Genomic DNA, 128,775 nt, shown 5'->3' on the forward strand with positions numbered 1-128,775 from the left:
CTGTTCGGCCCATAAGCCGAGACAACAGAGAGAGTCCTATCCCTGACCCGAAGGTGCAGGGAAGCAACCCTCTCGTTCACTGGGGTAAACCCTGACACATGGCGGCTGAGCTGGGGAGCTATAAGCAAGCCCACCCCAGCTTGCCGCCTCTCACTGCGGGCAACTCCAGAATAGAAGAGAGTCCAGCCTCTCTCAAGGAGTTGGGTTTCAGAGCCCAGACTGTGCGTGGAGGTGAGCCCGACTATCTCTAGCCGGTACCGCTCAGCCTCCAGCACTAGCTCAGGCTCCCCCCCCCCCAGTGAGGTGACATTCCATGTCCCCATGGCTAGAGTCACCGCCCGAGGATTGGATAGCTGGGGCCCACGACTACCACCCAAACCACACTGCACCGGCCCCTTCTGAACCCTCCTGCGGGTGGTGAACCTACTGGAGGGCGGGCCCACGTTGCTCGTTCGGGCTGCGCCCCAGACGCTCGCCTGCGAGCCCCAACCCCAGGCCTGGCTCTAGAGTGGTGCCCCGGTGACGCCAATCCGGGTGACGTACACTTCCTCATTGTTAATTTCTTCATTAGGGGCTTTAGAACCGATCTTAGTCTGACCCGTCACCTAGGACCTGTTTGCCTTGGGAGACCCTACAAGGGGCATTAAGCCCCGGACAACATAGCTCCTAGGATCATTCAGGTGCTCAAACCCCTCCACCACGATAAGGTGCCGGTTCAAGGAGGAGACGACAACAGTTCATTGCAGTAAATGGGTATAAAACTGCCATCAAAAAGCCACAAATAATGCTCAGAACAGCACCAAACTTCAGCAACATTAGAAATAGGGTCCCAGCACATATTTCGAGGCATCAAAAATGTGATATTGTTGCCGGATTTGTTGGAAAAAAGCCTTCCTTGTTGTGGGGAAAGCCCTGTGAGTCGATTACCGAGTGCAGTAGAGTCCTGCAGTAATGATCATCATTGAGCTGTAGAACTCTACTGCACTCGTGATGCCAGTTTTATACTTGGACCCATTTACTGCAATGAATTGTTGTCGGGCGGCCGTTTCTGAAGATGCTAAAACTATGTAAGCTAGCGGTCTGCAAACTTTATCTCTCGAGGAGGGGTCCTCTTCGGTGTCACAGTGTGTTAAAACATGGATTAAACTTACACCGGAATATCCCTTTAACTGTAATAATTGATGAATCATGTGAGACCTCAGATTCTTTGGATCATTTAAAATGTGTTTATAGGCTCAAAAAGACTGAGACAACCCAACAATTCTATTTTGCAAATGATAAAACCAGCTTAACAGTTTGAGTTAAAAGTTGATTCTTTGCAGAATTCTGGTACTTCTTAACCCACCTCCAGTCTTTCGTCTTGTTTACCAACTAAGAAGTGTTTTAGGAATGGCTGATCCTCCTCGAGACGACTACAAGACAGCTTTCCTTTGTCACACTTCATCTGATTGCATTCTTGTGTGTATGTTTGTCAAATTCTATTCAGGGAGCGAAGCTTATTTATTGATCTTCTGATGGTGTGGTCACTTTGTGTCTGTCTTTGGATACAACTGATCCAGTTTCTGTCAAGTGTTTCACAGTTTCTATTGTTACATGCACTGACCATTTAGAAACCCTGAGTCTGGATTTGATTTGAGGCTTAGACTCACACTTGCTGAACATTTTCTGATTATTTCCAGATTCACATGACAATATTAGAGATTTTCAATGGTCTCAGATTTTTGAACCCGACTGTATAAGTATATAAGATTAGATTTATAATATTAGTTTAACTGCTTACCGTGGAGAAGAGCGGAATAATGATCATTCTCGTAATCCACACGATCTGCACTCTCAGACTGGACTGGTCTACTGCACGTATCAGATACAGTTCATTTAAACAAGATCATAAAAATGTGTTGATGTTACGTTCAGCATGAAGAGCGAGGGTTGCACCTACCTGACATAGCCTGAATCTGTGAAAGAGACACTTGTTGTTAGATGTGTAACTCAGTCTAAGAAATGTAATTTCAGACAATTAAATATGCTCAAGGATCATCAATAAGCCATTTACAGTAAACTAAATTGTCTTATTCTAGTATTTCTAACAGCTCCATGGTGAATAAAAGCTATAAACTGTACCATGTTCAGCTTCTTGACGGCCTCTGATTGTGTCATAGAGACAAACATCACCTACAGAGAAATAAATATAAAGCCAAGGTGAGTTTACAATACTTATTAAACAAACCAAGATTGTATTAGATAACTTAAAATACATTCATGTAACAAATAAAGATTAGTGTAACTGCTTACCATGGCGAAGAGCGGAGTAATGATCATTCTCGTAGTCCACACGATCTGCGTTGGTGCTCTCAGACTGGACTGGTCTACAACACATATCAGATACAGAACATTACAGAACAACAAATAGGAACATAAAAATGTGTTGATGTTACGTTCAACATGAGATGAGAGAGTGTTGCACCTACCTGAGGAAGCCTGAATCTGTGAAAGAGACGCTTGTCGTTAGGTGGTTGTTATACTACTGTTCTCTCTCATAAGGTCAGAGTATGTGTGTGTATTTGAATAATTAAAGAACATGTAATAATAGAAGAAGAACATCTTACTCTTGGACGCTCTGTAGCAAAACAAAACTAGCAGAGGAATAACAAGAACGATTCCACAAACCAGCCCAACAATCAACAGTACAGGAAATGAAGAGCTGTCAGGTCTGGACACTGCTGGATCAACTAGGAAAACAATATTCATCTGAATTTATTTCCCAGTCAACAACAAACAGTTTACAAGAAAATGCAGCAATAGTTTTAATCCTACTCACCCTGAACTGACATCCAGCTCTGTGCTGACTCTCGTCCTGAGTGTTGACACTTGTAGAATCCTTCATCTGACTTTGACACTGCAGAGATCTTTAACTCCCATCTGCTGTCATTTTGAATGACTTTCTCATTGTGATAGAAAAACACAATGGAGTCAAATGTTTGACCTCTTGATTTGCAGCTCAGACTAACAGAATGTCCTTCAGTCACAGGACGGGCAGGGCTCAGCAGGATCATATCTCCATCTGTTAAACAGTCAAAGAATAAAAGGTTTCAGTCAGAGATCAGCTGGTTGAGGAACTTGAGAATGAGCTGATGTAGAGAGATGAGAAAAGACATACTGGGTTTTTTTCTTTTACATTGTTGTCACTGATTTAACAGTGATCATAAAATCTGATGTTTCATCTTCATACATCTTGTGTGTCTAATGTTCAAGAACCCTTTCAGTTGGCTGAATCTGTAAACTCACAGCTAAATATCACTAAATCCTTCACACTGGACTTTAAATGGTGATCATGGACCTAAAAACTGAAGAACACATCAGCCACAAATCTATATTCCATATTTATACATGGTTAAAATCACAGTGTGATTAAATTCTCAACTACGTTTATTAAGTGAAAACCATTAATTAGTGGAGAGATGATGAAGCAGAGTGTTGGGCTGAGCTCTTAACATGTCAGTGTGCTGTCCTCCTCAACACACAACGGGATGTTTGAAGTAATAAGTCAAAGAAAAACATAATGTAATGAAATCATACCCTGTACAGTGATGTTGACTGCGTTGATGAGCTCTCCTGATTCAGACTCACACCAGTACACTGCATCACTGGTGCTGTCAGTGTCGATGTTGCATGTTGATCCAGTGATTGTCCCCCAAGTGGAGCAGGGTGCCCAGTATCTGTCCCCAGGTGATGACCTCCACACTCTCAACTCAGTAGAGTTTGCCTCACAGCTCAGTGAGACAGAGTCAGAGGTGAAGTGTTGAGCTCTGTCAGGACTCACTGTGAGAGATGCTGATGAGTGAATATCTGAAAAACAACATGTGATAAGAGGTCAAACAGAGCACAGAGATCTTCAGATAGAAAAAGCCTCCATTCAAATAGTCCTTAGCTTTGTTTTTATTGTAACAAAGTTCAGTATTTTGGTAAAATTATCGTTCTACTTTGACCTCTTGCTACGATTTTGAGTACATTTTAAAATGATAGACAACCAAGTGACTCCAGCTGCTGTAAGCAGAAGAAGAGCTGAAGTATCCAGACTAAAAGTACTATTGTAAATGAGAGCAGAGTTTTAGCCAAGACATCATATCTGTCTTTGTGTGTGTTGTGTTAAAGAGTAAGGACAGAAGGAAACAAGTTAATTCCACCCAGTAAGGTGGAAAACATGAAGTTAGAGAGACTAGACACTAGGGAGAGAAACAAAATCATAAGACCACAGTGAATTAAATTTCTTTTTTTTTTCAAGATACTGTTTGTTTCTCATCATTTAGAAACAAGATGAACAGAGCTGATATAACATCTGTTACTTAAGAGGTAGAAACAAACTGACCTGCAGACCAGACAAACTTAGAGACACTGTAATAAGTCAAATACTCTGGATCTCCTCTTCCAGCTCTGCAATTATATCGTGCTGTGTGTGTTTGTCCATGAACAATGTAGGAATCCTGTTCAGTCCCATTGCTGCTGCCAGGTAGAAGCTTGTAGGATTTGTCTGATGACTCTGGAACCATCTTATACCAGTAGAACTTCCATCCTGCAGATGGATCTTTAACTCTGCAGTTTAGAGTTACTGAGGCTCCAGCACTCAGCCATGATGGAGACACAGTGAGGACAGGATCAGGTCCTGTTGGAAAATGATTTTTTTTTCTAAAAATAACCTGTATTTACAGTGGATCAGATACATTCTGCACAATCAGTACATACTGAAGATTTACTTTAAACATATATATGAACAAAAACAGGCTTTTAATGAGCTGTATAATCTTCACTTTGAAAGAAATGTGATGTGACTTACTGTCTGATACTGTCAGTTTGATGGGATCACTCCAATCTGTTGAAGAATGCTGCGTATGTTTCTTTCTGCCCTTACACCTGTAGTCTCCACTGTGGGATCCAGTCACATAAAAACTGTGTTCATTTTGATCTGAAGGTTTTTCTGAGCTGGTTGTTCTCCATTCATACTCCCACTCAGTGTCTCCTCCATCTGTGATCTCACATCTGAGAGTGATCCTCTCTCCTCTGTATACTTCAGTCCAGTTTGGCTGCAGAGTCACAACAGCCTTGTTTGGACCTGTTCATGTTCAAGAATTCACAGGAAGGAAACAAAAATGTACAGAAGCCCAGAGAGACAAATTAGATTTCATTGTCTAAGTTATACTTTCGTTCTTTTTATTTCATGTGCGTGTAAGACTGCAGAAATATTCATGATGGAAATAAAGCGTCTCTTTCTGTAATACTCATTTTGACCACCAGAGGCAGAAGTGCACCACTACTCATGTCCTGAATCACACATCATACATACACAGTGCAAAACATGATTATATCAACATGGCTTATAAATAAGTTACATTGCTGCTGAACTCGGTGACAGTAACAATAACTTTGCAGAGCTGCTGGATACAGTTAAGAGTGATTTTATTACTCATACATTGAGAATATAGAGAAATAAAGTTTAAAAACTTTATGCCACGTTCAAAAAATTATGCCAAAGAGCAGCGAAACCGTTCTGGATGTTTGTAGTTTAAGATAACTTGGATTATATTTTACACTAGTTTGGTTAATAATTTGTCATCATCTGTTTGTGAAGCATTTGACAACTTGTGACTGTTGCAGCTCCCAGAGGTCATAACGAGAAACACAGCATGTGGCAGCAAACACACCACGTCACCGCTCACAATGACTCAGTGAGCGACAGACTGTTGTTAGTGACTGTATCACACAAATATACACAGTGTTGGGTCATAATAATAATGATAATACAAATAATAATAATAATAATATTTCAAAAACAACTAAACACTAATCCAGTCATTTCATCATGTACACTGAGTAAAATGACACATACATGGAAAAACATAGCTGCTAAAACAAGTGATCAAGAGTGATATAGCAGGTGACATATAGGACAAACATAATCAGTAACTATAGAAAAGATAACTTGTCACCTTCAGCATGTCCATACAGGAGTGTATTCAGCACTATAATAAAGATGAAAAATTCATTAGACCAGATTCAAATACAAAATCCAGCTGGAGTTTCATAGTGACAACTATTGTTTATCAATCAACAGTATCACACAGTTCTGTGCTGATACAGAGCTACAGAGGTGGGAAACACATTTATAAACCTCTTCAATATATATATATATATAAAGGCCTGGTAAATAAGAAACACATGTAATTTCACAGCTATTTACATAATACCAGTGATCATATACTGTACATGCATTGTCCAGGTACGTGTGCACAAACTAGTGGGTAAGTAACCAGCTGAGTAATAAACTTAACATAATCCTCCAATCTGAACCAAGACAAACAGCAACAAAGTTCATGTCTACACAACTACTACACTGATATAAATACTGACAATCACATAGAAAGTCACAGATGTACTCACAGAATAACCCGAGCACACCGAGCAGAGCGTGACCCATCTTCACATCCAGCACCGACACACCGTCACTCTGCTTCTGATCCAACTTCCTACTTTGTATTGACTAATATGCAGCAGATAGAAAAGAGAAGTTACATTCCTTAGAAATGTAGACATGAGTATTTCATCAGCTTCTTCATCATTCATCATCTGTTGTTGCTTCACTTCAACACGAAGCCCAAACAACTCAGTGGTTCTGACCGCAGCAGATTTTGACACACTAGACAAGATTGTGTTTCCTGTCAACTGTGAATAAATGATAAATTCATCTCCCTCATAAAAGGTTTGTTCCTCATCTTTATCTCACACAGTGCCGGTCCTGAGTAATTTGGTGCCCAAGGCAAGATCTTAGCCAGCACCCTCTTGCATCGCAGTCAGTTTCATAATCAATGTTCATACACTCACACAGAAACTGCATTTATGTATTCAAGACTGTATTTTTTTTTTAAATATCACACCAAATAAAAACTGAAGAAAGAAACAAGTGATGAAAATACAATATAAATAAGACACTGTGCATTAACCTCATTTTATCTCTCAGCCTCAGAGTGCCGTCTCTCTCTTATCTATTGTCAGCCGCTTTGCAAAACGACCTCCAACTCCTTCCATGTTGTCATGTGGGTATTGTGCTCCTGGCTATCCTCATGAACCTCAGAGCCGGCCCAAGCCTCCATGGGGCCCTAAGCAAAATTTGATTTTGGGGCCCTCTATTACTGCCAATAATAATGATTATTGTCATTATTATCATTACGAATACACTTGTAAAACTAAATGTGAGAACTTTCTGTTGTAGTTAGATTGTAATCCACAGTGATTAATGCCATGGAAGCAGACACCAGATTTGCAAATTTACAGAAAAACCTTTCAATTAATATTTGGCAAAGTCAGCAACTCCCCCTACTGGCGACACATTAGTAGTCAATACATAAAACCTTAAAGCGCAGCCAAACATGTTTTACCCATCTGTGGTTTTTAATCTGAAATGGTAGCAAACTTAGCTACAAGAGCAGCCTGGGGTTGATTAACACTTGATATTCAAAGTGATATAGTACTAAGTGGGATACCAAATGTCATCTAGGCCAATTAAAAGTAACAAAATAAACTAATCATTTACTGCAAACACAATCTGCTTTATTATTATTATTTTTAAATAAACTGTAACTCAAAATGTACGAAAACAGACAGTATTAAATAAAATATTTTTTTAAAAATCAGACAAATACTAGGTACAAGGTAACACAAATGGTTTATAAATAAAATATTAAGATGAATTGGGTCTGAAAACTATGTAAAAATGTGCAAAATCTTTGGTAAAATGGGTCGGGGGGGGGGGGGGGGGGCTTCGGCCATCGTGTCTTTTTGGGAATATGAATGTGTCCTCTATAGGCAGTGGCCCTCTTAGTACCTGTTCAGTCCTTTCTGAGTCTGACAGGAAAGAGAGACACTCAGCGGGGTCAACTGGCAGAGCTGCTGATCCCTGCTCCAGACTGGATGCTGATGACAACAAATTAATCTCAATGACCAAAGATGAAGGACCTACAGGGAAATTACAATAATATTTTTGGACAAAATTATTCATCTCAGAATATTCTGCAGTACACTGAGCAATTATAAAGGCTGTTTTGTTAACTTACCAGGTACAGCTGAGGTTGCAGAAGACACAAAAGGGACAGTGGGCACAGAGGATAGAGATGGACCTAAGATGAAAAACAAGCTAGCATGTTATAGTCATACTACACTTGAAAATGATGCAGCTTATTTTCTAAATAAAAAAAGTACAGCTATAGCCTCCAAAATATTTCAACAGTGCTCCTGGGGAAGTTTCATATAAGGTATGAGCATATTAGGGAGATGATGTAAAAGGAATATGTTTATTTACTCACATAATTTACTGTGCTCTGCAGCAAACAATTGCAAACAACATACCTCAAACTAGTCAGTTAACTAAATTAATTAATTAATGCAGAACCATATTGCTAGCAAACGTCACCGCGTTTGTAATTAACGTTAGTTATTAAACATTTGCTATCAAACACTGTTATCAAAAACGTTGTTCTGATGCCAAAAAGCGACCCGGAATAATGTATATACACTGAAAATCAACTTATTCAAAGTATTACACAAACACAAAAACGTTAGCTTGAATAGTAAGCTATCTAACCTAGTCAGACGTTTTGAATTAATGTTCGCTGGCAAATTTGCTATTATAGGCTAACGTATTTGGAACAAAATATCAACAAATGTTACATTACTAAGACATACCTTTATCTTGCTGTTTTTATCTTTTTTCCTTTTTCTTTATCTGCCCCTGAAGGGTAAGTCCTTTTTTGCGTCATCTTTCACCTCCTCCAAGCTCCTGGATGCTGCGTGCGCACTGCACGGTTGGCTGCACTGCACACGTCACTAGCGGAGCTCTGACATTTGGAGCAGAGGAAACTACACTCTTTGGTGTTGCTGTTTTGTTTGTTTGTTTGTTTTTTGTACAAGTATGTACATTTGATAATATAATCAGAATCATCATTGCTCACACATGGAAGAAAGAAAATTAATTACTTTTTTCTTTTTAAGTTAATTGCTCTTGGGGGCCCTCTAGTGGTCACGGGGCCCTAAGCAGCTGCTTCGTACGCTTATGCCTTGGGCCGGCCCTGGTTCCAGTCCTTTAGTCCTTCCTTATTAAGTCTGTAATCTTTTGGAGAAAACATTTAGCAGCAGAAGCAGTGCAAGCTTTATTTCTGTTTGAGTACATCAGCCAGCTTCTTCTGATTTGTTCAGCATTGTTACAAAAGTCATGTTGACACACTCCCATCTTTGTTTTTGGAAAATGTGTAACTGCTTTTTTATTTGAACTGGTCCTCTGTGAACTAGTCAGAAGAGATGTCCAGTCAGCAGGTCTGTTGGTGCCTTTAGTCCTGATGCTGTGTCTCTCTGCTGTGCTGAGGTAGAGGACAGGAGCACCTGATGCTGTGTCTCTCTGCTGTGCTGAGGTAGAGGACAGGAGCACCTGATGCTGTGTCACTCTGCTGTGCTGAGGTAGAGGACAGGAGCACCTGATGCTGTGTCACTCTGCTGTGCTGAGGTAGAGGACAGGAGCACCTGATGCTGTGTCTCTCTGCTGTGCTGAGGTAGAGGACAGGAGCGCCTGATGATGTGTCTCTCTGCTGTACTGAGGTAGAGGACAGGAGCACCTGATGCTGTGTCACTCTGCTGTGCTGAGGTAGAGGACAGGAGCACCTGATGCTGTGTCACTCTGCTGTGCTGAGGTAGAGGACAGGAGCACCTGATGCTGTGTCTCACTGCTGTGCTGAGGTAGAGGACAGGAGCACCTGATGCTGTGTCACTGTGCTGTGCTGAGGTAGAGGACAGGAGCACCTGATGCTGTGTCTCTCTGTGCTGAGGTAGAGGACAGGAGCACCTGATGCTGTGTCTCTCTGCTGTGTTGAGGTAGAGGACAGGAGCACCTGATGCTGTGTCTCTCTGCTGTGCTGAGGTAGAGGACAGGAGCACCTGATGCTGTGTCACTCTGCTGTGATGAGGTAGAGGACAGGAGCACCTGATGCTGTGTCACTCTGCTGTGCTGAGGTAGAGGACAGGAGCACCTGATGCTGTGTCTCTCTGCTGTGCTGAGGTAGAGGACAGGAGCACCTGATGCTGTGTCACTCTGCTGTGCTGAGGTAGAGGACAGGAGCACCTGATGCTGTGTCTCTCTGCTGTGCTGAGGTAGAGGACAGGAGCACCTGATGCTGTGTCACTCTGCTGTGATGAGGTAGAGGACAGGAGCACCTGATGCTGTGTCACTCTGCTGTGCTGAGGTAGAGGACAGGAGCACCTGATGCTGTGTCTCTCTGCTGTGCTGAGGTAGAGGACAGGAGCACCTGATGCTGTGTCTCTCTGCTGTGCTGAGGTAGAGGACAGGAGCACCTGATGCTGTGTCACTCTGCTGTGCTGAGGTAGAGGACAGGAGCACCTGATGCTGTGTCACTCTGCTGTGCTGAGGTAGAGGACAGGAGCACCTGATGCTGTGTCACTCTGCTGTGCTGAGGTAGAGGACAGGAGCACCTGATGCTGTGTCTCTCTGCTGTGCTGAGGTAGAGGACAGGAGCACCTGATGCTGTGTCTCTCTGCTGTGCTGAGGTAGAGGACAGGAGCACCTGATGCTGTGTCTACTCTGCTGTGTTGAGGTAGAGGACAGGAGCACCTGATGCTGTGTCTCTCTGCTGTGCTGAGGTAGAGGACAGGAGCACCTGATGCTGTGTCACTCTGCTGTGCTGAGGTAGAGGACAGGAGCACCTGATGCTGTGTCTCTCTGCTGTACTGAGGTAGAGGACAGGAGCACCTGATGCTGTGTCTCTCTGCTGTACTGAGGTAGAGGACAGGAGCACCTGATGCTGTGTCTCTCTGCTGTGCTGAGGTAGAGGACAGGAGCACCTGATGCTGTGTCACTCTGCTGTGCTGAGGTAGAGGACAGGAGCACCTGATGCTGTGTCTCTCTGCTGTGCTGAGGTAGAGGACAGGAGCACCTGATGCTGTGTCTCTCTGCTGTGCTGAGGTAGAGGACAGGAGCACCTGATGCTGTGTCTCTCTGCTGTGCTGAGGTAGAGGACAGGAGCACCTGACGCTGTGTCTCTCTGCTGTGCTGAGGTAGAGGACAGGAGCACCTGATGCTGTGTCACTCTGCTGTGCTGAGGTAGAGGACAGGAGCACCTGATGCTGTGTCTCTCTGCTGTGCTGAGGTAGAGGACAGGAGCACCTGATGCTGTGTCACTCTGCTGTACTGAGGTAGAGGACAGGAGCACCTGATGCTGTGTCTCTCTGCTGTGCTGAGGTAGAGGACAGGAGCACCTGATGCTGTGTCTCTCTGCTGTGCTGAGGTAGAGGACAGGAGCACCTGATGCTGTGTCTCTCTGCTGTACTGAGGTAGAGGACAGGAGCACCTGATGCTGTGTCTCTCTGCTGTGCTGAGGTAGAGGACAGGAGCACCTGATGCTGTGTCACTCTGCTGTGCTGAGGTAGAGGACAGGAGCACCTGATGCTGTGTCTCTCTGCTGTGCTGAGGTAGAGGACAGGAGCACCTGATGCTGTGTCACTCTGCTGTGCTGAGGTAGAGGACAGGAGCACCTGATGCTGTGTCTCTCTGCTGTGCTGAGGTAGAGGACAGGAGCACCTGATGCTGTGTCTCTCTGCTGTGCTGAGGTAGAGGACAGGAGCACCTGATGCTGTGTCACTGTGCTGTACTGAGGTAGAGGACAGGAGCACCTGATGCTGTGTCACTGTGCTGTACTGAGGTAGAGGACAGGAGCACCTGATGCTGTGTCTCTCTGCTGTGCTGAGGTAGAGGACAGGAGCACCTGATGCTGTGTCTCTCTGCTGTGCTGAGGTAGAGGACAGGAGCACCTGATGCTGTGTCTCTCTGCTGTACTGAGGTAGAGGACAGGAGCACCTGATGCTGTGTCTCTCTGCTGTGCTGAGGTAGAAGACAGGAGCACCTGATGCTGTGTCACTCTGCTGTGCTGAGGTAGAGGACAGGAGCACCTGATGCTGTGTCTCTCTGCTGTGCTGAGGTAGAGGACAGGAGCACCTGATGCTGTGTCTCTCTGCTGTGCTGAGGTAGAGGACAGGAGCACCTGATGCTGTGTCTCTCTGCTGTGCTGAGGTAGAGGACAGGAGCACCTGATGCTGTGTCACTGGGCTGTGCTGAGGTAGAGGACAGGAGCACCTGATGCTGTGTCTCTCTGCTGTGCTGAGGTAGAGGACAGGAGCACCTGATGCTGTGTCTCTCTGCTGTGCTGAGGTAGAGGACAGGAGCACCTGATGCTGTGTCTCTCTGCTGTGTTGAGGTAGAGGACAGGAGCACCTGATGCTGTGTCACTGGGCTGCTAGTGAAATATGTTAAAAGTGCATCTAAAGAGAGAAGAGAAGTATATGTGACCCCTGGATGTTAGATTTTAATAGAAAAACAAAAAACAGATGCATGATATGTGCTATACAAAAGATTAATATAGACTAATAATGAACATGTGATGAGATTCATTTAACTTTTTCGTCACTGCAATGCAATTCAGTCTAACCAGAGTGCAAGTTATATTAAGCCCTTGGTGTTTTAATTTCTGAAAGCTCAACATTGTGCAACTTTTACATATTAACCCTCATCCATTTAAAAAATAAAAAAACTGAAGCAACAACTATCTTTTTTCATTTTTGTCTATATTGTTTTCACATTTTACTGATCTCAGAATGCGCGTGTGTGTTTTTTGGAAAGCGAGGCTGAGTGTGCGTCGGCTATAAATGTTCAGTGTTTTTTTTATTACTGTGTCGGGATGAACAAGCAAATGAGGCTACTGTCCCTGTACAATGACAATAAAGAGCTTTTTGACAGTGAAAATAGCTCAAGCCTTTAAGATTTGTGTTTGGGCGTAAAACATTGATCAGTTCATCAGTTTATTCATGGCCACATCAAAGAAATAATTAACTTTACTCATTATCTGTGACAAATAAATACTAGGTTGGCCTAATTAATATTTCATATTGCATTTTATTAAGATGTGGGAGCAGCAGTCGGACATGGCAGCAAGTTAGAGCCAAATACAAAAAACATCATTCAAAGTGGTATGTAGCCAAGCTGCCCCATCTTTTTGTCAGTGTGTGTTCTTACTCAGATTTTCTGCATCACCAACTGAATGTAAGTAGGTTCCAGTGGCAAAAAAATGAAGGGCTACACAGTTCTCAACTAAACAGTTTGCCCGACAGTGAGCGCACAGCTTCTTCCAGTGGCATTCCTGACACTCGGCTCAATAAGTGAGCAAATGTACCGTATTCCATCGGCTGAAAATCTATATCGCTCATAAAGAATTTCATCAGGAAATGCCAGCGGATCAGCGCGATCTCGAAGATGCTGCTCACGTCGTCGTGCTGCCCGAATTATTCTTGCTCCCAGGTCCACCGGGTTCTCAATGAATGGTGTTACACAGTGAAACAGCGGCGCTTTTATAGCTGATTTTAAGCTGAAACTCTGAACATAACCTGGTCGGGACCAGGTTATGAGCTAAGCATAAGTTACCATGGTGATCTAGCCGGGTTAAAAGAGAGCCACCTTTGTAGTTCAGGGAAGCCTGGCTTTAGACTCAACATACCTCGCTAACCCACTAAACTGGCTTCGCAGTACAGCCCTCTGGTGTGGCGTAAAGCAGCCCTTCCCACCTGTTAAAAAGACGGACGTGCTTTCGTCCAATCAGCATTGATCCGTGTCATAGAAAGTACCTACCTTTTCCGGTAGAAGTAAATGTTGTTGTGTTTTTGTTAATGTAATTGTGTTTTTGTTAATGTTGTTGTGTTTTTGTTTTTGTAATTGTGTTTTTGTTAATGTAATTGTGTTTTTGTTAATGTTGTTGTGTTTTTGTTTTTGTAATTGTGTTTTTGTTAATGTAATTGTGTTTTTGTTTTTGTTGTTGTGTTTTTGTTAATGTTGTTGTGTTTTTGTTTTTGTGATTGTGTTTTTGTTAATGTTGTTGTGTTTTTGTTAATGTTGTTGTGTTTTTGTTTTTGTGAATGTGTTTTTGTAAATGTTGTTGTGTTTTTGTTAATATTGTTGTGTTTTTCTTTTTGTCGTTGTCGTTTGCCCTTCAGGGCCACCGTACATTCATTAATAAGAGCAAAAAACTAAATTAAATAATAAAAAATCACAAAATCAGCGGGGGGACACAGTCAAAGTTATTCTTCTTCTCATACACACTCCTTCAAGAATCACATGTGGTAAAACAATAAAGCTGAACATTTGTCAGACATTGCATAGCAAACTTAAGAGACTTTAGAAATAAAGAGACTTTGTGTGTGTGTATTATTATCAGTTCCTTTGCTGATATACACATAATTGTGTTTGTAAAACATGAACAGGACACATGCAGAAGCACAATTTCTCACTCAGAACTGAGATTCATTTTCTCTCCCAACTCTTAGAGGAACAAATTTGTGTATGAAAGCTCACCAGCCACGTTGCTGCAATGTCTATTATGCCATAATAGAATTCAGTGCAGGCAAATCTGATGCCTGCAGTGATCTGATCTGACATGCCAACACCACAGAACAAGCAGTAAAAGGTTGCTATTTGTGCAAAATCTGGATATTACAGATATCCCCATTCATTTGCTCGGCCTATACATATCTCTTTGAGTAGCCTATGAACTAACAGAAGGCAGGAGGGCAGCTGTTGGGTGCGTGATGTTACTTTCCTCAGTAGAATACCAGTAAAGCCACAGCGGACCAGCCATCTCATTTCATCTTTTATTTTGTCCAGCTGGGTTAAAGTCACATAAAGCACAGCTAATCATAACTCTACACTATGTTAATTAATCACTGTTGTTAGGTTTATATAGCAGGCTCCATGATTCGGACACCGACTCACGGAGCAGCTCCCGGTCAGTCAGAGTGCAGCCGAGTCGGCCATGGCGGCGGTGACGGCAGCAGCAGTCACACCGGGGACCAACAGCTGAGGAGCTTAGGCGGAGCTGAGGCGGAGGCTTCGATCCTCCCTGCTGGACTTTAAAGTGAAACTCTCGCCAAAAAGCAACCAAGGCTTTATTTGTGATTGAATATGAGTCAAAACCTTCGTGTAAACACAAAATTATGATGAAAGAGGCACTTTTAAGATTTACGTAATGTCGTTTTGGGGCAAGCTAATTTTCAATGGGAGTGCTACGGGCACTTTTACGATAGCAACAAATCTCTATTTTTTAAAACAGTAAGAAGTCTCGACACAACATGAAACTTTGCTGGTAGTATCACCAGGGTCTCTACACATGAACACGAGCATTGAGAACATTGTTTGTGTATGCAGAGTTTACTAAAGAGAAAGTTTTTGGACAACTCACATTAGCAGTAGAATCTCCAGCGCGTCACCAGCATGGCAGACAAAAAGTGTCGATCCCTGAGTGCGACCTAACAGGTATGCTTGAGGAGCGTCCACCATTACTCACCTGCCTGTTAGGTCACACTCGGGGATCGATGAACACATACGAAGTCATATTCTCATATTCTAATATAACATATATACAACTCATATTCAATCACAAATAAAGCCTCTGTTGCTTTTTGGCAAGAGTGTCACTTCAACGGTTTTTGACCCACTTTCATCTCCGCATCATAACGCTTTTGGTGCATCAGACGCTGTCAGTGTGTTTAGTGTTTTAGAGCTCCCCCTAAATGTCTCAAAGTAGACTTTCAGGGGAGCTCAGGTCCTTTTCAGCTCCCCCCGTAATTTGAACCATGTCTATAAGTACACATAATCATGAAGTTGCAGCTATGTATTTGCGGGGACATGAACAATTCGTCCTGACGAACTGAACAACAGGAAGTGAATCTCAACATTGAACGATGAAATCCACCTCTACAGGTTTATCTTTGAGAGAAGGGTGTTTGGTTTCCCTGCTGAAAAAAACAACATAGACCAGCACCAAAACACAACACATGCTGGTCTTGATGGTGAAACGCCACTAGTTGTGTGTTGGTGCTGGTCTCTGCTGTTTTTTTCAAATGCCGCTTCAGTTTTGAAGGCTTCATGCTGTCTTGTGCCAACAGCCCGCTGCAAAAAACACACTGAGGTTGTGGTCCTCTGTTGTCCTCAGTGTAGGAGAATCCATATTTTATATATTCTGTGTCGTATTAACGTTTCACTCAATAAAAACAAATGTTTGGAGTCTTCTTCTATGCTGTGAAATGGCGAGTGTCTATTAGTATTACAAGGCATGATCACCACCTACTGCTAAGGAGGAAATATTTGGCACTCCGCTGCATAAAAAAAATCCTCTTCAAAATAAAAGCACAGGATTTTTTTCTTAACATTTTTTTTTTGGAATGGGCAAAGGCCTGCGACCCACTTTTGGGTTGCAACCCACCAGTTGAGAACCACTGTTTTAAACCATCTTGAGACTGATCATTCAACATATTCTTCCAGCAGGTGGTGCTGTTGCTGCATTCTCCTCAGTAATCTCCAGCTCACACCTGAACTCTGGACCCACCTGAGTGATCGGGGAAGAACTGTGTCAGCGGTCCGCTCCTCACAAGTTTGGTATGATTGACGGAAGTGACTCACAGTGATGTGTTAATGTTCTGTTCTTAGAGAACATCTGATGAAATCATGGGTTAACATTTCAATTTTAATGTTGGATTCTATTCACATTAAAGTGGTAGAGATTAATTTAAAATGAAGTTTAAGTTTAATAAACACCACTGAAATGTCTTCATGGTAATAATCCTGTAGAAAAGTACATGTCTGTCTTCACCTGACGGAGTAATATAACATCTCTATGTTGTATGTCTGCAAACATCATCAGCACTCAAACAAGAAGTTCAAGGTCTTTAATAATCATTTTTTACTGTTAAAATATACTTACAAAGTGTGTTTTTCAGCTCAGATGTTCATATCTAAAAAGATCTTTGTCACTTGTAAAGCTGTAAAGCTTCATTAATGAAACACAAATTTGGGTCAATAAAGTGAAAACTAGCAAAGATGTTAATGTTGAAGATGAATGAGTATCTCAGATATTGTAAATATCAACCCAATTTGGGTCGCTTGGTATTGAATGATGGTCATACAAAGAATCTCAACAATTAAGACTTTATCCCAAATTTCCAAAAATCACAAAGAAGTTGAGGAAATCATGATGACATCACCAAAGCAATTACAAAAAACATAGAAAGCGAGAAATAAAATTGAGGTAAAACATTTTTATGTATTATTAAGATTAAAGACAAAAAACTCTTCCACAGAATATTCAGACAACTAAACAGACTTCAGTGACTCACAGTCTTGCTGTTATTTTTTTGTCTTTATTTTCTTTAACTCATCACTTAGTCATAATTGTGTCAGTCAGTTCTGTTTGTCACTGTTTGCTGTGAGAAAACATTCTGGATCAGATGCCGGGAAGTCGAGTACTGACTGAACTGAGCTGTGTTTGTGTTCAGTGTGTCGACAAACAAGCCTCCACATCGATCAGCTGAGGTTGCTCAACTCTGATCCGTCGTGTCCTGATGAGTCACTGCTTCTTCAGGAGGCCTCAAATAATCCGACGGCCCGACGGAGCAGCATTCAGCGACTCGTTTTCACACGGAGGAAGAAGCACAGAAACAAAGATGCAGCGACTGGGTTTACTCGTCTGTTTTATCATCGGTGTGACCCAATCGGTGAGTATCACGACACTGACAATCTTTAATACGTTAAGAGAAAAACGTTCAAACTGATTCACAGAAATCAGACGTGTGTTGTTGAAATTATGCAGCTTTTTTCTGTCATTTCTTATATTTTTTAAGTTTTATATTATAACTTTCTTTGTGCTACTTCAATTAAATTAATCAAACACATCTGTACTTTTTGTTACTGTGATTTCATTCTGGTCATTCTGACTTTTTATTATTTTCTAATTTAGGCAGTCACTGTTCCCGTTTTAAGTTATTGAACTTGTATTGTTTAGTAACTCAGGGCTTAAAGTCCTTTCTTTCTTTTTTACTGTACTTTTCACTCCACTACATTTATTTGAGAACTTGTGTTTCTAGTTACTTTGTAGATTACGCTCTGCATCGGAGCAGCAAACAGCAAACTTTTGAATTGTTTAAAGTTTTACCAAGTTAATATTTGAACATGATATCTTCACTTTTAGTCAGTGAGTTTTGTTCACGACACTGCCAGAAGTGAATAAGTTTTTTTTTGTTAGAGAGTTCACATCACTCCATCACATTAAAATTGTAACTAAATGTAACAGTTTCAATGCAGTTATCAACATTTACAGTGATCGTACATCAGAAATATTTGGTGTGATGTGTTTATTTGGCTCATGAAATTCTAAACAACATAAGAGACGAATACTTGAATAAAAAAGTTCAGTATTTTTCCTGCTGGTCCATTACTTCTGCACTCTCTGTCTGTTTTAAGGCTGTGCAGGTCGACCCGAGAGGAGCTCGTCCGGTGGAGCACGGCACCAGAAGCGAGAAATGTGCCAGTGAGAAGGAGTGGCCTTTCTGCACAACTGACGAATGGGTACGAGTCTGTCTTTACTATTTCACATTGACTACGTACATTTCCTGAGCTCAGATTTCATCTTCATGCTCATCTCTCTTGTGGAAAAACGAATTATTTCTAAGTTTTCTGGTGCACTGTACGTAATCTCCCTCCCACTGTCCTTCATCAGGGCCCTAAATGTCCGTCGGGCTGCAGGATCGAGGGTCTGATGAACAAATACGACCACAGCCTGCTGAAGAGGATCGAGAAGATCCGAAGCCTCCTGGATGAGAACACGGTCAAGCAACGCTCCACCGACTCAGCTACCAAACAGACCTACGACTACCTGAAGGATAAACTCACCACCGATGCTGGTGAGAGTTTCCACACTTCCCTCTCGAGTTCAACTTTAGCTTAACAAGGAGACATTTTTATATTAATGTTTACAGGCATGTAGAAACATAAACGAGGAGGTTGGTGTGCATCACCAAAAACTTAAATGTGCTCTGTGGAGTTTTCCTCCAGATTCCCTCATTTTTTTCAGGGACCCACACATGAAAATAATCTTCTATTGAGATGACAGTGATCAAAAACCCAATCTAACTTTAAAAATGTGCATCTGGGCATATATTTTATGCACCTTTAACTTGTGTGAGGTGAATTGTTAAGATCATTTTGGTCAATAAAACAATTCAAACTTTGAACTTTGATTTTTTTATTGTTAATTTTAAAAGTTTACGCAGAATTTAACACAGGGTCTTCCACCAGGTCACAACAACAACTACTACGACTTGGCCCAGAATCTGCGTCAGAGGATCACAGACATGAAGATCAAGATCGACCGCCAGCTGAGGATCCTGGCCGCCCTGAAGGATCGAGTAAAAGACCAGGTGGTGGAGATGCAGAGACTGGAGGTACATAGATATGACGATGACAAAGACACGTTTACATGTATTTATACTCGCTGAACATCACAGAAACTGAGAATGACGCTACAAAGGCAGAAGGAAGAAACTACAGGAAGAAACTTTCAGCGTCGTAACTGGATGGCTTGTTTAGATTTAATCATAAACTTACATGGTTTATATTTAACAACATGAATATGTAGTTTAATGCTAGTTTGTCACCAGGTTGTAGGTTGTAGCTGACATCTGCTAAACTAGTTAGCCTTAGCAAGGTGTTATCGTTCAAAGTGGGGTTTACAAATTGAATTTTACACAGTCCTTCAGCTAAAGTTAGCTTTCAACTTAGCGTTACTTGATGCAGCTGTCTGTCTTTAATCTGCAAGAAATGATTTGTTTTAATAAAACGCTACTTTGTATCCAGTAAAACAGACTTCAGAATGTCAGAGTGAGGTCATATTGCAGCTAATATACATTTAGAATCAATGGAAATAATAAACTACTTCTTTTAAATATGTTATAATTCAATAATTACCACCATTTTGTGTTTTCCTTGGCTGGCAACTAAGATCTGCTGAGCTATTTAGCTTTAGCAGGAGTTCAGATGGGTTTTCTTCGTTATTGTCCCATGTAGTTATGAAGAGTAACTGAAACTGGATTACAGCCTTACAGAGGTTGACTCATTAAAATAATATTAGACAGAAGTGTAGTTTTAGCAGTCTTCACACATTCAATGTTCAGTTACCAGATTTGAGTTTTTTCAGCTCTGTTATATATATATTTCTAATAATGTCATATTTTTTAACTTTAATTTTGTTAACACAGATTTTTGACACAGTTGTTGTCTGTTTACTTTGAGAATTTAAACTCGATGAAGCTCATCTCCAACTCTTTTTCTCCTCGGTCAGGTTGATGTTGATATTAAGCTCCGTTCCTGCAAAGGATCCTGCCAAGGCTACGCCGAGTTCCAGGTGGACCATGAGGACTACGTGGTGCTGGACAAACAGGTAAGGTATATTTACAAAATGCTAACACGATGAGGTTTCTGATCAATAATCATCAGTAATGTGGATATAATGACTGAGCAGATACTGTGATGAGCCATTAAAACCAGGAAGAGACAACACTTATGACGTATCACCATATAGTCTCATTTCGTACCAGCAAAAGTGAGACTGAAAACACCTAATGAGATAGCAAATAATGCAGTTTTGATAGACCTAGCGCCCAAAATCTGGCTTTGTTTTGTCTTTTATTGAGAAGCCACTCTCTGTTTCTGACTGTTTCCCAGATTAACCAGCTGGACTCCCAGTCGGCTCAGAGAATCGATTCTGTGAAGACACTGTACGTGATGAAGAGCCGGCCGCTTAAGGAATCAAACGTGGACAGCATCTACAAGTCCAGTGACACAACCGGAGCCGTGGCAGCACAGCGGAGAGAAGACGTGTTCACTGATGTGAGTGAAACATTATGTTGGTTTGTGAAGTTAAAGTGAAGGTCAGACATTAGCAAACGACACAGTATCGTCCTGGAACCTTTGCAAAAATCAGTTGTACTCGAAATCAAAGTGTTGTATCCTTCTGTTTGTTATTATTGGATCTTAGTCCGTCTTTGTATCCTACCACCATTTTCAATTTATGACGCCATATCTCAAAACCACCAAGAGATTCAAAGATCACAATCTACTAGCATTGTGCTGGAAGCTTTAGGGCTCCACTGCCTGGTGTTTATGATAATCATCACAGGTTCACTTCGACTCAAAATCCCACATAGCAGCTTTACTTAGCTAATGGTTTGCTACTGAGGCTACTTCTCCTGGTCATCCTGCCACCCCTTGCTAGTAGAAGGCAAAGATATGATATCACATTATACGCTTATGGTATGACAGGTTTCACTCCAGCATAATTTATTTTGCAAACAACTGTCCATAATCCATAATTCGCACAAAAATACACCGTCTTTTCTAGAACTATGACCACTCTGGCTCAATCATCCTTTCTGTCCTCAGGTGCCGATGGTCCAGTTGCTCCTTGGAGAGGAAGGCTCCAGTTCATCCCCAGCCACCATCTCCAAGGACCAAGGTACTTCCTACTCTTCACCTACATTCTCATCATCATCGTCATCCTCCTCGTCCTCGTCCTCGTCCTCCTCCTCCTCCTCCTCCTCTACGCCATCTAAATCCATCACTGAGCTCGGAGGCAGCAGCCATTTGTTCGGTACGGATGGCGGGATTCAAGGTCTCGGCGGCTCTGCTACAACCCACATGTCGACACAAACCATCAGTTGCACCAAGAGCACCAGGAGGACCATCGTCCACACCAAGGATGGGCCGGTGGAGAAAGTGGAGGAGGTGTATGAGGGGGGCCCTGAGTGCCAGGCCCTGGGAGACAGCTCTAAGGGAGGGATGGGTGCCTTCTTCCCCACCCTAACCCACACTGGTGGTGCCAAGGGAAGCCTCTTAGGAAACACCAAAACTGGGTTTGAAAACCCTTTTGGCGCTGAAGGGCTTGACCTTGGCGGGTTTATGAAGGACAATACAGAAGATGACATTCCAGATTTCCACGCCCGCAGTGTGAAGAGCAGTCGTGTCGAGCGGCAGGCCGATTATGTAGGAAAAGGTACCGAAACATCCGACGTGGAGTAAAATCTGTAGGGACCACTACAGCGCAGTCAGCTAGACAGCATGCTTTAGCATCAGCTAGCTTGCTAGCTAGCCCTATGTACCAAAAAAATGAAGTGAACATAGTAATTTTATGCTAAAGATGTCCACATTCAGTGTGATGTATTAGATTGTTACTAAGGAATTTGCTGTCATTACATAATCCCTGAAATGAATGGAATTAAAGGTTATGGGAAGTTCTTTTGCACCCATAAAATGTTAAATGCAGATCGATGTTCCTTCACAGCCATGTTTGATAAAGCTAACTGAACCCCACCGACATTAAAATGTTTTTGAGGAGTTACCAGCCTAAATTAATTTCATTTAAAGTGTAAATTCAACCAATGAATGAGTAGAAATGTAGTTTCTCTTCAGTTCACTGCCAGGCTTTGAATAGAAAACACGAACTCCTTTATTTAAATAAAGATATTTACTCTTAATTTCGGTTCACCCTTCGGATACCCACATGACGTTTTTGGTAGCTCTTGTCATATTTGTATATGCCCAAAAGTTGTGCTGATAGTCCAGATGCAGATTGACAGCAGTTCATTGGGGAAAGAGACGTTAGCACTCAATTTAAGTTAGTCGAGTGAAGGCGGTCCAAGCTAACTCGCGGTTTGCGGTGTGCCCCTCTCTGTTCGCAGATTGCGTCGAAGCCTACCAGAACCACCTGAAAGGGGAAACAAACGGCCTGTTTAACATCAGACCCGGCGGCACCGACTCCACACAGGTAGTGGAGGTTTACTGCCAGCAGGAGGGGCTTATGGGTGGGTGGATGTTAGTCCAGCAAAGAGAGAATGGCGCGCTTAGCTTTAACCGCACCTGGGCCGAATATCGCACCGGGTTCGGCTCAGTTGACGCGAAGGGCAAGGGGGAGCTCTGGTTAGGCAACCAGAACCTCCACCTGTTGACAAATCAGGGTGAGACCATGCTAAAGGTGGAGCTGGAGGATTGGGAAGGGGGTGTTGCTATTGCGGAGTACATAATCAGGGTCGGCTCAGAGGAGGAGGGGTACCCACTGCATGTGTCGGGGTACACCGGGGATGCCGGTGACGCTCTGGTTATGCCTAAGTCTGATATGGCATCTTACCTGTCACACAACGGGATGAAATTCAGCACCTTTGACAAAGACAACGACAGGTGGGAGGAGAATTGTGCCGAGATGTACGGGGGTGGGTGGTGGTACAACAACTGCCAGTCGGCTAACTTGAATGGGATGTATTATCAAGGCACGTACGACCCGGAGAAAAATAAACCATATGAGATTGAAAACGGAGTTGTTTGGGTGACATATAAAACGGCTAATTACAGCCTGAAAACTGTCAGGATGTTTATCCGTTCCTCCGCTTTTTAATAGGAAATACGAAGAATTTACCAATACACGCTTTTAGATACAAAATCAATTTAAACCCCAATAAATTGTGGTTACAAAACAGGCAACAGGAGCAAAAAACAGGATGTGTTAAAGGTGGCTTTAGACCCTCAGGCTGTTGATCTGTTTGTTAATCATTCTGAGATTTCAAAACCATGTCAAACAGTGTCAGTTTGTCCCCGTGGGTGTTTGTGTTGATTCTTGCTTATGTAAGTGTCACTGACCTCTTTGTGGGGATTATCTGATCAGTGTTCTTGGAACTACCTGATGTTTCAACAGTGTTTAACTGTGTATGGAGAAATGACTGACCTCTACTCGATGAATAAAGATTCAATGTTCACTTCAGCTACTCTGGTTTGTGGTGTTATTTTAGTTCAAACTCTTTGATGTATTGCAGAGGGCAGATATTTGGAAGCATTTTTTTGTATCATTTAAGTTGAAGTCTCAATCACCAGGTGCCAGACCCCTAAAGCCTTGTGTGTAATTCGGATTTTAGTATTTTAATTATAAAATGGTGGAGGGTAGAGATGCATATTTTCAATTCTCAGAAAACCAGACAGTAAAAATCAAGATTAGAAACGCCTTACTGTTCTTATTGTCAGGCCCGTCGCGAGAAGGCAAGCAAACCAAGCAATTGCTTGGGGCCCCGAGCTGGCCTGGGGCCCCAAGACAACTACTGGTTATGAATAAAATGCAACGACAAACTGTGTGAGCGCCCCTTTGATAGTCAATGCAGTAAAGTGCAATGACACTGTTATCGGGATCCCCCTCAAGGGGGCCCCTCTCAGTAGTCGCTGACAGCAGCCAGCCAGCCAGGTACGGACCTCTGCTGCCGGCAAAATACAAAACCTCTGCAGTCATCACATGAAGCGTAATTATGCATCAGGAAGCCAGAAAAGAAAAAAGAGAAAGTAAGAGGAGGATAAGAATAAACAAGATAGTGGTAAGTGATACATTATACTGGATAAAATAGCTCTACTTGTCTTGTACAATCACTGTAATTTCGCAGCAGGTAGGCTAGCAAAAAATGTTTATGTTAGCTACCTTCATGTCCATTTTGCTTGGGGCCCCCAAATTCCTTGAAACGGCCCTGCTTATTGTCATTTTTTCTGTGACAGAAAATGCATTTGTCCAGTCCTTATTTTGTGCCTTTTTATTTAAAAACGTTGATATAATTTACACTGGAACCATTTCATTAAATAGTGTACACATTTTATTGTATGTAAAATATAGGCCCATTTTTTCTAAATATACACCCTTTGGTCCATAACATCCACTGCAGGTGTATAGATAAAAAAGGTTTGGTTCAATGTAAGGCTCAAATGCATTAAAGGGCTGTAAAACAAAGCGCACAAAACAGTTACGATCATGCTTTCTTGTCAATGCTTTTGTCGAATTAAAAACTATTTATTTCCAAGATAACATAAGATAAATAAAATACAAAAAAAAAATATAAACCCATATTGTTAAAAAGAAATAAACCTGTTCCTTCAGAACAATACTAGTTAATGATACATAGGTCCAAAAATGTTACCTCCTTATTATGGTGAAAAAAGTTTTAACAGTCAGTTTATCTGACAGTTCACTATTTTCACCATTGATCCATGGTGTCCATTATTGTCAGTATATTTCACATGTTTAGTAATACTGTAAAAAGTTATTGTAGTGATATTTTAAGTATTAATCGATAATGAAATATAATATTTTTTCATGCTTACTTATCTATGGTGATATGTTGTGGTTTCTTTCTTGTGACAAATGTACTTATTGTGAGTTGCTTTGGACAAAAGTGTCTGCTAAATACCCTAAATGTAAAACGTTAATGAAAAAAAGTTATTGTCATTATTATATTTTACATGTTTAACAATATTGAAAAAGTTAGTCATATTTTAAGTGTTAAACAACAATTAAAGACGCTACTGTCATTATATGTTGCATGTTTAACAATAATTGAAAAAGCTATTATCATATTTTAAGTGTTAAACAATATTGAAAACAGTTATTGTAATTAGATGTGATGTGTTTAACAATATTGAAAAGAGTTATTGTAGTCATATTTCAAGTGTTAAACAATATTGGAAAACGTTATTGATATGATATTTTACTTGTTTAACAATATTGAGAAAGGCTGTCCAGATGTTGTTTTAAAGTCAAAACAAACATGAAAGAATGAAATACTGTGTGATTGAGTAATTCCTGCATTAAAAGATTATGTAACACAGCAAGACACTATGTGATGTCTACAAAGTGATCTCAATCTAAATCACCTGTGTAGAATTATTGTAGTATAAATATACCTTCAGACTCTCACAAAAAACTAATCTGCTTAGAAAAGTGACTTATTTACATATTTTGATTACATGTTAATCACATTATATAACATAAGTTTAATGCAAAGTGTAACATTTAATGCAATTGCTGAATAAATTAATAAATAAAAAGCCTGATTAAATTATATTTATGCAGATGTTCAATTCTAATTTTCTATTCAATTATGTTTTTTAATTGAATCGAAAAGATTTTTCTTTGTCAAACATAAGAAGTGAGGTAAAAACTGTTGATACTTGACAAGAAATAACATTTGTTTCTATGATGTTGATTCTTTTGATTTATACATGAAGGTCCTCATTTATCAGAATGTCCTCATTATGCAGGTACGGTTTCACTATCACAAACAAAAAATCAATTCTTAACTTTTCAGACATGTTCTTGCATTTCTCAAACGTCCTAACGATTCACAAAGCTGCTCATTTTCTTAAAATCTGCCACTTATTCAGAAAAGTCCTCAGTGTATTTTCAACACTTGTCTAATGTTGTTACACAAGTGTCTCAGTAAACGTTTTTTTTATCATGTTGAGTTGTTGTAAATAAACTGGATGACTTAGTCTGATTAGATTTGATTAATATGGACAATTTCTATATAAAGTGTTCTTTCAGTTTGCCCTGTAGGTAATAAAGCTTTGATTAAAGGTAGTTTTAACACAAACGTAGGAGATCATTTCATGAGATGAAATCATTGAAAACAATCCAAACTTCAGAGCTGTGACAGAATACAAACACTTTTTATCTTTGCAGCACAGTGTTTGAACTGGAGCTCAGTTGAAGGTGAACTGACCGACAGTCCTGTCTGTGTTTGTGTTTGTCTGCAGTGTGTGTGAGGCTGAAGCAGCAGAATCAAGATGGCCGACAGCCCCGCAGAAAAAAATACAAAAGGCAACAATGTCGAGCAAGAAAAGACGTCCCTCTGTGTTCAGATGATGACTGGGTGAGAACACATACATATGAAACTCTGCAGGGGAACATGGCATTTAAATGATAACTGGTACAATTTATTTATTTGTAATGTTTGTTTTTCTTCAGACCACAGTCTGATTTTAAATCCACTCAAGGGCATTTTAATCACATGAAACAATATGAGACAATTTTTGTGTCAGACATCATTTGATTCAGGAGAACCTGAAGTTTCAGACCGGCTCATTTTTAACTTCAATTTTAGATTTGATTTACTGAAGATCAATTTAGCAGAATGTTTTAAAAACATCATTCTTTTTTGTCTTTTACTTTTAAAAATCTCAGTAAGTTATTTTTTTTTATTTACAAAAGATGAACTTGAATGATTTTGAGTTGAACACTTATCTTTGGAGACAGTTTTTCATTTTTCAAGAGAACTTCCTGTCAAGAATATTTTTTTCTGAAAACACGGGAAAATAAATTCCTGGGGAATTTCTTTACATTTTGGAAGAAATTTCTTTCAAGAAAGTTTTTTCTGACAAAATTTCAGGAGAAATTATTTTTCAGGAGAAATTTCTTTCATGAGATTTTAAACAAAATAAAAATAACCTGAAAAGAAAAAAGAAAAGAAAATTCAACATTAATTTTTTTTCATGTGTTTTTACAGATTTGTATTTACTTTCAGAAACTTTGAAAGATTATTCTGGCAAACTTCTTTGTTTAAGTTATAAACAGAACAGGAGCGAGCACAACACAGTTTCATCTGATGCAGTATATTTATGATCATTGTCTCTAAAACTGCTGGTAAATCCTCTCAGACGTTCTCGTTAACCGTCATGTTCTCCACAGGTCTCTAAATGCCCCTCTGGCTGCAGACTCCAGGGTTTGATCTCACAGGTGGAGAGCGATGTGGAGAGAAAGTTGAGGACGGTGTGTGAGACAGGAAAGACGTACGAAGACATGGCTGAGAAGTCCATGAAGGCGATGACGCACATCTACAACTACAACCGACGAGTCATAGTCAACATCTACAGTAAGACTGACTGTGACTGGCTGACTGTTTGATTTGATACGCTGAAAACAATGAGGAATAATTTAATATTTGTCTGCAGCTTCAGAGCTGAAGTTCGTGGAACAAGCGGAGAGATTGGCCGGGAATCTCACATCACTACGGAAGCGGTCATTCAGGCTGTCGCGGGAACTCGACGAGCTGCGCCGCAACGCCCAGATACAATTGGAGGACTTATATCGAACTGAGGTGAGGCTGCAAGAGGTTCATTTCAAAGTCAATTTCCTTCTCCACCTGATTTTGTTTAACTCTGTGTCACACAGGAGAAAACTAATTTTTTCATGTGTGATTTTTTTCCTCCCTCAATAAAACTTTTTTTAGTCATGAAAAAAAAATCCATCCTGAAAAAAAAGTTTTCACAAATTTTTTCCCCCTTTGGAAACTTTTAAAAACGAATCTTTTTAAACATTGAAAAAAAAACTTTCACTTTCACAATATTTTTTTTTCACAGATTTTTTTTTTATTGATTTTTTCTTAGTGCAACGCATGGAAAAATAGACCAAAATTATTTCCACTCTGTTTCACACACAATTGTTGTTTCCCCTTCTGGAAAGATTTTTTTGTTAAATCTCCAATTTCCTTCAGTCTTCTCTCTGTGTCACACATGAATAAAAAAATTACCTTTTCTCCTGAAAAAAGAAAAATCCTTCAAAATGTTTTGCACTTGATTTTAATTGCAATTCTTTTTTAAATCTGTGTCACACATGAAAAAGATAACCAACATTTCTCCTGACTCACTTGGTTTCACACATTTTTTTCTTTCTCAGTTTTACACATTAAACATTAAACAACAATTTTTTTTATAAAAAGATATTTTTCCACTTGGTGTCAGACTTATTTTTCTTTTACCCCTGCTCAACCTTTTTTTTTTTCCTTTCTTTTCTTATTTAATGTCACAAAATTCTCCTGAAACCTTTTTTTTCCCCTGCTACACACATGGGGGAAAAAAATTAAATACTTATGCAATTGAATTGAAAAAGGAACTTGTATTCGCCCTAAATTCACTTCCACTGTGGACCATGTTTAAAAAGAGCATTGCATGCTAACTTTGTGTTGACTGCTCGTTTCTGACGTCTTGTTTACGTCACCAGGTGGACGTTGACAGGAAGCTGCGATCCTGCTCCGGGTCCTGCCGGTCGGCGTTACCGTTCAGCGTAGATCATCAGAGTCATCAAGCGCTTCGAACTGACATGGACCAGATGGACAAGACTCTCAACCAGAGAATGAAGGCAGGAACACCTAGAGACATCCCACATATCAAGCTGCAGCCTCTAGACTCAGACCTGGCACCGTCCTCCGAGTATAAAACCATCCCGACGGTCCGGAGAGAACTGTTGACCCAGTTTGAGGACGTTGGGCAGAATGAGGTGGTTCTGGAGGAGCTGCTGGCAGAGGCTGCAGATGTGGAGGCTCTTGATCCTCTGGAGCTGGAGTGAAAGGGTTCTGGTGTCCTTTTCTTTTCAAAAGCACTCTGTAATTACGCTTTGAAAGGACATTTCTAATGAACGTAATTGTTTTTCTTTCTGATTGAAGATGTAAAACACATCGTGCTCTTGGGTTGTGCAAACTGAGGCCGATGGCACTGAGATGTCTGCATCTGGTGCGCCATCCTCTCATGCACCAAGTGTCACGTTTATCTAGCGGTTTTTAGACATTGATAAATTCGAATTTTTAGAGAAAGTCAATCCCCTGTTGCGTACTCAGCCCTGCTGTGCAGGCACACGATGCTGTTTGCAGTCACTTTTCCGAGGTGTCAGTTTCATGAATTCACTGTCATTCATTCAGTGTTTGGACAATATTTCTCCACCCCCTCATTCTTTTTCACCAGTTTCAGAAGCGGAGCGTCATGCCTATCTAATCTTGCAGAGATGCATTCATTTTGTGATATTTGTGCCGTTTGAATTGACGTTGTCTGACTTCCTGTAATCTTCGGGCCGGAGCGGATAGCTGCTTCCGGGTTACTTTTGAAAGGTGGAATGGCAAAGCTGGGCCGGTGGGAACACACACATTGTCCCGAATGGCTGCAATGAGACAGGCCCGTTGGAACCTGCGGGTTAGGGGCTGATCACATCTAGATTACATTTTTTCTCACAGTTTGTAGAAGTTTTGATTTTTCAACATGAAAGAATTTCACCTTCGTAGCTCTCGTAAGGGCTCAGATGCTCTGTGAATCTTTACCATGAGTGGGTCTTAACTTTTAGAATTTCACCACTGCAACTCCTACTTGTAGGAGTTTATGGGGCTATGGAATCGTCTGGTTCTGCAAGCCACCAAAATCTCCTTTTACCTCCGTCCTCGAGAGCACACTCCTCTCTTTTTCCTGTTTAGTTATTTATCGGTATTTATTTCCTTAAAGATGATATTTGTAAGATAAGTTGACTCTCTGGCATGGTGGCCAACCCGTCCTACAATCCCAGACAGTCATTTGTTTGACAAGTTCAGAATGAGACTCAAAAATCATCATTTCTTACAAATAGCACCTTTAAGGCACAGAAACAATTGTTCATGCTATACAGTGAATTTCTGGATGCATTTAAGGTGCTGCCTGTTTTTTCTGTAATCTTGTGGTTCACAGATCAGTTAATAAAGAACTGTTTTGCACAAGTTTGAAGCCTCTCAGAGACTTTATTCTGTTTTACTTTTGTTTCTTATAGAGTTGCACGATACCCACGGTACCCACGCTACGCCGGTTCCTACTATACTAGAAATTCTACACGACGGTACTACCGTGGATTACTATACTACCGGTGCCAGTTTCCGCTACATAGCAGCCGCCTCTACTCTCCTCCCGGCTTCTCACTGTATGCTACTCCCTTGTAAACAAACCCACATGCTAACTACTGCAACCGAACTACACAGCTGCTGAATGATTGGCTGTTTGCCTGTTACTGGTGATTTCCGGGATCCGCCCGTCTGTTAGCCGATTGGCTGTTCGTGTGTTTCTGCCAGCAAGAACGAACTCCATGAAGACAGCTCCGCTTCAATAGAAATTCGCTTCAAAACAAACAGCAAGCTAAAGTTCTGTCTCGCCCAAACGCGCGCACAGCTTACAGTCACTAACACGAGACAACACACTCACCATGCCAGAAGCACCAGGCCCGAGCAGCGAGTCTGCCGTGGCGTCGCTGTCAGTGGCACCACTAATTTTGCTCAAAAACCAAACTCCAAAAGTCACATTTGGAACTATTTTAGCTTTAAACAAGGCACAGACGGTAAAGCAATAGATGATGGCCGTCCACAGTGCAGGCGCTGCCACCAAGCTATAGAAGCCAAAGCAGGGAACACATCCAACCTCATAAACACCTGCAGTGTCGTCACCCAGATTTATATGTCGAATAACAGGTTAGTATGCCCTGTTTATTTTCTCATTGGCTGATATTAGGCCATATGCTCCGTGTACAGGCTGAGGAATGAAGAGTTAAAGGATGTCAAAGTATAAAGCGCCTAGAAAATGTATAAAAATATAGTTTTCACTGGGAATAAGTTCCTGTTTATTGTATTTTGTCCTCTATGGTTTATTATGTTGGAGAGGAAGCATTGTCAGATTTTTTTTAAAAGACAGTGGATTTGTTATCCTAAGTTGATTATTTATATTAGTTAAACATAAATTAATGTGCAAAGGAAACTGAATGATTATTTAATTTCAACCAAATAAATTAGAAGTATTTAAATAATTCATAAAATAAGTATTTATAACTTGTACAAATACATTGCAGTTCATAAAAATAATAATAATCAAAAAAGGCTGCAGTATTGCGATAATACCCGGAACCGTGATACTTTGTCTGGTATAGTATCGTGGTTACTCATTTTGGTATCGTGACAACTCTAGTTTCTTATCAGGAAGTTTTCCAAGTTAATGAATAGAAATCAAATCTGTTTGATCATTTAAACATTATGTACTGATCAGCACTACTTGTTTTTTTGCAGATGACGGTACTTTATACATTGACACAGTGAAAGAACAATGAGACCAGACAGGAAGTAGGTTCCTCAATGTGTTTATTGAGTAGCGGAGGACAGTTGTCATCAACTCATCCTGTCGTTGCACACTGAATACGTCACACGTAACAAGAAAGGACGGATCGCAACTCATTCACTCACAACCAGTAAGATTTTTTTCTTCATCAGTAGACATGACAAGTTTATCTGACGTTAAAACATCTGATATTATCTTCATTTTGTTAGCGTTGCTCACTTTTTAAACAGATTCGGCTCTTTTTCACTCTTACAGCACATGTCCAAACCCTTTTATAATCATGTGTAAATGTCCATCAATATAAATTCTTTTATTCTGGTGGTTTCCTGACTGTGTTACGTATGCGTCGACTTGCTCAGACATTATTTACTGGGGGGAAAGTAAGGCCTGATCTTCATGCTGATGGCCTTGAGGGAATACCAGCTGCCCTTCCAGTTCATCCACACCACACCGTCATCTGTGCCGTGCTTGGCCATCTGTCTGGTGTAGGCTCCGCCCATGTAGTATCGACCGTTGGGATTGGCCGAGTGGCAGCGGTTGTACCACCAGCCACCTCCGTCCTCCTTGGAGCACTGTTTGGATGGATCACCGGGGGTCCTGGTTCAGGGAACAGGGACAGAGAAAAACTTAGCAACATTGTTACGTAGTGTGTATTTAGATAATTTAAGTAACTCAAAGTCGTCTTAAAAGAGGGAGAAGTTCTCTCACCAGTTGTCGTTGTCTCTGTCGTAGGTGCTGAACATCATGCCATTGTGAATCGTCATGGTGCGGTTTTCACCGTAGAGCTCCAGAGATCCGTCCAGGAAACAGTTACCAGCAGTACCGGAGTAGCCGTCCACCGCTAGCACGTAGTTGGACGTCTCTGATTGGATGGTGAATTGGTTGTACTGGGCATGGACCTAAACAATCGCAGAAAAAATTTAGTTTCATCTCGAACTAAGACAGCGGTAAAATATTTCAAGTGACAGTTTGTATCTTAGCAATGTTTAAGAGCTGGAAATCTGCACAATGCTAACTGCCGACAGAAAGTCAGGTAAAGTTCATACAGCTCTAAAGCCCTGAAATCCCAAATTGATTTGAATTTTATTTTATTTACGCCCTTTTTTTAAGCATAAATCTTCACTGTAGCTACTAAGCTAAGAGCACTAGCGAACGCCCCATTTAAAGTGGGTGCACGAGGTCCACTGTGAATGTCTTTTGAAATCAAACTGAGTTTTTATTTTTGGTTTCACGTGATTAACAAAACAGTAATTTTCTCTTGATCAAATAAAAGTTTCTGCAGTAAACAGAATCCTCACCTTGGCTCCGGTCCAGTCCTCCATCTCAATGAGAACCTCAGTGGGGCCCATCTTAGTCAGCAGACTAATGCGGTCATTACCCAGCCAGTATTCACCTGTCACATGACAAGGGTACAGAAGTCAACCACAAGTCATAGTAACTTCACCACTTAACTCTTGTTTCATATGTTGAAAGTCTTACCTGGAGTCTCGCAGTGACCTTTGCCGGTATCGAAGCCGATGTTGCCAAAACCACGTCGGTATTCGTCCCAGCGTCGGCCGAAGTCGACACTGCCGTCAAGCCTGCTCTGGATGAGAAGCCATCCTGGGAAAATAGAAGAAGTTCTCTTGAAAACACTGAGACCTCCATCATTTATGTCATTTATAATAAAAACTAATTCAGTAACCCTAATTCTCTGTTTTATCCTCACCTCCGTTCTGGCTGGTCTGATCACAGAAGACCTTGTATGGAGGGTAGAAGGTGTCGGGCTGGACCACGTACATCTGGGAGTCTCTTCCTCCACGACGGTAGATCTCCTCACACTCCTTACCTGAATCACACAGGAGAACAATTCAACAGAGGAAAACTATCGTACATACAGATTTGTATGAAAGATACATCTATACATACTATATGGACCAAAAATAAGACATTTTTCCTCCAGATGCGATCAATTCAAGGGAATCCCTAGAACTGGACTTGTTTTTTTGTTGGTGTTGATAAAAGAAGCATGAAGCTTGAATCTCGCTATAGCTATCATTATAACAAGTTATTTGGCGTCTATTCTATAATCTTAAACAGATAATTATGCCAAAGTACAGCCACTAGGGGGCGACATACTCACCAGACACGACTGGTATGGGACATTTGGTCTTGCAGGGTTCCTTGCACTCCTCCCTCTGGGCCTGGATGGCCTTCTCCAGCCTCTGGATCTTCTGTCTGACCTTTTCCAGGACGCCCTGCAGCCGGGACACATAGTACGTCACATTTAAGGCCGGATGTACTGGTGCCATTTGTTATTTATGATGCTTGATGCTCCTCTTATGAATAAGGAAATGTTTTCATATTATTGAATGTGTTTTAAAAAGGAAGTTAAGTTTCCACGTGGCTGATTAGGGAAAACATTTTTAATTCAACATGACAAGGTTTTCCCGTGACTCGTGTCAGCTCTGATTTACCTGCAGCACTCTGATGTTGGAGGGGAAGACGGTGTCGACGGTCTCCTTGATGTAGACGTGCTGCTCCTCCACCTGATCGGTGTACTGACTGACCGCCCTGCCGTTGTCTGAGAGGAGGAGGAGATGCAGAGAGAGAAGGAAGTTACAGGATGTCCGAAAGGGAAGAGTAGAAGTCTCTCTGTTTGTTTCCACTGTAAAGTAACTCTTTTATATCGTACGGAAGCCCTGAGGGGCAAGGGCAGACGTTTTGGTGATACATGTTTTTAATTGTGATCTTAAGTGTTTTCTTTTCTGGGTTTTATTTACTTGAGAAGGATGGAAAACAAAAAGCTTTGCCAGGATCATTTTTGTCTACCTGTATTTTTCTGTCTTATCTTCAGAAGAATTTCTTTTTTTGTTGTTTTTTTTTTTGTTTAATGTATGGAGCAGTTAAAAAACAAATGGGAAAAGTTTTTTCAGGATGATTTTTTCTTGATTTGTATGAAATTTTGTTCTGAATTTTTCCTGAAAATTGATTCACAGGTGAAAAACTATAGATATATTTTTTCTTTTACACAAAAATATTGAACATTTCATTTTTTTATGTGTAAAACTGAGTGAAAATTTTTCAGGAGAATTTATCTTGAGGTGAAAAAACAAATAAAACAATTTTTAGAATGTTTTTTTTTTTAAGATTTTATATAAATTTTATATAATAAAGTATTTATGAAGACCAGAGAGAAAGTGAGATTTTTTTGTCCCTATGATCTGTTGTTTTTTAATTCTTGATTGTTTTCTCTTCTGTGTTTTTGACTCGAGAACAGGTGAAAAACAAAAAGGTTAAAATAAATATCCTTTTTTTTTCGTGTCTTAAAATGAATGAAAATGTATCTTTTTTTAGGAATTTTTTTTTTTCATGTGAAAAACACATTTTCAGGAGAATTTATTTTCAGATAAAAATAATAAAAGGTTTTTGTGTTTTTTTTTTTGTCTTTAAGATAAGTGAAAGAAAAGTCTTCTCACCGTCGAAGAGCCGCTGCCTCTCTCGCAGAGAGTTGGAAATGCTGTTGACGTAGTTGAAGATGTGGTTTGTGGATCTGGACAGTTCATCCACCCTCGGCTTCAGGTCATTGATGCTCTGTGAGGAATGAGGAATAAAAGAAATAGATTAAGGATCAGTCAATTCCAATGTTTTCTCAATAATCTGACAAAGATGCAATTTTTAGCAGTTTTCACATAAATTTCTGCTTACCGTCTTGACGTTCCTCTCTTGCTTCAGCAGGGCAGTCTTCAGTTCACAGCCGTTAGGACATAAAACACCCTGTTGGACGGGAAAAACTCTGATCAGTATGTAATGTAAGAAAAAGAAGGAAAGAAAGCGGAAAATATTTGTACGTCAGAAACGACAAGAACCTCTACTAAAAATAACAATGGCCCTGAAATGTACTCAACCCAACTGGATAAAATGGTCGACGAACTTCTGCTCTAACGAAACATCTGGAGTTTATAATCACTGTTCTGAAACATGCTAAACGGAGCTGGGCTCCTCTGGCGGCCTCCTACCATCTCCTCAGAGGCGTGGGTGCATCCTCCGGACTCCGGCTGCTCCTGCTTCTCCTGCACCTGTGGTTGTCCGACTGGAGCGGGGGTGGGGCGGCCGCGATACCTAAACAAGCAGCAAGAGACGATTCACCGACATGTAACTCTGTTTTCTGTCGACTGTTGTTTTATGGATATGGTCATAACATCTTGTTTGGTTGTTCGTGGTGCTCAGGGGATAAAGGCTGGCCGCTTTGGTCGTTGGCTTACTTTTATGATTTTGAGTAAAATATCCCAGAGGATGGATTTGGAAAATGTTTAATGTGTTCAATCAGGTGTGTCGCAATATTCACTCTAACTGTGATATTTCAAAAAATAACTATTAATATGACATTGTTGTATTATGAGTTATTTATTGGACAAAAAAAATGGAGAAACACATCCAGTAACAAAGTTAAAGATAAATTCGATTGCTAGCATTTCTTTAGATATCTATAAATATAATCTTGTTATCGTGGATTATTTCAGTTTGATGATTTTTTACTTCTTTCACAAATGTGTTAGTGTACCTGCCGCGGCCACCGATAGGAGGCGGGGAATAGCGGTTGTTGGTGTAGACGTCTCGGCCCCTCGTCGATGGACGATGACCTCGAGCATTTACGGTCCCCTGTGGGGAAACAAAGTCAAACAAAACGTTACGAAGGAAATACGTGACAAATTATGAAAATACATGAAACACATGAAACAATGGCTTAAGCAAACTGTACATACCGTGCCGTTACTTGCAGGTTGACTGTTGGTGTCCTGTTGGAGACAATGTTTGTGAATAAATGTGAATATTGAAATCCTTTTTTTTCCTCTCAGGCTTGTAACTGTCGTGTGAAAGCTTAATTATTGACTCGCACAAATCAAAAACTCTGATATCTGAACTTGAAGAAACTAGAATGTTATGTTAAGCAACAAACTGTTGCGTATCTGATAGTATAAAATCACAATCATAATGTGTGAAAATTTCCATTGGTCTGATATTAGTGAAGAAATCTTTAGAAGCTTGACCAACACACTCACGTCATAGTCGTCATATTCCAGATCATCTTGGGCCCGGGCTGCGTACACACACAGATACAGCAACAGCAGCGTCCTCATCTTCCACCGTCGATCAAGTTCCACTTCTCAAATTGTCGTTGGTCTTCAGTGTGCCTTCACTCCTCTGTCTGTGCCTGAAATCTGACTGGACCAGGTATTTATCCCCTCTCTGTCTGTGAGTCGACGTCCTCCCACACTTTTATTGATCCTCAAAAACTGGTCAATAACTCTGGGGACAGTTTACCCAACCTGAGTCACTGCTGCACACGGTCAGTCTGGACTTTATGAAGGAACAAAAGGGCACAAGGAGGTTCCAAAAGAGGTTCCAGTCGTTGCAAAACAGCTTTAAACATTTAGCTGGTCTGAGTCAGTCGTCCTTGTTGAAAAAGTGTCTTTCCAGGACATTTTGATCTGATTCTTATTCACACTGCTACAGCTACGACGGAGGATGCTGACGTTGTGTCATGTATGTTTTGAGGAAATATGGGGTTTGTTTTGCAATCATGTGGTGATGAAATGGATACATGGATGCTGTACATCTCACTGAACTTTATTGCTGGCAATGGAAAGAGCTGTATTGTTATGTTTGGAATTGACCTTGACTTCCTTTTTCCTCATCCCATTTCAAAATGTTAGTTCACATGTGAAATTATGGAAGTCCCGAGGGCCAAGCAAAGATTATTTTCTCACTATTTAAGTCTCCTTTTCACTCGGTTTCAAACTTGAATAAACATTTCCTGACAAGTGTTTTTGAAAAAAATATCAGACAAAATTTCTTTTTGTTTTTTCACACATCGATAAAAGCCAAGTGGAAAAAAAACAACAAAAAACATCTGGAGATTTTTTTTTCAGACTTCAGGTTTTGTTTGTTTGTTTTTCATGTAAAATCAATTCAATGATTTATTTTTTTTAAATATTCAGGCGAAAACAAAATCTTTTTTTAAGAGAAACTATTTTCATGTACGAAGCCAAGTGAAAAATAAAAATATTAACTAGAGAAAAGATAAATTCAAATGGGAAACTGAGCAAAAAATAAATAAATAAAAGAACAGGGAAAATATGTGTGAAACATGTAGGGGAAAAAATTCAGGAAGACACATTTTTACAGTAATTTTTTTTCCACATTTGAAAAAAAAAAAAATTCTTGAGTTAAGACAAAATGTAGCAAAAAAAAATGTTTTCATGTGTGATTCCAAGCAACAGTAAAAAAATATTCAAAAATGTTTTTTTGATTTGACGTGTGTAAAAGATGTAAAAGAAAGATCATTATTTTCTTTTCAGATTATTAAAAATCTACCAGTTATACAATGTATAACTTGTTATCCTGAGGTCATCACCTACGTTATATTTTTATTTGTCATTTTAAATGCTGTTTATCATCTTTCCCTTTGATATTGTCACAGTAACATTTCCTGCATTAACGTTACAGTCATTGTTTGTTTTGTTTTTTTGTGAACATGCAGTGAGTCCAACACTGTCGGGAAATGAGGTCGATTGAGTAAATGCTGTTTGTTTGAGCTGAATGTACAAAGTGCAGCAATATGAACTCACAGGCCTTAATAAGTAAACAACACTTACTTGCTGCCTGGCTACAATCTTTAGATTGGAACTCAACTTTAATTCCATTTGGGGCAAAGTAAGCTTGTTAGTTCAACACACGTAGAAATGAATGATGTATTATGTAGTGACACAAACCTTCACTGTTTCACAGTCAGTGGTGTGAACTTATTTTTATTAATATAATTTCTACAAGCTCTAACGTGTTTATTTATAGTGTTACTGATGTAAGAGCTACAGTTCTCACAGCAGATGAGACGCATGCAACATGATTTAGAGTTAGTAGCCCAGAATCAGCTCTGCAGGTGGATTAGCAAGACTCGCTGTAGACTCATCAAGACAAAGACAACTAAACTTGCACGCTTATATCTGTCAGTAATGTCTACCGAAACGAAGGAAAGAAAGCAGTGTGAGGAGCTGATCGTGACTCCAGCTGTTGGATCTAGTAATAGATCATCTTGGAACAAACGAATGGGAGAGTCTCATTGCAAGAAGCGTAGTGCCACTTCAGGTTATCTGCAACACAAAGACAGACAGAAACAAGCATTTCACAAGTTTTAGTCATATTCTAATATTCTGACGGCTGGTCAGTGGTTTCAGGCTTCAAACTAAGACACTCTTCCTTCCTCTCTATTGTCAGTTTGGCATGTAAAGGTCAGGAAAACAATAAAATTTAATATTCTAAGTATGGTAGACTTTCAAAGTAAAGCTTGAGGACAAACAGTTCACATCCAGGATTATGACATAATATGACTTTTGGACTGTTACTTACATTGAGGAAAAGATGTTATTTTGGGTTAAAGTAACTCACATTAAATGAAATCAGTTACCAGAGTGCATCACATACTATGACTTTCAGAATGTTTCGGTTAGGTTTGGTTATGTTTAGGCCCAAAATTTTACTTTGTTTAGGAAAAGGTTTTACTTGGTGTTAAAATAAATGTGTTCAGTGTCATGTCACATGATGTGAAATCAATGACAAAAGTACATCACTGTCACGACTTTCTGACTATTACTTATGTCAAATTGTTAGGTGTTTGTGTGGTTTTATGCACAAAAAACTTCTTGGCAAGGTTTAGGAAAAAATCATGTCTTGGGTTAAAATAACTGCATTCAGTTATGTAAGGGATCTAACTCCCATGACAAAGTCAATGACACAAAAACATGGCATATAATGACTTTTGGACTGTTATTAACTTTGTCAAATGGTCGCAGGTTTGGTTAGGTTTAGGCACAAAATGTTACATGAGTCAGGTTAAGGAAAATACTTTGCTTGGGGTTATAATAAATATGTTCAGTGTTGTGTCACATGACAAAGTTAATGACAAATGTACATCACATATTACAACTTCTGAACTGTTGTTAACATTGTCAAACAGCTATACTCAGTCTCATTATGGAAGCCAGGTAAGTGACATGATCAGATGTGTTTTAGACTGTTTACACTGTCAAAAGTCATGGTTTGGTTTGGTTTAGTTTGGTTTCGGACATAATCAAACTTTGGGTCAAAACAACTACATTCAGTTTCACAACATAAGTGATTTACGCTTCAGAGATATTTTCTGAGTGATGAAATATTGAAAAAGGTTGAATATTAAAAGTTTGTGTTTGTGTGTGTGTGTTATATTACATCCATAGTTAATCTTCAGGCAGCATTCAGTTTTCTCCATTTCGTCGTCCATGTTCATTTTCTTGTGCCAGTTGTCGAAGTCAAACTTGGTGCCATCATTCCACATCCAAAAACAAGACTGTGTACAGATGGACACGAACATTCATGATCTAGAATTTAAATGTGCCTAATTGTTTTTGTTATATCGCTTATAGCATCTCCAGATCCTAATAAGTTTATATTAAGTTTTGATGTTTATAACAACTTTATTTTTCTGGTCACCCATTTCCATGACTTGGAACAGTTGGGGAAAAAAAACTTATGCCATGATAACCTTTATAAGTTAGTTATTTTATCATTCTGTGAAAAATACATGAAAAAATAGTAGAATTTGGTGAAACAGTAAAAAATTGCATACATTTTTTTTTATATGTTTTTCCCCATCATTGTGCTATATGAGCCTTTTCATGTTTGTCAGTTAACGTATGAGCTTATAAAGATGTTTTTCTCTCCTGCCAAAACTTTCTTCATTCCGTCTTTCCTTAGTTTTACATACTTTTTCACACATGAATATTTTTTTGAAGTAAATGATAAAAAAAATCATCTGAAGAAAATGTTTTCACTAAGTTTAACACATCAAAAAAATCTATATTGTTTGTTTGTTTTCACAAATAGGTATACAAAAAAAAACCTTGACTTTTTTTCACTTGGTTCCACACATAAAAAGACAACAATATACTTTTTTCCTAAAACGATAAAATAATAAATAAATTAAAAAAATCAAATCGGAAACTCAATTTCACCTATTGACCTCTAGATAATTTTACACATTAACCCTTGAAAGAAAAAAGTTTACCTGAAATTTGAAAAAAAAAAACATTCGAGGGAAAACTTTTTTTTTTCCCCCTTTTTGTGTGAAACAGAGTTAAGAAAAAGTTTGGTAGGAGAATGTTTTGTGTAAGAAAATGTTTCCTGATTTAAAAAGAAAACAACAACCTCAGAATTATTTTTTCACTACATTTCCCCCCTAAAAAAAGTGTTTTCACAGATGGACATCTGTAAAGATTATCCTGGCAAAATGCTCCCCATCGACTCTTAAGTCATAAACACGGGAGAGAAAAATTAATTTGTTCAAATATAGAAAATGGATCGCCCCCCCCAAAAAAATGGATACAAAACATGTATTGAATGTTGCCATTGATATCAGACTAGCCTGTATTCGTCAGAAAAAAAATGTGTGTATATTAAACACTGAATGGGAAAATCTCAAGGTGTACAAGGTTATGCAACATTATCAACTAAACCGAAGGATTTACATACGTGTACGGCATTGTGGCCACCGAGCCAGGTTAGGGGAAAGTCGTGGCTGTGTGCTTTGGTCAAAGACTGGATGAAGTGACACTCCTCTTCGCTGTGGATCGACGCCAGGTTTGCTCCTTCGAACAGACAGTAACTCTGTAGGTGACGAGAGAAGAAACACATTTTATTCATTACATCAAGCTATTCGTCAGGATATTAATGACTCTGTCATGACACTTTCATTTTGTGGGATGAACATTGCCGTCTCAGGGGGGCGCTCTCTCAATCCTCCTCACCTCAGCTTCAACCCAAGTCTTTGGGCTGTCGACGAAGTAGTAACAGCGTTTGCCAAAGTGGGACCAGTCGTAGGGGCAGTGGTATTCCATGTCTACAACAAATATAAATAATACAAATTAACCAAATAACTACAGTAACTTTCAGAGTAGCAGAAAACATAAACAGTGACATAAAAGGGAAGTCCGGCCCTTTTCAGACCTGGTATTAACATCTGCTCCAAGGATTACGATTACTTATTAAGTGTACAGCTTGAAAAGGACACATTTTTTAAAATCACAAATAAAGAAATGTATGCTGAATTTAAAAATGTCCCACATAATGCAGAATGAGTCAGAGACAGAGTTTCACAGAGTTTATAAAGTGTCTCCAACTCAACAACTCACTAAACTGACACATTTGTTAAGGGAGTCTGGGGACTTTCTCCACAGGGACAAAGAAGTAGCCTATATTGTTCCTATTTAGTGTCTTTGTAACATGTGACATGTTTAGATCAATAACATGTTTCTTCTTTCATTAATGTTGGCAGGTAAGACTTTAGCACTTTAGACACAGAAGCAGACAGGCTGGTACAGACATGCTGCCACAAACTGACACTTTTTACAAGGAGACAAACAACTTCAGCTGAAAGATTTAATGCTCAATTTACAACAAGGACACAATGACTTAGAACCTGTCAGAGACACAATTTCACTTTATTATTAAGTATTTTTTCTTTTAACTCAACAACTCTTAAAATCACCACATTTGTTAAGGGAGTCTGGTGATGTTGTGTTACTGCGGACAGATCTCAATCGGTCCTCAGTGCATCTTGGCGGTGTTCACATCTGTACTCAGAGCTGTCCACCTGTGACCGGATCACCCAGGATGGATGTTGATACCAGGTCTGAACAGGGCCTGTATATAACTCCAAATTGTAGGTCATCACTTACCACAGCTCACAGGTATGACCCCTGGTGGAGTCTCAGTGCCTGGTATCTTCTCTCCGGTGAGGACGTCGACACACCAGCAGTAACCGGTCGACCCCGAGCACTGCTGCGGGAGGAAGTTCCCACTGGCGTCACACTGCGGGACGAACATACCGATGGGTACGGGGACAGGTAAATCGTGCACAATGTACGCGCAGTGGCCCATTTGTCTGGGGGTGTCGTGGACGGGGGAGGTGGAGTTGGGGTGGAACGGGACAGCTCGGCTCAGGGCCAGGAGGGAGCACAGTGCGAGAGACACACTGAGCCACTTCATGTTGATGGTGATGATGATGTCAGAGTGTTGCCTGTCAACAAAGATCATTGATCATTTTTGTACCTTGCAACAAGTCTGAAAGTTATTTGGTTCTAGAGAGGTGGTGATCACTGAAGTTTGCCAATGGCCCCTAATCACTGAGTCCACCACCTAAATAGCAGTTTCTCCTGTTAAATTTGAAAACACTTCCTTCCATTCCTGGAGAAAACCCCAGCCAGTGAACATAATGCAGGCACCAACAACAATTCTTCTAAACTTATGAAACAAATAAATGGTATATAAATCTGATTCTGTATTAGACACTGTTGTTTTTGTTGTTATTTCATATGATTTTCTTAAGACGTGCAACTGCTCATTGTTATTGTATTAATGAAAATTGTAGTTACTGTTGTTACTATTATTTGTAGAATTACTTTGTTGGGAAATGTTGAGCACAAAAAAAAGTTTTTTGCACAACATAAAGTATAAATCTAAAGTTTATCATTTGTATGGACGTTAGAGAAAAGTGCAAATAAATAATAATAAGGAGCACACAATATGTTTCGTCATGATTTATATCTTTGCATACAATCTATGTGCTTGAGAATAAAGTGCTCTCACAATGACACAAAACTATGTACTGCAATCCCAAGGTAACAATTTCTATCATTCATAACAACTGTCATGAACAATCCAAAGTTAAACTCACCTGTTTCAGGATCAGCGTGTGTGCCAAGCCAAATGCTGTCCTCTGCTGCTTCGCTGCCTTTTATCCTGATGCATCTCCTGTGTGGTGAATTCATTTTCCCATGAACACACAGCAGCTCTCAGATCAGATGTTGCACTAACAATGACCCTTTTTTTTAATTATTGCATATCAGCAGATGAACCCTTGTGAATGCAGTTATTCTTTTTAGACATCAGCACACGTTTTGGGTTTCATCGTTTTTACATTGACCTTTAAAGTTATTGTTCAGTGTCTCTGCTTCCCAGACTCTTTGTTTCGGCTCTCTAAAGCTGCTCTTTTTTTACCGCCTTGTATTGTGCAAATCTGGGTTACAGACTGTTTCTGCAAGTAAACACTGAGACCATTTGAGACTGGCTGGATTCAAGGTTCAAGGATCAGGTTTATTGTCATTTACACTTAAAAAGTGTCATGTCATTTCACACTGACATGAGCCATTTATAATATATGGCTTGAATATTAGTTTAAAACATTAAACAAAAAATAAGCTAAGATTATCAACAGAATGTAAAGGAAACAGTGTTGACATATGTGTTAGCGTGCTAACCAACTAGCCGGTCCTGGGAGATGCAAAAATGGAGAGTTTGCTGTTTTGATCTTATACATTTCACAAAATAAACTCACAAAATGTCAAGAAAGGAAATATTTTCACAGCTATTTTCCCTACTAAACAGAAAAATACAACCGTTTAAATTCAAGTTTTTCTCTTTAACCAAACTAAGACCAACTTAATCACCTTGCGAACGCGCACATGAAACACTTACTCGAACTGGGAGTCAGCTAAATCAAACTCAGCACAACTTTTAACAGTAGCTCTGGTCTGGTCCCAACAGAGCAAGGTGTGTAAATACCTGCTGCTGATGTGCAACTCTCTCTACTCTTCTAATGGCTACAACATGTTTTGCAGAACATTATGATGTCATGGTGATGACAACAACACATTAGACATTTGTGTAAAATGTTGTTATATTTATCGTTTGAATTCTGGAGTAACAGACAAAATTGTCACACTGACCTTTGAATGCTGACCAACAAATTCCAATCAGCTCATCCTTGAGTCAAAGTGGACATTTGTGTCAAATTTGAAGAAACTGCCTCGATGTGTTTCTGAGATATTGTGTATTCAAGGATGGGATGGACAGACAAATGCATATAATTGGCATTAAAACAATAAATATGAAATCAGAAATCCCAATTTAATAGTATTTAATAACTATTTTGTAAGCTTCCCAGTGTTTATTATTCCTGAGGTGGAACCTGAAGAGAAGCTTGTTCAGGATTAGCAGCATCACCTTCACACTAAAAACCAATAACTGGTGGGCAATCTGGGAAGGAGGCTGCATATAGGGGGTAAAGTGACATAACGTTTATACCATATGTGCTGGATGATATAATGTGAGATACTCAGGTGGTCTCAAAAAGCTAGCACCGCCGATTTGCACAAGGGTGTAAAAGAAGAGCATCTTAAGATAAAATAGAACGATTTTTGATGTGTCATGCTGTTTCTTTTGAACCTACCGATTGTCTGGGAGGGTGTGACACAATGAGACACTGTGGACAATAAAATGAAAATGATGTAACCTAAAACTGTCAGTGATGACAATAGTCTGAGAAAGAATAACAGGGACACAAAGGGCTCACCCGTTGATATATAATAAGCAAAGAGGTTAAGACAAAGTATCTCTTCGGTGTTCGGAAAATCAATCCATTGTTAGTGTAACATCGGATCCCAAACTTGTGGGAAATGTAATAATGACAAAGCAAAATCTCAGTTCAAGCTCTCAACCTCAATATGTAATAGCACATTGCAAGTACATTATTAAATGTAAATATGAATAAAAATAAAGATGACAGCCTGTGCCAACTCTTCTCTCTCACTATAATCGCTTTTCTAATCATTCAAAAGTTTCTTTCATTAAATAAACTAGAGAAATAAAACTGAAAACTGTTTGTGATTCTGTTTCAGCCTAAGAAGTGTCCTGAGAGGGGAAAAAGAGGAAGTGATGCTCAGAGGCAGAACGCCAGAGATGGAACGGAAATCATTGTGGTCACGGTCCTGTTCACATATTGAGTACATTATGTAACATAAGATAATACAGCATTGGACTGCTTTAGTTCAGCTTGTGTCTAGAGTTATCATCGATGAGACAAGTTCAAGTAAACAGAGTTTGTGTTCAGAAGTAATTTATGATTGTAATCTGTCAGATATTCTATATTCTATACAGATGTTTATGTTATCTATAAAAAATAAAATAAGAACCTCATGTGTGGCACAAGCCCCAAAATATGCAAAAGATGAATCTACTGCCCTTTTCTTGTATGTGTCTTGTTAAAGGGCACACTCGCACAGATTTCCTCCTGAAAGTTTTATTTTCATGTTCACTACCTCTTTTTCACACCAGGCTCCAACTGTCACCACAGACATTTGACTTCCTCTATTTTTTATTACTTACGGTCATAATACTTCTTGCACTTCTTCCAAACGGTGAAGTTTTTCCTGCATTATTAAGAATCAGTTCAGCAGTGAATCAGGTAAGGCACCACAGACTAGAATCCTGAAATGTCATTTTTGTCTCTCTATGCCATCATGTTGGAACGATTGGATCAACGCGGTTCCAGGTATGATTTTCTTATTTTTTACGACCGTGATTTGTTGCTGTACGACTGTGTAACCAGACAGATGGCGCAATAAAAGAACCGTCTGAGCCAACGAAGGCTGTAGGACAGAATTAATGCAGTTACAGTTCATTGCTTTTTTTTTCAGCTAAGGTTTCTGCCAGCCGCTTCGTGTCTAAATATTGTATTTCAAACTGTCATGACGTGTCAGATCTTTATAAATGCAGGAAGTCACAATACAAATAGAAGCATAAATCAGCTTTCTGCTTTTTTGTCTGCATTGTCCATATCACGACCAAGACTGAAGTCGAAATCTATGCGCTGTGTTGTCTTAATGCTGCGGTGTACCATTATATTTTCAACAATACTGTACTTCCAGGTTTGTGGCAAGACTTCAAGAGGATTAGGGCCACTGTGAAATATTTCTTGGAGTTCTGAGTTTGACAAAAATGTGAGAAATTAGACATTTTCAATAATATTCTGACTTTCTTCTCATCAGAGATGTGAGTTTTCCCCTTAGAACTGAGACATTTTTACTTAAAATCTGGATACTGAAAATTGTAATTTTTTCTGCAAACTTTAATCTCAGTATCCCAACTTCTCCTTGAACTCAGATTTCTGAGCCAAAAGTAAAAATTATGACAAATAGTCACAGAAATTTGATTTTTTCATAGAATTCTGAAGTTAATCTAAAAATCCTCAAATTTCTCAGAATAAAGATTAATGCTCAGTCCACAAAGTCAGACTTAAATTTCAGAATTCAGACTCTCAGCTGTCCAAGAAAACAGGCAGAATTTTTCACAGTAACCTTAACCCTCCTACAAATACATCTTTTGTTTCCTAACTGAGTACACTTGTAATTGCATCTGTGACCATGCTCGCGAGCTTCCTGACTGATGGTTAGCTGGCATGTTTCCAGTGGCCTAACGTGTTTGCCCACCAACTAGTATAGCTACGAGCAGTCATTATGACACAAAGCTTCAAGACACACATACTTGGAGAAGATATGAGGATGAACTCCGCTGTGCTACTTCTTGGTGTGACAGGGCCTCAGGCACTCAGGTGGAAAGCCTGAAATCAGAAGACAGAGTGAAGGATTTTAGTTGAGTTTAACCATAAGACAGCAGGAACGTTATACAGATAGATGCGTAATATTCTTCATAGTACAACTGAACGTGAACAAAATGTGTTCAAATGTGAATGCAACAATCTTGTTTTTGTTGTAACTGTACTTCAAATCTTACTTCCCCGTTGTATTTCTTTCACGCTTCACTTTTCTCACTTTCTTTGACCTTCTTGCTCGGTTAACTATCTGATATATTTACTTCCTCCTTTGTCAGAATTCCCCTTACTCCCCCCCCCAACAGCATGGGACAGCCAACCAACCTTTACTCCGACTTCCAGATCATCCTCCTCCTCTCTCTCTGCTGGGGTCAGAGGTCAAACCCAGATGACGAGAGGCCATCCTGTGGTCGCTGTGACCTTCGGCTCTCCTGTAACTGCTCCTTTGACGGCTTCACACGGGTTCCCATGGTAACAGACCACGCCCTGAGTCTTGACCTCTCCTACAACAACATCACCGTGGTGACCGATGATGATCTGACAGGCCACAGACAACTGAGAGTTCTGAGTCTTCACGGTGGGTATGGGCACAAATGACACTTATCAGCTCATCCAAAGCTTTGAATTGTATCTCATTATACAATAACAATCAACATTTGAGTTACTTCTGGTCATGGTTTTTGCTGCACCCAAAGTCAAGAGTGAACTTCAGAACTGCACTTTTTAAGCCAATGTGGACAAAAAAGGTTTTTAATTGGTGAGAACGACAACAAGGACAACAAAAACTGTAAAAAGGGACATTTTGTCACCAGGATGTTTGTTTTAGAGATGAGAGCCAAACTAACTACAAGCACCTTCACCAGATCTGGAACTAGTAAGCACCTGATTACCTGACTGATGTACTGAGGAGCATGATAACAAAATAATGATGATGACAACAAAAAATTATATAAAAAATGATTATAAAACATTTACATTAACAACACTAATTTAAAATTGGAATAGTGTTAACATAACAACAGTGACAACCATAATTATGTGATAACCATAATAATAATGAGAGTGATAAAGATTATTTGATAATAACTGATGATCAGTGGTCTGAGGATTGACCCCTGTGTAACCCCTGACAACATTCTCGCAACACATCCTCATACCTAAATGTGGAAACACCTATTGCCAGCACCTCAAAAAACAACGTATGGGACCAATTCCACAACAACATGGCTGCTGCAACGTACATCATACCATTGCTGTTTTGTTAGGTTTAGGCAATAAAAATACATGGTAATGTTAAAACATTGTATTTTAGGTTAAAATAATTGTAATTTTGATGTAAATTTAACATGTAAGCAAATGAAATAATAAATAACATGGGACATTAACAGAGTTTTCATGGGTAAAATACCTTTGCTTGTTTTACTTGACGTCCTTCTGTTGTGGATTTTATCAATTGTCATGTGACTTCCTCCTTTGCTGCCGTTCTACTTACTATGGCCACTAGAGGTCGCTCTTAACAACCAATGCAAATATGGGCTGTACTAAGGTCCTTGAAGAGTCGACTTTTATGTTTCTTTTCTTATGAGGATGGGTTATTTGTTTTAGCAAGAACGTAGGATGTTTTTCATACAGACATTACTGTCATCCAGGTAACAAGATAGCTGAGATCCACCCGTCAGCATTCAACCCTCTGTGGAGCCTGGAGGAGCTGGATCTGTCTAAAAATCAGCTGACTGCTCTCGACCAAAAATGGTTCAACAAGCTAGAAGCTCTACAGCAACTCAACCTGCTCAACAACCCATACAGGTATAACCCTTCAGTTTAAATACCAAGCAGAAACCTCCAGACTGCGTGTGATGTTCACATACTTCACCACCCTCTTTTGCTGCAGCTGCCTGGGTTCTCCTTCGGTGTTTCAGGGGCTGGTCAGGTTGAGGAGGCTTCACTTTGGAGGTCCCGTTCTAGAGGAGCTAAAGAGAGGAGATCTGTCTGGAGTCACTGAACTGGAGGAGCTCACTGTGCACGCCAACAACCTGATGAGGTTTGGACAGGATGCTGTCTTTGTGTCGGAAGTCTGTATATATCATATATATTTTAAAAGCTCTCACTACAATGAATTAATTTATTGGTCCATCTCTCAGTACTTTCCGAAAAACAGTGTCTGTGGCCCACTGGTTCCTGGTGAAGACATAAAACTGTGAAACCTCCTCAAACATTACATGTTAATCCTAAAAAAGACTTGGTATTCTCCTATAACAGCTGGTCACTGAAGTTTCTAGTAAATGATTTTCAAACAGGATTATTAAGGGCATTTGTTAGGGGCTATTTTCAACAGCGCATTTATCAACATTTGGTGATCTGGCATTCTTGGAAGCAATTATGTGAGATTGAGTCAAACTAAGCTACTGCGTGTGTGTTTTGTTCTTCTCTGCAGGTATGAGTCCGGTACTCTGGCATACGTTTGGCCATTGGGTCGTGTCACTTTGAGCCTCCACAGTCCATTTTTAACAAATGAGGCCTTAGCCTCAGCTGTGCTCAGTGACGTGTCATACCCGGAGACGCCCGTCATTATAGAAGACCTCCATCTCATTGGGAATGACACTGTCCAGCCTTTCAGAGCGGCAGCCAAGAAGAGAATCAGGTCTGCCCACAGTCTTCTTTTCTTCTGTTTTAATTTTCATGCAGAATGACTCATTAGGTCACTTCCGTAAAAACATACAATTTTAATTCTCCATAAGCAACAATACCACCAGTGAGAAGATGATACATGTCAAATAAGCATCAGATTGGCAGTCACAGTTCTATGATGTCACTCTTCAGGTACCTAACTTTACGCAACATTTCTCTGTCTGATGAGGCCTTGGTTAACTTCCTGGAGGAATTCAGTGGAGTACCGCTCACTTTCTTCATGGGTGATGGCGTCACGTTAACAGGCGAGGGCAGGTAGGAGACAGCAAACAGTACATCTAGGTGTAGACTCCAACAAAAGACAAAATAAAGTTTTTCATGACTTAAAGATGAAATTTTACTATAGTACTGTTTTGTATGGAAAAAAAAGGTATCATTGTTAAATAGTTTGTTGTTTTTTGGTTGGTTCTAGGTGGGAGAGAGCCCGCTGGACTGATCAAAAAAGCTTTGACGAGTTCTACATACGAAACGCTGTGGTGCTGGATGTCTTTAAGTTTGTCTCATTTCTAGAGCTGGGATTTCTGCTGCAGTATCCCAGGAAGGTGTCTGTCGTGAATTGTAAGGTAAACAACCCAGTGTTTTGTTGTGTTTTTTATCATAAGTCAAACCAGTTCTCAAAAGTTTGGACATTGTTAACAGAATATAATCTAATGAGCTAATCCTTTTGACATATACTGAAAACAAAGGCTAACTTACCTGCAGGTGTTCGTGATGCCCTGTCTGACGTCTGCCCTGCTGAAGAACCTGCAGTACCTTGATCTTTCAGACAACCTGCTGAGTGACATGACTCTTAAGGAGACGCTGTGCGATGGTAACGGCACAATGAAGGACCTACGAGTTCTGAACATCAGTGGAAATGCTCTGCAGGTGCCCTCGTGAAACCTTGAGGAATTCTTTCTGCCTGTATCAGAAAAATCTAAAAAAGGTTTAAAGGTTTCAGTTTTGGAGAAGAATGCCTGAAGACTTGTCTGTGTCTGTCCCTCAGTCTTTTTCCTTGCTGACCCACCTGGTGCTGAAGCTCTCCAAGCTGACCCACCTGGATGTTAGCAGGAACGGATACAACTCCATGCCACAGAGCTGCTCCTGGCCCTCCACCCTGCGATACCTGAACCTCTCCTGGACCTCACTCACAACCATCACCCCCTGTCTACCCAAAACTCTGAAGGTACAAGAGTGGCTCATGCAGCAGCAATCCTGACAGACCTGACACCATCAAGCAAAAAACGCTAACCGATAACCCACTTTTACCTCGCTCTTTATCCTGTACAGGTGTTGGATCTGAGCAACAATGATCTCAAAAACTTATCTCAGGCCCTGCCTGCCTTGAGAGAAATCCACCTCTCTGGGAACAAGCTTCTGAGGCTTCCCTCTGGATCGCTGTTCCCCAATCTGCAAACACTCACAATACAGGTAAGAATGAACTAATAATCACATTTCATCCTCTGATCCTTTTTGTTTTCCCCGGTGTGACCCTTCTCGTTCTTCCACAGTCAAACACCTTGAACATGTTCAGCCATTCAGACCTCCAGTCGTACCAGCGACTCCAGAGCCTCCAGGCCGGTCAGAATAAATTTGTCTGCTCCTGTGACTTTGTTGACTTCTTCCAGTCAGTCATGAAAGGAAGTGGAGACGTGCATTTGACAGACGGAGAGGAGACGTACATCTGCGACTCTCCTCTCTTCCTGCAGGGGGAAGAACTGGGTCAAGTCCACCGCTCCATTGTTGAATGCCACCAGGTTTTGTTTGTGTCTGTGAGCTGTGGGGTGGTGCTGTTTGTCGTCATCCTGCTGAGTGTCCTGTTGTGGCGCCTCCATGCGATTTGGTACCTCAAGATGACATGGGCTTGGCTGAATGCCAAGCGTAACTCCCGGCAACGACGGTGCAAAGATAGAGACTCAGAGGCGTTGCTGTCCTTTGATGCCTTTGTGTCCTACAGTGAGAGAGACGCCAGCTGGGTGGAAAACTTCTTGGTGCCTGAGCTGGAGGAGCCAAGGTTACGTCCAAATTTTTTGTCTTGTTATCTTTTCTAACATCACATTTCTTGTTGTTTGTTTGTTATCAGGACATCACAAAAACTGCAAAGCTACTCACCAAATTTCAGCAAGAATAGAAAGAAACAGGAAGTTTTCATCAAAAAATCTAAATTAAAGTTTGGTGAAAGATGATAACCGGAACAAATTTGATCCAATCCCTCCCACACATGGCTCGTAGCCTTCTAGATAAATGTTATTAAGTGGGCTTCTTGTAAAGATTATTTTTGGGGATCTCTCCTCTCTGGATAATGATGTACAAAGGCAGACAGGAAATGGGAAGAGGGTCAGGTATGACTTGCAACAAATGCAGCCAGCTGGATCCAAGTTCTGTAACCATTCAGCTACCAAGCCACTCTATTAATTTGGCCTATAATGTTACAGGTTTCCTGTATTTGGTTGCTCGATTATTTTACGTTAGATGTTGCTTATTTAATCTGACTATTGACAGTTGTGAAAGTTCAAGTAGACATTCTCTTAAAAGTCTGAAGAGGTGGTGCATTCCTGTGAAGTTGGTGCTTTTGGAAAAAAGTCTTACCAATTAGAAACATGTTGTTGTCAATGCCATGATAGCTGATTCCCCACAGCCCACTGAACGCCACCAATCAACAATAAAATCTAAACCCAATGAGAAACATAACCTGCTTTCTGATTTCTACTCCTGCAGGGAGACTGATGAAGGCATTATGAATCCCAGACATCCTCGGCCTCTGACCCTGTGCCTCCACAAGCGGGACTTCCTTCCCGGAAACTGGATTGTGGATAATATCATGAGCGCCATGGAGCGCAGCCGCCGAACCATCTTCGTCCTCTCAGAGAACTTTGTCCAATCTGACTGGTGCCGCTATGAGCTGGACTTCTCCCACTTCTGGCTTTTCGATGGGGATTCCGGCCGAGACGCAGCCATCTTGATCCTGCTGGAACCGCTGTCCAAGGACGACGTCCCCAAACGCTTCTGCAAACTGCGCAAACTCATGAGCTCCACCACCTACCTGGAGTGGCCTCAGGAGGAGGAGAAGGTCGAGGGGTTCTGGAGGAGTCTCCGCCATGCTTTGAGAGGAGAAGAAGAGGAGGATGACTGAGGCGGAAACCACAAAGTGATGAAGAGAAAAGATGAGAATAAAGGACAAAATCAGAAGCTGAAAAGGGTGGAGGAATAATTAGAAGTGAAGAAGAGGAAAAGAAAAGGACGGAGAGGAATACTTTAATATTAAATGAGAAGATAGAATAAGAAGGACAAAATGAAAGAAGACTGAGGTAGAGGAGTAAACAATGTAGATGAAGCAGGTGATTCAATATCATAAATAAGGAAAATATTGTGACTTGTTGCTTTTGCTGATAAATTACTTTAGAACTGAGCAGTCTTTGTCATGACCCATTTGGTGATTTAAAAAAATGTTGTTTCTTGTTTTTTCATCACAATTAATGAGAAACATCTGTATCAATCAGGTCATTCTACTTTCTTTCAACATCTGGTAATTTGTTTATTTACCATTATACGTGATAAAAGAGGCACTGATAAATTGCCAAAAATATTACATTACACTCTGATTATTAAATGATCTTTTAACTCATATAATCTTGTTTTCTAATGGAATCTTTATATATTTGTTTCATTAAAGCAACAATATTAACATGATGAAATAAAACCTACCTTCAGCTGCACAACAATTAACTACATCCAATCTCACCTTTCGTGATTTTAAGCATCAGGAGCTTCCGAATAATAACAGACTATCAATTAGCAAGTGATGATGTAGTGCAGCCTCAGTCAGGTAATCTGTTGGTAGTTTGATGAAATGGCTACTTGTTAGAGCGGTTGGTTAATTTTTGCCACAACATCAGGATGTTGTCAGTGGAAGTGAAACCAGTTCTTAAGTAAACAGCCTGAGCACTTACATGAAGTGAGTCAACGTTCTGTAAAAAGAGTGTTTCCTATTACACAGTTGTGTTACTAAGGCTCAGTGAACTCTGAGATAGTGTGGACATGGATAAAACTTAATTGGTCAAGACGGTCAACCCTTTATAGAATGAGAAGAGAAAATGTTGGGAACAACAATGTAACATCATGAGTGGGAAAAAACAATGACAGGAAACAGATTTTGAAGAGCACCAGACAAGTTTTAATAAGTGCTGCAAAATTAATCAAAAACATCATCCAAATCACAGAAGCTGCATTTTAATGGTCAAATATGTCACAAAACAGATGTTCTCCAGATGTAATAAAACATATTTGTTTGGTACAAACCCAACAATTGTCACATTATGTTACAACCCACACAGCTTGCTACGGGAAAGGGAAGCAATCAGTTGCCATCAGTTTTAGAAGTATGTCCGGCCCAGTCCAGATTGTTTCACTTATTATCTAAACCAAGTCACAAAAAAATTAAGGTAGATAGTTGTGATAATAGTTGACCAGCTTCTTAAGTGAGGTTCGATTACAGGAGCAAAGCAGTAAAATAAAAGAAAACCATGTTTACACAGAAATTAGCATGTCTAAAAGAAAAAGAAAAACGCTAAGTTAGAAACACTATCACGCTTAAAACGAGGAAAGCATCAGATATAAGACTACATCCAGAGTCTCAATAACATTCTGAATAAGACACATTGTTTTTTTTCTGAAGCCGATGTTTGACATTGCTAAGGGAGTGAGACATCTCGCTTCTATCTCATCTCTGTTGAGAGTTGCACATGCACAGTACTGGTCGAGCAGCCTACAATGCTCGTGTAGTAGCACAGAACTGACACTGAGACTTTGCATCTGAAAAAGCCCCCCCCCCCAGCCTTGACTACCTATGCTTCAGATACAGTCTTCAGGACTTTTTGTATTTCTGAGTTTCCCATTGCTGCTTCCTTAAATCTCTTTAACAACTCTTCATGTCTCTTTGTCTTAAGCATATTCACAAAGTGTTTCAATATAGTACACAGTGGCTGGGCATACTCTATCACACTCTCTATGTGTGTATTTGGAAACCCATAGACATATCCTCCAGTGTGCAAACCAAAGACTTTGCACTGAGCATCAAACACTGGAGAGCCAGAGGAGCCATGGTACATGAAAGTGTTGTAGGTCGACCTTTTTTCTTCCAATTTCCCACCAATCATTATGTTTTCAATACCTTGCTCTCTGATGAGGTGACTGATTGAGTGGAGAATGAAAGGACTGTCTTTGTATGGATGTAAATGATCATCGACAGCCTGCCCTCTCTTCTCTTTCTCAATGATACATGTGGGATCCATTTTTTTCACGTCTCCTCCCGGGTGACCGATAAGACAGGCTTCACCATTCTGAGACATTGGACCAACATGCTTTAGGAGCCCTGGTGGTATCTTAATTTTCTCTGTTTGGGTTTTATGGTTGGATACCATATGGCCCTCAGTGTTGAGCTCAAGTACAGCATAGTCAAGATCATCCTCTTTGATGTAGATGTAAGAGTTAGCTAGCTGGAAGTAGCAATAGTTTGTGTCTGGCTCAGGATCATCATAGTTAAAGAGAACATACACCTCCACATCCTTCTTCAGTGTTTCTGCTTCAACACAACCTCCAAATAGATGTGCGTTAGTCAAGATGAAGTTGTCAAACAACACAAAGCCTGTGCCCACACGTCCATCCTTAACAATCACTTTGCAGACTGACTCACCCAGCTTCAGCAGCTTCTTGACTCTGTGCACTTCACTGAATGACTGTTGGATCTTTCCAAAGTCTTCCTTCCTCAGCTCTACTGCTTTCTGATAAGAATCACCAGGGAATCTGCTCTGCATCAGTTTGTTCAGAACTGGAAGCTGCTTACGCAGTATCTCCTCATTGTCAACACTGCTGTCTCTTTTTTTCATTTCTGCTCTGACACTTTTTCCTCTCTGATGTACTACATTTAGGACCGATGTTGATCTTGTAACGCGCCTGTTCTGTGGAAAATGCGATGCACCTGTGTTTTCCTGCTGTTTTTTATCATTTGCTCTCTTCTTCCGTGGAAGACATATCTTGAATTTGTTTCCATTTAAGCTGTCAACATTGTCTACAGGTTCAGTGAGGCAGTCAGGATTTTCATTGTTAGACAAAGTGAAGTTGCAGACATCATCACTGAATCGACCGTCTCTTTGCAGAGCCTCTTCCACCGTTGTCCCCTTCTCCCCATAAACACACAGATACTTGAACTTTTTGACAGCATTATTAGTAAATATTTTTTTTGTTTTGGCGTTTGTTCCTCCGACTGTATCAATGTAGAAAACAGAATATCTGTCTCTTGAATGTATTGCTGTGGCAGGTTGGATTTTTGCATCTTCGACCAATTCAGGTTCACTTGATATGGTCAGAACCTCACCACTCTTGACACAAGAAGAAGGGAAATGAGTTGCAACAATATAATCATCTCCCTTTCCCAGCTGAATGACAAGGTTTTTCTCTGAATAATTCAGCTGTTTGTATTTCTGTTTTGTTTGTATTTCCTCCAGCACTGTGCAAGGTTGATCACAATCAACAGTGTATTCTCTGCTGTCTTTGCCGCTGAATTTCACTTTGAAATGATGTCCACGCCCACCCTGCAAAAAATCAGAGTGAAGAAAAAAGTAAGGTTACACATCCTTCAATGTAATAAAAAAAATGCAGTCTTTTTTGTACATGCAGTGTATCACACCATAATTCGCCTCCTTCCCTCTCATGTGGCTGTATTACGTTCCCTGTCGAATTTGTAATGTAATGTTTTTAAGATTGGGTCCAAATTTGGTTTAGATTTTCTGCATTTGCAATCTTTCCAAAGGCTATTCTTGATTACTATAATGTTTTGTGGCAAGTTACATTTAAATAACACATCTGACAGATGTAAAATTATTGAATGATTTTTATACTATTTAATACGAACAGGTTAATGATCAAGTGTGTGTGATCTCAAGTTTGAGAATGAAAAACTCCATGCTCGTGTGGATGACCAGGAAAGCACATCACAAAGGCAGAACATCAGAGTTGTTGGTCTCCCGGAAAAAATTGAAGGCGGCCATCCTACCACCTTCATGGAAACTTTCCTGGTGGAGGTCTTAGTGGGAGGACAGCTTCCCTCGTAAACCAGCAGTGGACCGCGCTCACTGTGCCCTCAGACCGCCCTAGGAGAACGGGCCCCCTCGAGCCATGATTGCACATCTGGATCACTACCTGACGAAAGAACTAATTCTACGCTTATCCTGGGAGCGGGCTGGGCAGCTGACATACCGGGGACAGAAGATCAGCTTTTACCCGGACCTCAGCATTGACCTGGTTCGAAGGAGAGCTGTTTTCAACCCAGTAAAGAAACAACTTCAGGAGGCTGGTGTGAAATACTCGCTCGCATATCCTGCAACGCTCTGGCTCACACTTAATAGGTCTAAACACGAGTTCAAGTCACCGTGTGGGTTCCCAGATAGCAAATCATTTTGGCTCTTTTGTGGCATATATCTGGCCTCTTTGGGGTTGTTTTGGCAAAGGATTATATTTGTGGGTCAGGTTTGGTTTTGTTATGATCTGCCATAATAAATAAATGGCGCAATGTTATTTTGGCCGAGTTTTGGCTTATATCTGGTTAACCAGCCAAAAAGGCAATGAGCGGGACCATAATGTTTTTGAGCGTGTTCGCATTCATGATTTTACGGGAGCGCTTTGGCATCCCTCTGGCTTGCCAAAAGTCTGCACAGAGACCGGCAACTTTTTAACGGTTACGAGAGATCGCACTTCATTTCTCGGCGTGATCACTGGAGGTGAGTACATGTTTTCCTTCTCTCCAAAGTCGTTTGTTTCTGCTAACCACAAGTTTAATGGTTTTGTTTGATCTGTTCGAGACGCGAGTCATGTACGCAACTTGCATTCTATATAGCCTAATGAATAACATGACTGGCGGAGGTTTAAATGCATTTTTGATCTGATCGTTTGTGTAGGCTAACGTTAACGTTAGCCTACACAACGCTAGCTAGATGATGATGAGGATAATTAAATCGTCTCTGAGCGCTGGTGGCGGTGGCCCTGTTGTGGTGGCTGTCAGATGTGTGTCCGAAGCTAAATAAATACAGCCCAGGCGAGGCGCGGGGCTCTCTCGAGCGGGGCCGAGTTGGCTAGTCCCGGCCGCCGAGCCGAGTTGACGGCGGTGGGCTGGGCTGTATTTTCTTAGCTTCGGACACACATCTGACATACATGGACGCGAATCACAGCCCGGACGCACTGCCCGCGGGACTGACAAATATTTATAGACGGACAAGCAACAACTTAATTAATCATCATTTAAATATTTTATTTTGAAAATTGACCGGATTCTCTCGCCTTTTCTGTGCCCGACTTCTTGTCTGGTACGATCGGGTCTATCCAGCTTTCAGATAGGTGCATATGTTAACCGGTCTGCCTGGTCTCACATCTCGCGCTCTGGAGCGCAGTGCTCGCGCCTGCAGCGCTTCAGATCGGTTCAGTTCTTTTTTTCACGCGAGCCGCGAGCGCCGAGACAGAAAGACGGGCACAGATAAGGCGAGAGAATCCGGTCAATTTTCACAATAAAATAAATAAAATGATTAATTAAGTTGTTGCTTGTAAAATGGTAAATGGTCTGTATTTATGTAGCGCTTTTCTACCTGGAAAAATGACGTGTATGTGGAAAATCGAGTGAATACGAGTGGGCGCGGAGAGAGGAGGAGAAGTACCCTCCCAGTACAACCACCCGCGCACAGCTTCCGCATGCAGTGAAGTGCGACCAAGGGGTCAGATAGGTTATCAGATTACCGGTATATTTGATAAAACAGAGATTAGGCTACTTGGCAGGATTACATTTTAAATTGAGCATAGCCTGCATACAAACACAGGTGTATGTCTCCCACAATATACACTCCACCTGTTTTTGTAATTATGTGAACATGTTTTTGTTGGTTTGTGTTGCCATGGTTTTGTAGCAGTTAAAGCGGAGAGAGAACAGTTTAATAAACTATCTGAAGAATTTTGCATATTAGTTTGTCTTATAGTGTTATGGATCACTAGATAGTTACAACTTGGAGTGAAGTTAGTTCATTGTTTTTTCAGAGCAGCAGCAGAGCAGCAGCATGGCAGAAACAGCAGCAGCCCAGCCTATCAGTCCACCCTATCATGGGTACATGAGAGGCTGCAACCAAATGTGTGGAAGCAAGTTTGAAGGGTGCCTTCTTCCAACTGTTGTCTTGAGATCTCTCCACAGGTTTTTTATGAGACTTGAATAGACTCATTGATGGCCACTTTAGGATCATATCTGGTTACTTTTTACTTTTTGGTGTTTTAGGTCATTGTCCTACTGAGATGACTAATAACCTTGCATTATACCCCTTGATTTTTATCAGTCTTTAGATTTCATAATGCCATGTACACAGACAAGGTCTCTGGTGAAAAAGGGTCCCAATATTTTCATCCATGATTGTACATGCCTTGATAATTTAAAACTACCCTTTTGAACTAGACGATTCTTTTTTCAGCTCTTCTGAAAGAAGTTCTTGTCAATCAACAAATTCTGATGGATCAGCAAAAGAACATAATCCGAATGATCCAAGACATGCAGAGATCCACCAATGCTGTCACAGGGATTCCCACCACTAACATATTTCCCTTGAATGATAAGCCTGCCCTGTATGCTCTTGAGAGGGATCTAGGAAGTCAACCAGACCTCCGTAACAAACTGGTGAGCTGTTTTCTTTCTTATCTTTCTGCTTTCTTCTTTTCTTTTTTAAATTTATGGTTATGCCGAATAGATGATGGAAAATGGGACTCTTTTATTTTGAATTCCTAATTTTGTTGTTTTTTTCTTTTTGTACTTTAGGTCATCACTCTTGGATTGGTGGGAGGGGCAACAGTTAAAGAAACTGTGTGGCGCATTCTGAAGCAGGCATCAAAAATGATCTTGCGAAGACCATATCATGGCGCGGCCTGAATGGGAAAGTGCTGTTTGAAAAGCTCCACCTCAGGGCAGTTGTGACAGGTAAGGATTATCCTGCACCCATGTTGACTGATTTTATTGTATTTATTATTATTATTGTTATTGTTATTATAATATTATTACCAGATTAAGTTTTTCTGCTGAATTGTTTTTCTTTTATTTGTTATGTCATTTTCAGATGCTGTCAGACGTAACCCTGTATGCATTGAAGCCACTGATCTGAGCATCGCTGATGCAATTAAACGGTGGTTCTACTGGGCAGGGGATAGGGAGGGGGGGGAGGAAAAATCGGCTGCCAGGCGCCAGCCGGCCGACAGTATAAATTTGTGTTAAAAAAAACAAATGTCTTAAAATTAATTGATGAGCAAGAGACACCAGAATAACCAGTTTCGTTTTTTATACATACAGTTATAACACATAAATAGCACATGAGCCTAGGATACTAGGACATAGTTTCCACATGTATAAATGAATGAATGAATGAATGAATGAATAAATAAATAAATAAATAAATATAATTAAAAAATATATTGTGGCATCACTTTGGTTCAATTATGGCATCCTTTTGGATCAGTTTAGGCTAGTTTTTGGCAAGGTTATGGGGTTTTGGCCTCTCTTTGGGATAGGTCCGGCAACACTTTGGAATTCCAAAATCCCTTTTGGCTCACTTTTAGCTGAGATTAGTTTTTTTCTTGGCATGCCAGAGTTGGGCCAAATTTGGGCCGTACATCATTCCAAAGCTTATCCAAAATGGCAAGCCACATTTGGTCCAAATTTGGGCCATAAACAATTTGTTATCTGGGTTGCATCTGCCTTTGTCAAAGCAAATATCGAGAAGGCAGGGGAAGCAACTGGGGCCACAGGGAACGATGTTATGTCCACATTGGAGGACCAGTTCCCTTATTTGGCCGCAATTTGGCCAGCAAATGAGGTACAATCAAGCTACATCCCTTTGTACCGCGGAATGAGACAGGGATGCCCCCTATTACCGCTGCTTGTTGACTTAGTGATTGCGCCACTTGCAGTTTAAGACAGTGTCGCTCCTTCGAGGGGATAATCAGAGGTGACAGGATGTACAAGGTGTCATTATATGTGGACGACCTTCTCCTATATATTACCAACCCTGCAATGTCCCTTTCATCCATTCTATCTAGGCTGGAAGAGTTCAAGAAGCTCTCCAGCTACAAGGTCAATATGTAAAATATGCAGCCTCGGATTAGTAAGGCCTTTTTACAAAGACCAAAACATCGGGAGGGATGTCTATGCCCAACCGTCTCTATTATTACTGGGCTAGCAACATTCAGAAAGTAATCACAACGCAATCCTCTTGAGCATGCATCTGAATGGGTGAAGATAGAAGCACATGGTCTTCCTTTTCACTCCTTAGTAACTTCCCCATTACCTCTTGCAATTCGTACATACATTAATCCGGTCATTGCTCACACACTTAAAATTTGGTTGTAGTTTAGGAAGCAATTTGGCCTGAAAAAAGTCTCCTAAATGGCACCCATTGTGTCGAACCACCTCTTTACACCAGCCCAGTTAGATCTGTCTTTTCACGCATGGCATGGGAACGAAATACAAGTTGTTAAAGATCTGTATATTGAGGGGGTCTTTGCATCATTCGCTCAACTAGCAGGAAAATTTGGCCTATCCCAGACACATCACTTCTGTAATTTTCAGATTAGGGACTCTGTCTGAAAGGGTTACCATCCTTTCCCTGAGTTAGCTCCAGAGACACCCATAGATACTCTTCTAGCCACAAAGGCAAGTCATAAGGGTGCCATCACAAGGATCTATGACACACTCACCAACATAAATCCTCAGCCCACTGCCAATATTAGGACACTCTGGGAGGAAATTCTTGGCACATCTCTCTCTAATGATCTGTGGAAGTCAGTTTTAGAGCAACACTCATCGTTCTCATGTAGTAGATATGGCCTTCTACAATTTAACATTGTTCACCTTGTTCACTTAACCAAGGCCAAACTGGCTAAGATTTACATGTACATGTACATTTACATCTACATGTGACTGGTGCAAACATGCACCGGCGACCTTAATGCATATGTTTCGACATGTCCCACTCATCGCACATTCTGGCTTGCAATATTTAACTCCTTGAGTGAGGTTTTTAGTATGGGTATTGATCCACATCCTTTGATAGCTTTATTTTGTCTAAGACCTGGCGACTGTGACTGGCCACTAAATATGTACAATGTTGTGGCTATTACTATCTTACTTGCCCGTAGTTAAATACTATTTAATTGGAAGAGCTCTAAACCCCCATCCCATGTCAGGTGGATCAGGGACATTATGTTTCACTTTAAGTAGAAGATCAAATGTATTGTGTACATTTACTGAATTTGTGATTTGTATATGTGCTTAACTAAAAATTACCAATAAACAGATTTTTCAAAAAAAAGAAAAGAAAAGAATTTTGCCCCCAAAAAATGGTATACATTTCAGAGCCGTTATTGTTAAACTACTACATTTTGCCCGGGGCACCAACGTAGCTATTATACATTTTCCTGTGAGACTGGGTTGACTCACGAGTCCGTCTTTACAGGCCCACTTTAGTTATGAGCTATCCTAACTCTGACTTTACAACTTGTACACTGATCAGTTTATAGAATACCTGGATAGTAATTGTGCAGTAAGACTCTTAGTGGTGGTGATGTTTAAGTCATGTGACCACGATGTCCTCTGTTTGTATCCTAACATTAGCTTCTTACTGCTACACATTTAATTTACACTTCAAACATCACAAAGTGGTGTTTATCTGTGGAGATTATCCGGATGACCAAACATATCTGGAGATCCACAGCAAAACAGAAGTAGCTGGAGGCTTTTTAAGGGTTTTGAAACGGAAAAAACAAACAAACCAACAAAAACATAAAATGGCTCCATACAGCTCGTCCGGTATAATAATTACTCCAGAAATGTCTTGTGCGCTACGAAACTTTACCTAACTTTAGATCAGCATGGAGGGAGGAGATAATGACCTAAGTGTAATTTGTGGGTGAACTGTGCCTTTAACTTAAACCACCTCAAAAAGTTTTAATAAATGTATTTATATTCCAATCAGCTGATGAAGAGAACTCACCTGAGGGCCTACGGCTCCACCTGGCCGTTTACTCTCCATGGTGATCAAGCTGGTGCTGCGAGGATTGTCCTGATAAAATGATGCATTCACAAAACAAACAAATCAGTTGGACAAGCTGAGGCTGATTTCTGCATCACAATGTTCCATCAACACAATAATACATTTAGTTCAAATGTTTCAAACCATAAACACCAGAAACATAACCATATAATGCCAGTCTTACCCAGCAGGACAATTCAGCGTAAGCATTACATTGATGAGGACATGTCATGACATGTCAGAGGTCCAAAAGCTGTTTGCCTGTACATCTTTCAGCCTACATGAAATGTGTTCCCTCATTGTCTCATAAGGTTTGGGGAGTGCAGTTTCATCGTGCAGTTTTGTGCGATGCATCTACAAATTTTTTTGTTAAGGTTCCTGTTGTTGAAATTGGTAAAAACTTCTTCTTTGCCACTCTAGAAACAGTAGTTGCCAGGGGCACAGCGCAATTTCCTGTGTTGGCTTTTAGAGCAGCGAAGAAGAATTGATTTGTGTGTAATACAACAAACACTTGGTTTTGTCGCGACAAACAGAACTAGAACATTTCCCCGGGTGTCCTGCCAACAGCTTTAATATTACTGAGATGACTCACCAGAGTATTAATGATTAGGCTCCACCCAAACCCTCCAAAACCCCCCAACTAACGGATGGTTGAAACCAGTTATGTCCTCTGGGCAAATAAGGGCTGTCGACTGTCTAAAACAGATATAAAACAATAAATGTAAAACTCCGTGACACAGCCCACAGAAATACGTGCGACAAAGTTTTACTAAAGGACTGTGTAACTTCATTAAAGCATCAAACAGTTATCTATCAGGACTCAGTTAAGATGTTACAGTTAGAAGTTCAGCCGCAATACAACAGACGGTTTTTTTGGAGAATGGAGAAACCCAAATAAATTATTCTTTCTTTTCTAATATTAAATATGTTACATCTCATCCTATTTTCTAAGCCTAACTTATCACTGTTGATTGATTAGTTTTTTTGTGTAGCTTAGATATAGTAATAAACTAATCATAAAAATAGTAATAAAGTAATCATTTAAAAAACAAAAACATTCATACTTTATATTTAAAAGAAGAATCTGGGCATCTTACCTTTGATTGACTGCCAGTGAACGTTGGAGCGCAATGACATGCGAGCATATAAAGGAAGTACAGGTTATTTCCTGGTACACTCGTCTTCTCATTTGACTGTCAAATCCATCCAGTTAACCCTTTCGACACGCCCAAATCCATGACCCAGTACTGCTCAACAAGTCAAGATTTAATCCCCATTTCAACAGTTAACATGTTAACCCATAAGAACCATGATACATTTCTCCTTAGAGGAAAATGATGAGGAGCATAAAACAGACTAAATAGACGACATAGAACACATTTCTGACATTTTTTTCAAAATACCATCCCCCACAGTCAGAGATCTGTAATGTTACATATATGTCACATTGAGTGTTAAGAACCTGGATAATTTCTCCATCAAGGAAATAAAACAGACTAAACAGACCACATAGAACTAATTTCTGACATTTTTTCTCTAAATAACACTCCCTAGTGTCAAAGATCTTTCAGTTGGTGTTAATGGTAAATTCATTCCTCATTTGAAAATTAATCATCCTTAGTCTTTTTTGGCTTGAAAACAAAGCTTTGTCTTGTTATCTTATGTCTTGTTATGTGTGTTTCCACAATATTATAATTTTACCTGTTAGGTTTAACAACAAAACCTTAAACAGCGAAATGTTTCATTTATTTCACAATACAAAAAATTGCAAATTGCAAAAACAGACTGCCTCTTCATATTGGAGGTCTTAATACATTACTGTAGCTGTAGAAAGCAACAGACTTGTACACTTGTAAACATAAAAATCACAAAAGTGTGATAACAAAAAACTTTTGTATTCTCAGGACCATGTTTGAACCATTGTTATCAACATGTGTGGCAGTTAAGCCTAGGCCAAATGGAAAGATTTGAAACAATTTATTTCTTCAGTGGAGCAAAGATGCACCTCACATTTCACACAAAGGGTGGTGGTTGCATTGATTTTGCAGAATTTGCAATGGCCACGCTTGTCGCATTTCAGAGGCCAGTGTGCAACCTGGTCCACGCGAACATCATCTGGAACTCCAACATGAACTCTTTTGGGAGGTGATGGTGGAGATGTGTCATTGTCCTCGGTAGTTGTATTTTGCTGTCCAGGGTTTATCTTTGGTTGAGGCACTTCATCTAAATCACCTAAGTCACTGCAGTCTGAATCACTAGACTCACTTGACCTGTCATTCTCCATGTCTGGGAGTGTAATCAGGGTCTTCAAGGTCTTCATCTGAGCTACTTTCACATCCCTGACTGTCGTCTCCTTGGATTACTGCAAATGCATCCTGAACACTATATTGATTCTTATCCATACTGCAGATAAAATTAAATCACATTTTTCAATTAATATTTTTGATTTTTATTATTTATTTATTTTCATTACATTTTCAAATAATATAGGGTAGAAAAAGTGATATAGGCTTTTTATTTTATGTACTGATGGTTTGCTTACATATTTCATTAATAATTGGACTCATAAAATGTGATTTTTGTTTTAATATGCTTTGAATTGAACAACATATAATACACTAAAAATATCATTGAATAATTTAAGTTAACTGAGCAGATCATAATATAATTGTCTTATTGTGACATATATGTCACATTAGGTTTTCCATGACAATTTGAGGTTAAAGGTCCAATGTGACATATATGTCACAATGATATTTACCTGACTTGTTTTATATAAACTTGTTCATGACAAGTGTTCACAACAGGTTAAATGTAATAGAGGACATGTTATGTGTGCATTACAATTCTTAAATGGTTTGAATCTTACCTTTTTTTCAACCCAAAACAAGCTATTCAAATTTAACTACCTCTGCCGCTAATGGTAACCTGGCACACAGACATCTTAGAAAAGTTATTATGGGAAGACTAAGTCACATGACCCATGAGGATGTTTAGTATGTGTCACTCTGGGACTTCATGAGTTAAAGTCAAGGATAAAGCTGCTCATAGAATTTTCCAGAACATTTAAAGGATGTGCGACACCTGTGTAGTTGGTACAGTTTGAGTCCTATGCAGCAGACACTGTAGCGGGAAACAAAGGCGATACAGATAAATTCTGTGATTTTCATTGCTTCTATGATATAAAAAACTGGTACCCTGTATTTTTATGTGTTTCTCTGTCCCTCACTTTGCATGAATAGAAAGTTATTAAAAAAGGGACAAAATGGAAAATGAATGAGGAAGAAAGATGTGTTTAAAGATTGCTCGTACCTTACACTCGGCTCTGTTCATGACACACACCTATTTGCATACGACGAAAACTAACCCACCAACAGCCACAGTGCACAAAGACAAACATGTTCACTGTGAACGTGTTGAGTCATTACTTCGAATAAAAAGAAAAAAGAAACTCATGATGAGCTGAGAAACAGAGATATGGGGAACTTGTGCACGAATAATTTTCTGACACTGATGAAGTTGAATAAACATTTAATGAATTCAAAATCAATATTAGCAGCAGTCTTGACAATAGAGGAATGTCCATTTGACAAAAAGAATAAAATGTTCTTGTTGCAGCTCTACAGCAGAAGATGAGAGACTCTTAAATATGTGAACAAACTCCTGTTAGTGACTTTTTAGAGGGTGGTTACCACAGTTTTGACCAGTCTCCAACATTTATAGCCTTAGTTTAGTACATTATCGCTCTTCTACAGAACTACAGTGTAACTTGTTTTTATTTTTTGGGGGAGGGGGGGGGAAAAATGACAGGAAACAGATTTTGAAGAGAACCAAACAAGTTTTAATTAATCAAAAACATAATCCAAATCACAGAAGCCGCATTTTATTTGACAAAAGTCAAATGTGTCACAAAATAGATGTTCTTTAGATGTAATAAAACATGTCAACAATTGCAAATCAGCTTGGTTCCATTATTATCTCATAGCGTGGTGAATGTGCAGGTCACAACTTGTCCACTACAGCGTTTTGGAGTTTTTTGGTTGTGTATTTGCTGAGTTTGATGAGGGAAACCAAGAAATTCCATTAGCCTCTGTAGTGTAGCTGCGCCGCTCGGTACTCAGCTCTGCCGATCTAAAAGCAGCTTGGATCGACAATTAAAAGTAACGACTGTAGTACGACCTACTGCTAAGACTAGAGGGATCATGGCAATGGGCCAATTTTCAAAATGTTGAACGATCCCTTTAATTAGTGTCCATTGGTTCAGAGGAGTCAGAACAGTTTCCAAAGTCTGCTGACTCAGCCTTGACTACCTGTGCTTCAGATACAGACTGAAGGACTTCTTGTAGGTCTGAGTTTCCCTCTGCTTCCTCTTTAAATATCTTTAACAACTCTTCATCTCCCTTTGTATTAAGCATATTCACATAGTGTGTCAATATAGTATGCAGAGAAAAGGCGAACTCTATCACACTTTCTGTTGGTTTTGGAAACCCATAGAGCCATCCTCTAGTGTGCAAACCAAAGACTTGGCACTGATCATCAAACACTGGAGAGCCAGTGGAGCCATGGTGCATGGAAGTGTTGTAGGTTGACCCTATTTCTGCCAATTTCCCACCAGGCATTATGTTGATTATGTTGCCTTGTTGATTCAGTTGATTGATTATTTTACCATAGAAAGGACTGCCTCTGTATGGGTGTAATTTATCACAGACAGCCTACTCCCTCTTCTCTTTCTCAATGATACGTGTGCAAAACATTTTTTTAACTTCTCCTCTTGGGTGACCAATAAGACAGGCTTCACCATTCTGAGGCATTGGTCCAACATGCTTTAGGAGCCCTGGTGGTATCTTAATTTTCTCTGTTTGGGTTTTTGGCCTGGATACCCTCTGGCCCTCAGTGTTGAGCTCAAGTACAGCATAGTCAAGATCATCCTCTTTGATGTAGATGTAAGAGTTAACTACCTCAAAGTAGCAATAGTTTGTGTATGACTCAGGATCGTTATAGTTAAAGAGAACAAACACCTTCACACCATCCTTCAGTGTGTCTTCTTCAACACAACCTTCAAATAGATGTGCGTTTGTCAAAATAAAGTTTTTAAACAACACAAAGCCTGTGCCTGTTACATTATTAACAATCACTTTGCAGACTGACTCACCCAGTCTTCGCAGCTTTAACGGCCATTCACTGAATGACTGTTGGATCTTTCCAACGTTTTCCTTCCTCAGCCCCAGTGCTCTCTGGTAAGAATCATCAGGGAATCTGCTCTGATGCGGATTCATAAATCTTCTCAGTGTCATCACTGATTTCCATACATACGACTCGCCTTTTGTCATTTGCTGTCTTCTTTTGTGAAAGACTTTTTTAATTTTTTTTCCATATAGGATGTTTTCCATTTTTCCTTGTTGAATTTAGTAAAAATTCTTCTTTGCCAGGGGCACAGCACAGTTTCCTGGGCTGGATTTTAGAGCAACGATTTAGAAGAATTGATTTGTGTGTAACACAACAAACACTTGGTTTTGTCGTGACAAATGGAACTCGAAAATTTCCCTGCGTTTCCTGCCAACAGCTATTATATTCCTGAGATGACTCACCAAGGTGGTAATGATCAGGCTCCACCCAAAACCTCAACAGGCGGTTGAAACCAGTTATGTCCTCTGATGTCGACAGTCTAAAACAGATATAAAACAATAAAATCAAAGTCCCTGACAACACCCAGACAAATACGCTCAACAAAGTTTTACTAAAGGACTGTGTCACTTCATTAAAGCATCGAACAGGTTATTTATCAGGACTCAGTTAAGATGTTACAGTTAGAAGTTTTTTGGAGAATTGAGAAAACCAAATAAATTATTTCTTCTTTTGCATTTATGTCTATATATTAAAAGTGTTACATCCCTACTTTTCATCAATTAATCACTGTCTATTTTGTCTTTGTAGCTTAGAGGATAGAATTGAAGTAATCATTAAAAAAAACAAACATATTCATACTTGATATATAAACGAGGAAACTGGGTGTCTTACCTTAACCTCGATCAACTGGCACCGAATGACGGAGCGCAATGGCGTGCAAGCGTATAAAGGATGTACCTGTGACTTCCTGGTACGCTAGACATTGGTATTAGTTTCAAATGCATGATGTTAACCCTTTCGACAGACCTGAATCCATGACTCAGTACTGCTCAACAAGTCAAGATTTAATCCCCATTTTTAACAGTTAACTTGTTAATCTGTCCCTAACTTCACATGAATACAAAGACAGTTTTCTCACTGTCATTGCAACACAGTTTGGAAAAGCTCTCTTCTTAAAAAAAGACAAAATGGAAAATGAACGAGGAAGTAAGGTGTGTTTAAAGATTGCTCGTACCTGACTTACAATGAAGTCTGTTCATGACACACACCTATTTGCATGCAACGAAATGTAACCAACCCACAACCACAACGCACAAAGACAAACATGTCGGCTGTGAAAGTGGATGTTGAGTCATTACCTCAAATTAAAAGAAAAAGAAACTCATGATGAGCTGAGAAACAGAGAAACAGAGACCTGGGGAGCTTATGCATGAATAATTTTCTGACACACTGATGAAGTTCAATAAGCACTGAATGACTTAAAAATCAATATTAGCAGCAGTCTTGACAAAAGAGAAATGTCCAGTTGACAAAAAGAATAAAATGTTCTTGTTGCAGCTCTACAGCAGAAGATGAGGGACTCTTAAAGATGAGAACAAACTCCTGTTAGTGACTTTTTAGAGGGTGGTTACCACAGTTTTGATAGAAGATGAGCAATATCCTTTGTTTGTAGCCTTAGTTTAGTACATTATCTCTCTACTAAAAACTGTAGCTTCTCTCTCAAACGTCGTTTTTGTTTGATTGCTTAAATCATTATTTATTAAATACTCACATCAGACCGCTGACATCAGATTGTAGTGGTATGAGGCACCACTGCCATATTAAACTTAATTTTGCTGCATCATGGCCCCTCTGTCTTATTAGCCAATCATTGCTCTTACCAAGGGGATAAAAGGAGGCCATGTCCCTCCTCCTTGTATGGCTGCCCACAAGAAAGAGTTAATGTCTTTAAATTACTTGGGGTATGGATGGATGCAAAGACGAAATTTTGATTTCAGAGGTGGGAGGGGGACACAAGTATTTTTAATACAACTCCAACTCTTTCAGTTCACTGTGTTTCCTAGTAGTTCATGGAACTACTAGAAAACTACTAGTACAGTGAGTTCCTGACCCAGCTCGTGAACTCACTGCTTAGTCGCTACCATTTCTTACCGATAAAATAATACATTTACACAGACTTTTAAGTACACCGGCCTCAATATAAAACTGTACCTGGCCAGTTTGCTCCTTTCATCTGACAAAATATATAGATGCATGGTGTTTAAGCTTTGAAAGCTCTGATACAGATTATCATCACCCTAACATTTGTCGTTTGTCTGAGGTGTATCTACACCTGCTAGAGAGGGGGGAAAAATATCCCTTATGAAAATGTGTTAGGTTGTCTGAATCAGTTTAACAAATATAGTCACATTTTTACAGATGGATCTAAGGACCCAGTGTCTGGGAAGACTGGGCTAGGAGTATATGTGGCTAGCAGTAAATCAAGACAGAGTGTCCATACGTCAGATTACTTGTCAGTTTTCTCTGTAGAGTTGCTGGCAATTTAATGGGCACAAGATTGGGTTGAGAAAAACAAGCCCCCAAAAAGTATTATCTGTTCTGACTGAGCTGCTGCTCTGGTGGCTCTGAAGGAGGGGACATCAAGGGCCCCTGGGAAATTTCTTATACTCTGAACGCCACAGGGTGGCGACTGTAACACACAAGCTGCAGAAAGTTCACTTCCCCTCTAAATTTACTGATACGCGAATAATCTCACATCCCGTTCGCTGTTCAACTCTCTGCTTCAGGCTGCGGCCAGAGTGACGTTACACATGGCCGGTCATTTGTTCGTGAAAATCGTGCTATTGATTTGGGGACAATGACATGACTGGTTAGTTAGCTAATCGTGTTAGCTAGCATACTGTCAAATTATATTTACTGTCTGTCAAACGTATGCAATGTTATTGACTTTGAATCTTGCTAGCATAGCGTTAGCTTGCTGGCTCATGGCTGAGCGGACTAGAATATCTCCCGTTGCCAAGTCGTATCTATGATCCGTCCTATTTACTGGAGGAGTGAACAACGTCTCCGTTGCATAAGAATCTTACGGGAGAGTAATGACTGTTCCAGGTATTAGTCAAACCCTCAGGCGTTACCAGGGAAACTAAGTTATGGCTTGTGAAAAACTTTATATTTTGATGTAAAACGCATGAAAATGTAAATTAATGGTCCGAATTTCTTTTCTTTGGCAAGTGACCATGGTATAAGTGGGAAAATGCCCTTCAAGGTGTCCATAAACAGGAGTTAATGGACACCTCGTCGTGCATTATCCCTTACATAACTGGTTAAAACTGTCCTGTAAATAATCTAAAATGTCAGTAATATCTGATTCTGACATTTATATCCAGACAGTCTTTTAGAATGACAAAAATAATTATTACTGCTTTTGTCCTGTCCTGTCCTCTCCCTCTCCTCTCCTCTCTGTATGTGACTATCACTATCTGTAGCTTTTAACTTAGCTTAACAGCACTCATAATTGAGTAGGCTTTTGAACAATGCAGGATAAATGTTGCAGACAGCCTGGACCTGGCGCTTTTTGTAAATTGGATGTGTGTTGTTGTAACTTATGTAACTATGTCTGTGTGGTATACACACCTTTTACCCCGCGAAGCATGGTGTGAGTAGCAGCCCAATGGAAAATTCAAAGTTTGCTCCTTTATGGCTATGGAGCCGTAAAGGAGCTCAATGAGAGTTCTCATTTCAGTCTCGTTGTAGTCTTTTTTGGTCTCAAACATTTCTCATTTGTTTCTCCTAGAATTCCTTAGGAGCAATAGGTGAGACTTGAGACTTTACCGCTTAAACCTTGCTCCTTTCTAGCACTGGGGAGATATTCTGAAACTTCACTGAGAGCTTGATGAGATCTCCTTTGAAACTTACAGGGAGCCCAAGCTGAGATTTTCTGCACCTGTTTCTCAGGAGAAACAATTGAGAAACAGGAGAAATCAGCCGCAGCCTCACTTTGGTCTCACATAGATCTCATAGTTGTCTAGGAGAAATGAATGAGACACTACTGAGATCTCCTTTCCAATTTTCGTTTCCTTTGGGAGGCTCCCTCCACACGTTGCTGCAGCTGCTAGCTCCGCCCGTTGGAAAGGGTGTGGGGTGGACTCAACCATTTCTAGATATGGGGGGGGGTACAACTTTAAAGATGTAAATAGCACATTATTGCGCGATTATAGTGAGCACCGCTTACATTGTGCTTTCAATAAATGCTACTGCATTGTTTAAAAATGATTAATTATTCTAGGGGGGACAGCTTGACTGGAGGGGGGGACATGTCCCCTCTGTCCCCCCCGGGATTCTGCCTATGGTGCAGGCACAGAAACAGCCTGCTTTCAGTAGAGCTCATGTGAGAGACTTTTAGACAGCTGAAATTTACGACCACGATGGGTTTGGGGCAATACATTTCCAATACAGCGTTGTTGGACCTCTGACAGCTGTGTGAAACTGATGAAAAACAGTATAATATGGGACCTTTAACTGATAAAAGCAACATTTTCCACTAAATAAGAAGTTACAAATATTTTTATTTGGCAGAACATTTTGAAAAAGGGAAGTTGTGTAAAGATTTCAAATAAAACTAAGGCATTAAATAATAAGTCATAGAGACGTAGGACACCCTGCAGTGCGTGGCGTCCCCTTCAGCCTTCACCATTTTGAATTTATGATGCCACATCTTAGATGAAAAATGTAAAAATGGACCAGGCTTTGCCATCTGCTGGTCAGAACATGGTACTCCACTAGAACCTCCACAACTATCTGTGTAGTTTTGAAGGTTTGAAGGATGATGTAAGTATGAAGAATACACGTGTTTCATGTTATTATCAGACACTCGTAAGCACTAATGAGAAACTTGCTAACAGTTAATCTTCAGTTTAACTAAGCCTCATGAGTTTCTTATTGTAGCTTCTTAGCATGTAACCTTTAAGTGCACAACAAAGAATGTATCAAAATGAACCATTATACATGCAAATAATATTATGAATATTAATAAAGAAACAAACATAAAAGCAAAGGTTTAAAACTAACATGATAGTTAGACTCAATATTATAAACACATGAAGTAACTCAAGGTTTTATTAAAAAGTCTATAGTCAAGTTTCTTCTAAGTCTGGTAGTCTAACAAATATTGAATCATTAATGCTTTTGTCAACATTTATATCATTCTATTAATGTTAATAAGCATCTTATATGGATTTACAAGGTCTTATTAACTATTAATAAACACTTGTCCCTGTTATAAAGTGTTACATGAGTCACACTGTTACATTCACAGTATTTATTTAACATTCACAGCTACTGAACCATCAAGAAATTAAAGACACACATTAAAACATCAAACTATTACAAATCAGCTCAACGTTCAGACTCAGAGAGAAACACATGAAGCCCAACACAGTCATATTATTACAAAACATAAACTTTGATGAACATGTAAGAGAATAAGTTCAGCTCAGAAATGATGCTCGTGGTGATGTCATCATATGGCTGGTCCGCCTCCTCGCCATCCTCGCTTAAAAGCGCCGGCTTCCTTCCTGCAGAGTGAGTTGTTATTGAGTCAATCATCAGAATAATGGTTTTTAGTCTCAGACTTGGTTCCTCTCAATCTCTGACTCTCTCCTGGAAGTTGTAGCAACAAGCAACCAAATGAAACGAGCGTTAGCTTGAAAAAACTTGTTGATTTCTCTGGTTGGAACTTTAACATAATAACACAACTCAACACCACATATCTAAATGTTTTAAGACATTTTAAGTGATATACTTTCCCCTTAAATAATAGATGAACTCATGAATTGCTAATTAGCTTGTTAGCTGCTGCGTCATGCAAATAATAACGTAGAACAAGCACATGGAAATCTGTCCATAATTGAGGCAGCAGTGTATGTGCAACTCATGATTTCAGTCTGCGATCAGTCCCGTCACTGTCAGCTGTATTTTTGGTGATAACAAGCTAATGTTAGCATGGTACCATGCTAAAATAACATGGGGAACATAATAAACATTATAGACGGAAAACATCAGCATGTTAGCATCGTTATTGAAAGCCTGCTAGCATAATGTTTCTAGCATTTAGTCTGAGAACCAAAGATGTTTTTTTAAACCTTGTCACTGTGTTGGAGGGTTTGGTTGAACAGAGAAAGAATAATTTAATCGTGCTTCTAGACTTTCCACATTTTATTGGACCGAATGGCCCAAATTCTGTCATTTCTCTGGACCGGGTGTTTGGGTATTCACAGAAATGAACATGGCTCCGCCCCAACACAGTGTCCAGGTTCAATGTAACGTCCTCGGTACGAGTAGGTCAGTGTTACCTGTGAGCATCTGACGAAGTAACGATTACATGAAGAAAGTGGAGATGCAGTACGGAGCGATCATCAGAAAGTAGTAGATCCCTTTCAGCACAGGTGGCCCTGTGGACGAGGCTGCATCCTGAGGATCTAGAAAAAAAAACACACCTGGTCAGGTAACATCTTCAAAGGCATTATGAGACACAGTTCAGCAAACGTTAAAGAAGAAGGAGTCTCTATGCCGGCTTTGAGATGTGTCAAACAATCACAACATTGGACAACACTTAACAAGCAGAATTACAGCAACGTTATCATTTCATCTGGGTCTATTCAACTGGAGTCTGGTCGAGGCTGGTAGGGTCCATTTCAGTTAGAGTCTGGGCGAGTCAAAATGTGTTGATTCTAGTGCAGTTGAATCAGATTGGCTTGATTTGGGTGGAGTCTAGTTGGGTCCGGTCGGATGGATTCAAGTGGACCCTGGTAGAGTTAGGTCCGGTCAATACAGCGGACTTTGGGCGAGTCAGGTCTGGTTGAGTCAAGTCGGATCAAATCAAGCACAGTTTGGTCATTTCGAATGGAGTCTGGTCAAGTCTGATTGGGTTGATTCTAGTGTGGTCTATTGGGTTGGATCAATCGAGAGGATTTTGTGCAAGTCAGATCAGGTCGGACACTTGGTCAATTCAAGTGGAGTCTAGAAGAGTCAGGTCAGGTCAACGTGAGTCAGGTCAAGCGGATTCAAGTGGAGTCCGGTCAGTCAGGTCCAGTCACTCAAGTGGACTTTTGTCATGTTAGGCTGATTCATGCAGTCTTGTTGTTTCAGTCCAGTGTGGTCGGGTGTGACTGGGTTGCTTTGAATGGAATTTGGTCAGGTCAGATTTGGTCAACCTCACTGGAGTCTGGTCGTCTCAGGTCGGGTCGGTTCAGGTAGAACAACCTTTCCTTCTCATACCCACCTAAAACAAACAGCCAGCTGGATGGAGACTCTCCATGACTGCTGATGTTACACTTGTAGAGTCCTTCATCAGACCTGGAAACATGGTGGATGGTCATGTGACCTGTAGGCTCAGTCCTGATGAAGGAGCCATCTTTATAGAAATCAGCTGAGAGGTTGGAGGTCTTGTTTCTGCAAGTCAGAGTCACGTTTTCTCCTGTCCTCACAGGGAGGACAGGAATCCTCAGGATCAGTCCTTCATCTGAACACAGAGACAAAATACAACTTAAAAAAAAACAAGAAGACAAGATTACATTTAGTTATTTTCTGGTTCTATGTAGGAAGTTCATTTACTTGTAGAAGTATTATTGTATTGTATTGTATTGTATTAAGGTCTGCAATCTTTTAGATTCGATCTTTTAGAATCTTTTTTCCATTCTTGGTTTATTAGTTAAGTGCTCCATCAACATGGAGGGAGGAGATGATGACTGGATTTAAGATTTCTGGGTGAAGTGTTCTTAAACAATAGCTGACTGCTGAAAAAGAAAAGGTAATAACTGATAGCGTGTTTGTGTTTGTACCGTTAGCAACCAGGTTAGCGTGAAGGTAACTTGCTAATTTTTTAGTGTGTAGGTTGCTAGCTTGGGGTTAGTTTTTGTGGTTTCCTCTTGAGAGTTTGGGAATTGTGAAAAAACTAGCCACAGAGAAGACAAATATTTATCACCTACAACCTTCATCTGCTTCAGTCTGCCAACACTTTGGCTGAATGTTTTCATGGATCAATAAAAGATAAGTTTTGTCTTGTGGAAGCTGTTCTCGTCATTGCTCTTACCGACCACCGTCAAGTGGACAGAGTTGCTCCGCTGCCTCGCAGGAGACTCACACCAGTAAACTCCACTGTCAGCCTTCTTGACTGTTTGAAGGGTGCAGCCATCGTTGGTGGGACTTCCCCAATCCGTTCCACAGGTTTGAAGGCTCAGCTTGCCACGCAATGTGGTGGTGATTACGGCCCTCATGACCCTCCAGCTTTGAAAGTGGCTGTTGTCACCACAGGTCAGAATTATGTTCTCATACCCATGCAGCTGAGATGAGTCTGGTGACACTGAGAGTGAGGCTGGGGGAGGATCATCTGCGGACGCAGAAATATTCTGGTCAGACATGGTATCACAACATCTGTCCTGAGAGATCCGATCACACCTGTACAGCTTGTAGAACAGGTGTGATCGGATCACTCGGACCACATTCAGAGGTGGTCTGAGCTGAGTGTGACCACAAGACCAAAGGACCACTGACTCAACTGACATCCTTTGAGAAAGAAGAAGAAAAAGAAGAACAAGAACAAGGAAAAGAAGCGGAAGAAGCAGAAACCAAAACAGCAGGCAGAATTTATTACACATTGTCTGAAAATGTGAATGGCATGTTTGGTTTCTGTTAACCTGCCAATGTTAGCAGCAAAAGTATGTGAGAGCAGTCAGTTATTTTAAGAGTTGTTGAATTAAAACAAACTTTGTAACATAGTGAAACTGTGTCTCTGACAGATTGTAACTCATTGCGTCCTTATAAATGTAAATTCAGCATTAAATCTTTCAGCTGAAGTTGTTTGTCTCCTTGTAAAAAGTGTCAGTTTATGGCAGCATGTCTGTACCAGCCTGTCTGCTTCTGTGTCTAAAGTGCTAAAGTCTTACCTGCCAACATTGATCAGCTGTTTGAACACACTGTTTACACTGATTTCACCATTTACACTCCATTTATGAAAGAAGAAACATGTCACAAGTCACAAAGACACTAAACAGGAACAATAAAGGCTACTTCTTTGTCCCCGTGGAGAAAGTCCCCAGACTCCCTTAACAAATGTGTCAGTTTAGTGAGTTGTTGAGTTGGAGACACTTTATAAACTCTGTGAAACTCTGTCTCTGACTCATTCTGCATTATGTGGACCTTCTTGTTAATTCAGCAAATGTTCTACATAAACTTCTTTCTGTCTTTGTGTGAAAACATTGTGTCTCCAGGACGCATGCTAATGTCAGCTGTACAATGACGGACTGAGAGCTGAACACTTGCGATGAACATTGATACCAAATGTGAACAGCCTCAAAGACTTTCACTTAGGGACTCCACAGGCAGTTCCTCTAACCTCCACTAGATGCTGCTCAAAGAAAAGGTTGAAATCACAAACTTCTCTGTCAACACTGCTTTTTCCTCAGTATGTAAATATATTGTAAATCATTCACTGAAGTGACGTTGTGTTTTATAGTCTTGGTCACATGTTCTGCAGTACATAGATATCAGAGAGATCCTGATCTTTACCTTTCATGACCAGCCAGCTTGGTGGAGACTCTCCATGACCCCTGATGTTACACTTGTAGAGTCCTTCATCAGGTCTGGAAACATGGTGGATGGTCATGTGACCTGTAGGCTCAGTCCTAATGAGGGATCCATTTTTATAGAAATCAGCTGAGAGGTTGGAGGAAGGGGCTCTTGTTGTACAGGTCAGAGTCACATTTTCTCCCTCCGTCACAGGGAGGAAAGGACTCTGCAGGATCACCGCTCCACCTCAACACAGAGACAAACCACAGCATTTCATCTATTTACACAGCTGTCAGTCTGATCAACAGCTGCTAATACGTTTTAAAAACTGAGACAAATGCTTTGTTGAAGGATGAGCTGCTGGCTGAATCATCTTACAAACCCTGATTCACTTCCTTGTGTCCCATTTAAATGATTCATGTGGGGGATCACGTGATGCATTTGGACTGAGAGGATCACTTTCACCGACCTCCCACTATCTCAGCCGATAAATTTCATTTTTGACTGACTAAACCTCAATTATTTGGCTACATTTGCGAGTAAACATGTCCAGCACTAAAGGGAATACTAATCCACGAGAGGCACCGCGTAGAAATTGTCCCCAAGCAAAAAAGCCGCCCGCGGCTAACACAGAGGCTAGCATGGATGAAGGCGTCAGCATGTCGTTTGAGGAAAACGTTTCTAGTTTCTAAAACTGTTACTGAAAAGATTGGCGCTCTCATGGAGCAGAAGCTTACAGAATTACACTCTATTCTGGACAAGCTCAGTAGCCACATCAAGGACAACACTAAGTGATTAACTGAGACTGAGAACCACATCGCTGATGTCGTGTGTAGGATACACTATTTTGATATAAATAGGTAATTAATCACTGGTGATTAATAACACACTCGTAGATGGGGCACCATCTCCTTTGTTTAATTATTGGAATACTCAGGAAGGAAATTATTCCAAACATCTAACTGTACAAGTTTGGCTTGAACAGTCCAAATTAATTTCAAATCAATTTATCTCATATTCTGAGGCAGTGACTTCTTTGCACAGATACATCGATTTCCCACAAGGACATACGGTTATATTTGTATATTATTTACTAAATAAGGCAGAGTAAGTAATATGAAGTAATAATTCAAACAGATGACAACAAATAACAGAAAATATGGAGACGTTAAAGGTTAAATTATGGAGATTAGGTTTGTGACTATGGTGAATTTGCAGGCGTAAAATATTACGAAAGTAAATTCTACAATAATGAATAATCGAAATTCTCTTTGAGCTTATAAAATGGAAGTCGAAGCTTTATAAACACCAACTCTGATCTTTATGACTCCAGCTGTGCACAGAAATGAAGCTCAGCGCAAATTCATGCAGGACACAGAAGTCATAAGCCCCAGCTGTAGTCAGCTGACAGCCAGCTGATCAGATCAGCTCCAGTCTCCGACCAACCACAGTCACTCTTCGAAATTAGGTGGTCCATTTAAACTCAAGCCGTCATTCGCTGATCTCTCCTTCAACACTGCTGTACGCACACCGCCGCTGCCGGCAAGCTTGCCTCCACCACCCCAGCCTCCACCTGCTTAATCTGAGCCTAAAACGGCTCAATTTATCTAGTTGCAATAAATGAATTGTCGCAATAAATGATTTGAGCAAATGACGAGAGTGTTCCTGAGTGAAATATTAGCCCACTTGTTTGTAGAGAAGGGGTCCATGGACTTGGGTTCCTCTGATCCTTCCTCGGCTTGACTGCGGGTGAGCAGTCAATCCAACAGCTGGAGGATGATATTGCTCTCATCTCTGATGGCGAGGTTTGATCCACACGGCCCAGCGGGGTTTCTGCTTGAGTGCGCTTGGGCGACTAGTCTTGGCTGGATGATAATGTCTCTGTTCAGCTGGAGAAGTCTTCATGGTTTCTTGAGCAGTTAAATACTGCACCAGCTTCTGGATAATGATCAGTGTCTAATCAGAATTTTGTTATTGGAGCTGTAATTGTTCAGCGTCAATGAGCTGATTTGACTTCTTGTCTTAAAATAACTGGAGGATGAAACGCTGGCCGGGCGAATCTTCCTTCGTCACTAAATACAAGAATAAAAGTAGCTTCTTCTGAGTCGGCAACGATACTTAGCAAAATATAAAAACGAAAAAAGGAATAAGTTTTGTTCTTGTGCGTGCTTTCAAAATAAAAGTGCTCAGAGAGAGAATACTTCAGAACATGAATTGTCGCTCCGAAAAAAAAAGAAAAAACTACAAGGAGTGAAGATCTTAACCGACCCAGCCGAGGACAGCGAGAACAGGAGTACCAAGCGAGGCTCGATTAAAATCGACCGGGCACACAGAGCCTTAGGCCCGCTGAAGAAAAATTATAATCAACCTGTTCTTATCAAGTTGCACAATTTCAGCGACAAACAACAGATCGTCGCTGCTGTCGGGGGAGAGAAAGGCAAGATCACCCATCAGGGCGACAAGATTTACATACACCAGGACCTATCAGCCCAGGCGAGGGAAGCCCTGCGTCAGTTCAACAGGGTCTGTGAACGCCTCCGGATGCACTATCCAGCCAGCTTCTGTTTCATTTTCAACAGGGAGCAATGCTCCTTCAAAAGCCCACGGGAAGTGGAGGATTTTCTGAGCAAGAACGGCTAATTCCGAGTGGGAATGAGGATTATGTAAAGTATTATTTACGTGGTTTACACAGCAGACACAGAAACGGAACTTTTGCCGTATGGAAGATGAGGAATAGATAACTGCAGCCTGTGGGTGACACGGGGACAGCAACCCCAGGAGACGGGTACCGGACCACTTGTAAGGACCGTTTACTGTATGGACCTCATCTCTCGGAGTTTACTTTCAGAGTTACAAGATCTAAGTGGTTTCTGTTGTTACTTGTTAATGCTTAAATTGTTTCGATTTTCCCCTAATCTTATTTTTATTTAGATATCCTCGATATACACAGTATGTTGATATTTTGGCTCTGATCGACACCCGCTACAGCTTTTGTTTTTTGCCCTTTTTTATTTATTTACTTTTCTAATTTTTCTGTTATGGACACATATGCTCAGGTAATATGACCATGTTGTTTCTCAGTGATTATTTAGAGACTATGGTTTAATCACATCATCAAATGCCAGAAAATCTTGTCCTTCTTAGAAAAGAGAGATGCCAAGTGGCTTTTCTCCAAGAAACCCACCTTTCAGACCTTGAACATATAAAACTGGGGAGAAACTGGGTGGGCCAGGTATTCTACTCTTCTTATATTTCAAAAAGTAGAGGGGTTGCAATTCTTCTACACTCCCTGCCTTTTACTCTAGATAAGACAATATCAGATAAGGAGAGACATTATATGCTTCTATCAGGTTATCTTTACGGAGAATATGTAGTTTTTGGATGTATATATGCCCCAACAATATATGACGGCTCTTTTATCCCACAGCTTAGTTCAGATTTGGCATCTTTTTCTTCTCCATACTTACTTCTAGGAGGTGACCTTGATTGTACACCTAACCAGAGGGTGCTACACCCCCTAGATAAGGACTACACATTCCTTTCAATTCCCCACCAGGTCTTTTCCAGAATAGACTATTTCTTGTCTTCAAGGATAGTTCTGGCCAGAATACTGAACTGTTCAATTGATACCAAGTTTCTCTCCCCAGATATTAGTCCTTCCACACTGTGGAAGCTGGCAAAGCATACATACGTGGGGCAATTGTATCTTATACAGCAGCACAGAGGAAAGATGCCCTTAAAAGACAATTGGATTTAGAGAAGACAATAGTTAACCTGGAAGCTCAGTTTAAGAAACCTTACGGCAGCTCTCTGGCGAAACAGCTGGATGCAGCTAACTCTGCCTGAAATCAGCTCTTAACCAGAAAAGTGGAAACATGGATTTTTTTTTTGCTAAACATAGATCATAATCAGGCAATAAGCCAGGCTGGCTGCTGGCTCGCCTTGCCTGTGGTAAAACTGAGCCCAATCTAATTCCTTCTCTCATAGACAGAAATGGAGTTAGGTGCCTCAAATCATCTGATATAAACGAAGAAATGAAACTGTTTTACAAAGACCTCTATAGCTCCGAATGCACTTCATCTTCTGAGACTAGGGCAACATTTCTTAATAAGATAAAATTACCATCTCTTTAAGATGCACAGAAAGCATATCTATGCAAGCCAGTCAGTTAGAAAGAAGTCTTACAAGCCATACGCACTCTAAAAGGAGGTAAGGCTCCAGGACCGGACAGTTTTGGCCCTGAATTTTACAAAACATTCAGCCAGGGAATAGTCGGTCCTCTTACAGACATGTAAATGATGATATCCTTGGGTTTTTGTGCTCTCCTCAGCTATCAATTTCTGCAATTATGGATATTTTCAATAAGTTTAGTAACATATCTGGCTACAAAATACATTTTAGTAAATCTGAAGCTACTGGGAGCCCTGGATACTACAGAGGTTTGGGAGAACGTTCCTTTCATATGGTCGAGATCTGGCTTTACTCAGTTGGGGATAAAGGTGTCCTCAGACTTGAGGGATCTGCAAAAATTACATTTTGCCCCAATCTGTACTTCAGTCAAGAAAGACCTGGAGCGATGGCAGAACCTACCCCTTTCCCTGTTTTGGTCAAATTAGTCAAATGCTCCCCTTATATCTATCAAAGAAAATCAACCTAGACTTAGAGAAGGTGTTTTCCAAATGTATTTGGCAAGGCAGAAAACCTAGGCAGAGGCTTAAGATATTACAGTCACCCACAGACATGGGTAGTCTTTCTATGCCTAATATGTTGTTCTATAACTGGGCCTGTCATGCATGCAACCTTCTGGCTTTGGTTTAATTCCTATGTTAAGAGACAGACCTGTATTGATTCCTGGTCTTACCACCCTTATTCTTCATGGTGCTTAATCACATGTGAAGCAAAGAATATAAATCCAGAGGTGAAAAGCAATCTTATCATTTACAACAGTATCAGGATATGGCATGATATATCTAAATACATGGGAAGGAATAATGAGAAGTCTTTACTGTCTCCCATAACTCTAAATCCTGATTTTCCTGCAGGTGACAGCTCACCTATGTTCCTCTCTTGGAGGGACAAGGGAATTCATGTAATTCATGGCTGTAATCTATTGAGAGATAATATCTTACTGTCGTTCCAGCAGTTACAGGAGACATTCAATATTCCCAAGCACCATTTTTGGGGGTTATTTACAGACTGGGTAGTTTGTGTCTTCACAGACCACCTCTTTCTCTGCTAACATCTCTTACAGTGATGTTGAGAAATTTCCTCTAGAATGCAAAAGCAGAAAACCTTTTATAGCATCATTTTACTCACTTCTTGGTTCTTCGGTCTCATACAATTTAACAGACTTCCTTCATAGATGGGAAAAAGACTTAAACAATGAATATATTGAGGATGATTGGCAGGCAACTATACACCTGATCAGGTCCTCATCTACTTGTAACTGGCTGAGAGAAACTCAGTACAAGATACTTCACAGGCTGCATATTACTCCTGTTATTTTAAACAAAATTGACCACTCCATTTCTCCTCTATGTAACAAGTGCAACTAAGAAAGGAGGACGCACTTCCACTGCTTTTGGGAATATAAACTGATCTCCAGATTTTGGACACTTATTTCAAAAGTAGTCAATGGGATATTTAAAATACAAATTAAGAAAGACTGTGGGGTCTTCCTCCTAGGCCTTCCCTCTAGGGACTTGCATCTCACCACATCACATTATAAGGTCTTTGAAAAACTCCTTCTAGTTGCTCGATAATGTTTACTGAAAAACTGGATCAAAACTCTTCCACCTAGTGTCACCCTTTCATACAGGGAGGTTTTTAATATCTTCCCTCATGAAGGGTTACAAGCTGTTGTAAAGGGTAAGGATGAGTTGTTTTTAAAAATGTGGACGCCCTTCCTAGATTACATACCTGCAGATCTGAAAAATCTGCTATTGAGGGGTAGAAAGTTTTCTGAATGGAATAAGACCTCCCCTTGCAACCCTCAAATTGGGGAACACGGATAGGCTGGCGATGATTAGTTACCCTTAATGTAAGATTACATACTTTGGACTGGAAAAAAACTAGAGCTATATATTTTTTTTCTTTTGTACTTATAACTCTGTATAGTATGTGTTCTCTAATGGGTTGGGTGGGGGGTCTTGTTTCTGTGTTCTGTATTATCTCTGCTTAAAAACAATGAAAAGTGTTTAACAAATAAAAAAAAACAAATCATGTGAATCAGAAGTGTTGCTGCTGACTCCAGCTGATCTGTTTGTGACTCTTCCCATGTTGACTCCGGGCAACAGATATGAGACACATGTGTCGTATGAGTGTCAAATCTGCGGGTTAAGACACGTCCACTAACGGGAAGAAGAACGTGAAGTCGTTCACGTTCATGTTATGAATCTTACCAACAGTGATGTTGATGGTGTTGCTGCTGTCTTTGTATTTGGATTCGCACCAGTACACGCCGCTGTCGGACCGTTTGGTGACCAATATGAGGCAGGCGGAGGGTTTCTGTTGGCCCCAGTCATCGCCACACTGGGACAAAACTTGTTCTGAACTGGAAAACACAGATACAGGATAGATATCAAACTATGTTAAAAGAATGATGGTCTGTTTTAGTAGAGTGGATTCTAGTGAAACTCTCACTTTAGAAACTGCACTGACCAGATTGAAAAACCTGAATCAAACCCTCTGGTTCTTTTTTGTATGTTCAGGGGCGTTATCTTAAATTCCCAGCCCAGTGTCTGAGGAAAATGTGTCGACATATTCTCTAAATTAAGTTAAATTTATAAGTGAGGATGAATTATTCATTTTCAAATGTAGGAGAGGCTAATAACATGCACATGACAAACGTGAGGCCAACAGGAATTTTTTAAAAAAAAGGTAACCTGCACACTTATGCACCATACACCAACAAAAAGCTGGCCTGAGGTCAAAGGCCCAAACTGATGCATCTACAATGGCAGGTTCACTACAGGGGTCAGATTATAAGGTCTGTTTTCAGTTTGATTATTGTCAGTGCTGAAACTATTGTTGACCACTTCATCAGTAAAACGGAAAGCTGTAGTTATAAACTTGTCAGGACGGAGGAAACTGATGCAGCTCTGATGGAGCTCAGGATTTATCAGGACGCAGCTGTTTTATGACCCTGGACTTTGTGTGAGAGCTTTTGGTGTGTAGAAGAACACAGAACTTAAATTAACAGAAAATCCTGACTGATTCTGTCAGAACTTAATCCACAAAGTTAAACTGCTGAACCTTGAAATTTACATTTAATGCAATTTGGCGCCCCGCACATTTTCTGATTGTGATACCATTGTGGTAGATACAAATCTCAGGTCTGTACCAGTTTGTCAGATGTAATAGGTGTAAACACAAAACTCATGATGTCATTATAATGTTATGTGTCAAAAACTTGCATGTTGAAGTAACGCAGTGATCCACCCTCTCACTTAAGTTGGACAAACCCTATATTAACTTTGCATCTCGGACTTAAGACCACCATTTACGTCATCACCTAAATGACGGATCATCAAAGATTATCAAGATTCAGAATGGAACCAGTAAGACCTTAAAAAAAACAATGATTTGGAGAGACCTTGTCAAAAGAATCAGATTTACTGTTGATGGCATCAAATCCAAAGAAGATAGTTGGTGGTAAACTAACCCGGTTGTGTATCTCCATACTGTCCATTCACCGGAGCTGTGCTCACAGCTCACAGTAATCTTCCTGTACTCTGTAAACTGAGACATGTCGGGGCTGACGGTCACATGGGCTGAAAAAGAGACAGAAACAGAACTTTATTCAGTTATTCGGTAAATTTGTGTTAGTCACTAGTTTTCAAAACAGCTCGCAGCTTCTTCAGGACAGGCAGGTAAAGAGCAAAAGAGGTGGAAAGTGATGGCTAAAATGCATTCTGGGAACCCATCGGATATAATTTGACAATGATTTGGATCCCATGAGCTAATTTAGATATCATCAATATAAAGATATCAATCTATATAGATTCATCCAATGTAACAACTCCATGCTCTCTTGTATAGTTGCAAAGTGGACGAAAAGCACAGTTAGTGAAAGCACAAAGTTCCTTTCAACTAATGGTCATATGTTTAGTAAAATCTTAATCTAAAGTTGCCTTTGTGGTCGATAAATTAAGTGCAGTGAAGAGAACAATATGTCTGGATCACAGGATGAAGTGCAGTAGTTCAGACAGCACAGCTCAACAGAAACTTCAGAGTTAGAGTCAGTAACGACGACAGAGGCAGCAAACAAATACAAAGAGCAGAAACATGTACGAACAACATGTGCGTCAGGAACCAGGTGTGAACGAGCACACTGAACAAGGTAACTAATAAAACTATAAATCATTTGTATCATAGCTGTGAATGTCAGCAGCCCCTCGCCTCCATCACTCATCTGAAAGTACGAAGGACCGTCCAACGTCACATCTGTGAATAGAAGGCTGTGTAAACCTCCCACAGACTGCAGACCAGCCTACACCAGGTTTCTACTTGGATCTGGTCTGAAGAGGCGACACAACATCTTAAAGACTCTGAGTTTGCAGTGGACACTGACTTTAAGAGAAGTTAGTGTTGGCTGCTGGATGGAAACAGGAAATGATTAGTGGTCTCTGGTGTTGACGTTTGAGGTTTCGCTGTGTTTCCATCCAACCCGCTACTCAGTTACTACGACCACAGGCGAGCGCTGCACTCAGTTCACACACAGGCGTCATTTCGTGGTATTTGTAGGAACAACTGATGCTGTTTTTTACGCTGAGGAGGTCAAACTGTCTTTGCAACAAGCGAGCCGACTTCAGACAGACAGGAAGCGTTGAGCGGTGGTTGGCGGGCAGCAAAAACACATCAAAGTTCATCAGAGATTTTCAGAATATATTAACATTAACAGCATAATGCCAACCTGAAACAATGTTTAAACTTTGATCACACAGAGACAGAAATGCACGAGAGCTGAAACTCACCACGACTTTGGGCACATGTCTGGGAGACTGTCAACAACACTGAAACAACCGGCACAGATCACATACTTACATATTGTTGCTTTATCAATGGTTTAATGTTTAATAACTGCTGAAATCACAATCAGGCAGTTCAGCATCCTGATTTCTTTCAACTTCAATAAAACAAATTCACATGCAGTGTTGATTTGACTCAAAGTGAAGTGAATGTTTTGGATTGAAATGATGAATCTACTTACAGACGAGCAGCAGCGTTGACTTCATGTCGTGTACAGGCTGAGCTTCACTGGCAGCAGATGTGGTTTATTCAACATCCTCTTCTTTAAACCACACGGACGGTAGGAGGGGATGTGAGCTCTGCACACACCGCAGATGAAAGTACATGCTAAAACTTTTAATCAAACTCAGTTCTGGGATCCAAATACGAAAATGTCTTTGATGAATGTTTTCATCTGTCATTTTTAATCGTTCCAAGTATCTTTAAGCATCACTTGCTGTTTGCTGTCACCTGTTCAGTGTTCATGTGAACAGTGAGCTGCAGGAACAAGAGACGAAGCTCACATCCTGTTTGTGTGATCAGATGCAGCCTCGCGTCCTTTCACCTCATACGAAAAAGAACAGACAGCTGCATGATGGAGCAGCAGTCAACATTATTATACAAAGAAATCAACTGTTAAGGATTCCAGACTGACGGAGAACACACACTTCTATAAGTTTCAATACTTATGTCATTACAACTTCTTAGAAAGTTTGACAATTCAGGAAAGATGCTTCTTAGATTAGCTGAATAGCTCTCTCCTGACTGTATGCTAAACATGAAGCCGGTTATCTTAGCTTTGCATGAAGACTGGAAATTGGGGAAACAGCTACAGCTTTGCTCTGTTTAAACATTAATCAATTAAGCGACCAGCTCGCGTTAGCATCTTTGTTTGACTTCAGCTCCTCTGTACCAACAGGCCTGCACAGATGTTAGCTTCACTAGCAGGCTAACAACAGTGTTGTATTCTTCGACAGGCTAACAATAGTGTTAGCTTCTTCACATTTACGTCAATGTTAGCATCTCCACTCCAACAGGCTAACATTAAAGTACTGTAGTGCTGCGTCTGCCACGACTAATACCAGAGCAATGTTAAGGCTTGTGGCATTTAGAAATTAATTCTTTAGAAATGAATGCCTCTTCCGACAGTGTGGTTTCTTGTAGATAGCTGCAGTGTGGTCTGAGGAAGAAATCTCGGGGCACAAGTTCCAAAAAAACATGAAACACCCAAAGACAGATTCATATCTGGCTTTTGTAGTTGCAAAAGGTCCTCGTTTACTTCACAGTGCTGTGGCCAATGTTGACCACCCTGCGGGGAAAAAACCGCATAGACCAGCACCAAAACCAGCACCAGCAACACTGCTGGTTTTGATGGCGGTCTATGCTGTTTTTTTTCCAGCAGGGCAGAAAATGAGCCCACATCTCACTAGATTAATCCTGTCAGTAAACAGTTTCTTCAACACACTAAAGAAATCAGTGACAGTATTTGATTAACTGCACAAAGTTTCTCCTAAAGGGATAACATCCATGTTAGCATCTCCAACGGGCTTACAGCAGTGTTCCCTGTCTGTCATCAGTTCCTGATTGCCAACAGATTAATATAAATGCCAACTTTTCTACTTCTCAAATGTCAAATATCAAACCATCAAATGTAAAAAGACCAAAGTGGATGTGTGCGCACTGACCTTTGACCTGCCGGGCCAAGAGTTGGGTCCCGCCAGTCCAATACCCAGCGCTTCGATAGGTGCTGTGGTCAGAATGGCTAACACGACCATCCGGTCCTAAAGGTCCTTTGAAGGTGCTAATGATGACTGTTCTTGATGTTATGTGGGTAGTTGTAGAAATTGTTTGTTTTAGTAGTTGTACATGTTTAAGGGGTCCTATAGGACGTTCTTGTGGTCGTTGGTGAGGTTCTAGAAGTCTTCCGGCTAGTTCAAATGGTCCTTTAGAAAGTTCTAGTGGTGAGGAGATACTGTTGGTCCTTTAGAAGGTTGTAGTTGTCATGGAGTAGCTGTAAGGGGTCATTTTGGTTCTTGTCAGGGATTAGGATGTAGAGGTCCTGTTGTTGTGGTACTGTAAAATCTTTATGATATAACTGAAGAATGGACGGACACTGGAGGTCAGTTGAGGCTGGTGTGCTGTGGCACTTCTTAACATAACAGGAACATGGCGAAAGGTCAACAACATACCAGCTGTGGCATTATAGACTCTGACTATTGAGTAAACAACATTTGGCCTAGGCTATGCTGCCACCTAGTGGACATCTCCTAACATAACACAACATTCATGCTGAATACAAGGAGAAGCCATGTTAGGCACCGCCTTCATCTCATTACAGAGGGATAGCAAGGGTTTGTGATCAGTGCAAATGACGAACTTTCTCCCGTACAGATATTTGTGGAGGCGCTGAATGCCAAACATCACTGCCAGACCCTCTTTGTCTAATTGTGAGTAGTATCCACCTGAAATTCCACCATGTTACCATTTAGGTTTAGCTTCATTTTGCTATTTTTGGCTCTGTCAGATTGTGCAGTGTAAACACCTCTTCTTGACTAGAGAGATTCACAGGGGATTCACTTATGTGGTGTGCAGACTGCTTTTTATCTTTTTTTTTACCCCTTTGACAAACTGCTTATGCTTCCCTCCCCCCTTAAGCTGCTGCTGGCCTGTAGGAGGCGAGGATCTGCATATCTTCTTCAAATGTCCTTTTTTTACCAAAGGTATGGCACTTTTCATTGATAAACCGACAGTCTCTTGCCACATGTTCACCCCCACACCGATAACATTTTAGCCACTGAAAAATGGACGGACACTTAAGGTCAGTTGAGGCTGGTTTTACTGGGGCACTTCTCAACATGATAGGAACATGGCAAAAGGTCAACAACATACCAGCGGTGGCGCTACAGACGCTGACTGCTGAGTAAGCAACATTTGGCCTAGGCTTTGCTGCCACCTAGAGGACATCTCACAACATTCTCAATCCTCTACACTGACTTACACTCAGCTCTGTTTATGACACACACCTATTTGCATACAACAAAATGCAACCAACCCACAACCACAACGCACAAAGACAAACATGTCCACTGTACAAGTAGATGTTGAGTCATTACCTCGAATAAAAAGAAAAAGGAAAAACATGATGGGCTGAGAAACGGGGATATAAGGAACTTAAGCATGAATACGTTTTCTGACACACTGATGAAGTTAAATAAACATACAAAATATTAGCAGCAGTCTTGACAACAGAGAAATATCCAAATCCGAAATAACAAACAACATCCGGTTAGTTTACAAAATAAAACACTCTGTGTTGACACCAGCACACAAATCTAAAAAAAGAGACCAACACAAGCTCTTCTGCTGATCCTTCGGTCGGAAACACTTCATGTTGTTGTTTTTAATAACACAGACCTATTACTGCGGTTGCAAGTGATAATGTGACGCCGGCTGTCTACCGTACTGTGCCGTGGCGGACTCAAACCGCAACTGGTGGGGATAGCCAGACGGCGGATGGAAGAGCAAAACCGGATCTGAGCCTTAATGCAGCAGACATGTATCCAGTGGAAAGTGGGGGTAAGAAGAGAAAATGTTGGGACAATGTAACATTATGGGGGGAAAAACAATGTCAGGAAATAGATGTAAAAGTTTTAATTAGTACTGCAAAATTAATCAAAAACATCATCCAAATCACAGAAGCTGCATTTTATTTGACAAAGGTCAAATATGTCACAAAACAGATGTTCTCCAGATGTAATAAAAAGGGACTAATGCTTCTCACCATCTCATTTGTCAACAGGCTATGGCAACTCTTTTAATAATGTGAGATAATAGATGGAAAAAGACAATCTATACGTGTTGTGCAATATCATAGCATTACAGTGTGGCAGACATCATAATTTATTGAGCAATGAACGATGTGTGTGTAGGTTCATGAGCAGTGTGTTTGTTAAGGGGAGTCATGTGCAGTCATGAAGACCCTACAGACCCTGCTGGTGCATGGCAGTGTTAGGCACAGACTGGGAAACAGATTCATGAATCTGACACACACTAGTTTGTAGGCAGGTGTCATAGGGTCATAGGATGGGTGATGAGGCATAAAGAGGCAATGAAAATGTATAAATCCTAACAATACACCTTAGTCTGAATAAAATCGGATCAGATTTCTCGAATCGAATTAAGACACCTGGATTTTTCAATTGATAGTCACATTACCCATGCATGTATACGTTCCATCAGTTTGGATTTGGATTTTGCGTTCTGTGCAGGCTCAAGATTTTTTCCTCAATGAAAATAAAAAACTACACCCACCACAGTGAATGATTATAATTACAGTAAACAAAAAACTTCCAGCTCACTGCCCCATGAAATACACTTAAAAGCATTTACACCCGCTATAATAAAATAAAATGACTTATTAAAAATAACAATTTCATAAACTAGAAACAACAACCTGTACAGCCAGATGTGTTTCAACACTCGCCTGAGGAGCCTCTGAATACTTAATCAGTGTCCATTGATTCAGAAGAGTCTGCTGGTTCAGCCTCGACTACCTGTGTTTCAGATACAGACTTCAGGACTTTTTGTATTTCTGAGTTTCCCTCTGCTGCCTCCTCAAATCTCTTTGACAACTCTTCAAGTCCCTTTGTCTTAAGAACATTCACAAAGTGTTTTAATATAGCACACAGTGGTTGTGCATACTCTATCACACTTTCTGTCGGATTTCGACGACAGACGTATCCTCCAGTATGCAAACCAAAAACTTTGCACTGAGCATCAAACACTGGAGAGCCAGAGGAGCCATGGTACATGAAAGTCTTGTAGGTCAACCTTTTTTCTGCCAATTCTCCCATCATTATGTTTTCAGTGCCTTGCTTTCTGATGAGGTGACTGATTGATTGGAGAATGGAAGGACTGTCCATGTATGGATGTACATTATCGTAGACAGCCTGTCCCCTCTTTTCTTTCTCAATGATACATGTGGGATCCATTCTTTTCACTTCTCTTCCCGGATGACCAATAAGACAGACTTCACCATTCTCAGGTATTGGACCAACGTCCTTCAGGAGCCCTGGTGGTATCGTCATTATCTTTTGCATTGCGGTTTTTGGGTTGGATACCCCCTGGCCCTCAGTGTTGAGCTGAAGTACAGCATAGTCAAGTTTATCCTTTTTGAGGCAGATGTAAGAGTTAACTACCTCAAAGTAGCAATAGTTTGTGTCTGGCTCAGGAACATCATAGTTAAAGAGAACAGACACCTCCACACCCTTCTTCAGTGTGTCTTCTTCAACACAACCTTCAAATAGATGTGCGTTAGTCAAGATGAAGTTGTCAAACAACACAAAGCCTGAACCCTCACATACATCATTAACAATCACTTTGCAGACTGATCTACCCAGTTTTAGCAGCCTACCGACTCTGTGCACTTCACTGAATGACTGTTGGATCTTTCCAAAGTCTTCCTTCCTTAACTTCAGTGCTTCCTGATAAGATTCACCAGGGAATCTGCTCTGCATCAGTTCTTTTAGAGCTGGAAACTGGTCACACAGTAATGTATAAATCTTATCAGTCTCATCACTGTTGCCACTCTTTTCCACTGCTGCCCTGACACTGATTCCTTTCTGATTTTCTAACCCTGGCCTTGTCTCTCTCTTGTTTTGTGAATCTTCTGATGGTCTTTGGTTTTCCTGCTGTTTTTTATCATTCACTGTCTTATCCTGTGGAAAATATATGTTGAATATTTTTCCATGTAGTTTGTCAACTTTGCATTTGCATTCAAACTTGATTTTCTGGCAACACAAAGTGAAGTTAGAGAGATCATCACTGAAGCGACCGTCTCTTTGCAGAGCCTCTTCCACTGTCAATTATTGTATGCATAAATTTGATCGCATTACATTCCCTGTCCAAGTTGTAATGTAAAGTTTTTAGAAATTTTGTTCTCATCCTGTGCTCATGTTAATGCCCACAGGCGTGTTCACATGGCTGTTGACTTGCAATGCTCCCACTGGCTACTGTTGATTATTACACTGGTTTGTAGCAGGTTATAGTTAAATAATACATATCACAGAAATATAAGGTTGTCTAAACTGTGGGCTACTGAATGCTGTAGTCTGTAGTCCTAAAACCACTTTAGCACATCCCTTGTGTTCCCTTGTCTCAAAGTCTGAATTTGTTTTTAGGTAAATGTGTGAAATAAGGTGTGTGGTTCCACAGGCTGAACATATTTACATGTTTTGTTCTCCAACATAAAATCCATCAATAAATGTCCCACAGTTTAATTCTGAGGTTCTTCATGAGTTTAAAACAGTTAGTGGTTGCTAACGAGCGTCTGAATGAGACTACAGAGGTTGTCGGGGACATTAAACGTCCTCACAGCGAACACAGAGACTCATCTACTCACCAGTCCGTCTTTACAGGCCACTTTAGTTACATACTATTTTAATTCTGACTATACAACTTGTACATTGATCAGTTTATAGAAAACCTGGATAGTAATTGTGCAGTAAGACTCTTAGTGGTGGTGACGTTTAAGTCATGTGACCCTGATGTTGTCTGTTTGTAGCCTAACATTAGCTTCTTACTGCTACACAGTTAATTTATGCTTCAAACATAACAGAGTGGAGTTCATCTGTGGAGATTAACTTGATGAACAAAACCTGGAATGATCAGAAACTTGGATTTGACACAGAAATAATTTTCACTTTTTATTCTAAAATCCACATCAAATATCTCACAGTGGGGACCTGAGCCATGCTAACTTCAGGGCTGGAATATAAAAACTACATTATCCCTACACCACTCAATATGCAAAACTTCACATGAATTCTGATCAGCATTGAGGGAGGAGATAATGACCAAAGTGTAATTTTTTTAACTTAAAGCACCTCAAAATCTATGTATTAATAAATGTATTTATATTTCAATCAGCTGATGAGGAGAACTCACCTGAGGGCCTGAGGCTCCACCTGGCTGTTTACTCTCCATGGTGATCAAGCTGGTGCTGCGAGGATTGTCCTGATAAATGATGCATTCACAAAACAAACAGAGTGCAGTTTCATTGTGCAGTTTTGTGTGATGCATCTACAAATGTTTTTGTTAACCATGCTGTTGTTGAAATTGGTAAAAACTTCTTCTTTACCGCTTTAGAAACAGTAGTTTCCAGGGGCACAGCGCAACTTTCTGTGTTGGCTTTTAGAGCAGCGAAGAAGAATTGATTTGTGTGTAACACAACAAACACTTGGTTTTGTCGTGACAAACGGAACTAGAAAATTTCCCGGGTTTCCCGCCAACAGCCGTTATATTCCTGAGACGGCTCACCAAAGTGCTAATGATCAGGCTCCACCCAAAACCTCAACGGATGGTTGAAACCAGTTTTGTCCTCTTGGCAAATAAACAACAAATACAAAACAATAATGGTAAAACCCCCTTACACGGCCCGGAGGAGTACGTTTGACAAAGTTTTGCTAAAGGACTGTGTCACTTCATTAAAGCATCAAACAGTTTATTTATCAGGACTGATTTAAGATGTTACAAACCCAAATAACTTATTGTTTTCTATATATTGCTATATACGTTGATATATTAAATGACTTTCTGTTAATGTAACTTGTAAACTGTGAATTGTTGCTCTTTTCTCTACACGCGACATATATTGCATGTCTGTCCGTCCTGGAAGAGGGATCCTCCTCTGTGGCTCTTCCTGAGGTTTCTTCCATTGTTTTTTTTTTTTTTTTTTGTTTTTTTTACCCTGTTAAAAGGTTTTTTTTTCCAACAACATGTGAAGTTTTTTCTCACTCTAATCGAGGGTCTAAGGACAAAGGATGTCACAGTACGGATTCGAAAGCCAATTGTGGTAATGTGATTTGCGATTTTGGGCTATATAAATAAAATTATAAAATCCCTACATATGCATACTTCATATAAAAAGGAAGAAACTGGGTGTCTTACCTTAACTATGATCAACTGGCATTGAATAATGGCGCGCAATGATGTGCGAGCATACTGAGGATGTACCCGTGACGTCCTGGTACGCTGGGCGTTGCTCTTCTCATGTTTCAAATCCATCCTGTTAACCCTTTCACCACACCCAAATCCATGACCCAGTACTGCTCAACAAGTCAAGATTTAATCCCCATTTTTCACTTTACATGAATAGAAAGACAACAACTTCTCTCACTAATGTTATTGCAAGTTTCACAGTTTGGAAAAGCTCTGTTATTAAGAAAAGGGACAAAATAGAAAATAAACAACGCAGAAAGATGTGTTTAAAGATCACTCGTACCTGACTTACACTCAGCTCTGTTCATGACACACACCTATTTGCATACGACAAAATGTATCCAACCCACAACCAGAGTGCACAAAGACAAACATGTCTGCTGTGCAAGTGGATGTTGAGTCATCACCTTAAATAAAAAGATCAGAAACTGATCAAGTCAAATAAACATTTAATGAATTAAAATTCAATATTAGCAGCAGTCTTGACAACAGAGAAATATCCATTTGATCAAAAAAAGTGATTTTCTTGTTGCAGCTCCACAACAAAAGATGTGAACAAACTCCTGTTAGTGACTTAGAGGGTGGTTATCACAGTTTTGTTGGAAGATAAGCAATCTACTTTATTTATAGCCTTAGTTTAGTACATTATCGCTCTACTATACTTTAAACTGTAGCTTCTCTCTCAAACGTCGTTTATGTTTGTGATTGCTTGAATCATTATTTATTTAATACATACATCAGACCGCTGACATCACATGCTTTTACATTTTACATGGCAGATTATGGAGATTTTATAGTGAACTTAATTGTAATGGGAAAATATGAATCTTACTGTATCTGTACCAAAGAGACATGGATACAACTTAACTGGTCAAGACGGTGTCTAGACTGAGAAGAGAAAATGTTGGGAACAACAATGTAACTTTACAGGGGAAAAAAACAATGACAGGAAACAGATTTATAACAGGTTTTAATGAACACTGCAAAATTAATCAAAAACATCATCCAAATCACCGAAACTGCATTTTATTTGACACAGGTAAAACATGTCACAAAACAGATGTTCTCCAGATGTAATAAAACATGTTTGTTTGGTCCAAACCCAACAATTGTCACATTATGTTACAACCCACCCAGTTTGCTATGGGAGAGGGAAGCAACATAAAAACAGGCATTGTTGGTTAAAGCACAGTTATTTATTCATTAGGAGCCACAAACACAATGAAGTGAGGCAAAACTACATAAGAAAGAGTTAACTGGTGTTGTTTAAACATACATACATGAAAATAACCAAAAGAGGACCAAAACCAAGAGCTAACTATTCTCAAAATAAACCAAAAATGAAAGTAAAGCCTCACCATCTAATCCTAAACAGTGAAAACAGAACCCTTAAATCTAGTGTGTCTAACATATAATTACTGACCATGAAAGTGCCAAATCAGTTTTAGAACTATATCTGGCCCAGTCCAGATAGTTTCACTTATAATCTTAACCAAGTTACAAAACAATAGTTAAGGTAGATAGTTGTGATTATAGTAGTCCAGCTTCTTAAATAAGGCTAGACTACAGGAGCAATGCTATGGAAGCAACAAAAACCATGTTACACCAAAATTAGCATGTCTACAAAATGAGGAAAGCATCAGATCATAGACTACATCCAGAGGACATTAAACTTGATTCACAGAGTCTCAATAACATTCTGAATAAGACACATTGTTTTTTTATTTTTTCTAAAGCCGATGTTGGACGTTGCTAAGGGAGTGATACATCTTCGCTTCTATCTCATCTCTGTTGAGGGTTGCACATGCACAGTACCAGTCGGGCAGCCCACAATGCTTGTGTAGCTCACTGCCCCATAAAATAAACTAAAAAGTATTTACATTTGAAGTAATGAAAAATAATTACTTGGTCACTTGGAAAATAACCATTTCATGAACTTGAAACAACAACCTGAGCAACCAGATGTGTTTCCACACTCGTCCAAGGAGCCTCTGAATACTCAGTGTCCATTGGTTCAGAAGAGTCTCAGCAGTTTCCAACGTCTGCTAACTCATCCTTGACTAACTGTGCTTAAGATACAGACTGAAGGACTTCTTGTAGGTGTGAGTTTTCCTTTGCTGCCTCCTTAAATATCTTTAACAACTCTTCATTTCCTTGTGTTTTCACAAAGTGTTTCAATATAGTACACAGTGGTTGGGCGAACTCTATCACACTTTTTGTCGGATTTTGACGATAGACGTATCCTCCAGTGTGCAAACCAAAGACTTTGCACTGAGCATCAAACACTGGAGAGCCAGAGGAGCCATGGTACATGAAAGTCTTGTAGGTCGACCCCATTTCTGCCACTTTCCCACCAGTCATTATGTTTTCAATGCCTTGCTCTCTGATGAGGTGACTGATTGAGTGGAGTATGAAAGGACTGTCTTTGTATGGATGTACATTATCATAGACAGCCTGCCCCCTCTTCTCTTTCTCAATGATACATGTGGGTTCCATTTTTTTCACTTCTCCTCTTGGATGACCGATAAGACAGGCTGCACCACTCTCAGGCATTGGACCAAAGTCCTTCAGGAGCCCTGGTGGTATCAGGTGGTTGGACACCCTCTGGCCCTCAGTGTTGAGCTGAAGTACGGCATAGTCAAGTCCATCCTTTTTGAGGCGGATGTAAGAGTTAACTACCTCAAAGCGGCAATAGTTTGTGTATGGCTCAGGCTCATCATAGTTAAAGAGAGCAAACACCTCCACACCTTTCTTCAGTGTTTCTGCTTCAACACAACCTCCAAACAGATGTGCATTAGTCAAAATGAAGTTGTCAAACAACACAAAGCCTGTGCCCTGACACACATCCTTAACGATCACTTTGCAGACTGATCTACCCAGTTCTAGCAGCCTCCTGACTCTGTGCACTTCACTGAATGACTGTTGGATCTTTCCAAAGTTTTCCTTCCTCAGCTCTACTGCTTTCTGGTAAGAATCGCCCGGGAATCTCCTCTGCATCAGTTCTTTCAGAGCTGGAAACTGATTACGCAGTATTTCCTTAATCTCCTCATCCCTGTCTCCTTTTTTCATTTCTGCCCTCGCACTTTTTCCTTTCTGATGTACTACACTTAGGACAGATGTTGATGTTTTGCAGCGCTTCTTCTGTGGATTACTTGATGCACCTGTGATTTCCTGCTGTTTTTTATCATTTGCTGTCTTCTTCCGTGGAAGACATATCTTGAATTTTTTTTCATTTAAATTGTCAACATCATCTTTACATTCAGTGAAGCACTTGGGATTTTCATTGTCAGATAAAGTGAAGTTGCAGAGATCATCGCTGAAGCGACCGTCTCTTTTCAGAGCATTTTTCACCTTCATTCCCTTCTTCCCATAAACACACAGATACTTGAACTGTTTGACAGCATTATTTCTAAAAAGCTTCTTTTTTTTGGCGTTTGTTCCTCCAACTGTATCAATGTAGAAAACAGAATATCTGTCTCTAGAATGTTTTGCTACAGCATGTTGTTTTTTGGCCTCTTCGACCGTTTCAGACTCACATGATATGGTCAGAACCTCACCACGGGGGACACAAGAAGAAGGGAAATGAGTTGCAACAATATAATCATCTGCTCTACCCAGCTTAATGACAAGGTTTTCATCTGGACAATTCAGCTTTTTGTATTCCTGTTTTTTTTTAATTCCCCTCAGCACTGTGCAAGGTCGATGACAATTAACAGTGTATTCTTTGTCGTGTTTGTGGCTGAATTTCACTTTGAAATGATGTCCACACCCCCCCTGCAGGAAATCAGAGTGAAGAAATAAGTAAAGTTACACATCCTTGAATGTAATAAAAACACAGTCTTATTTGTACATGCAGTGTTTCACACTCCTTCACTCTGACATGGCTGTTTGTCTGCAAAATGAGAAAAGTAAAAACAACAAGCCTCATTCAAGAAATCCCTGATGAATTTATGATGTAATGTTTTTAGGAATGGGTCCAAATGTGTCTGAATGAGACTGCAGAGGTTTTTGGGGACATTAAAGATATATTCCGGTGTAAATTTAATCCATGGTCTAACACACCGTGAAACTGTGTTAGGCTCCCTCTCGAGAGATCAAGTTTGCAGACCGCTAGCTAACGTAGTTTTAGCATCCTCAGAAACGACCGCACGACAACAATACATTGCAGTAAATGGGTCCAAATATAAAACCGCCATCAAAAAGCCACAAATAATGCTCAGAACAGCACCAAACTTCAGCAACATTAGAAATAGGGTCCCAGCACATATTTCAAGGCATCAAACATTTGATATAGTTTCCGTTTTTGTCGGAAAATATAAACAAAAATCGCCACCCGAGAAGCCTTCCTTGTAGGGAAGCCCTGTGAGTCGATTACCGAGTGCAGTAGAGTCCTGCAGTAATGATCATCATTGAGCTGCGGAACTCTACTGCACTCGGTAATTGACTCACGGGGCTTCCCCACAACAAGGACGGCTTCTAGGGTTGTGAGTTTTGTTTATCTATTTGTTTATCTATATGTGCTGGGACCCTATTTCTAATGTTGCTGAAGTTTGGTGCTGTTCTCAGCATTATTTGTGGCTTTTTGATGGCGGTTTTATATTTGGACCCATTTACTGCAATGTATTGTTGTCGTGCGGTCGTTGCTAGCGGTCTGCAAACTTGATCTCTCTAGAGGGAGTCTAACACAGTTTCACGGTGTGTTAGACCATGGATTAAATTTACAACAGAATATCCCTTTAAACGTCCTCACAGCGAACACGGAGACTCATCTACTCACTAGTCCGCCTTTACAGGCCCACTTTAGTTACACACTATTCTAACTCTGACTTTACAACTTTACTGATTACATTGATCAGTTTGTAGAAAACCTGGATAGTAATTGTGCAGTAAGACTCTTAGTGGTGGTGACGTTTAAGTCATGTGACCCTGATTTCGTCTGTTTGTAGCCTAACATTAGCTTCTTACTGTTAGACATTTAATTTACTCTGCAAACATCACAGAGTGGAGTTCATCTGTGGAGATTATTTGGATCAACAGAACCTGGAAGTATCACAAACTTGTGTTTGACACACAGATTCTTTTTGTGATGATATTCTAAAATCCACATCAAATATCCCACAGTGGGAACCTGAGCCAAGCTAACTTCAGGGCTGGATTATAAAAATACGTCATCCCTACACCACTTAATATAAACTCAACTGTGCCTTTAATTTAAAGGAGAACTTCGGTCGATTTAAACATGCAGCTTCATTGCTCAAGCTACCCTTGACTTGCCAGTACCGAAGACGCGAACAAATTTGGTCCAGCCATTACAGAGCTCCGTGAACGGAGATGTAGCATTGAACGCTAACAGCATGGGGTCAGAACTTTACACTGTGTTTTAAGCGTCTTAACATGCTCCACATCTCACACCAAAAGTTATGCAACATCAGCAGACACCTTAGCACACAGCACTGTAGCGTGTATGGCTCAAAATGAATTAAAAAGTAGTTAAAATAGTATGTTTGTGCAAGCAGCTACTTACCTGTTTGTTGACATCCGTCTGTTCCGGTAGCTAGACCAAACTAGCATATCCATTGAGTGTGCACTTAACAGGCTTAACAGGCTATTGTAAGGCTCATGGCTCATGACAGGCTGTAACATGGACATGTACATTATGAACATGAACACGAAAATGCTGGATTACGTTTCCGTCTTCGCCAGTGAGGGAGTAAGTGCACGCTCGACGGATTGACTAGTTTGGTCTAGCTACCGGAACACGCCGATGTCAACAAACAGGTAAGTAGCTCCTTGCACAAACACACTATTTTAACTACTTTTTTATTCAGTTTGAGTCATACAGGCTACAGTGCTGTGTGCTAAGGTGTCTGCTGATGTTGCATAACTTTTGGTGTGAGATGTGGAGCATGTTAAGATGCTTAAAACACAGTGTAAAGCTCTGACCCCATGCTGTTAGCGTTCAATGCTAAATCTGCGTTCACGGAGCTCTGTAATGGCTGGACCAAATTTGTTCGCGTCTTCGGTACTGGCAAGTCAAGGGTAGCTTGAGCAATGAAGCTGCATGTTTAAATCGACCAAAGTTCTCCTTTAAACCACCTCAAAATCTTAATATAAATAAATGTATTTATATTTCAATCAGCTGATAAGGAGAACTCACCTGAGGGCCTGAGGCTCCACCTGGCTGTTTACTCTCCATGGTGATCAAGCTGGTGCTGCGAGGATTGTCCTGATAAAATGATGCATTCACAAAACAAACAAATCAGTTAGACAAGCTCAGGCTGATTTCTACACACGCCTCCTCACAGTGAAGTGAAATATCCACCCTTGCCTACAGCCATTTCAATCTTGAGATGACTCACCAAGGTGGTAATAATCAGGCTCCACCCAAACCTTCAACAGACGGTTGAAACCAGTGATGTCCTCTGGGCAAATAAGACCTGATGTCGACTGTCTAAAACAGATACAAAACAATAAAGGTAAAACTCCCTGATATGGCCCAGATGAATACATTCGACAAGGTTTACTAAAGGACTGTGTCGCTTCATTCAAGCATCAGACAGTTTATTTTTCAGGACTGGGTTAAGATGTTACAGTTAGAAGTTCTGCCGCAATACAACAGAAGCTTTATAGAGAATTGAGAAACCCAAATGAATTGTTATTTGGTGTATATATTGCTATATATATCTAGATGTTAAATCTATTAAATCCCTAAATATTCATACTTAATATATAAACAAGGAAACTGTGTCTTACCTTCACCTTGATCGACTGGCACTGAATAGCGGAGTGCAATGATGTGCGAACATATTAAGGATGTACCTGTGACTTCCTGGTACGCTGGGTGTTTCTCATGTTTCAAATGCATCAATTTAACCCTTTCGACACACCCAAATCCATGACCCAGTACTGCTCAACAAGTCAAGATTTAAACCCCATTTCAACAGTTAACATGTTAAGCAGTTGGCTCAGTTTGAGTCCAATGCAGCATACGTTTCCCAATGCAGACACCAAAGCGGGAAACAAAGGAGACACGGATCCATTCTGTGATTTTCATTGCTTCTGATGCAATATTAATCATTAACTGGTACCCTGTATTTTACGTGATACCCTGTCCTTCACTGGACATGAATAGAAAGACAACAAGTTTTCTCACTAAAGTTATTACAACACAGGTTGGAAAAGCTCTGTAATCAAAAAGGGACAAAATGGAAAATGAATAAGGAAGTAAGGTGTGTTTAAAGATCGCTCGTACCTGACAGCTCTGTTCATGACACACACCTATTTGCATACGACGAAATGTAACCAACCCACAACCACAGCGCACAAAGACAAACATGTCCGCTGTGCAAGTGGATGTTGAGTCATTACCTCGAATAAAAAGAAAAAGAAACTCATGATGAGCTGAGAAACAGATGTGGGGAGCTTGTGCATGACTACATTTTCTTACACACTGATGAATAAACATGAATGTAACATATTAAGACACAATATTAGCAGCAGTCTTGACAACAGAGAAATATCCATTTGACAAAAAAAGTGATTTTCTTGTTGCAGCTCTACAGCAAAAGATGAGAGACTCTTAAAGATGTGAACAAACTCCTGTTAGTGACTTTTTAGAGGGTGGTTACCACAGTTTTGTTGGAAGATGACTAATCTCCTTTAATTATGGCCTTAGTTTGGTACATTATCTCTTTACTAGACTTCAAACTGTAGCATCTCTCTTAAACGTAATTTTTGTTTGTGATTGCTGAATCATTATTTATTTAATACTCATATCAGACTACTGACATCACATGCTTTTACATTTTACATGGCAGATTATGGAGATTTTATAGTGAACTCAAGTGTAGTGGCAAAATATAAATCTTATAAATGTATTTATATTTCAATCAGCTGATGAGGAGAACTCACCTGAGGGCCTGAGGCTCCACCTGGCCGTTTACTCTCCATGGTGATCAAGCTGGTGCTGCGAGGATTGTCCTGATAAAATGATGCATTCACAAAACAAACAAATCAGCTGGACAAGCTGAGGCTGATTTCTGCATCAGAATGGTCCATCAATACAATAATACATTTAGTTCAAATGTTTCAAACGTTAAACACCAGAAACATAACCATCTAATGTCGGTCTTCACCAGCAGGACAACTCAGCGTAAGCTTTACATTGATGAGGACATGTCATGACATGTCAGAGGTCCAAAAGCTGTTTGCCTGTACATCTTTCAGCCAACATGAAATGTGTTCCCTCATTGTCTCATACGGTTTGGGGAGTGCAGTTTCATCGTGAAGTTTCAGGTGATGCATCTCCAAATGTTTTTGTTAAGCTTGCTGTTGTTGAAATTTGTAACAACTTTGTCTTTGCCGCTCTAGAAACAGTAGTTGCCAGGGGCACAGCGCAACTTCCTGTGTTGGCTTTTAGAGCAGCGAAGAAGAATTAATTTGTCTGTAACACAACAAACACTTGGTTTTGTCGTGACAAATGGGACTAGAAAATTTCCCAGGTTGCCCCTAAATCATGGGCATACCATTCAGGAATTGCTCTTGAAAATGTTTTGTTTATGACAAAGTTTTAGTAAAGGACTGTATCACTTCATTAAAGCATCAAACAGTTTATTTATCAGGACTCAGTTAAGATGTTATAGTTAGAAGTTCAGCTGCAATACAACAGAAGTTTTTTTGGAGAATTGAGAAACCCCAATAAATTATTCTTTCTTGTCTAATATGTGGGCTGACACACATTTTTGGGCCAGGCTGTCATAATTCAATCAAAAAAGTATGTTATAAATCATTTTTATCGCCCGCGACATCCCATTAGTTGATTTTCTCAAAGGACATTGGGCTAATCCAATGAAATTTCTCAGCCCTCCTCTTCTTTTTTTTCTAAATGCACAGTTTAGAGGGGGTGGCCCATTGGTCCATTTTCAGTTTAGAGGGGGTGGCCCATTGGTCCATTTTCAATATAGACAGTGGACTGAGCCAATCAGGATATAGTACAACAGCGGCCCCACCCTTCCCTGCGCTGTCTCCTGTATCTTCTGCTAGTTTCAAAGTGTTGAGCACGAGGAGTGACAACATGGAGCAACCAAAGAGAAAGAAATTGGGTGCGGAGAAGTTGCGTGCAAAGAGAAGAATCTCACTTTAGATGCTGCAAAATGTACTAAAATCACAGACATGTTGGCTGAAGGGGATGCTGTAGCCTCCACGTCCTCTGAGACAGCAATGATCCAGCAGCAGCGGGCAGGAGAGGGGCAGCAGAGACGCTGACTGACAGGGACAGTGTAGTACAGCCGGTAAGCAGGTAGTAGCCTATAATATATATATATATATATATATATATATATAAGGTTAGGATAACACAGGGACTGTGAGGTGATGGAGGGAACGTTAGCTCTGTTACATGTAGAGCTCTCAATGGGTTGGGCCGGCCCGACAAACCCGACCGGACCAGCTTGCTCTGGCCAAGTTAACGTGGGGGGGCGGCAGACAATTCATGCTGGTGTGTAGCGCCGTGTCGGGTTCGGACTGTAATTTCCAGGCCCGCCGAGAACTCTAACTACATGAGAATGATGAGCAATGGCGATTGATTAGTATCGATATTAATTGGTGTTGCATACTTCTCATCTGGCAGCCACGGCACCTTATTCTGATAAAATAGCAAACGTGTCTCAGTTAGAAGTATTGATGAGCAGCAAGTGTCCATTTTAGGCTCCATCACAGCATTTTAGATATTTAGGTTAAAGGTGTGTTGAAAGGCTGCATAGTAGTTTGAATTTGTTGCAACCCTCTATGCTGTGGGTAAACATGTTTTAAAAAACGGATTTTAAAACTGCTAAATGATTAGTTAAAGCTTTGCATTTACAATTTAAGCATTACTAAAGTAAGTGTAAAAAAAAGTATAAAAGTATTATTAGCAAAAGGTCTGCCCACATTGAATAAGAGTAAGACAATGTCAAATGCTTTTAAGACATAGTTGCTTTGCATGAGTTCATAAAGCAGCCCTGTCTTTAGCCTGATATAACAATGTTCCAGCTTATGAAAGTAGGGAGCACCTTTTAACCTAAATAATTAGAATTCAGCTGCTATATCAGGGAAATTCAGAAAATGCATATTTGAGATGATTCTCAATAAAAAGGATAAAATAATCAATTGAACTACACAGAGCAGACAAAAGTGGTAGAGTTCACAATAGACGCTAATCTTCTGAGATTTAGGATGCTGATGATATGTTATGCTTGAAATAGAATATACCTAAGAGGTAGAACTATGTGTTGAGTAAATTTACTTATTTGCTTTCCACAATGGTTATTTGATAGACTTCTAAAATAATGATAAACTGTTAATTTCTAATAAGCCTAAAGGCAAAAAGTTATGGGTTTTTTTGTTTTTTTTCCCGGTTGTGCTCCGCTAATTATGAGGGGCCAGTCTAAGCCAAAAATGCCAGGGCTGATTTTTTGTCCCAGTCCAGCCTTGAATGGAGTGCAATGACATGCAAGCATTTTAAGGAGGTACAGGTTATGTCCTGATACGCTGGGCATTGGTCGTCTCATTTCATTTCACTATCAAATGAGTAAAGGCAGGAACACACCGGCCCAACCGTTGGACGTCTGAAGCGTTTGGAGAGGCTCGGACGAGGTCGGGAGCAAATATGTTTGGTGTGTTCAGCTGCGTTGGAAGCTTTTGGAGCCGCGCGGACGTTGTCGGATCCGACTGAGCATGCGAAGTCTGAGGAGGAGGGCCGTCGGACGTCTGAGCCATTGGATTCTCTGATTGGTTGTGTGCCAGCTGAATAGCCGTTCTGATTGGCGTTGTGCTAGCGAATCAGCGCGGTGTGTGGGAGGGACGGAATACTGTGTGCGCTTTGTTTTTCTATGCACTCCGTTCCGTCATTCCCCGTTTTCATGTTTTGCAGTACTGGCACAGACTAGTTGTTCTGTCCGTTCAGGACGAATTAATTCTTGTTTCATCTGGTAATGCCTCGCTGCATGTTTAGTATGCAGCTGTTCTTATCGGAAATAGTTAAGTTTCGTTTTGATCGAAAGTAAAGAGAGTTGCGTGCATAAGGTTCTCGTTTACAACTCACAACACAAGCGCCACCCGCTTATTGCATCTCGCGCAAGCGCAGAACGTACACGCTACTGTGGAGTAGGCAGCACGTCGAAGCGGTGTGTTCAATGCAACTTTTCTGCCGAACAGGTCAGACAAGAGGCAACGGAGTGGTCGGAGAGTGGTCGGATAAGGCAGTTGGACGTCTGGGCGGTGTGTGGGGGCCTTAACAGTTTCGACACACCCAAATCCATGACCCAGTACTGCTCAACAAGTCAAGATTTAATCCCCATTTCAACAGTTAACATGTAAAGCAGTTGGCTCAGTTTGAGTCATATGCAGCATACGTTTTCCAATGCAGACACCAAAGAGTGACACAAAGGAGACACAGATCCATTCTGTGACTTTCATTGGTTCTGATGTGATCGTAATCGTTAACTGTTACCCTGTATTTTATGTGTTGCCCTGTCCTTCACTTTACATGAATAGAAAGAAAAAGAGTTTTCTCACTAATGTTATTGCAGCACAGTTTGGAAAAGCTCTGTTGTTAAAAAAGGGACAAAATGGAAAATGAACGAAGAAGAAAGATGTGTTTTAAAGACTTACACTCAGCTCTGTTCATGACACACACCTATTTGCATACAACGAAATTTAACCAACCCACAACCACAATGCACAAAGACAAACATGTCTGCTGTGCAAGTGGACATTGAGTCATTAGCCGTTTTTAGACAAAGCACCAAGCTGCTAATATGCCCGTCCTTTTGGCGGCTCGGTCCGCGGTTTTAGACAGAGGGCGGCAAATTGGGGGTCTGTTTTGGTCTGCCGATTTTCCGCCTCGGAGGGTACACTTATTTCCGCCTCGCCTGCTATCTAAAAACGAGGCAGCAATGTGCCGGCCTCTGCGTGAGGTGGGCGGAGGTGTCGATGACCTGCACTGTTGTGCAACCCACAGCCGGGGAGTTTTAAAACCAGGAAACGGCTGATCACAGCAGTCAGTCCATCATTTCATCCGCAAACATTAAGATGAACAACTGGACAGCCGCTGAGATCCAGGAGATGCTAGCATCTCCTCGGTCTCTGGAGCTGTTTGGTTGTGTTAGCTTGATGTTGTGTCGGCAAGCTAAGGACTGTCGCTACTTTCAAATTAAAAGCCCCCGCTAAGAACCCAGTTCTAAACTCCAATGGGGTGCAATGTAAAGCTCTTATTTTGAAGACAAATTCTATGTCACTGTTCACAGCCCAACTTGGAGCTTCATGTCGGGTCACATGTTTACGCCTACCTCAGAGGCGGCTTTTGGAAAAGGAGGAATATTACGCCTCCGTTTTAGAAAGACAGGCCGGCACATTGCCACCCTTACCTTGGAGCAAATGTGCCGCCTTCTCTATCTAAAAAGGGCTACTTACTCAAATAAGAAGAAAAAAGAAGCTCAGGATGAGCTGAGAAACAGAGATGTGGGGAGCTTGTGCATAAATACATTTTCTTACACACTGATGAATAAACATTTAATGTATTAAGACTCAATATTAGCAGCAGTCTTAACAACAGAAAAATGTCATTTGACAAAACAAAACGAAACAAAGGAGATACGGATCCATTCTGTGATTTTCATTGCTTCTCATGCGATATAAATCATTAACTGGTACCCTGTATTTTACGTGATACCCTGTCCTTCGCTGGACATGAATAGAACGACAACAAGTTTTCTCACTAAAGTTATTACAACACAGGTTGGAAAAGCTCTGTTATCAAAAAAGGGACAAAATAGAAAATGAATAAGGAAGTAAGGTGTGTTTAAAGATCGCTCGTACCTGCCTTACACTCAGCTCTGTTCATGACACACACCTATTTGCATACGACGAAATGTAACCAACCCACAACCACAACGCACAAAGAGAAACATTTCCGCTGTGCAAGTGGATGTTGAGTTATTACCTTGAATAAAAAGAAAAAGAAACTCATGATGAGCTGAGAAACAGATGTGGGGGTTTATGATTGAATCATTATTTAATTAATACTTACATCAGACTGCTGACATCACATGCTTTTACATTTTACAAAGCAGATTATGGAGATTTTATAGTGAATTCAAGTGTAATGGGGAAATATAAATCTTACTGTACCTGCATCAACGAGACATGGATAAAACTTAACTGGTCAAGACGGTGTTGCAACACTTTGTCTAGACTGAGAAAAAAATGTTGGGAACCACAATGTAATATTATGGGGGAAAAACAATGACAGGAAACAGATTTAAAACAAGTTTTAATTAGTACGGCAACATTAATCAAAAACATCATCCAAATCACAGAAGCTGCATTTTTTTTGACACAGGTGAAATATGTCACAAACCAGATGTTCTCCAGATGTAATAAAACATGTTATTCTGATACAAACACAACAATTGTCAAATTATGTTACAACCCACCCAGCTTGCTATGGGAGAGGGAAGCAACATAAAAACAGGCCTTGTTGGTTAAAGCACAGTTATTTATTCATTAGGAGCCACAAACACAATGAGGTGAGGCAAAACTACAAAAGAAAGAGTTAACTGGTGCTGTTAAAACATACATACATGAAAAAAGAGGACCAAAACCAGGAGCTAACTATTGCTAACAGTGAAACAGAACCCCTAAATCTAGTGTGTCTAACATGAAATTACTGACCGTGAAAGCGCAGAATCAGTTTTAGAACTATGTCCAGCCCAGTCTGGATAGTTTCACTTATAATCTAAACCAAGTTACAAAACAAAAGTTAACAGTAGATAGTTGTGATAATAGTAGGCCAGCTTCTTAAGGAAGGCTAAACTACAGGAGCAATGCATGTCTAAAAGAAAAAAAAAAACGTTAAGTTAGAAACTGTAGTATCTGGGCTCTCTTCATCAAAGGTGTCGGTGTATAGTATGTTGATAAAATGATTCTGCGGAAGCCAGGCTGGTGGAATGTTAGAGCAATCTTTATTGAAAACAGATCTCAATGCCAGCGTCCATCCAGGCACAGCTGCCACCTGTGTTTCTCAAATTCATGACAAAGTTCTGCCCAATGCTTTGCCCTCTGTTCTAACAGAAATCCTATCGCCTTCGATTTTGGAAATCTACAAAGTACCACCGCCCTTAAATAAAAAACTACACCCACCACAGTGGATGATTATAATTACAGTAAACAACAAGCATGCTGGCATCCAGCTGACTGCCCCTTAAAATATACTTAAAACTATTTACATTTGAAGTAACAAAATTACTTGGTCACTGGGAAAATAACCATTTCATGAACTAGAAACAACAACCTGTTCAGCCAGATGTGTTTCCGCACTCGTCCGTGGACTCTCTGAATACTTAATCAGTGTCCATTCCTTCGGAGCAGTTTTCAAAGTCTGCTGGATCAGCCTCGACTTCCTGTTCTTCAGATACAGACTTAAGAACTTTTTGTAGGTCTGAGTTTCCCTTTGCTGCCTCCTCAAATATCTTTAACAACTCTTCATTTCCCTTCATCTTCACAAAGTGTTTCAATATAGTATACAGTGGTTGGGCAAACTCTATCACACTCTCTTCATGTTTTGGAAACCCATAGACCCATCCTCTTGTGTGCAAACCAAAAGACTTTGCACTGAACATTAAACCATTCAATGCCTTGCTCTCTGATGAGGCGACTGATTGAGTGGAGTATGAAAGGACTGTCTCTGTATGGATGTACATTATCATAGACAGCCTGCCCCCTCTTCTCTTTCTCAATGATACATGTGGGATCCATTTTTTTTACTTCTCCTCCCGGGTGACCGATAAGACAGGCTTCACCATTCTGAGGCATTGGACCAAAGTCCTTCAGGAGCCCTGCTGGTATCTTAATTTTCTCTGTTTGGGTTTTATGGTTGAATACCATATGGCCCTCAGTGTTGAGCTCAAGTACGGCATAGTCAAGTCCATCCTCTTTGAGGCAGATGTAAGAGTTAGCTACCTCACAGTGGCAATAGTTTGTGTCTGGCTCAGGAACATCATAGTTAAAGAGAACATACACCTCCACATCCTTCTTCAGTGTTTCTGCTTCAACACAACCTCTAAATAGATGTGCGTTAGTCAAAATGAAGTTGTCAAACAACACAAAGCCTGTGCCCTCACGTACATCCTTAACAATCACTTTACAGACTGACTCACCCAGTTTTAGAAGCTTCCTGACTCTGTGCACTTCACTGAATGACTGTTGGATCTTTCCAAAGTTTTCCTTCCTCAGCTCTACTGCTTTCTGGTAAGAATCACCAGGGAATCTGCTCTGCATCAGTTCTTTCAGAGCTGGATACTGGTCACACAGTAATGTATAAATCTCACCAGTGTCATCACTGTTGCTTCTCTCTTCTACTGCTGCCATGACACTTCTTCCTCTCTGATGGACTACACTTAGGACCAATGTTGATCTTGTAAGGCGCCTCTTCTGTGGATAATTGGATGCACCTGTGTTTTCCTGCTGTTTTTCATAATTTACTCTCTTCTTCCGTGAAAGACATATCTTGAATTTTTTTCCGTTTAAGCTGTCAACATTGTCTACAGGTTCAGTGAAGCACTTGGGATTTGCATTGTCAATCAAAGTGAAGTTGCAGAGATCATCACTGAAGCGACCGTCTCTTTTCAGAGCCTCTTCCACCGTCGTCCCCTTCTCCCCATAAACACACACATACGTGAACTTTTTGACAGCATCATGTTTAAAAGCTTCTTTGTTTTGGTGTTTGTTCCTCCGACTGTATGAATATAGAAAACAGAATATCTGTCTCTTGAATGTATTGCTGTGGCAGGTTGGATTTTGGCCTCTTCAACCGTTTCAGATTCACATGATATGGTCAGAACCTCATCACGTTTGACACAAGAAGAAGGAAAATGAGTCGCAACGATACAATCATCTGCTCCACCCAGCTTAATGACAAGGTTTTCATCTGGACAATTCAGCTCATTGTATTTCTGTTTTTTTGTATTCCCTCCAGCACTGTGCAAGGTTTATCACAATTAACCTTGTATTCTTTGTCGTCTTTGTGGCTGAATTTCACTTTGAAATGATGCCCATGCCTGTCCTGTAGGAAATCAGAGTGAAGAAATAAATAAGGTTACACATCCTTGAATGTAATAAAAACACAGTCTTATTTGTACATGCAGTGTTTCACAGTTCACTAACCGTGGCTTCACCGTAGTTCTCCTCCTTCACTGTCACATGGCTGTATGTCTGCAAAATGAGAAAAGTAAAAACATCAAACCTCATTCAAGAAATGAGTGTATGCATCAATTTGATCCCATTACATTCCCTGTCGAATTTGTAATGTTAATGCACACTGGCATGTGCACATGGCTGTTGACTTGCAATGTTCCCACTGGCTATTGTTGATTATTATTATTGATGGTTTGTAGCAGGTTATTGTTAAATTATAAATCTCACAGATGAAAAATTAATTCAACAGATTTTTTTAAAACGTGCATTGAGGTAGTCTAAACTGTGGGCTACTAAATGCTGTAGTCTGTAGTCCTAAAAGCAGAAATCCGTTAGCATGTTAGCAATTCCAGTTCCCTCGTCTCAAAGTCTTTGAGGTTTCTTAATTTGTTTTCAGTTAAATGTGAGAAATAAGGTGTGTGGTTCCACAGGCTGAACATATTTATATATTTTGTTCTCCAACATAAAATCCATAATCAAGTGTCCCACAGTTTAATTCTGAAGTTCTTCACGAGTTTAAAACAGTTAGCGGTTGCTAACAAGTGTCTGAATGAGACCACAGAGGTTGTCGGGGACATTAAATGTCCTCACAGTGAACACGGAGACTCATCTACTCACTAGTCCGTCTTTACAGGCCCACTTTAGTTACACACTGTTCTAACTCAGACCTTTACAACTTGTACATTGATCAGTTTTTATTCTAAAATCCACATCAAATATCCCACAGTGGGAACCTGAGCCAAGATAACTTCAGGGCTGGATAATAAAAATACATTATCCCTACACCACTTAATATACAAAACGTGAATTCTGATCAGCATTGAGGTAGGAGATAATGACCAAAGTGTATTTTTTTTTAACTTACAGCAAATCAAAGTCTTAGTATTAATAAATGTATTTATATTTCAATCAGCTGATGAGGAGAACTCACCTGAGGGCCTGCGGCTCCACCTGGCTGTTTACTCTCCATGGTAATCAAGCTGGTGCTGTGAGGATTGTCCTGATAAAATGATGCATTCACAAAACAGAAAAATCAGTTGGACAAGCTGAGGCTGATTTCTGCATCAGAATGTTCCCTCAACACAATAATACATTTTGTTTAAATGTTTTAAACCATACACACCAGAAACGTAAAAATATAATGCCAGTCTTAACCAGCAGGACAATTCAGCGTAACCTTTACATTGGTGAGGACATGTCATGACATGTCAGAAGTCCAAAAGCTGTTTGCCTGTACATCTTTCAGCCAACATGAAATGCGTTCCCTCATCAACTTCTTCTTCACCACTCTAGAAGGTTTTCTTTGTGTGTAGCTTAGATGTTAGTAATACAGTAATCATTAAAAGAACAAAAGTATATCCATACTTTAGATTTAAAGGAAGAATCTGGGTGTCTTACCTTAACACTGGTCGACTGGCACTGAACAACGGTGTGAAGTGGTGAGAAAGAAATTACAGGGGATCTTCTGGTATGCTGGCCATTTGTCTTCTCATGTTTCAAATGCCTTCTGTTAACCCTTTCCATACACCTAAATCCACGACCCAGCACTGCTCAACAAGTCAAGGTTGAATCCCCATTTTAACAGTTTGAAGCCATTGGCAGTTTGACTCCGCGATTCCACCAGGTACGTTTCCACTGTGTTACGGATCCGCCACGCCAGCAAAGCTGATAAGTTTCACTCTAGTTCATGTGTCATCTTCCACCAAGTCCGCTGCACATCTGCTCCATCACAGCTCCGGCAGTCTGGAGCCCTCCAGAACAGATGCGCAGGACTTCTATTTCTGGTGGATACCGGAGCATGATGGAGCAATTCAGCTGAAACGATAATACGACAACTGGTTACCTTCAAAAATAAAACACTCTGTGTTGACGCACACAAATCTTAAAAAAGAGATAAATACAAGCTCTTCTACTAATCCCTTGGTGGGGAACACTTCATGTTCTTCAGGTTTTTTTTTTCCATCAACATGTGAAGTTTTTCCTCACTTGAATCGAGGGTCTAAGGACAGAGGATGTTGTTCACGTACAGATTGTAAAGCCCACTGAGGCAATGTGATTGTGATTTTGGGCTTTATAAATAAAATTGATTTGATTTGATGTTGGTGTGTTTATCACACATAGCTATAACTGCGGTCACAAGTGATTATGTGATTCTGCAGGAACTCCTCGGTCTTGCTACACCAGTTGTCGACAGTACTGCGCTGTGGCAGACTCAAAATTAAACCGGTAGGGGTTGCTGGACTGAGCCGTGAATCAGTGACTAGTATCTGGTGGAATCTAAGGTTGAGTTTTATGCAGCAGGAAACAAAGGACATATCCATCGTATTTCTAGCTCCCATGAGCCCTTGCGTGAATTATGGGTGAGACTTCCGGTATAAACCGGAACCGGCGTTTTTACGCTTTTATGCTAGCTGTCAGTGCTAATCTTTCTACGCCGATTATCTAAAACATGTGGGAACACCAGCTGTCACAGCTCAGACAAGACGGCATTACAATCCCACTGCCTAATAATATAAAGGGGTGGGACTATGACATGAAAAAGTGGCCTAAAATAACACACAGTAGTATATTTAGCTACTTTCTCAACTCTGCCGCTTCGTCGGGAGGCAATGAACCGGCACCGGCACCGGAGCCATGTCGAGCATCAGTGTGATACTGACTGACAGAAAGCAGCACAAATATGTGAAAAAGGCGAGGAAGAAAAACATGCACTTGATATAAAAGAAAATAAAAAATTAATTAGACCCAGCATTTATTTATCAAAATATACATCTGCACCTGCAGTTTAAAGGTGACCCTGCGGTAAACTGATACCCGGCTATTATTTGGTAATATACAGTAAATAGATATGAATGCACAAATGAATCTTTAATTTATTTTCAAATCAGGTTGAGAATGCTGTGAGACAGGGAAAGACAGGGACATCATGCACTGATGCACAGAGAAAGTGGAATGCAGGCACAAGAAAGAATGCTGAGCTGAAAAGGGTGAAGCACATCAATTTTAAATGCAAGACCCCATTCATGAAGGCTCATCAGCATCAGCATCAACATCAGATCCCACAGGTGCGACATCAGCAGAGTGTGCTCCCAAACTGTTCAAGGGTCACAGAGAATTTAAAACATACATCCGCTCTTTTGTGATGGCCCCACTGTATCAGCTGCAGGCTAATGGCCCCCTTCAGTGTGTTACAGATTAGTTGTAGATGAGTCTTCTCAGAGCCAGAATGATCTACAGATACCCCATACAGAGCACAGCACAATGCTGACTTGCAGGAAGTGTCTCAGTTTTTATGAATCCAATGTTAAGCTAAGCCCAGCTCAGGTGGAGTAGTTGAGTGTCAGGCATTGTTACAGGGGAGACTAAGGATAACGGGAAGGTGGACCCAAATGCAGTTACACACGAGAGCTGATGGCGCCTGTTCCTGCTGGGATCGCTTCTTTGGTGGGGGTACTTTATAGGCCAGGCGGGTTCCACAAAAAGGGGAAGCTGAGGGCTTGTCCAGGATTGCAACCGAAGCATGGGCTGGTAGCTGGGCTTGAGGCATGGGCTTGGGCTGGTGGCTTGGCTGTGGCCGAGGCATGGGCTGAGGCCAAGGCATGGGCTGGGGATGGAGCTGAGGCATAGGCTGAGGCACCAGTTTGGGCTCGAAAACTGGGAGGTAACTGGGAGTTGCAGCCGTTTAGTTGGGCAATCAAGGTTCTTCTGAGGTCAGGCACTTCAGTTATTAGCTCCACAGCATATGGAACTGCCCACAACCAAGGCCTCTCAAATATGTCCCTGTTGAACTCAGCTAAAACCTGTAGCATTTCTTTCACATTTGTCTTGGTATCAAGATTTTCCCACAATTTCTCCTCAATCACCATGAGCTGTTTTGTGTAGTCCGCTGGGTCCATTTCTGGTCTGGTCATTCTGTCAGGCAGGGTTACAGGGGAGACTAAGGATAAGAAGAAGGTGGACCCAAATGCAGTTACACACAAGAGGCAAGGATATGGGGGAAACAAAAAGCGAGCTTTATTTTAAAGCTGAACACAAAAAAACAGAAGCAGACAAAACGGGGGCAAGAGGCAAAGTAGCAATCAAAAACAGCAAGGCAAAGTAGCAACTAAAAGGCAAGACAAAGTACAAAGACAAAAAATCAAAGTTCAAGTCAAACATCAGAAAACCAGAAATCAAAATCCAAAGAACACATACCGTGGGGGAACAAGGAACAGACAGGAGGAGGCACAAGAACTGGAGCATGGACACGGACAGAGGCTTAGAAGAACAATGACCAGACAAGGAGTGAAGGGAATACAGAGACTAAATACACAGACACTGATGACAAGACGAGGAACAGGTGAGGTGGACCAACAGGTGAGATAACGAGGGGAATGCATGGATGAGAACACTGACAGACAGAGGGAGACAGAGGGAAGAACATAGGAGACACTTTAAGGACACATGAGGGCATGGAAAATCAAAACATAAGACACAAGACATGGTACAAAGACATGGAAATAAGACACAAAAAAAAACCACAAGACAAAACCAGACAACACAACAAACAGATCTACAGTCATGACATTGAGTGAAGAGACCCACATACAGAATGCATCACAACTTAGGAGACACTTTAAGGACATATGAGGGCATGGAAAATCAAAACATAAGACACAAGACATGGTACAAAGACATGGAAATAAGACACAAAAAAAACACAAGACAAAAACAGACAACACAACAAACAGATCTACAATCATGACACTGAGTGAAGGGACCCAAATACAGAATGCATCACAACTTTGGTTTGATGCATGGAAGCTGTGACTGACTGCGAGCACGGCAAAGAGAGTGCCTAAATTGTAATATGCCAGGTTCAGGCTGTGTATATAGTTCCACACGGGGAGACACTTGTAATTCTGCAGCTCCCTTTATTTACAACTCTTTACGTTAAGCACACACCTGTACTTCTGGGGGTCCGTCCCCTTATATCTTCCCCACTACACAGGTACACATCTGTTCCTGTTACATCTCCTCCCTTTAGTTGACTGTCAGACTTTCACACAAAAACATCTTTTTTTTTTTTTTTTGTTCTATTTGTAAATGAACTTGAACAGTAAACATGTAATAGTTACCCTGAGCACTTAACATTCAAGTGACCAGCATTACTTTTCCCTTTTTTTTTCATTTTTTTCAAATATCTTCCATAACAACACACATTTTTTTTTTTTTTTTCAAACATTGAACATGAATATCTTTCCTCTCTAGGGATCAGGGTAGACTGCCCGGGTCCCCAAGCTGTGCAGGGTTTATTCTGTCCTGTGAAACAAACCGCAGCTTTCTACCTAACCTACAAATCACTGGCAGGTGTCGGCATGGGCGCAGCCACACCCTTAGCGGAGCAAACCTGGCAAGCCATGGCTGAGCAGTTGGGCAACCTACAAATCCATTCTGTTTGGTAGTCCTATGGTCCAGCCCGATCTAGTCTCTCTGGGAGTCTCTGGAATGACCCTGATGTGAGATCGGTTTCTCCTAAGACTTCCTGAGGGCAGGTCTATGTGGTAAGACCTTGGTGTCTGAGCTGGACCACTGACAGTCCCTGTTTCCTTTGAGTCCTTCACCCAGACTCTGTCCTGGTCTGAGCTCTTGTCTTGTCTTTGTGTTGTGTCTTTTTTTGAACCAGGAGGTCCTGATCCTTCCTTCTGAAAGCCTGGAGATCAGGTCATCCTGGCTGTAGCTTCTCTTGACTGACAGGCAGAGGTGTCCTGATGTTGCGCCCCATCAGCAGCTGTGCAGGGAAGAGCCATGTGACAAGGGAGTGGCCCTGTAAGCCATGAGAGCCTTGTGTGGATCCTCCCCCTTTTTCAGGAGAGATATTACCGTCCTCACTGCCCTCTCAGCCTCTCCGTTACTTTGAGGGTAGCGGGGGCTGCTGGTTTCATGTGTGAAGTCATAGTCTCTGGTGAAGGCTGCAGACTCCGCTGCAGAGAACTGGGGGCCGTTGTCCCTGGAAAGTGTCTCTGGGACTCCATGACGTGCAAAAATTGACTTAAACTTTCCTGTCACGTGGGCTGTGGTGGTGGAGGTAAGGTTCGCCACTTCAGTGTAGCGTGAGTAGTAGTCAATGACTACGAGGTACATGGCATTGTCCCACTGGAACAGATCCGCTGCCACACGCTGCCATGGCAACGTAGTTGTTAGCAGCAGCTCCGGTGCATTGTAGACCTCACGTGCACAGGTTCCACAGTTTTCCACTGTCTGTTTAATCTGTTTGTATGTTCAATCTTGTACGTGAAGCGGAGCAGTCGCAGCCTGAATCTCAGCATGCAAGGGGGCAAGTGGTCCAGCGCCCTGCTGCCTAGCAGGGAGATGAGAGGCTTGTGGTCGGTCTGTATCAGAAAGTCCATCCCTATCAGGTAAGCCTGAAAATGCTCACTTGCCCAGATTAGCGCGAGCGCTTCCTTTTCTATCTGGGCGTATCTGCGCTCCATGTCTGTCATGCTGCGTGATATAAAGGCGACTGGCTGCCATTCTCCAGACAGTTGCTTCTGAGTCAAAACACCTCCCAACCCAAAGGAGGAAGTGTCTGCTGCAACTGTGGTCTCTCTGTGCAAACAGTACTGCGCCAGCACTGGTGGTGAACTCAGTTCCTTAAGTCTGGTTTATGCTTCTGCATTGCGGCGACGGCGTAGCTACGTCATCGACCCTACGCCGTCATTGAGCATTTGAAGTTCTGCGTCGAAGGAACGCGTTGTTCTGCAATTCACTGCCAAGCCGCTAGGGGGGTGTGGCTGTGTCTTTGTTTGGTTTCGGGGGGTTCATATCGGATTCCTTGGTCATCTTCCGGTCAGACAGTAAACCATGGAAACTGAGATGGAGAGGGTGTTTTTGGAGATGGAGCTCGTGGATATTGAACAACAAATGCTGTTATTACAAATGTTAAAGCGCAGGCGACGCAGAAGACATTTGCGGAGGTGGTCTGTCCGACCACTGAACCAGTCGAGGCTGAGAACGGGTGAATTTGCCACACTGGTTCGCCCACTGAGGAACCTGGATGAAGAAATGCACTTTGGGTACTTTCGAATGTCCACGCCAGATTTGACGATCTTCTTCGCCGTATACCGCCTTTAATATCGCACCAGACAACGCACAGCATGCCTGTTGATGTTGCCCAGAGACTGGCGGTGACGCTGAGGATTTTAGCCTCGGGTGGAAGCCAGCAAGCTGTGGCGGCTAGCTACAAACTGCCGTCGAGCACTGTGTCCAGCGCTTTGTCTGAGGTCTGCAAAGCATTGTGGACAGCCCTTCAGCCCGAGTTTTTGCCATGTCCTTCAACCAGCCAGTGGGAAGTCATGGCAGAAGATTTCTGGTGGCTGTGGAACTTCCCAAACTGCGTTGGAAGCCTTGATGGTAAACATGTTATATATATATATACAAATATATATATATATATATTTTATATGTGTATATATATATATATATATATATATATACACATATAAAATATATAGTTATTATTGTATGTATATATATATATATGTATAATATATACAGTTATTATTGTATGATAATAATTTATTGTGCTTTCCTATACAGGACTAGGCATGAGCATGGACAAGCAGGTCTACAACTAATGCCACTCCAGGGCCAGGCGGGTAATTGAAAACACATTCGGCATCATGACTTGGATCATGACTGCGCGGTGGAGAATTCTTGGGAGACCAATAGAGTCCTCCTTGAACCGGCACCTTATCGTGGTGGAGGGGTTTGAGCACCCGAATGATCCTAGGAGCTATGTTGTCTGGGGCTTAATGCCCCTGGTAGGGTCTCCCAAGGCAAACAGGTCCTAGGTGACGGGTCAGACTAAGATCGGTTCACTCGCCCCTGATGACAGAAAGAACAACGAGGACGTGCACGTCGCCCGGATCAGCGTCACCGGGGCCCCACCCTGGAGCCAGGCCTGGGGTTGGGGCTCGCAGGCGAGCGCCTCGTGGCCAGGTCTGTGCCCACGGGACCCGGCGCACCCCGAATGAGCAACGTGGGCCCGCCCTCCCGTGGGCTCACCACTCGCGGGAGGGTTCAGAAGGGGCCGGTGCAGTGGGATATGGGTGGCAGTCGTGGGCGGGGGCCCCGGCGGCCCAATCTCCGGATGGTGACTCTAGCCATGGTGACATGGAATGTCACCTCGCTGGGGGGGAAAGAGCCTGAGCTGGTGCGGGAGGTCGAGCGGTACCGGCTAGAAATAATCGGGCTCACCTCCACGCACAGTCTGGGCTCTGGAACCCAACTCCTTGAGAGAGGCTGGACTCTCTTCTACTCTGGAGTTGCCCGCGGTGAGAGGCGGCGAGCTGGTGTGGGCTTGCTTATAGCCCCCCAGCTCAGCCGCCATGTGTTGGAGTTCTCCCCGGTGAACGAGAGGGTCGTTTCCCTGCGCCTTCGGGTCAGGGATAGGACTCTCACCGTTGTCTCGGCTTATGGGCCGAGCAGCGGTGCAGAGTACCCGGCCTTCTTGGAGTCCCTGGGAGGGGTACTGGAGAGTGCTCCAACCGGGGAGTACGTCGTTCTCCTGGGGGACTTCAATGCCCACGTGGGCAGCGACAGTGTTACCTGGAGGGGTGTGATTGGGAGGAACGGCCTCCCCGATCTGAACCCGAGTGGTGTTTTGTTACTGGACTTCTGTGCTAGTCACAGTTTGTTCATAACGAACACCATGTTCAAGCATAAGGGTGTCCATATGTGCACGTGGCACCAGGACACCCTAGGCCAGAGATCAATGATCGACTTTGTGGTCGTGTCATCTGACCTCCGGCCGTATGTCTTGAACACTCGGGTGAAGAGAGGGGCTGAGCTGTCAACTGATCACCACCTGTTGGTGAGTTGGATCCGCTGGCGGGGGAGGAAGCCAGACAGACCTGGCAGACCCAAACGTATCGTGAGGGTCTGCTGGGAACGTCTGGCAGAACCCTCTGCCAGGGAGATCTTTAACTCCCACCTCCGGGAGAGCTTTGACCAGATCCCGAGGGAGGCTGGGGACATTGAGTCCGAATGGACCATGTTCTCCACTTCCATTGTTGATGCGGCTGTCCGGAGCTGTGACCGTAAGGTCTCCGGTGCCTGTCGCGGCGGCAATCCCCGAACCCGGTGGTGGACCCCGGAAGTAAGGGTTGCTGTCAAGCTGAAGAAGGAGTCCTACCGAGCCTGGCTGGCCCGGGGGACTCCTGAGGCAGCTGACGGGTACCGGCAGGCCAAGCGTGCGGCAGCACGGGCAGTCTCGGAAGCAAAAACTCGGGTCTGGGAAGAGTTCGGGGAGGCCATGGAGGAGGACTACCGGTCGGCCTCGAAGAAATTCTGGCAAACCATCCGGCGCCTCAGGAGGGGGAAACAGTCCTCCACCAACACTGTTTACAGTGGAGGTGGGGAGCTGTTGACCTCGACTGGGGATATCGTCGGGCGGTGGAAGGAATACTTCGAGGATCTCCTCAATCCCACTGACACGCCTTCCATAGAGGAAGCAGAGGCTGGGGACTCAGAGGTTGACCCATCCATCACCCAAGCCAAAGTCACTGAGGTAGTTCGGAAGCTCCTCAGTGGCAAAGCACCGGGGGTGGATGAGATCCGCCCTGAGTACCTCAAGTCTCTGGATGTTGTGGGGCTGTCTTGGTTGACACGTCTCTGCAGCGTCGCGTGGCAGTCGGGGACAGTGCCTCTGGACTGGCAGACCGGGGTGGTGGTCCCCCTATTTAAGAAGGGGGACCGGAGGGTGTGTTCCAACTATCGGGGGATCACACTCCTCAGCCTCCCTGGGAAAGTCTATTCCAGGGTACTGGAGAGGAGAATTCGGCCGATAGTCGAACCTCGGATTCAGGAGGAACAATGCGGTTTTCGTCCTGGCCGTGGAACACTGGACCAGCTTTGTACCCTCTGCAGGGTGCTCGAGGGTTCATGGGAGTTTGCCCAACCAGTCCACATGTGTTTTGTGGACTTGGAGAAGGCATTCGACCGTGTCCCTCGTGGCATTCTGTGGGAGGTGCTCCAGGAGTACGGGGTCGGAGGCCCTCTGTTAAGGGCTGTACGGTCCCTGTACGACCGGAGCAGGAGCTTGGTTCGCATTGCCGGCAGTAAGTCAGACCTGTTCCCAGTGCATGTTGGACCCCGGCAGGGCTGCCCTTTGTCACCGGTTCTGTTCATTATTTTTATGGACAGAATTTCTAGGCGCAGCCATGGGCTGGAGGGGATCTGGTTCGGGAGCCACTGGATCTCATCTCTGCTTTTCGCGGATGATGTGGTCTTGTTGGCTCCTTCGAGCCAGGACCTCCAGCATGTCCTGGGGCGGTTTGCAGCCGAGTGTGAAGTGGCTGGGATAAGAATCAGCACCTCCAAATCCGAGGCCATGGTTCTCGACCGGAAAAAGGTGGCTTGCTCCCTCCAGGTGGGAGGAGAGTTCCTGCCTCAAGTGGAGGAGTTTAAGTATCTTGGGGTCTTGTTCACGAGTGAGGGAAGGATGGAGCGTGAGATTGACAGGCGGATCGGTGCAGCGGCCACAGTAATGCGGTCGTTGTATCGGTCTGTCGTGGTAAAGAGAGAGCTGAGCCGAAAGGCGAAGCTCTCGATTTACCAGTCAATCTATGTTCCGACCCTCACCTATGGCCATGAACTTTGGGTCATGACCGAAAGAATAAGATCCCGGATACAAGCGACCGAAATGAGTTTCCTCCGCGGGGTGGCAGGGCGCTCCCTTAGAGATAGGGTGAAGAGCTCTGTCACCCGGGAGGAGCTCGGAGTAGAGCCGCTGCTCCTCCACATCGAGAGGAGCCAGCTGAGGTGGCTCGGGCATCTGTTTCGGATGCCCCCGGGACGCCTCCCTCAGGAGGTGTTCCTGGCATGTCCCGCCGGGAGGAGACCCCAGGGAAGACCCAGGACACGCTGGTGTGACTATGTCACTCAGCTGGCCTGGGAATGCCTTGGGATCCTCCCGGAAGAGCTGGAGGCAGTGTCCGGGGAGAGGGAAGTCTGGGTGTCCCTGCTCAGGCAGCTGCCCCCGCGACCCGGCCCCGGATAAGCGGACGATAATGGATGGATGGATGGACCAACAGAGTTCCTTCCAGAAAAAGCTGTGGATGTTGTCAAAGCCTGTGTGGTCCTACACAACTACCTCACATACACCGATGAAGTAAGCACCCCAGACAGCAGATACATTCCGCCGAATTTTGTGGACAGTGACAGTTCTGGATTGGTGCAGCCTGGTGAGTGGAGAAAAGTGGTGGGCAATGACTCAAACCTCGTCGAACCTGTGGATCCCACACAGATGTCCAGGGCCCGTTCCACCAGAGCTGCCTTGGCTGTTCGAAATGACCTGATGGCTTTTGTTCAGTCACCTCAAGGAACCATGCCATGGCAAAATGAGATGGTTTGCCGAGGCAGACTCAATCAGTGATGTGCACAATGTAATGATGGTGTGTAAACTGTCTATGTTGTTGAAAATAAACATCAAAACAACTCTTTGAAAACAAACTTTTGTTTTATTCTTCAATATACATTGTAATGTAAATCAAGTAATAAATAGTAGAATATATATATATACAGAATATATATAAGTACAATATAAAGAGTCACAGCAAAGTGCAAAGTTATTTACAATATAAAAAGTCACATCAAAGTGCACTCAAACCACACAAAAACAAACAAAACAATTTACAACTATTTACATTTTTTTTTTTAGTTCGACTACTGTCTACTCTCATGGATGAGTGCATGGACTTTAAACATAAGATCTGGTCTCAGGTCCTCTGGCACTCTGTGGAGCAGGTCAGCCACTGTTTGCCCGAACCAGGAGCACTCATCATTCCCCTGCTGTATCTTCTGTTGTAGCTCCATTCTGCGTTCCTCCAAGTTTGCCAACTGTTTTACAAACTCATCCTGCTGGTCCCTCTTTCTTGTCATCGGAGACACAGGGGACTCAACTGGGGCAAAAGATGCAGGAGGAGCACGAGGAGCAGGAGATGCAGGGGGAGCACGAGGAGAAGGACCAGGAGATGCAGGAGCCGGCAATTCTTTGCTTTCTCCTTTGTTTTTGTTTTCTGTTCCCACAAGCTGCAAGCTGTGTCACTCTCTATAGCTTTCTCCTCCCCTCCTCTTCTCTCTCCTACTTCTCTTCCTCCTCCTCCCCTCTTTCTTTCAGGCTCCCTTCTGCTGGACCACGGGCCCCTGGGACCATCCACCATTTCCGGGCTCCTGCTGCCTTGAAATACTGATTGATCTGGATCGTCACACCCCGGGCTCTCCTGGATCATTGCTCTCCTCTGCTTCACTATCTCCTCATATCTTTATTTCTGTAAATCTTGATGCCTCTCTCTGTCTATTACTAATTATCTTGTGTGGCCTGCCCTCTTCCAGGTCAACATGGTGGACAGGAGGTCGTCTGGCTCGGGCTCCACTTGGTGATGCCTCGTCCTGCTCGGTCGTCTCCTGGTTCCACTAACATTGCATAACTTGTATCAGATCTTCTGTCGATGTACCTGTAAACTGTGAATTGTTGCTCTTTTCTGTACACATTGCATGTCTGTCCGTCCTGGAAGAGGGATCCCTCCTCTGTGGCTCTTCCTGAGGTTTCTTCCATTGTTTTTTTTACCCTGTTAAAAGGTTTTTTTTTCCATCAACATGTGAAGTTTTTCCTCACTCGAATCGAGGGTCTAAGGACAGAGGATGTTGTTCACTGTACAGATTGTAAAGCCCACTGAGGCAATGTGATTGTGATTTTGGGCTATATAAATAAAATTGATTTGATTTGATTTGAATTCTGGTGTGGAGGGCCGGGGAGAAAATGGCACAGATGAGGCCGTGTCGCTCTCTGCCGAACTGGACGACTTCTGTTTTTAATACAAGAGTGAATGCTTTATTAGTCCATGTGTTTGATTACAACCAACAGTCAATATTACATATTGTTTGCACATAAGCACACGTACACACATACCTTTGCCTCGTAATTGGAGTCCGTTTCGCGGTGCTTCACATGTGGTGCCAGCCACGCCATAAAATGATAAAAAGCTGGCACTTTTTGGCCGCCTGGGTCGCCGCTTCTTCGCCATTTTTTTCCGGAGCCAAACATATTTGTCACGGAGGTTCTTACACTTTTTCATACATTCGGCAACCTCCAGCCCCGTGTTGTGCGAAATTTCCCTTCAGGAGTTGTTTGCCATTTGGCAATCCTTGTAATGTCTTGAAGACGAGTTGTAAAGGTGGTCTTATTTTCTGACCTCCTCGATAATCTCTCGTCTGCCTGGTCCATTTGTTGACCGGAAAAGCAACTGCCGGAGATGACGTTCTGAGCGACGTCGACGTGACGCGTAGTCAGGATTTTTTGTCAAGGCACACGTCAGGCTACGGCGTAGGGTCCGCGTAGGGATCTGCGTCGACAACGTTGCTACGCCGTTGCCGCGACGCAGAAGCATTAATCAGGCTTTCCGCAGCTCGTCGAACGCCCTTTGTTGAGCACTTCCCCACACCCAGTCGGTGTCAGTCTTGAGCAGGTCTCGTAGCGGTTGTGTGAGCTCTGCTATGCGTGGAGAGAACTTTCCCACATAATTCACCATGCCCACACACCTTTTTACATCAGCAGCATCTTTGGGCGTGGGCATCTCCATGACTGCCTTAATTTTGCCTGGGTCCGCCTCAGTGCCCCTTGCACTGACGATGTGTCCCAGGAACATGACCCTGTGTACTACAAACTGGCACTTGTCGTTGTTGAGCATCAGGCCCTCTTCCTGGAGCCGCCCCAACACTCTGTGCAGATTGTGGTCATGTTGTTCTCGCGTTGATCCAAAAACGAGGATATCGTCTGCATGACATACAGTCCCTTCCAGCCCTGTCAGCATCTGTGTTGCTGCTTTTGAAGGTGTTCGGGTGCTGACCAAATCCCGAATGGCAGTCTCTTGTAGCAGTATCACCTGAAAGGAGTGATAAATGTGGTCAGCAGGACTGATTTTGGATGTAGGGGTATCTGCCAGAATCTGACCGTGGCATCCAGCATTGTCAGAACAGTTGCACCTGCAAGCTTGGCCAGAGATTCATCGATGGCTGGCAAGATATGTCTCTCTCAGCAGATATACTCATTCAGATGTGTCATATCAGAGCAGATCCTGATCTTTCCATTGGGCTTTGGTGCCACAACCATACCGGCACACCACTCTGTAGCCTCTTCGATGGGTATAATCACCCCCATTTTCTACATTCTCTGGGGCTCCTCTTTGACCCTGTCGTTTAATGGTAGAGGTACACGTCGTGGCAGTGACAATGCATAGGCCTTGGCATCCTCCTTCAGCTTAATTCTGTACTCCCCTTTTAAGCAGTCCAATCCTGTGAAGACCTTGGAGTATTGTTTCTTTATGTCTGCCTCCAGCTTTTACATTTTATATGGCAGATTATGGATATTTGATAGTGAATTCAAGTGTAATGGGGAAATATAAATCTTACTGTAACTGTACCAAAGAGAAATGGATTAAACTTAACTGGTCAAGACGGTGTTGCAACCCTTGGTCTAGACTGAGAAGAGATAATGTTGGGAACAACAATGTAACATTATGGGTGGGAAAAGACTAGGACAGGAAATAGACTTAAAACAAGTTTTAATAAGAACTGCAAAATTAATCAAAAACATCATCCAAATCACAGAAGCTGCATTTTATTTGACAAAGGTCAAACATGTCACAAAACAGATGTTCTCCAGATGTAAAGTTAACAGTAGATAGTTGTGATAATAGTAGGACAGCTTCTTAAGGAAGGCTAGACTACAGAAGCAATGCTATAAAAGCAACAAAAAACATTTACACACCGAAATTAGCATGTCTAAAGAAAAAAAACAAAAGAAACGCTAACAGTAAAATCTCATCTCTGTTGAGAGTTGCACTTGCACAGTACTGGTCAGGCAGCCTACAATGCTCGTGTAGTAGCACAGAACTGACACCGAGACTTTAACATGGTTACTTTCTTAAATATCTTTCACTTCATTGCTTCTGAAAAAGGGGAGAGCCATCAGAGCCAATCAGAGCTGGAGCTGGAAAATGCCGTCACACATTCACATTGTAGATGAATGTCAGATGTTAGCAGGCATTAGTGGGTTTTTGTTCAGTGTGATGGGGTACGAGATATTTTTTATTCTAAATAAAAAAACTACACCCACCACAGCGGATGATTATAATTACAGTAAACAACAAGCATGCTGGCCTCCAGCTGACTGCCCCTTAAAATATACTTAAAAGTATTTACATTTACATACAGTAATACAATTACTTGGTCACTGGGAAAATAAGCATTTCATGAACCAGAAACAACAACCTGTTCAACCAGATGTGTTTCCACACTCGTCCGTGGACTCTTTGAATACTTAATCAGTGTCCATTCCTTCAGAAGAGCCAGAGCAGTTTTCAAAGTCTGCTGGCTCAGCTTCGACTTCCTGTTCTTCAGATACAGACTCAAGGACTTTTTGTAGGTCTGAGTTTCCCTTTGCTGCCTTCTTAAATATCTTTAACAACTCCTCATTTTTCTTTGTCTTCACAAAGTGTTTCAATATAGCACACAGTGGTTGGGCATACTCCATCACACTTTCTGTCGGATTTTGACGATAGACGAATCCACCAGTGTGCAAACCAAAGACTTTGCATTGTGAATCAAACACTGGGCAGCCAGAGGAGCCATGGTACATGGGGGTGTGGTAGGTCGACCTATTTTCTGCCAATTTTCCACCAATCATTATGTTTTCAATGCCTTGTCCTCTGATGAGGCGACTGATTGAGTGGAGAATGAAAGGACTGTCTCTGTATTGGTGTAAATGATCATCAACAGCCTGCCCCCTCTTCTCTTTCTCAATGATACATGTGGGATCCATTCTTTTCACTTCTCCTCTTGGGTGACCGATAAGACAGGCTTCACCACACTGGGGCATTGGACCAACGTTCTTCAGGAGCCCTGGTGGTATTTTAATTTTCTTTTGCATTTGGGTTTTTGGCCTGGATACCCTCTGGCCCTCAGTGTTGAGCTCAAGTACAGCATAGTCAAGTCCATCCTCTTTGAGGTACATGTAAGAGTTAACTACCTCAAAGTAGCAATAGTTTGTGTATGGCTCAGGAACATCATAGTTAAAGAGAACACACACCTCCACACCCTTCTTCAGTGTTTCTGCTTCAACATAACCTTCAAATAGATGTGCGTTAGTCAAGATGAAGTTGTCAAACAACACAAAGCCTGAGCCCTCACATACATCCTTAACAATCACTTTACAGACTGACCTACCCAGTTTTAGCAGCCTCCTGACTCTGTGCACTTCACTGAATGACTGTTGGATCTTTCCAAAGTTTTCCTTCCTCAGCTCTACTGCTTTCTGGTAAGAATCACCAGGGAATCTGCTCTGCATCAGTTCTTTCAGAGCTGGAAACTGGTCACAAAGTAATGCATAAATCTCACCAGTGTCATCACTGTTGCTTCTCTCTTCCACTGCTGCCCTGACACTTCTTCCTCTCTGATGGACTACCTTTAGAACCCATGCTGATCTTGTAAGGTGCCTCTTCTGTGGATAATTTGATGCACCTGTATTTGCCTGCTGTTTTTTATTCCAGCATGGAAGACCTATTTTGAATTTCTTTCCATTTAAGCTGTCAACATTGTCTACAGGTTCAACGATGCAGTTGTCATCTACATTGTCAATCAAAGTGAAGTTGCAGAGATCATCACTGAAGCGACCGTCTCTTTGCAGAGCATCTTCCACCGTCGTCCCCTTCTCCCCATAAACACACACATACGTGAACTTTTTGACAGCATCGTGTTTAAAAAGCTTCTTTGTTTTTGCGTTTGTTCCTCCGACTGTATGAATGTAGAAAACAGAATATCTGTCTCTTGAATGTATTGCTGTGGCAGGTTGGATTTTGGCGTCTTCGACCGTTTCAGATTCACATGATATGGTCAGAACCTCACCACGTTTGACACAAGAAGAAGGGAAATGAGTTGCAACAATAGAATAATCTTTTCTGCCCAGCTTAATGACGAGGTTGTTATCTGGACAATTCATCTCAGTGTATTTCTCTTTTTTTTGTATTCCCTCCAGCACTGTGCAAGGTGGATCACCATCAACAGTGAATGCTTTAACGTCTTTGCCACTGAATTTCACTTTGAAATGATGCCTAAGCCTGTCCTGTGGAAAATCAGAGTGAAGAATAAATACAGTTACACGTCCTTCAATGTAACAAAAACCATTTTTATACATGCAGTGTATCACAGTCCACTAACCGTGGCTTCACCGTAGTTCTCCTCCTTCACTCTTCCATGGCTGTATGTCTGCAAAATGAGAAAAGTAAAAACATCAAGCCTCATTCAAGAAATCCCTGACAAATTTGTGATGTAATGTTTTTAAGAATGGGTCCAAATTTGGTTTTGATCCTTTGCATTTGCAAACTTTCCAAAGTATATATAGGTAAGTTACAGTTAAATAATAAATCTGACAGCTGTAAAATGATGAATGATTGACTTTTTTGAAAACACAAGGGTCATCTAAACTACAAACTACAGAATGCTGCAGTTTGAAGTCCTAAAACCAGAAATTAGTTAGCAGTTTAGCACATCCGGTTCCCTCATCTCAAATTCATCCAGGTTTTTGACTGTATGTTCAGTTAAATGTGTAAAATTAAGTGTGTGGTTACCACAGGCTGAACATATTTAAACATTTTGTTCTCCAACATCATTTAATATTCAACAGTTTCATTGAAAAAGCTCTTCCACATGTTAAAAACAGTTACTAGTTGCTAACAAGTGTCTAAATGAGACTACAGAGGTTGTCAAGGTCATGAAACATCCTCACAGCGGATCGATTCTAAAATCCATATCAAATATCCCACAGTGTGAACCTGAGCCATGCTAACTTCAGAGCTGGATTATAAAAATACATTATCCCTACACCACTTAATATACTAAACTTCACATGACTTTTG

The 128,775-nt window shown here is 41.3% G+C and overlaps 10 protein-coding genes, 1 long non-coding RNA gene and 1 pseudogene across 17 annotated transcripts; 3 read left to right on the forward strand and 9 right to left on the reverse strand.

The window, feature by feature from the left end:
* Positions 1–2,123: 2,123 nt before the first annotated feature.
* On the reverse strand, positions 2,124–2,484 carry LOC115590187 (uncharacterized). The gene is made up of 3 exons (XR_003985707.1): positions 2,469–2,484; positions 2,293–2,366; positions 2,124–2,172 (listed from the first exon to the last, which is right to left on the reverse strand). It is a non-coding gene; the product is annotated as an uncharacterized LOC115590187 (long non-coding RNA).
* A 15,006-nt stretch (positions 2,485–17,490) lies between these two features.
* On the forward strand, positions 17,491–23,729 carry fga (fibrinogen alpha chain). 2 transcript variants are annotated; one of them, XM_030431595.1, is made up of 8 exons: positions 17,491–17,640; positions 18,386–18,490; positions 18,642–18,825; positions 19,220–19,365; positions 20,262–20,360; positions 20,645–20,809; positions 21,362–21,971; positions 22,657–23,729. In XM_030431595.1, exons 1-8 carry the CDS (start codon positions 17,590–17,592, stop codon positions 23,364–23,366), a joined length of 2,070 nt encoding a protein of 689 aa, XP_030287455.1. In that variant the 5' UTR covers positions 17,491–17,589; the 3' UTR covers positions 23,367–23,729. The 2 variants fall into 2 exon arrangements, with proteins under 2 accessions (XP_030287455.1, XP_030287456.1); XM_030431596.1 differs by lacking the exons at positions 17,491–17,640; positions 18,386–18,490 and adding an exon at positions 18,541–18,569 and having other exon boundaries at positions 18,614–18,825.
* A 2,211-nt stretch (positions 23,730–25,940) lies between these two features.
* Positions 25,941–30,187, forward strand: LOC115590284 (fibrinogen alpha chain). The gene is made up of 4 exons (XM_030431597.1): positions 25,941–26,649; positions 27,465–27,648; positions 27,728–27,873; positions 28,776–30,187. The coding sequence occupies exons 2-4, from the start codon at positions 27,576–27,578 to the stop codon at positions 29,118–29,120; spliced, it is 564 nt and encodes a 187-aa protein (XP_030287457.1). The 5' UTR covers positions 25,941–26,649; positions 27,465–27,575; the 3' UTR covers positions 29,121–30,187.
* Positions 30,188–31,669: 1,482 nt separating this feature from the next.
* fgb (fibrinogen beta chain) lies at positions 31,670–36,869 on the reverse strand. The gene is made up of 13 exons (XM_030432086.1): positions 36,706–36,869; positions 36,409–36,441; positions 36,207–36,304; positions 35,662–35,764; positions 35,351–35,419; positions 35,122–35,236; positions 34,120–34,226; positions 33,786–33,900; positions 33,372–33,491; positions 33,143–33,265; positions 32,962–33,056; positions 32,372–32,562; positions 31,670–32,260 (listed from the first exon to the last, which is right to left on the reverse strand). The coding sequence occupies exons 1-13, from the start codon at positions 36,781–36,783 to the stop codon at positions 32,026–32,028; spliced, it is 1,482 nt and encodes a 493-aa protein (XP_030287946.1). The 5' UTR covers positions 36,784–36,869; the 3' UTR covers positions 31,670–32,025.
* Positions 36,870–38,438: 1,569 nt separating this feature from the next.
* On the reverse strand, positions 38,439–47,542 carry eslec (eosinophil lineage-specific marker). The gene is made up of 8 exons (XM_030431905.1): positions 47,451–47,542; positions 47,060–47,135; positions 43,413–43,489; positions 42,415–42,755; positions 41,485–41,576; positions 41,210–41,344; positions 39,911–40,028; positions 38,439–38,796 (listed from the first exon to the last, which is right to left on the reverse strand). The coding sequence occupies exons 4-8, from the start codon at positions 42,722–42,724 to the stop codon at positions 38,723–38,725; spliced, it is 729 nt and encodes a 242-aa protein (XP_030287765.1). The 5' UTR covers positions 42,725–42,755; positions 43,413–43,489; positions 47,060–47,135; positions 47,451–47,542; the 3' UTR covers positions 38,439–38,722.
* On the forward strand, positions 45,843–53,423 carry LOC115590525 (toll-like receptor 2). 2 transcript variants are annotated; one of them, XM_030431902.1, is made up of 12 exons: positions 45,843–45,980; positions 47,405–47,703; positions 48,776–48,932; positions 49,018–49,167; positions 49,561–49,767; positions 49,947–50,069; positions 50,227–50,377; positions 50,517–50,681; positions 50,800–50,979; positions 51,084–51,224; positions 51,305–51,807; positions 52,512–53,423. In XM_030431902.1, exons 2-12 carry the CDS (start codon positions 47,433–47,435, stop codon positions 52,924–52,926), a joined length of 2,463 nt encoding a protein of 820 aa, XP_030287762.1. In that variant the 5' UTR covers positions 45,843–45,980; positions 47,405–47,432; the 3' UTR covers positions 52,927–53,423. The 2 variants fall into 2 exon arrangements, with proteins under 2 accessions (XP_030287762.1, XP_030287760.1); XM_030431900.1 differs by having other exon boundaries at positions 45,863–46,067.
* Positions 53,424–53,944: 521 nt separating this feature from the next.
* Positions 53,945–64,012, reverse strand: LOC115590526 (protein FAM111A-like). 2 transcript variants are annotated; one of them, XM_030431903.1, is made up of 4 exons: positions 63,991–64,012; positions 63,486–63,589; positions 62,855–62,923; positions 53,945–56,383 (listed from the first exon to the last, which is right to left on the reverse strand). In XM_030431903.1, the coding sequence occupies exons 3-4, from the start codon at positions 62,891–62,893 to the stop codon at positions 54,638–54,640; spliced, it is 1,785 nt and encodes a 594-aa protein (XP_030287763.1). In that variant the 5' UTR covers positions 62,894–62,923; positions 63,486–63,589; positions 63,991–64,012; the 3' UTR covers positions 53,945–54,637. The 2 variants fall into 2 exon arrangements, with proteins under 2 accessions (XP_030287763.1, XP_030287764.1); XM_030431904.1 differs by lacking the exons at positions 63,486–63,589; positions 63,991–64,012 and having other exon boundaries at positions 62,855–63,001.
* A 9,107-nt stretch (positions 64,013–73,119) lies between these two features.
* Positions 73,120–86,904, reverse strand: LOC115589065 (sialoadhesin-like). 4 transcript variants are annotated; one of them, XM_030429748.1, is made up of 9 exons: positions 86,796–86,904; positions 86,560–86,598; positions 85,248–85,356; positions 83,986–84,137; positions 77,585–77,830; positions 76,110–76,406; positions 75,300–75,539; positions 74,371–74,496; positions 73,120–73,593 (listed from the first exon to the last, which is right to left on the reverse strand). In XM_030429748.1, the coding sequence occupies exons 1-8, from the start codon at positions 86,818–86,820 to the stop codon at positions 74,396–74,398; spliced, it is 1,209 nt and encodes a 402-aa protein (XP_030285608.1). In that variant the 5' UTR covers positions 86,821–86,904; the 3' UTR covers positions 73,120–73,593; positions 74,371–74,395. The 4 variants fall into 4 exon arrangements, with proteins under 4 accessions (XP_030285608.1, XP_030285609.1, XP_030285611.1 ...); XM_030429749.1 differs by lacking the exon at positions 86,560–86,598 and having other exon boundaries at positions 86,796–86,897; XM_030429751.1 differs by lacking the exons at positions 85,248–85,356; positions 86,560–86,598; positions 86,796–86,904 and adding an exon at positions 79,271–79,522 and having other exon boundaries at positions 83,986–84,094.
* Positions 86,905–90,047: 3,143 nt separating this feature from the next.
* Positions 90,048–92,454, reverse strand: LOC115590417 (protein FAM111A-like; the record flags this gene model as incomplete). Its single annotated transcript, XM_030431774.1, has 1 exon — positions 90,048–92,454. A coding segment is annotated over one exon (1,359 nt), but the record flags the coding sequence as incomplete, so codon positions are not given.
* Positions 92,455–95,635: 3,181 nt separating this feature from the next.
* LOC115589220 (protein FAM111A-like) lies at positions 95,636–101,397 on the reverse strand. The gene is made up of 4 exons (XM_030430003.1): positions 101,345–101,397; positions 100,951–101,042; positions 100,749–100,817; positions 95,636–98,365 (listed from the first exon to the last, which is right to left on the reverse strand). Exons 3-4 carry the CDS (start codon positions 100,785–100,787, stop codon positions 96,662–96,664), a joined length of 1,743 nt encoding a protein of 580 aa, XP_030285863.1. The 5' UTR covers positions 100,788–100,817; positions 100,951–101,042; positions 101,345–101,397; the 3' UTR covers positions 95,636–96,661.
* Positions 101,398–107,917: 6,520 nt separating this feature from the next.
* LOC115589221 (protein FAM111A-like) lies at positions 107,918–111,830 on the reverse strand (annotated as a pseudogene).
* Positions 111,831–125,458: 13,628 nt separating this feature from the next.
* LOC115589219 (protein FAM111A-like) lies at positions 125,459–127,954 on the reverse strand. Its single transcript, XM_030430002.1, has one exon. It carries the CDS (start codon positions 127,857–127,859, stop codon positions 126,183–126,185), a length of 1,677 nt encoding a protein of 558 aa, XP_030285862.1. The 5' UTR covers positions 127,860–127,954; the 3' UTR covers positions 125,459–126,182.
* Between the last annotated feature and the right edge of the window lie 821 nt (positions 127,955–128,775).

The sequence above is a fragment of the Sparus aurata genome, chromosome 10 (genome assembly GCF_900880675.1).
Source record: "Sparus aurata chromosome 10, fSpaAur1.1, whole genome shotgun sequence".
NCBI classification, from domain to species: Eukaryota; Metazoa; Chordata; class Actinopteri; order Spariformes; family Sparidae; genus Sparus; species Sparus aurata.

Excerpts from the sequence above, each read along its gene's own strand:
- LOC115590284 (XM_030431597.1), top strand. The coding sequence starts at position 27,576 with ATGGCTGAGAAGTCCATGAAGGCGATGACGCACATCTACAACTACAAC. Across the intron at positions 27,649-27,727 it reads AGTCATAGTCAACATCTACA|CTTCAGAGCTGAAGTTCGTG; the intron begins GTAAGACTGACT and ends ATTTGTCTGCAG. Across the intron at positions 27,874-28,775 it reads AGGACTTATATCGAACTGAG|GTGGACGTTGACAGGAAGCT; the intron begins GTGAGGCTGCAA and ends TTACGTCACCAG.
- LOC115589065 (XM_030429748.1), bottom strand. The coding sequence starts at position 86,820 with ATGAAGTCAACGCTGCTGCTCGTCT. Across the intron at positions 77,831-83,985 it reads CACCATCAACATCACTGTTG|GTGGAGCGGTGATCCTGCAG; the intron begins GTAAGATTCATA and ends CTCTGTGTTGAG. Across the intron at positions 76,407-77,584 it reads AAGCTGGCTGGTCATGAAAG|ATGATCCTCCCCCAGCCTCA; the intron begins GTAAAGATCAGG and ends CTGCGTCCGCAG.
- eslec (XM_030431905.1), bottom strand. The coding sequence starts at position 42,724 with ATGAAGTGGCTCAGTGTGTCTCTCGCACTGTGCTCCCTCCTGGCCCTG. Across the intron at positions 41,577-42,414 it reads GGTCATACCTGTGAGCTGTG|ACATGGAATACCACTGCCCC; the intron begins GTAAGTGATGAC and ends TATTTGTTGTAG. Across the intron at positions 38,797-39,910 it reads CCTGAAGATTAACTATGGAT|ATAACCTGAAGTGGCACTAC; the intron begins GTAATATAACAC and ends TTTGTGTTGCAG.
- LOC115590526 (XM_030431903.1), bottom strand. The coding sequence starts at position 62,893 with ATGGAGAGTAAACGGCCAGGTGGAGCCGTAGGCCCTCAG. Across the intron at positions 56,384-62,854 it reads GTGGAGCCGTAGGCCCTCAG|GGTGGGCGTGGACATCATTT; the intron begins GTGAGTTCTCTT and ends GATTTTTTGCAG.
- LOC115590525 (XM_030431900.1), top strand. The coding sequence starts at position 46,009 with ATGTCATTTTTGTCTCTCTATGCCATCATGTTGGAACGATTGGATCAA. Across the intron at positions 49,168-49,560 it reads CACGCCAACAACCTGATGAG|GTATGAGTCCGGTACTCTGG; the intron begins GTTTGGACAGGA and ends TCTTCTCTGCAG. Across the intron at positions 50,378-50,516 it reads TGTCTGTCGTGAATTGTAAG|GTGTTCGTGATGCCCTGTCT; the intron begins GTAAACAACCCA and ends ACTTACCTGCAG.
- fgb (XM_030432086.1), bottom strand. The coding sequence starts at position 36,783 with ATGAGGACGCTGCTGTTGCTGTATCTGTGTGTGTACGCAGCCCGGGCC. Across the intron at positions 36,442-36,705 it reads TGGAATATGACGACTATGAC|GACACCAACAGTCAACCTGC; the intron begins GTGAGTGTGTTG and ends TGTCTCCAACAG. Across the intron at positions 36,305-36,408 it reads AACCTGCAAGTAACGGCACG|GGGACCGTAAATGCTCGAGG; the intron begins GTATGTACAGTT and ends GTTTCCCCACAG.
- LOC115589219 (XM_030430002.1), bottom strand. The coding sequence starts at position 127,859 with ATGAATTGTCCAGATAACAACCTCGTCATTAAGCTGGGCAGAAAAGAT.
- fga (XM_030431595.1), top strand. The coding sequence starts at position 17,590 with ATGCAGCGACTGGGTTTACTCGTCTGTTTTATCATCGGTGTGACCCAA. Across the intron at positions 17,641-18,385 it reads TCATCGGTGTGACCCAATCG|GCTGTGCAGGTCGACCCGAG; the intron begins GTGAGTATCACG and ends GTCTGTTTTAAG. Across the intron at positions 18,491-18,641 it reads TCTGCACAACTGACGAATGG|GGCCCTAAATGTCCGTCGGG; the intron begins GTACGAGTCTGT and ends GTCCTTCATCAG.
- LOC115589220 (XM_030430003.1), bottom strand. The coding sequence starts at position 100,787 with ATGGAGAGTAAACAGCCAGGTGGAGCCTCAGGCCCTCAG. Across the intron at positions 98,366-100,748 it reads GTGGAGCCTCAGGCCCTCAG|GGGGGGTGTGGACATCATTT; the intron begins GTGAGTTCTCCT and ends GATTTCCTGCAG.